This window comes from Somniosus microcephalus, chromosome 4 (genome assembly GCF_052327205.1).
Source record: "Somniosus microcephalus isolate GS21.2 chromosome 4, FLI_Smic_1.0, whole genome shotgun sequence".
NCBI lineage: Eukaryota > Metazoa > Chordata > Chondrichthyes > Squaliformes > Somniosidae > Somniosus > Somniosus microcephalus.
This window is the reverse complement of record NC_140990.1, coordinates 30679003-30823181: the sequence shown is the minus strand read 5'-3', so window position 1 is coordinate 30823181 and position 144179 is coordinate 30679003. Positions and strand designations below refer to the sequence as shown.

General features: G+C 49.9%; 2 protein-coding genes and 1 pseudogene across 2 annotated transcripts; 1 reads left to right on the top strand and 2 right to left on the bottom strand.

The window, feature by feature from the left end:
• Positions 1–15294: 15294 nt before the first annotated feature.
• LOC147118538 (uncharacterized) lies at positions 15295–18320 on the bottom strand. The gene has a single exon (XM_085984471.1). It carries the CDS (start codon positions 16291–16293, stop codon positions 15370–15372), a length of 924 nt encoding a protein of 307 aa, XP_085840597.1. The 5' UTR covers positions 16294–18320; the 3' UTR covers positions 15295–15369.
• A 10374-nt stretch (positions 18321–28694) lies between these two features.
• On the top strand, positions 28695–110308 carry LOC147118536 (uncharacterized; annotated as a pseudogene).
• LOC147118537 (uncharacterized) lies at positions 54869–66594 on the bottom strand. Its single transcript, XM_085987027.1, has 2 exons — positions 66524–66594; positions 54869–56397 (listed from the first exon to the last, which is right to left on the bottom strand). Exons 1-2 carry the CDS (start codon positions 66592–66594, stop codon positions 55035–55037), a joined length of 1434 nt encoding a protein of 477 aa, XP_085843153.1. The 3' UTR covers positions 54869–55034.
• Positions 110309–144179: the final 33871 nt, after the last annotated feature.

Here is a 144179-nt window from a genome sequence, read left to right as displayed (position 1 = left end):
CAACTCCTCTTTCACCCCTACTCACCAACCCCCCTCACCCCAACTCCTCTTTCACCCCTGCTCCCCTGCTCTCCAACCCCCTCAGTCAACTCCTCTTTCACCCCCACTCTCCAACCCCCCCACCCCAACTTCTCTTCACCTCTACTCTCCAACCCCTCACCAACTCCTCTTTCACCCCTACTCACAACCCCCTCACCCCAACTCCTCTTTCACCCCTACTCTCCAACCCCCCTCACCCCAACTCCTCTTTCACCCCTACTCTCAACCCCCCTCACCCCAACTCCTCTTTCACCCCTACTCTCCAACCCCTCACCCCAAATCCTCTCACCCCAACTCTCCAACACCTCACTCCAACTCCTTTCACCCTGCTCTCCAACCCCTCACCCCAACCTCCTCTTTCACCCCTACCCTCCAACCCCCCTCACCCCAGCTCCTCTTTCCCCCTACTCTCCAACCCCCTCACCCCAACTCCTCTTTCACCCCTACTCTCCAACCCCCATCACCCCAGCTCCTCTTTCACCCCTACTCTCCAACCGCCCTCACCCCAACACCACTTTAACCCCTACTCTGCAACCCCCCTCAACCCAACTCCTCTTTCACCCCTACTCTCCAACCCCTCACCCCAACGCCTTTCACCTCTACTCTCCAACCCCTCACCCCAACTCCTCTTCCCCCTACTCTCCAACCCCCCTCACCCCAACTTCTCTTTCACCCCTACTCTCCAACCCCCCTGACCCCAACTCCTCTTTCACCCCTACTCTCCAACCCCCCTCACCGCAACTCCTCTTTCACCCCGACTCTCCATCCCCCTCACCCCAACTCCTCTTTCACCCCGACTCTCCATCCCCCTCACCCCAACTCCTCTTTCAACCCTACTCTCCAACCCCCCTCACCCCAAATCCTCTCTCACCCCTACTATCCAACCCCCCTCACCCCAACTGCTCTTTCACCCCTACTCTCCAACACCTCACTCCAACTCCTCTTTCACCCCTACTCTCCAACCCCCCTCACCCAACTCCTCTTTCACCCCTACTCTCCAACCCCCTCACCCCAACTCCTCTTTCAACCCTACTCTCCAACCCCCTCACCCCAACTCCTCTTTCAACCCTACTCTCCAACCCCCTCACCCCAACTCCTCTTTCACCCTACTCTCCAACCCCTCACCCCAACGCCTCTTTCACCTCTACTCTCCAACCCCTCACCCCAACTCCTCCTTCACCCCTACTCTCCAACCCCCCTCACACCAACTTCTCTTTCACCCCTACTCTCCAACCCCCCTGACCCCAACTCCTCTTTCACCCTACTCTCCAACCCCCCTCACCCCAACTCCTCTTTCACCCCTACTCTCCAACACCCCTCACCCAACTCCTCTTTCAACCCTACTCTCCAACCCCCCTCACCCCAACTCCTCTTTCAACCCTACTCTCCAATCCCCCTCACCCCAACTCCTCTTTCACCACTACTCTCCAACCCCTCACCCCAATGCCTCTTTCACCTCTACTCTCCAACCCCTCACCCCAACTCCTCCTTCACCCCTACTCTCCAACCCCCTCACCCCAACTTCTCTTTCACCCCTACTCTCCAACCCCCCTGACCCCAACTCCTCTTCCACCCCTACTCTCCAACCCCCCTCACCCCAACTCCTCTTTCACCCCTACTCTCCAACCCCCTCCCCATCTCCTCCTTCACCCCGACTCTCCAACCCCCCTCACCCCAACTCCTCTTTCACCCCTACTCTCCAACCCCCTCCCCCAACTCCTCCTTCACCCCGACTCTCCAACCCCCCTCACCCCAACTCCTCTTTCAACCCTGCTCTCCAACCCCCCACCCCAACTTCTCTTTCACCTCTACTCTCCAACCCCTCACCCCAACTCCTCTTTCACCCCTACTCTCCAACCCCCTCACCCCAACTCCTCTTTCACCCCTACTCTCCAACCCCCCTCACCGCAACTCCTCTTTCACCCCTACTCTCCAACCCCCCTCACCCCAACTCCTCTTTCTCCCCTACTCTCCAACCCCCCTCACCCCAACTCCTCTTTCACCCCTACTCTCCAACCCCCCTCACCGCAACTCCTCTTTCACCCCTACTCTCCAACCACCTCACCCCAACTCCTCTTTCACCCCTACTCTCCAACCCCTCTCACCCCAACTCCTCTTTCACCCCTACTCTCCAACCCCCCTCACCCCAACTCCTCCTTCACCCTACTCTCCAACCACCTCACCCCAACTCCTCTTTCACCCCTACTCTCCAACCCCGCTCACCCCAACTCCTCCTTCACCCTACTCTCCAACCACCTCACCCCAACTCCTCTTTCACCCCGACTCTCCAACCCCACTCACACCAACTCCTCTCTCACCACTACTCTGCAACCCCCCTCACCCCAACTCCTCTTTCACTCCAACTCTACAACCCCACTCACACCAACTCCTCTTTCACCACTACTCTGCAACCCCCCTCACCCCAACTCCTCTTTCACTCCAACTCTCCAACCCCCCTCACCCCAACTCCTCTTTCACCGCTACTCTCCAACCCCCCTCACCCCAACTCATTTCACCCCTACTCTCCAACCCCCCTCACCCAACTCCTCTTTCAACCCTACTCTCCAACCCCCCTCACCCCAACTCCTCTTTCACCCCTACACTCCAACCCCCTCACCCCAACTCCTCTTTCACCCCTAATCTCCAACCCCCCTCACCACAACTCCTCTTTCACCCCTACTCTCCAACCCCCCTCACCCCAACTCCTCTTTCACCCGTACTCTCCAACCCCCTCACTCCAACTCCTCTTTCACCCGTACTCTCCAACCCCCTCACCCCAACTCCTCTTTCACCCATACTCTCCAACCCCCCTCACCCTAACTCCTCTTTCACCCCTACTCTCCAACCCCTCACCCCAACTCCTCTTTCACCCCTACTCACCAACCCCCCTCACCCCAACTCCTCTTTCACCCCTGCTCTCCAACCCCCTCAGTCCAACTCCTCTTTCACCCCCACTCTCCAACCCCCCACCCCAACTTCTCTTTCACCTCTACTCTCCAACCCCTCACCCCAACTCCTCTTTCACCCCTACTCTCCAACCCCCTCACCCCAACTCCTCTTTCACCCCTACTCTCCAACCCCCCTCACCCCAACTCCTCTTTCACCCCTACTCTCCAACCCCCCTCACCCCAACTCCTCTTTCACCCCTACTCTCCAACCCCTCACCCCAAATCCTCTCTCACCCCTACTCTCCAACACCTCACTCCAACTCCTTTCACCCCTGCTCTCCAACCCCTCACCCCAACTCCTCTTTCACCCCTACCCTCCAACCCCCCTCACCCCAGCTCCTCTTTCACCCCTACTCTCCAACCCCCTCACCCCAACTCCTCTTTCACCCCTACTCTCCAACCCCCCTCACCCCAGCTCCTCTTTCACCCCTACTCTCCAACCGCCCTCACCCCAACACCACTTTAACCCCTACTCTGCAACCCCCCTCAACCCAACTCCTCTTTCACCCCTACTCTCCAACCCCTCACCCCAACGCCTTTCACCTCTACTCTCCAACCCCTCACCCCAACTCCTCCTTCACCCCTACTCTCCAACCCCCCTCACCCCAACTTCTCTTTCACCCCTACTCTCCAACCCCCCTGACCCCAACTCCTCTTTCACCCCTACTCTCCAACCCCCCTCACCGCAACTCCTCTTTCACCCCGACTCTCCATCCCCCTCACCCCAACTCCTCTTTCACCCCGACTCTCCATCCCCCTCACCCCAACTCCTCTTTCAACCCTACTCTCCAACCCCCCTCACCCCAAATCCTCTCTCACCCCTACTATCCAACCCCCCTCACCCCAACTGCTCTTTCACCCCTACTCTCCAACACCTCACTCCAACTCCTCTTTCACCCCTACTCTCCAACCCCCCTCACCCAACTCCTCTTTCACCCCTACTCTCCAACCCCCTCACCCCAACTCCTCTTTCAACCCTACTCTCCAACCCCCCTCACCCCAACTCCTCTTTCAACCCTACTCTCCAACCCCCCTCACCCCAACTCCTCTTTCACCCCTACTCTCCAACCCCTCACCCCAACGCCTCTTTCACCTCTACTCTCCAACCCCTCACCCCAACTCCTCCTTCACCCCTACTCTCCAACCCCCCTCACACCAACTTCTCTTTCACCCCTACTCTCCAACCCCCCTGACCCCAACTCCTCTTTCACCCCTACTCTCCAACCCCCCTCACCCCAACTCCTCTTTCACCTCTACTCTCCAAACCCCTCACCCCAACTCCTCTTTCACCCCTGCTCTCCAACCCCCCTCACCCCAACTCCTCTTTCACCCCTACTCTCCAACCCCCTCACCCCAACTCCTCTTTCACCCCTGCTCTCCAACCCCTCACCCCAACTCCTCCTTCACCCCTACTCTCCAACCCCCCTCACCCAAACACCTCTTTCACCCCTACTCTCCAACCCCCCTCACCCCAACTCCTTTTTCACCCCGACTCTCCATCCCCCTCACCCAACTCCTCTTTCAACCCTACTCTCCAACCCCCCTCACCCCAAATCCTCTCTCACCCCTACTCTCCAACCCCCCTCACCCCAACTGCTCTTTCACCCCTACTCTCCAACACCTCACTCCAACTCCTCTTTCACCCCTACTCTCCAACCCCTCACCCCAACTCCTCTTTCACCCCTACTCTCCAACCCCCCTCACCCAACTCCTCTTTCAACCCTACTCTCCAACCCCCCTCACCCCAACTCCTCTTTCAACCCTACTCTCCAATCCCCCTCACCCCAACTCCTCTTTCACCCCTACTCTCCAACCCCTCACCCCAATGCCTCTTTCACCTCTACTCTCCAACCCCTCACCCCAACTCCTCCTTCACCCCTACTCTCCAACCCCCCTCACCCCAACTTCTCTTTCACCCCTACTCTCCAACCCCCCTGACCCCAACTCCTCTTCCACCCCTACTCTCCAACCCCCCTCACCCCAACTCCTCTTTCACCTCTACTCTCCAACCCCCTCACCCCAACTCCTCTTTCAACCCTGCTCTCCAACCCCCTCACCCCAACTCCTCTTTCACCCCTGCTCTCCAACCCCCCTCACCCCAACTCCTCTTTCACCCCTACTCTCCAACCCCCTCCCCCCAACTCCTCCTTCACCCCGACTCTCGAACCCCCCTCACCCCAACTCCTCTTTCACCCCTACTCTCCAACCCCCTCCCCCCAACTCCTCCTTCACCCCGACTCTCCAACCCCCCTCACCCCAACTCCTCTTTCAACCCTGCTCTCCAACCCCCCACCCCAACTTCTCTTTCACCTCTACTCTCCAACCCCTCACCCCAACTCCTCTTTCACCCCTACTCTCCAACCCCCTCACCCCAACTCCTCTTTCACCCCTACTCTCCAACCCCCCTCACCCCAACTCCTCTTTCACCCCTACTCTCCAACCCCCCTCACCCCAACTCCTCTTTCTCCCCTCCTCTCCAACCCCCCTCACCCCAACTCCTCTTTCACCCCTACTCTCCAACCCCCCTCACCGCAACTCCTCTTTCACCCCTACTCTCCAACCACCTCACCCCAACTCCTCTTTCACCCCTACTCTCCAACCCCGCTCACCCCAACTCCTCTTTCACCCCTACTCTCCAACCCCCCTCACCCCAACTCCTCCTTCACCCTACTCTCCAACCACCTCACCCCAACTCCTCTTTCACCCCTACTCTCCAACCCCGCTCACCCAAACTCCTCCTTCACCCTACTCTCCAACCACCTCACCCCAACTCCTCTTTCACCCCGACTCTCCAACCCCACTCACACCAACTCCTCTTTCACCACTACTCTGCAACCCCCCTCACCCCAACTCCTCTTTCACTCCAACTCTCCAACCCCCCTCACCCCAACTCCTCTTTCACCGCTACTCTCCAACCCCCTCACCCCAACTCCTCTTTCACCCCTACTCTCCAACCCCCCTCACCCCAACTCGTTTCACCCCTACTCTCCAACCCCCCTCACCCAACTCCTCTTTCAACCCTACTCTCCAACCCCCCTCACCCCAACTCCTCTTTCACCCCTACACTCCAACCCCCTCACCCCAACTCCTCTTTCACCCCTACTCTCCAACCCCCCTCACCACAACTCCTCTTTCACCCCTACTCTCCAACCCCCCTCACCCCAACTCCTCTTTCACCCGTACTCTCCAACCCCCTCACTCCAACTCCTCTTTCACCAGTACTCTCCAACCCCCTCACCCCAACTCCTCTTTCACCCCTACTCTCCAACCCCCCTCACCCTAACTCCTCTTTCACCCCTACTCTCCAACCCCTCACCCCAACTCCTCTTTCACCCCTACTCGCCAACCCCCCTCACCCCAACTCCTCTTTCACCCCTGCTCTCCAACCCCCTCAGTCCAACTCCTCTTTCACCCCCACTCTCCAACCCCCCACCCCAACTTCTCTTTCACCCCTACTCTCCAACCCCCTCACCCCAACTCCTCTTTCACCCCTACTCTCCAACCCCCCTCACCCCAACTCCTCTTTCACCCCTACTCTCCAACCCCCCTCACCCCAACTCCTCTTTCACCCCTACTCTCCAACCCCTCACCCCAAATCCTCTCTCACCCCTACTCTCCAACACCTCACTCCAACTCCTTTCACCCCTGCTCTCCAACCCCTCACCCCAACTCCTCTTTCACCCCTACCCTCCAACCCCCCTCACCCCAGCTCTTTCACCCCTACTCTCCAACCCCCTCACCCCAACTCCTCTTTCACCCCTACTCTCGAACCCCCCTCACCCCAGCTCCTCTTTCACCCCTACTCTCCAACCGCCCTCACCCCAACACCACTTTCACCCCTACTCTGCAACCCCCCTCACCCCAACTCCTCTTTCACCCCTACTCTCCAACCCCTCACCCCAACGCCTTTCACCTCTACTCTCCAACCCCTCACCCCAACTCCTCCTTCACCCCTACTCTCCAACCCTCCTCACCCCAACTTCTCTTTCACCCCTACTCTCCAACCCCCCTGACCCCAACTCCTCTTTCACCCCTACTCTCCAACCCCTCACCGCAACTCCTCTTTCACCCCGACTCTCCATCCCCCTCACCCCAACTCCTCTTTCACCCCGACTCTCCATCCCCCTCACCCCAACTCCTCTTTCAACCCTACTCTCCAACCCCCCTCACCCCAAATCCTCTCTCACCCCTACTATCCAACCCCCCTCACCCCAACTGCTCTTTCACCCCTACTCTCCAACACCTCACTCCAACTCCTCTTTCACCCCTACTCTCCAACCCCCCTCACCCAACTCCTCTTTCACTCCTACTCTCCAACCCCCTCACCCCAACTCCTCTTTCAACCCTACTCTCCAACCCCCCTCACCCCAACTCCTCTTTCAACCCTACTCTCCAACCCCCCTCACCCCAACTCCTCTTTCACCCCTACTCTCCAACCCCTCACCCCAACGCCTCTTTCACCTCTACTCTCCAACCCCTCACCCCAACTCCTCCTTCACCCCTACTCTCCAACCCCCCTCACACCAACTTCTCTTTCACCCCTACTCTCCCACCCCCCTGACCCCAACTCCTCTTTCACCCCTACTCTCCAACCCCCCTCACCCCAACTCCTCTTTCACCTCTACTCTCCAAACCCCTCACCCCAACTCCTCTTTCAACCCTACTCTCCAACCCCCTCACCCCAACTCCTCTTTCACCCCTGCTCTCCAACCCCCCTCACTCCAACTCCTCTTTCACCCCTACTCTCCAACCCCCTCACCCCAACTCCTCTTTCACCCCTGCTCTCCAACCCCCTCCCCCCAACTCCTCCTTCACCCCAACTCTCCAACCCCACTCACCCCAACTCCTCTTTCACCCCTACTCTCCAACCCCCCTCACTCCAACTCCTCTTTCACCCCAACTCCTCTTTGACCCCTACTCTCCAACCCCCCTCACCCTAACTCCTCTTTCACCCCTACTCGCCAACCCCCCTCACCCCAACTCCTCTTTCACCCCTGCTCTCCAACCCCCTCAGTCCAACTCCTCTTTCACCCCCTCTCCAACCCCCCACCCCAACTTCTCTTTCACCTCTACTCTCCAACCCCTCACCCCAACTCCTCTTTGACCCCTACTCTCCAACCCCCTCACCCTAACTCCTCTTTCACCCCTACTCTCCAACCCCTCACCCCAACTCCTCTTTCACCCCTACTCGCCAACCCCCCTCACCCCAACTCCTCTTTCACCCCTGCTCTCCAACCCCCTCAGTCCAACTCCTCTTTCACCCCTACTCTCCAACCCCCCACCCCAACTTCTCTTTCACCTCTACTCTCCAACCCCTCACCCCAACTCCTCTTTCACCCCTACTCTCCAACCCCCTCACCCCAACTCCTCTTTCACCCCTACTCTCCAACCCCCCTCACCCCAACTCCTCTTTCACCCCTACTCTCCAACCCCCCTCACCGCAACTCCTCTTTCACCCCTACTCTCCAACCCCCCTCACCCCAACTCCTCTTTCACCCCTACTCTCCAACCACCTCACCCCAACTCCTCTTTCACCCCTACTCTCCAACCCCCCTCACCCCAACTCCTCCTTCACCCAACTCTCCAACCACCTCACCCCAACTCCTCTTTCACCCCTACTCTCCAACCCCGCTCACCCCAACTCCTCCTTCACCCTACTCTCCAACCACCTCACCCCAACTCCTCTTTCACCCCTGCTCTCCAACCCCCCTCACCCCAACACCTCTTTGACCCCTACTCTCCAACCTCCCTCACCCTAACTCCTCTTTCACCCCTACTCTCCAACCCCTCACCCCAACTCCTCTTTCACCCCTACTCGCCAACCCCCCTCACCCCAACTCCTCTTTCACCCCTGCTCTCCAACCCCCTCAGTCCAACTCCTCTTTCACCCCTACTCTCCAACCCCCCACCCCAACTTCTCTTTCACCTCTACTCTCCAACCCCTCACCCCAACTCCTCTTTCACCGCTACTCTCCAACACCCCTCACCCCAACTCCTCTTTCACCCCTACACTCCAACCCCCCTCACCCCAACTCCTCTTTCACCCCTACTCTCCAACCCCCCTCACCCCAACTCCTCTTTCACCCCTACACTCCAACCCCCTCACCACAACTCCTCTTTCACCCCTACTCTCCAACCCCCCTCACCCCAACTCCTCTTTCACCCCTACTCTCCAACCCCCCTCACCCCAACTCCTCTTTCACCCGTACTCTCCAACCCCCTCACTCCAACTCCTCTTTCACCCCTACTCTCCAACCTCCCTCACCCCACCTCCTCTTTCACCCCAACTCTCCAACCCCCCTCACCCCAACTCCTCTTTCACCCCTGCTCTCCAACCCCCCTCACCCCAACACCTCTTTGACCCCTACTCTCCAACCTCCCTCACCCTAACTCCTCTTTCACCCCTACTCTCCAACCCCTCACCCCAACTCCTCTTTCACCCCTACTCGCCAACCCCCCTCACCCCAACTCCTCTTTCACCCCTGCTCTCCAACCCCCTCAGTCCAACTCCTCTTTCACCCCTACTCTCCAACCCCCCACCCCAACTTCTCTTTCACCTCTACTCTCCAACCCCTCACCCCAACTCCTCTTTCACCGCTACTCTCCAACACCCCTCACCCCAACTCCTCTTTCACCCCTACTCTCCAACCCCCCTCACCCCAACTCCTCTTTCACCCCTACTCTCCAACCCCCCTCACCCCAACTCCTCTTTCACGCCTACTCTCCAACCCCCCTCACCCCAACTCCTCTTTCACCCCTACTCTCCAACCACCTCACCCCAACTCCTCTTTCACCCCTACTCTCCAACCCCCCTCACCCCAACTCCTCCTTCACCCTACTCTCCAACCACCTCACCCCAACTCCTCTTTCACCCCTACTCTCCAACCCCGCTCACCCCAACTCCTCCTTCACCCTACTCTCCAACCACCTCACCCCAACTCCTCTTTCACCCCGACTCTCCAACACAACTCACACCAACTCCTCTTTCACCACTACTCTGCAACCCCCCTCACCCCAACTCCTCTTTCACTCCAACTCTCCAACCCCACTCACACCAACTCCTCTTTCACCACTACTCTCCAACCCCCCTCACCCAACTCCTCTTTCAACCCTACTCTCCAACCCCCCTCACCCCAACTCCTCTTTCACCCCTACACTCCAACCCCCTCACCCCAACTCCTCTTTCACCCATACTCTCCAACCCCCCTCACCCCAACTCCTTTTTCACCCCTACCCTCCAACCCCCCTCACCCCAACTCCTCTTTCACCCGTACTCTCCAACCCCCTCACGCCAACTCCTCTTTCACCCCTACTCTCCAACCTCCCTCACCCCACCTCCTCTTTCACCCCTACTCTCCAACCCCCCTCACCCCAACTCCTCTTTCACCCCTACTCTCCAACCCCCCTCACCCCAACTCCTCTTTCACCCCTACTCTCCAACCCCCCTCACCCCAACACCTTTCACCCCTACTCTACAACCCCCCTCACCCCAGCTCCTCTTTCACCCCTACTCTCCAAACCCGCTCACCCCAACTCCCCATCCCCCCTCACCCCAACTCCTCTTTCACCCCTACTCTCCAACCCCCCTCACCCCAACTCCTCTTTCACACCTACTCTCCAACCCCTCACCCCAACTCCTCTTTCACCCCTACTCTCCAAACCCCCTCACCCCAACTCCTCTTTCACCCCTACTCTCCAACCCCTCACCCCAACTCCTCTTTCACCCCTACTCTCCAACCCCCTCACCCCAACTCCTCTTTCACCCCTACTCTCCAACCCCTCACCCCAACTCCTCTTTCACCCCTACTCTCCACCCCCCTCACCCCAACTCCTCTTTCACCCCTACTCTCCAACCCCCCTCACCCCAACTCCTCTTTCACCCCTACTCTCCAACCCCTCACTCCAACTCCTCTTTCACCCCTACTCGCCAACCCCCCTCACCCCAACTCCTCTTTCACCCCTACTCTCCAACCCCCCTCACCCCAACTCCTCTTTCACCCCTACTCTCCAACCCCCTCACCTCAACTCCTCTTTCACCCCTACTCTCCAACCCCCTCACCCCAACTCCTCTTTCACCCCTGCTCTCCAACCCCCCTCACCCCAACTCCTCTTTCACCCCTACTCTCCAACACCCCTCACCCCAACTCCTCTTTCACCCCTGCTCTCCAACACCCCCCCACCCCAACTCCTCTTTCACCCCTACTCTCCAACCCCCTCACCTCAACTCTTTCACCCCTACTCTCCAACCCCCCTCACCCCAACTCCTCTTTCACCCCTACTCTCCATCCCCCCTCACCCCAACTCCTGTTTCACCCCTACTCTCCAACCCCCCTCATCCCAACTCCTCTTTCACCCCCACTCTCCAACCCCCCTCACCCCAACTCCTCTTTCACCCCTACTCTCCATCCCCCCTCACCCCAACTCCTGTTTCACCCCTACTCTCCAACCCCCCTCATCCCAACTCCTCTTTCACCCCCACTCTCCAACCCCCCTCACCCCAACTCCTCTTTCACCCCCACTCTCCAACCCCCCTCACCCCAACTCCTCTTTCACCCCACTCTCCAACCCCCTCACCGCAACTCCTCTTTCATCCCTACTTTCCAACCCCCTCACCGCAACTCCTCTTTCACCCCTGCTCGCCAAACCCCTCTCACCCCAAATCCACTTTCACCCCTACTCTCCAACCCCCCTCACCCCAACTCTCCAACCCCCCTCACCCCAACTCCTCTTTCACCCCTACTCTCCAACCACCTCACCCCAACTCCTCTTTCACCCCTACTCTCCAACCCCCCTCACCCCAACTCCTCTTTCACCCCTACTCTCCAACCCCCCACTCCTCTTTCACCCCTACTCTCCAACCCCCCTCACCCCAACTCTCCAACCCCCCTCACCCCAACTCCTCTTTCACCCCTACTCTCCAACCACCTCACCCCAACTCCTCTTTCACCCCTACTCTGCAACCCCCCTCACCCCAACTCCTCTTTCACCCCTACTCTCCAACCCCCCACTCCTCTTTCACCCCTACTCTCCAACCCCCCTCACCCCAACTCTCCAACCCCCCTCACCCCAACTCCTCTTTCACCCCTACTCTCCAACCACCTCACCCCAACTCCTCTTTCACCCCTACTCTCCAACCCCCCTCACCCCAACTCCTCTTTCACCCCTACTCTCCAGCCCCTCTCTCATCAGCCATTGACTTCAATGGAACATATCAATTGTCAGTGTATCAGTCAGGATTTGAAAGGTATTTACAAATGATTCTAGAGGATCTTTGAGTTGGGATCGTTCTTTATTATGTTCACTCGATGAGTGTGATAACAGACTTTCTCCTGTGAATAAACAGCTGGAGTATTGGGCCATGATGTGTTTACTTGTTCATCTTGTTGACTCTAAAATTAAGTCTTGTGGTTTCAGACACCAGATAATCAAGCTCACAACAACAGATTGTCTTTCACTGACTTTATTAACAGCACTGCAAAGATACAGACAGAGTATAGTTACCTGATTGAGAGAACAGGGATAATACAGTGGATTCAGAGCTCTCTTCTCCCCAGGTCTGTTCTAACAAGCTGTGACTACACTGGCGATATTTATATTTAACTTGCTTACTACATTATTGACCTGGCCCTGCCCAAACCATAATCACAAGGATATCTGTCATTGTTCTGACTGTGACCACAAGGCTGTGTCACTATCACACACACACACCGTTTCCTTGTTTCACATCTCCATACACAGACCATCTCTTTACACATCCCCTTTCTGCACAATTGCAGCCGACATGAGCAAGGACGTGAGGCTCATTAAAAGACACACTCATTTCATGACAGCAAAGGTTACACTGGGACAAATCTTCAGTTATTTTCATTACAGGCACAATGCAGAGTAAAGATGAGACTTGCATTTATACCGCCTCTTTCATGACCTCAGGACATCCCAAAACACTTTACAGCCAATGAAGTACTTTTGAATCATAGTCACTGTTGTAATGTAGGAAATGCGGCAGCCAATTTGCGCACAGCAAGCTCCCACAAACAGCAATGTGATAATGACCAGATAATCGGTTTTATTTTAGTGATAAATATTGGCCAGGACACCAGAGAGCACTCCGCTGCTCTTCTTCTCAATAGTGCCATGGGATCTTTTCCACCTGAGAGAGCAGACGGGGCCTTGGTTTAAAGTCTCATCTGAAAGATGGCATTTCCTTATTTAAAAAGGGCAGTAGACAGAAGGCTGGAAACTATAGACCGGTTAGCCTAACATCTGTGGTAGGTAAAATTTTGGAGTCCATTATTAAGGAGACAGTAACAGGACATTTGGATAATCATAATTTAATAGGACAAAGTCAGCATGGTTTTATGAAGGGGAAGTCATGTTTGACAAATTTGCTGGAGTTCTTTGAGGAAGTAACATATAGGGTGGATAAAGGGGAACCAATGGACGTAGTGTATTTAGACTTCCAAAAGGCATTTGACAAGGTGCCACACAAAAGATTATTGCTTAAGATAAAAAATCACGGAATTGGGGGTAATATTCTGGCATGGATAGAGGATTGGCTATCTAACAGAAGGCAGAGAGTTGGGATAAATGGTTCATTCTCAGACTGGCAATCAGTAACTAGTGGTGTTCCGCAGGGGTCAGTGCTGGGTCCCCAACTCTTTACAATCTATATTAACGATTTGGAGGAGGGGACCGAGTGTAACATATCAAAGTTTGCACATGATACTAAGATGGGAGGGAAAGTAGTGAGTGAGGAGGACATAAAAAACCTGCAAGGGGACATAGACAGGCTAAGTAAATGGGCAGAGATTTGGCAGATGGAATACAATACTGGAAATTGTGATGTTATGCACTTTGGCAGGAAAACTCGTAGAGCAAGTTATTATCTTAATGGCAAGAAACTGGAAAGTACTGAAGTACAAAGGGATCTGGGGGTCCTGGTGCACGAAACTCAAAAGGTTAGTATGCAGGTGCAGCAAGTGATTAAGAAGGCCAATGGAATGTTGGCTTTCATTGCTAGGAGGATATAATATAAAAATAGGGAGGTATTGCTTCAGTTGTACAAGGTATTGGTGAGACCGCACCTGGAATACTGCATACAGTTTTGGTGTCCATACTTAAGAAAAGACGTACTTGCTCTCGAGTCAGTACAAAGAAGGTTCACTCGGTTAATCCCAGGGATGAGGGGGATGGACATATGAGGAGAGGTTGAGTAGATTGGGACTCTACTCATTGGAGTTCAGAAGAATGAGAGGCGATCTTATTGAAACATATAAGATTGTGAAGGGGTTGGATCGGGTGGATGCGGGGAGGATGTTCCCGATGATGGGTGAAACTAGAACTAGGGGGCATAATCTTAGAATAAGGGGCTGCTCTTTCAAAACTGAGATGAGGAGGAACTACTTCACTCAGAGGGTGGTAGGTCCATGGAATATGCTGCCCCAAAAAGCAGTGGAAGCTACATCATTACATAAATTTAAAACAGAAATAGACAGTTTCCTAGAAGTAAAGGGAATTAAGGGTTATGGGGAGCGGGCAGGAATTTGGACATGAGTCTAGGTTTGGATCGGTCATGGCCCTGTGGGTAGCGGAGCGGGCCCAGGGGCCGTGTAGCCTGATCCTGCTCCTATTTCATGTGTCTAATTCTGTTAAATTCAGGAGATAGTTCTGTGATAGTAGATTGGCGGTTAGTATCAGATCAGCCGTGATCTTATTGAATGGCGGAGCAGGCTCGAGGGGCCGATTGGCCTACTCCTGCTCCTATTTCTTATGTTCTTATGTTCTTCCGACAGTGCAGCACTCCCTCAGTACTGCACTGGAGTGTCAGCCTAGATTCTTGTGCTCAAGTCTCTGGGCTGGGACTTGAACCCACAACCTTTTGACTCAGAGGCGAGAGTGCTACCAACTGAGCCACTGGCTGATACAGCAGCACCTCAACAGTGCCTCATCACCCTGCAAGTTTCTGTTAAATAGATTTGCTGAATAAATTTAAAACCAGGTTTGCAGGCGTGATGCTCTATTCACACATCGAAGGTGAGAGAGATGCTGTGGGACACACACTAAGTCCAGTAGCTGAAAGTGATTGACAGACTGAGTTTGTATTCAGTGACCGCGGGTGTGTTACCGATACCTTCCAGAGTCCCTCTCCTAGCCTTGTTATCCAGGGAAGGTATGGGGAGCTGGGACGTGTCCATGAGAGTAACCGAAGGTATGAGAACTGAACTAATCTGGAGTTCAAAAGGAGAAAAGGACCTAAAATGGACATCAATTAGTCCCTTATCTTGGCGAAATAACGAACACAACACAGCCCAGTTATAGGGGTTAATAACATTGGTAGAAACAAACATAGGATGTGATTAACAGCAGAATCCTACCCCTACAGTCACTTATGAACTTGCTGGTGAGACACCAGCAAAGATGATCGAGTGAATTCCTTCCCACACACGGAGCAGGTGAACGGCCTCTCCCTAGTGTGAACTCGCTGGTGTCTCAGCAGGTTGGATGAAGTAGTGAATCCCTTCCCACACACAGAGCAGGTGAACAGCCTCTCTCCGCTGTGAGTGCGTTGGTGGGCCTTGAGACTGGATGATAGAGTGAATCCTTTCCCACACACGGAGCAGATGAATGGCCTCTCCCCAGTGTGAACCTGTTGGTGTGTCAGCAGATCCTTTGCGCTTTTAAAGCTCTTCTCACAGTCAGCACATTTAAAAGCTGTATCAAGGTGAACAAGTTGGTGTGTCAGCAGGTGGGATGATTTAGTGAATCCCTTCCCACACACGGAGCAGGTGAACGGCCTCTCCCCAGTGTGAACCCGTTGGTGTGTCTGGAGATTGGATGACTGTGTAAATCCCTTTCCACACACGGAGCAGGTGAATATCCTCTCCCCAGTGTGAACCCCTTGGTGTGTTCGAAGATTGGATGCATGAGTGAATCCCTTCCCACATACAGAACAGGTAAACGGCCTCTCCCCAGTGTGAACTCGCTTGTGTTGAATGAGGTGAGAAGACTGCCTGAAGCTCTTCTCGCGGTGAGTACAACTGAATGGTCTCTCGTCGGTGTGAACAAGCTGATGTTTAATAAAATCTGCAGAGAGTTTAAAGCAGTTCCCACAGTCAGAGCATTTAAAAGGTCTCTCATCAGTGTGAACTCGTTGGTGTAAATGGAGGCTAGACGACAGAGTGAATCCCTTCCCACACACGGAGCAGGTGAACGGCCTCTCCCCGCTGTGACTGCGTTGATGAGTTTTCAGCTCAGATGGGTAATTGAATTGCTTCCCACAGTCCCCACATTTCCACGGTTTCTCCATGGTGCGGGTGTCCTTGTGTCTCTCCAGGTTGGACGATCAGTTGAAGCCTTGTCCACACACAGAACACGTGTACGGTTTCTCCCCGCTGTGAATGATGCAATGTTTTTTCAGGCTGTGTAACTGGTTAAAGCTCTTTCCACAGTCAGTGCTTCTTCTTCTTCGGTAGTCCCTCGGAACACTCTCACTCGGATGTGTGTGTCTCATTGCTTTTCCAGTCACACAGATGTTTGAAATCTTTTCCCACAGACAGAACAGGCAAACATTTCTCCTTCCACATTCAAAGGCCGATGATATTCAGGTCCTGACGAATGGGGTGACTCTGTCAGATCTTGATGTGATGTTTGGTGTGAGTTTGCGGTGTGTAAATGCTGCCCTTCTCACAGCCTGTAAAAGGAGTTTACAAAAGCCATCACTGTGAGTCCAGGATAGAAATTGACAAGATTCTCTCCTCCTGGTTCCTGGCCAAGGGGGCCGCGCATGCACCCTGCTGCCCCCGAGTCTCTGTCTCTCAAGATGGCGGCCGTTACCCCGGGCCTGTCACCGGGAGAAAGCCCCGCAGCTGCCGTCCCGCTCGGGGCAAACGCCCGGCCCGGAGGCTCTTGTTCGGGGCCTCAGGCCCACCCCGGGTGTTTGTGAAGCGGATAATGTTGAGTGTTTCAATAATGGGACCTGGGGCCGCACTCGGGGTGTGAGCAGCCCGCGTCACCCCGGGGTTCATTTTTTTTTTCATCAGTTACATAGTAAATCCATTACATTCATTGACCAATTATGGTCAACAATATAAATACACAATAAATTTTACAGGTAAATCAATAATATTTACAGTACAAACTGCAACTATTTAATAAACCAAGAATCCATACACGCCAGTCCAACTGGCATCGTTCAATCATTCATTCCTCCATTCGTCCGTTCGTTCGCTCAAGTGTAAGTTCCATTGTGCATGACTGCACACGTGTGCCATTTCTACCTGCGTGCGTGCGTTCGTTCATCCGGCAGGCTTCACGCTCACCAAGCGGGCCTTCATCCTGGAGAGCAAGGGCCCTTCATTCGGTCGAACATAAGTTCCATTGTGTTTGCGTGCGTGCTTATATTTGTATCCGCATGCGTGCGTTCACTAGAGCATTTGTTCGTTCGATTAAGGAAGGCTTTAACACTAAATAACACCACAATATACAAAATCCCACAACCATATTAAAAAAATCACTTAAGACTTCATGTAAACTACTTTTAACCAGAACCCGAAACTTCTTCAAAAACAAGTAATACCAGTTCAACGCCAGTCCTATTGGCACTCTAATAACTCCTTGTCTTCACTTGATGTTATCCAACCATATAATGTCATAATCCTTATCCACAGTCTTCAACCTTTCCACAGAAAAGAAGCCGACCACTTACTCAAATCCCGTAAAAGAGGAAAACGAGTACTCAAATTTCCTTCTTCTTGCTGTTATCACTCACAGGACCCAGCCATCAAGACATTTCTTATTCCTTGCCGATATACCTTGTTTTGTCTTTTATTTTCCTTTTTTACTTTTATCCCGTTCTCTTTTCCCATCTTATGGCTGTTCAGGCACCATACTATAGATAGGAACAGTCTGTCTTTCCTCCACCAAATGGCGGCGCACAAACCCGATCCCATCACCGAAACAAAGCCTCACAGCTGCCACCAAACGGAGCACAGACGGGGCCGCTGGAACTCATTCGGGCCGGAGACCGTTCTTCAACTTTAGAAACTGTGCAGCATGCTCACCCACAGCATCTCCCGACTCCGCTTCTGGCGACCAGCCGCTTCGCCCTAGGCCCCCCGCCTGGGGTCCTCCGTGCTGGGCCTCCCGCCAAGGACACTCTCCTCTGGGTCTTCCACCCTGGGCCTTCTGCACTGGGCCCTTCGCACTGGCATTCCCTGTGAGCAGCCGGGGTGTGGAGCAGCCCGTTCACACAGCACCGAGCAGAGCTGAGCTGCTGAGAATCTCGCAGCCTCCCCCGGGGTTCATGAACCCGCTCCCTGAGCTCGGGGTGTGAGCGTCCCGCGTCCCCCCGGGGTTCATGAACCCGCTCCCTGAGCTCGGGGTGTGAGCGGCCCGCGTCCCCCCGGGGTTCATGAACCCGCTCCCTGAGCTTGGGGTGTGAGCGGCCCGTGTCCCCCCGGGGTTCATGAACCCGCTCCCTGAGCTCGGGGTGTGAGCGTCCCGCGTCCCCCCGGGGTTCATGAACCCACTCCCTGTGCTCGGGGTGTGAGTGGCCCGCGTCCCCCCGGGGTTCATGAACCCGCTCCCTGAGCTCGGGGTGTGAGCGTCCCGCGTCCCCCCGGGGTTCATGAACCCGCTCCCTGTGCTCGGGGTGTGAGTGGCCCGCGTCCCCCCGGGGTTCATGGACCCTCTCCCTGAGCTCGGGGTGTGAGCGGCCCGCGTCCCCCCGGGGTTCATGAACCCGCTCCCTGTGCTCGGGGTGTGAGTGGCCCGCGTCCCCCCGGGGTTCATGAACCCGCTCCCTGAGCTCGGGGTGTGAGCAGCCCGCGTCCCCCCGGGGTTCATGAACCCGCTCCCTGAGCTCGGGGTGTGAGCGTCCCACGTCCCCCCGGGGTTCATGAACCCGCTCCCTGAGCTCGGGGTGTGAGCGTCCCGCGTCCCCCCGGGGTTCATGAACCCGCTCCCTGAGCTCGGGGTGTGAGCGGCCCGCGTCCCCCCGGGGTTCATGAACCCGCTCCCTGAGCTCGGGGTGTGAGCGGCCCGCGTCCCCCCGGGGTTCATGAACCCGCTCCCTGTGCTCGGGGTGTGAGTGGCCCGCGTCCCCCCGGGGTTCATGAATCCGCTCCCTGAGCTCGGGGTGTGAGCGTCGCACGTCCCCCCGGGGTTCATGAACCCACTCCTCTACATTGGGGAGACCAAACGCAGATTGGGCGACCGCTTTGCGGAACACCTCCATTCAGCCCGTAAGGGTGACCCTGAGCTTCTGGTCGCCTGTCACTTTAATTCACCGCTTCACTCCCACTCTGATCTCTCTGTCCTCGGGCTATTGCATTGTTCAAATGAAGCTCAACATAAGCTCGAGGAACTGCACCTCATCTTTCGATTGGGCACTTTGCAGCCTGCCGGACTCAACACTGAGTTCAACAATTTCAGATAATTATCCCTGCCCCCATTTTTCATGCAGTATGATTTTTGCCATTTTGCAACATTTTATTTTTCCTGCCTCTTACAAAAGTACAGGGTGTTCTTTCTATTCCTTCCTCCCCTCCTAACCACCCCCCCCCCCACTGTCTCTGCACCTGCTTAATATCTGTTACATCTCTAGCTTTTTCCAGTTCTGATGAAGGGTCCCAGACCTGAAACGTTAACTCTGTTTCTCTCTCCATGGATGCTGCCTGGCCTGCTGAGTATTTCCAGCATTTTCTGTTGTTATTTTTACAATACTGAACATGGCGGATTCCCTTACCCAGAGTGTCTCACGTGGGTGAATACAGCCTATCTCCATCAGCAGGGGCACAGCGTGCAGGCGCGGGAAAGGCTGGTCCCTGGAGACCGCCTTCCTGTGCGGAGCATGTGCGGTGTGGCTCCAGGACACTGAGCGGGGGCGAGTGCGGCCTCAGCAACACCGAGTGCGCGTCTCAGGCCCCGAATCAGAGCGGCCGGGCCCGGCGAATGTGCGGCTAGGGCCCCGGCACCAGGAAACCCAGGGTGCAGTGCCTCCCCCAGACAGGAGAAACCACAACTGGATCAACACAGCAGAGCCGCCAATCCAGAGCCAGCTTGTCTCTCTCTCCTCACATAAAGGACAGAGTCTTGTGTTGGCCCAGACTGGGTGGCGGGTTCCCATTCCTAAAGGACATCAGTGAACCAGGTCGGTTTTTACAGCAATCTGACAGCTTTCATAGGCACTTTTTTTCTAGTGCCGGCCCCACAAATGACCAGATTCATTGATCTCAATTTCACCACCTCTCCCTGTTTTTTTCTGGGTTCTCTCTCATGCTCTCTTTGTCTTGTTTTAAATTCATTTTACAGGGTACAGAGAAGGGGAGGATTTGCAGACAGTAAGCTCAAACCAAACAGCACATCAAGATCTGACCGAGTCACTCGATTTATTGGGACCTGAATATCATCGGACTTTGAACATGGAAGCAAGAAGCACTATTCAGTTACCTGTTTGAGCTGGAAATTCATTGGCAAATTCACACCGGGGAGAGACCGTTCACCTGGTCAGTGTGTGGGAAGGGATTCATTCAGTCATCTGCCCTGCTGAGACACCAGCGAGTTCACACTGGGGAAAGACCGTTCACCCGGTCAGTGTGTGGGAAGGGATTCATTCAGTCATCTGCCCTGCTGAGACACCAGCGAGTTCACACTGGGGAAAGACCGTTCACCTGGTCAGTGTGTGGGAAGGGATTCACTTAGTCATCTGCCCTGCTGAGACACCAGCGAGTTCACACTGGGGAAAGACCGTTCACCCGGTCAGTGTGTGGGAAGGGATTCACTTAGTCATCTGCCCTGCTGAGACACCAGCGAGTTCACACTGGGGAAAGACCGTTCACCCGGTCAGTGTGTGGGAAGGGATTCATTCAGTCATCTGCCCTGCTGAGACACCAGCGAGTTCACACTGACAAGAGCAAGTTTAAATGGTCCGATTGTGAGAAGATCTGTAAGCACCCTGATGTACTGATGCAGCACCAGCGCATTCACATCGGTTACAAACCGTTCAGCTGTTCTCGCTGCGGGAAGAGGTTCAAGAGATCATCCCACCTGCTGACACACCAGCGAGTTCACACTGGGGAGAGTCCGTTCACCTGCTGTGTGTGTGGAAAGGGATTCACCCAGTCATCCCACCTGCTGACACACCAGCGAGTTCACACTGATATGAGACCTTTTGCATGTTCTGACTGTGGGAAGAGATTTAAAAGCAAAAAGGATCTGCTGACACACCAGCGCAGTCACTCTGGGGAGAGGCTGTTCACCTGCTCCGAGTGTGGGAAGCGATTCACTAATTCATCCAATCTGCTGAAGCACGGTCGAGTTCACACTGGTGAGAGACCTTTTAAATGCCCGGACTGTGGGAAGTGCTGTAAAAGTTCCGGGGAACTGACGTGCCATCAACGTGTTCACACTGGGGAGAGACCGTTCAGGTGCTCTCACTGCGAGACTGGGTTCAGGCAATCATCTGAACTCACTGTACACCAGCGCACTCACACTGGGGAGAGGCCGTTCACCTGCTCCATGTGTGGGAAGGGATTCACTCGTTCATCCCACCTCACTACACATCAACTTGTTCACTCTGATAAGCGACCTTTTAAATGTTCTGACTGTGAGAAGAGCTTTAAAAGTAAAAATGATCTGTTGACACACCAGCATAATCACACAGCGGAGAGGCCAATCACCTGCTCTGAGTGTGGGAAGGGATTCTCCCGTTCATCCCACCTGCTGACGCACCAGCGAGTTCACACTGGGGAGAGGCCATTCACCTGCCCTGTGTGCGAGAAGGGATTCACTCAGACATCCCACCTACTGACACACCAGCGAGTTCACACTGATATGAGGCCTTTTACATGTTCTGACTGTGAGAAGAGATTTAAAAGCAAAAACGAACTGCTGAGACACCAGCGAGTTCACACTGGAGAGAGCCCATTCACCTGCTCCATGTGTGGGAAGGGATTCACACAATCATCTGATCTTCTGAGACACCAGCGAGTTCACTCGGAACATTCACCTGCTACGTGTGTGGGAAAGGATTCACTGATTCATCCAACGTGCTGAAACACCAACATACTCACACTGGGGAGAGGCCGTTCACCTGCTCCATGTGTGGGAAGGGATTCACTCGGTCATCCCACTCTCTGACACACCAGCGAGTTCTCAAGTGACTACAGAGGTTGGATTCTGCTGTTATTGCTGCTGTTAATCACACCCAGGACTGAACCATGCTCATTCTGACAGTTAGGATTTGTTTCTGCTGATATTAATAACCCTATAACTGAGCTGGAGTTTAATATTCTGGATAGATGCCAAATAATTCAGTTTTGTTTTAAACACATTGTAGATTTTTGTCTTTCCCATCTGAGTGTTTAGCATCACCTGGCTGAAGCTCAGAAAGGACAATCTGGGGGAGGATCGTACGGCGGGAACAGAACTTCAGCCTGGACACAGTCCTTCAGGGCCACACTGAGGGGCAAACGGCACTTGGTCTTTCTCGTCTCTCTTCACTGACGGCAAAGTCGCGTGCGGATTAATCTCGAGGCGTGTGAGGAATGTGTCCCAGCCGCTCTCTTCCATGGTTCAGAGCTCCTAGGCACGGAACAGAAGGCTCCTTTACAACTGTGTTTAGAGTCGGGAAGAACAACGGTGAATGCTGGAAACGTGCTGTCAAATCAAAGATTGGTGTCAAACTGCGATCTGTTCCTGACTGAAAGTGGAACGGCAGGTTTGAGATTATAGTAAAAAAATGACTGGTAATTATTCTATGAAGATTTAACGTGTTTTTTCTGACAGTCCTGAGTCTATCATTTTAAGGCAGGCATTAACCCATTTAAAATAAACCTGTTTAAAATAAATTGGTTTAAGTCTACATTAAAATAGCAGACGGAGGAGTTCACAGGAGCCTGTTAACTGCTGGTACAATTATACAACAGACATTTGATCTCCAGATAAAGAAGGACCTGCAGCGTGTTTCCAGGAATTCCCTGTTTTATTGATGTGTGTGTGTTAGACACCAGGATAACTAAAAATACACGACCCGGAACATCCACGGGGAGCTATCCCGACAGTTACTCTGGGATCACTCCCGCTGTGGAACTCCAGCACTGACCCTGCTGAAGGTTGTAGGCTCAGGGAGTGGGGTCTCCAGGAGTGGACAGTAAGAAAGCTGGGTTTCGGTATCCTGACAAATATATGGCGAGGAACCAGAGGAATCCTTACTGAGGGACCGTCTGGGGTTTCACCGGCCAGCGTAGGTCTAGGGGGGAATGGTGTCTGACTTCCTGAACTGTCTTACATTGAACCCAGTTCAGATCAAGATTAATTCAGTTTACAGGAGAATAGGGACAAATATCATCCACAATTGAGGGAGGCAAAAGCAGCCTTTAGAGAAGCTAAGAAATCTTTAGAAAAGAAGATGGCGCACAATTGCTGGTGCTCAGCCCTAACAGTTGAGTGTGATCTCCGCAACCAAAGTGTGATGCTTCTGCGGTCAAATATCCTGCTGACACTCACTGTCCGGGCTCACTAGTGAAGAGTGGCCCCTTTACTGGTCCTTCAGATTGGGCGGAGACTGTGGAACTGTAACCCCAGGGCGAGTCGGCACCTTCAGGAGCGGAGGGGAGAAAATGGTGAGAAACCCTCTGTGTACAGAGTGAGAACAAAATCAATGAGTCAATGATTGTCTCTCCTGGTCACTGGTACACTGAAGCCCCGCCTACTCTCTGTTCCTGTACCAAGATGGCGGCGGATGTGCCCTACTGCTCGCTGAACTCTTCCCATCTTCCTCTCCTAAGGTGGCAGTCAGTTCCCTCGGTAACCAGGGCCACTCCCCGAGGAGAAGGCCCAGGATTAGCCACCCTAATGGAAACACACCGGCCTTGTCGGCTGTTATTCGGGCCTAAAGCCACATCCCGTGTTCATAAACCTGCCTTGGGTTTTATTGCTCCACTGTGCCCCACCCTCTCCATCATTTAGAAAGTACTTTGTTCTATCCTTTTTAGGTCCAAAGTGGATGACCTCCACTAATGGTTTGGGTTAGGGTGATATGGCTATGATGTTACAGTTTGGGGCTGGGGAAAGTGATTAACAGACTGGGCTTTGTGTTTAGTGATCCCGGACATGTTATTGATGCCTTCCCTGGATACCAAGGCTAGGAGAGGCACTCCAGAAGGTATTGGGAGCTGGAACTATAACTGCAGGGAATGACAACTGAAATAATCTAGAGTAAGACGGGAGAAAAGGCCCAAAATGGAAGTTTGTAGCAGGACATCAATTAGTCGCAACTTATCTTGGGAAAATCAAGGACTTGACCCACCGTGTGTTTCAAACATAGTTAATTTATTTGACATATATCCAGAATATTAACCTCCAGCCCAGTTATTAACATCAGCAGAAACAAACCCCAACTGTCAGAATGAACACTGCAGTCTTCAATGTGATTAACAGCAGCAACAGCAGAATCCAACCTCTCTGCCATTTACTTGTGAAATTGTTGGTGTCTCAGCAGGCTGGAGAGCTCAGTGAATCCTGTCCCCCACATGGAGCAGGTGAACAGTCTCTCCCAGTGTGAACTTGCTGGTGTCTCACCAGGCTGGAGCGCTCAGTGAATCCTTTCCCCCACACGGAGCAGGTGAACAGCCTCTCTCCAGTGTGAACTTGCTGGTGTCTCACTAGGTTGGAGGGCTCAGTGAATCCTGTCCCCCACATGATGCAGGTAAACAGCCTCTCCCCAGTGTGAACTTGCTAGTGTCTCAGCAAGTTGGATCGCTGAGTGAATCCTGTCCCCCACACGGAGCAGGTGAACAGCCTCTCCCCCCAGTGTGAACTTGCTGGTTTCTCAGCCGGCTGGATGACTGAGTGAGTCTCTTTCCACATTGAGTGCAGGTGTGAGGATTCTCCTCATTGTGAAGTCGCTGGTGTTTCAGCAGGGTGGATGAACCAATAATCTCCTTCCACACTGAGTGCGGGTGACCAGCCTCTAACCCGTGTGAGTACACTGGTTTTGCAGCAGACCATTAGTGCTTTTAAAGCTCTTCTCACAGTCAGAACCTGGACGATGTTCAGGCTTGGGCTGATAAGTGGCAGGTAACATTTGCGCCACAGAAGTGCCAGGCAATGACTATCTCCAACAAGCGAGAGTCTAACCACCTCCCCATGACATTCAATGGCATTACCATTGCTGAATCCCCCGCCATCAACATCCTGGGGGTCACCAGAAACCTCACTGGACCAGCCACATAAATACTGTGGCAACAAGAGCAGGTCAGAGGCTCGGTATTCTGCGGCGAGTGTCTCACCTCCTGACTCCCCAAAGCCTTTCCACCATCAACAAGGCACAAGTAAGGAGTGTGATGGAATACTGTCCACTAGCCTGGATAAGTGCAGCTGCAACACTCAAGAGGCTCGACACCATTCAGGACAAAGTAGACCGCTTGATTGGCACCCCATCCACCACCTTAAACATTCACTCCCTCCACCACCGGCGTACCATGGCTGCAGTGTGTACCATCTACAAGATGCAGCAACTCGCCAAGGCTTCTTCGGCAGCTCCTCCCAAACCCGCGACCTCTTCCACCTAGAAGGACAAGGGCAGCAGGTGCATGGGAACACCACCATCTCCAAGTTCCCCTCCAGGTCACACACTATCCTGACTTAGAAGAATATTATCGATCCTTCATCGTCGCTGGGTCAAAATCCTGGAACTCCCTACCTAACAGCTCTGTGGGAGAGCCTTCACCACACGGACTGCAGCGGTTCAAGAAGGCGGCTCACCACCACCTTCTCAAGGGCAACTAGGGATGGGCAATAAATGCTGGCCTTGCCAGCGAAGCCCAGATCCCACGAACGAATAAAAAAAAACATTGAAAGTTGGTGTTCAATGAGGTAGGGTGAACGAGTGAAGCCCTTCCCACACACGGCCTCCCTGGTGTGACTGCGTTGATGAGTTTCCAGGTGGGACGTGGAACTGAATCCTTGCCCACAGTCTCCACATTTCCACGGTTTCTCCGTGGTGTGGGTGTCCTTGTGTCTCTCCAGGTTGGACAATCAGTTGAAGCCTCGTCCACACACACAACACGTGTACGGTTTCTCCCCGCTGTGACTGGTGCGATGTTTTTTCAGGCTGTGTAACTGCTTAAAGCTCTTTCCACAGTCAGTACACTGTAACACTCTCACTCAGGTGTGTGCGTCCCAGTGCTTTTCCAGTCACACTGATGTTTGAAATCTTTTCCCACAGACAGAACAGACAAACATTTCTCCTTCCACATTCAAAGGCCGATGATATTCAGGTCCTGATGAATGGAGTGACTCTGTCAGATCTTGATGTGATGTTTGGTTTGAGTTTGCGGTGTGTAAATGCTGCCCTCCTCGCAGCCTGTAAAAGGAGTTTACAAAAGCCATCACTGAGAGTCCAGGACAGAAATTCAGAACAGACAATTCTAGTTTATTTTGTTCCCCCAAGAGGATTCATCGTCTTGTTCTGGATTTCCCCACCAGAGGAAATAGTTTCTTTGTATCTACTCCATTGAAACTGTTTAATCGTTTCAAACACCTCACTTCGATCACCCGTCATTCTAAACTCAAGGGAATGCAATCTAAGGTTAATGCAACCTGTCCTCATCATTTAACCCGTTCAGCCCTGGTGAATCTGTGCTGGATCAACGCCAAGGCCAATATATCATCCTGAGGTCTGTTGTTTAAAACTGAGCACAGCACCTGTTGGAAAATAAAAGCGCTTCGACAAAGGTTGAGCATTAAACAGTGACTGAATGGCTAACACAGGCACCAGGGGCACAACCAAGTTAGTCTGAGAGAATACATGCAGCTCGACACTGATTAACTGAATTCTGACCACAGAAAGCACATTCCCGAGCAAAACCAGAGGGAACAGGAAGTTAAGGCGGAAACAGAAGCAGATGTGACAGTCTATGATTGACTACAATGCAAACTGAATTAGAATAAACATTGGAGAAGCAGGATTAGATTCATAAAGCACAATTAATAATAAACTGATGCAATTAATTTCAGGGTAATGAAAATACTGGCGAAAGATGGGAATGAGTTGAGTCTGAGAGGATCAGGCCGACATTGGGAGTGTGTCGAGAAGGATGTGGTTTCTGCAGCAGCTGCAGTTCCGCATTGTCAGGGGAAGGAGGGCGTTAGATGACGTACATGCCAACATTGAGCTGTGGAAGACAGAATCAAGAGCTTATATGGAAAATGAGGTGGATATACAAAGGAAGAGAGTCAGTTAGGTGACACTTGTAGTAATAAACAATGACTGTTCACATTCCCGCCTCTGAGTCAGGAGTGTGTAAAGTTCGAGCACCGCTGCAGACTGTCCTGGCGAGTGGAGATGGATCTCCAGCTCATTCTGGGTTGATATCGGGTCGGACAGGCGTGTCCAGTGGGTGTCGGTGCCCACCCCCATTGTATGAGTTGTGAGAGCTCATAAAACTCTCCCGGTTAAGGACCAACCAGCCTATCAGCTGGTATCAGAATGGTAACGGCCATGGAAGGAACATTAAACAGCCGGAGAATCCTTCAACTATTTCACACTGTTCTCCACGGGAAGAGTTCAAAGAGAAACAACAACTGCACTGAGATATTTCCTGAAATAATCCCTGCTGTCTGTCCTGAATGAATCCATTTCACTACCAAATGTTGCAATGTTTGCTCCACCCCACAGGGTTCCATCTGTTTAAAGCCACAACAGAAAGGCCCAGTTTTCTCCTGGAGTTTGAGAGAAATCAGCTTTGAAAATGATGCAAAGTTTCAGCCAATGAGGGAGCTCCGGACTGAGCCCCGCCCACTAGGTGCTGTAAGCCCCGCCCCTCACACACACCGATTGGTTGGAGGACCCGCCGCCTGCTCGGTCCTCCAGCCCCGCCCCGCTCTTCCCATTGATCCGGAGCTCCCGTCAATCACCCGGGCAGTGTGAGCTGAGCATGCGCGGACCTTGGCAGCAGCCGCTGACACATCAGGTGAGAGAGCTCAGGGAGCGGGTTCATGAACCCCGGGGGGACGCGGGCCGCTCACACCCCGAGTGCGGCCCCAGGCCCCATTATTAAAACACTCAACATTATCCACTTCTCACACACCCGGGGTGGGCCTCAGGTCCCGAACAAGAGCCTCCGGGATGGACATTTGCCCCAGGTGGGGCGGCAGCTGTGGGGCTTTCTCCCGGTGACAGGCCCGGGTTAACGGCTGCCATCTTGAGGCTCAGGGGCCAGCAAGGCGCATGCGCGACCCCCTTGGCCAGGAACCAGGAGGAGAGAATCTTGTCAATTTCTATCCTGGACTCACAGTGATGGCTTTTGTAAACTCCTTTTACAGGCTGTGAGAAGGGCAGCATTTACAGACCGCAAAATTCATCCACCTTATTATGAATGCTCCTCGCATTAAGACACAAAGCCTTCAGGCTTGTTTTTTTAATGCTCTTAGATCTTTTAGAATTATTATTTAATGTGGCCATTGTAATGATCAATAACATGTCATTCTAGAGTGGTACACTAGATGGAGCCGTAGAGCTGTATATTGCTGTATGTTTCGTTGTATGTGTTTAAGACTACACTACCCACGATGCACTAGGCTACCCACAAGGCAGTAGTCAAGATGGATGCTGTACCTAGAGAACATGTGCTGAATAAAATGTCTAGCAAAAGCTAGCTGTTCACAATGCAAACGTCTAGTTATTAATGAACATAACATGGTACCATGATTGGTGAAAATCTGCTGAACATTGTGAAAAGTGACATGGAAAATTTGAGGCCACCAGAGGGTTTGAAACTCATGGGAAATGTCGACTGCAATTGCCAGACTTTCAAACAACAATTTGAACTCTACATTGCTGCCATCGGGTTCGGTACGAAGCCAGACGCAAGAAAGATAGCGTTGCTGCTCACGGTTGCAGGCTCACAGGCGATAGAGGTATTTAATACATTTGTATTTGATCCAGAGGAGAACAGAGAAAAATTAGACGATGTGCTAAAGAAGTTTGATACACATTGTTCTCCCAAAACGAACGAAACCTATGAGAGGTACGTGTTCTGTTCAAGGACACAGCAGCAAAACGAGACTTTTGATAGCTTTGTGACCGATCTGAAACTGAAAGCACAGACATGTAATTTCTCTGAGCTGAAAGCATCCATGATTCGTGACCAGATCGTGTTTGGTATTCATGATAAAAAAGTCAGGGAACATCTGTTGAGAGAAACCGAACTAACATTGGAAAATGCTGTGAAACTATGCCAAGCCAGTGAACTAGCTCAAAAGCATGCAAAAACTTTCAGTGAAATCAATAATACTGCTATTGTAATGAGTGACTGTGCTGCTGTCGGTGCTGTGTCCTACAAGGGGAAGAAACATGGGCAGAACAGGAATGAAAAGCAATCGGAGGAAGGAATTTTTAATTGTAAATGCTGTGTTTACAAACACCAGTTAAGACAATGCCCAGCATTTGGAAAAATGTGCACAAAATGTCATGGAAAGAATCACTTTGCCAAACAATGCTTTTCAAAAGTAACAACAAAGAAAGGGCAACAAGTCAATATGATTGAGGACACTGATTTAAGTGAGACATTTTTTGTACGAATGGTGTCATGTGACAATATCAAAAAGGATACAGAAAATGTGCAGCCCTCAGGAATGGACAATGCTGAACATAAAATTAATGCAGTAGGAGGACAAATGGATGATCCCACTGCAGGTAAATGGAGCATTAGTTACATTGAAACTAGACACTGGGGCAAAAGCAAACTTAATCAGTATGAGTGACATTAAAAATATGAAAGAAGAGCCCAAAATACAGAGAAAATCAGTACTACTGAAGAACTATAATGGACAGAAAATAGATAGCTTAGGTGTATGCAGACTTAAAGTGACAGTCAAAGACAAAGTGCATCATCTCATGTTTTCTGTTGTGGCTGAATGACTTGATTCACTACTGGGTGACAAAGCTTGTGAGGACTTAGAACTGGTCAAGAGAGTATACCGTATAAACTGTGCCATAAACAGACCAGATGACTCAGTGGATTCTGTAATAAATAATTTCCAGGATGTGTTCAAAGGATTTGGAGTTCTACCATTCACATACAAGATCCAGCTAAAGGAGGATGCTCAGCCAGTGGTACATGCTCCACGAAGAGTTCCAGCACCCCTGCGTGACTGGCTCAAGAATGAACTGGACAGAATGACCACATTAGGAGTCATCAGGAAAGTCAAAGAGCCAACAGACTGGGTTAACTCCATGGTATGTGTAAAGAAAAAGAACAATGATCTAAGAATATGCATGGATCCAAAGGACTTAAATGCAAACATAAAACGTGAACACTGCCAGATTCCCAAGCGAGAAGAAATCACCAGTGAAATGTCAGGTGCCAGATACTTTACAAAGTTCGATGCCTCACAAGGATTTTGAAGGAGTTCGTGTCTATGTTGATGACATCATCATCTGGGGCTCCACACTGAAAGAACACAATGAGAGACCGACTAAAGTGCTACAGAGCATACGCCGGAATGGACTGAAGCTCAACAAAGCCAAGTGTCAGTTTGGCATCCAGGAAGTCACTTTCCTAGGAGATAATCTATCTGGTAAAGGAATAGAGCCAGATATGGAAAAAGTAAACGCCATACTCAACATGCCCCGACCCACTGACAAAAAAGGAGTGCTATACCTCCAGGTCTATGACTGATTCTGAGTGTCGATACGCCCAGATTGAAAAGGAATGTCTAGGCTTGGTAGTTGGAGTAGAAACGTTTCATGGCTACATATATGGACTTCCCACCTTCACAGTTGAGACAGACCACTGCCCACTGGTTGCCATCATTAAAAAAAATCTGAATGAGATGTCTCCAAGAATTCAACGACTCATGATGAAGCTGCAAAGATATGACTTTGAACTGATCTACACACCAGGCAAACACATAGTGTTAGCAGATGCACTTTCCCGAGCACCCACAATGAGTCATGTGAGCTCTACTGAAGAAGACGTGGATGTTCATGTGAGTATGGTCACTGCTGCGCTGCCCGTGTCAGACACAAAATCAAAGCAAATAGCAGAAGAAACAGTAAAAGATACAGTGTTACAAACAGTAATAGAGAACATTCATCATGGTTGGCCAAAGGTTCCTGTCCAAAGTACTATCACATCAGGTCAGAATTGAGTGTCGCAAGTGGACTATTACTAAAACAAAACAGAATAATCATTCCACAGGCTCTACGTCAAGACATGCTCAAAAGGATTCATGAGGGACACCTCGGAATTGAAAAATGCAAAAGTAGAGCAAGAGACACTGTTTATTGGCCTGGCATAAATAAGGACATTGAGAACATGATAGGCAGGTGCGAGACATGTCAGAAACACCAAAACAAACAAAGGAACCAATGATAGCAGCTGACTTACCAACAGCACCTTGGCAAAAGCTTGGTATGGACCTTTTTCATTTAAATGGTAAAGAATATCTAATAGTGATTGACTACTACTCTAACTATCCTGAGATGGCACTGCTCTCAAGCACATCAGCAAGCAGTGTCGTAATGCATGTGAAATCCATCTTCGCCAGACATGGAATTCCCAGGATTGCCATTAGCGACAATGGTCCGTGCTTCAACTGTAAGGAATGGCAACAGTTTGGAGCACAGTATGACTTTCAGCACATCACATCCAGTCCTTTGTATGCTCAGTCGAATGGTAAGGCAGAGAAAGGTGTTCAAGTTCTCAAGCAGCTACTGAAGAAAGCGACAGAAAGCAAGTCTGATCCTTATCTCGCCCTGCTGAGCTACCGAGCCTCACCTTTAGACTCTGGTTCTTCACCTGCTGAACTACTAATGGGTCGCAAGTTGCGCACCACGCTACCCTGCTGTGCAAAAGAAAAGCAAAGTAAGGAACTGAGACAGAGACTTCAACTGTTAAAGCTGAAACAGAAATCATACTATGACAAGTCATCCAAAACTCAAACCATTGACAAGGGATGATGTTGTCAGGATTGAGGATCCAGATGCATGGAACAGGAAAGCTACAGTTCTTGAGGAAGCAAGACCAAGGTCATACACTCTTAGAACTGAGGAAGGACAGATTCTCAGGAGGAACCGCCGTTCCCTCCTAAAAACACAAGAAACTATCCAACAGCAAATTGATGACAATGCCGCAACTGAATCTTGTCATTCACCACCAGAACAATCTCATGAAAACACATCAGACTTACCTGTGCTGAGAAGATCCACAGGTGAAGTAAAAAAGCCTGATAGACTTAATCTTTGAGTATAAAGTAAAGCTTTGAAAATGTGTTGACTGTTGTGAAAATGTTTATGTTTATAGAGCACTAACAAAGTGTTACTGATATCATCTTTATCGTTTTTCTTGAAAGTTGATTTTGATTTTGTTTAACCTCAAAGAAAGGGGGATGTAATGATCAATAACACGTCATTCTAGAGTGGTACACTAGATGGAGCCGTAGAGCTGTATATTGCTGTATGTTTAGTTGTATGTGTTTAAGACTACACTACCCACGATGCACTAGGCTACCCACAAGGCAGTAGTCAAGATGGATGCTGTACCTAGAGAACATGTACTGAATAAAATGTCTAGCAAAAGCTAGCTGTTCATAATGCAAACTGTAGTGTATGTACCTTGAAGAAGGAACTATATTCTGCAGCCCCTGTATACTGCAGTACCAGTAGTGACCACCCCTGTATATAAGCCTGTGTAGTAACTTTGTATAGTAGTTCCAGTTTTGTCTCCATTCAGTAAACACCTGTTATAACCAACTTCTGCAGTCCGTGTCTCAATTACACACGGACATTACATTGGCGATGAACAGATCCGAACTTACCTACAGTTCTGCACCACCTCATGGGGATCCATCCCTGAAGCGGAGTTATTAGAGGTCGAAGCCGGAAGGAAGAAATCCAAAAAGAAAAAAAACCAGAAGAAACGGGCGTCGACCATGGGCAACCACCCTCTGATTCATCGAATTCGAAGATTTGCAGGAGAGGCTGTCGAGAGCTGGGCTTGGTTCTCCAGTCTATGTTGTTCCAGCTAATCGGGCTGGTGGCAGGTAGTACACTGATCGTTCCTGGGCTGCGGCGGGCTAGAGCTCGATTGGGTGGCTGCGGCGGGCTAGAGCTCGATTGGGTGGCTTTTCAACGGGGCCGAGCAGCGTTGTCGGGAAGAGGAGGGTGGAGCACACAGGGCGCGGCTGGTGTTACGAAGCCGGGTAGCGTACAGACCCGAGAAGAGGGAGGAAAGTGTCCCATAGGGTCTGCTCTGACGGGAACAGTAATTAAAATAAAAGAAAAAGAAATTAGAAGCGCAGAAAGCCGCGAGGAGCTGCAGTTTGCCACGGGGACCGCGGAGAGCGGCGTTGGCAGCAGCGCGGGGGGAAGCACGCGAAGACCATAGGGCATCGCCATCAAGGCATAAAAACGCCAGCAACAGCGTTGGCAGCAGCGGAAGAGAGAGAAAGCGCGGGAGGCGCCATCTTAATCCAGCGGGGAAGAAGGAAAAGCACGGGAGGCGCCATTTTGTTCAATCGGGGAAGAAGGCAAAGCGCGGGAGGCGCCATCTTAGATCTCCAAGATGCCGAAGACTGGCAATATCACTGCCTTCGATAATGAAATAGAAGACTGGACCACGTATGTGGAAAGAGTCAAAGTATATTGCAAGGCAAATGAAGTAGCCGATGAGAAAAAGGCATCGGTACTACTAAACTTAATGGGTGCAAGAACGTACGGCCTATTGCAGAACCTGATCACTCCAGTCAAACCGATGGAGAAGAGTTTTAACAAAATTGTTGATATCCTACAGGAACACGTAAATCCTACACCGCTGCTGATAGCAGAAAGATTTAAATTCCACAAGAGAAATCAACATAAAGATGAGAGCAGTGCTGATTACCTTATGGAACTACGCAAGCTATCAAAGCACTGCCAGTTCGGAGCAGGACTGGTAGATACCCTGCGGGACAAATTTGTCTGTGGACTCCTGAGTGAAGGAACCCAGAAGAGGTTACTCTCAGAAAAAGAGCTGACGCTAGATAAGGCTTTCAGCGTCGCAGTATCGTACGAAGCAGCAAAGGGAGCTGTGGAAATACAGCAAAAGCCATAGGAATACGGCACCCATGAAATGACACGGGGATTTGAAAAATGTGATGGCTGCGGCAGAACAACCCATGACCAGAAGGACTGCTGGTTCAAGGACAAAACATGCAGGCAATGCGGAAAGATGGGACACATTGCATGAGTTTGCAGGTCCAGGAAGAAGACTAACGACAACAAAAAGACTACTAAGGAAAAGTACAGGAAAGTACAAAAGATGATGGACAGTAGTTCCGAAGACCAGAAGAGCGATAGTGACTCCGGGAACAAGAGACTAAGCTGTCTCAAACTACACAACGTAATCGCAAAAGAGGATCACCGAACCATTTGAGTCACCCTCACGATAGCAGGGTCCCAAGTCAAAATGGAATTGGATACAGGATCAGCTCTGACCGTCATGAATCGACGAGACTACGAGCGGCTATTCTCACACATACCCTTGAAAGACACATCCATTGTCTTGAAGACATATACGGGGCAGAAAGTATACCCCAGCGGGAAAATAAGGGTGCCTGTCGAATACAACGGCAAGAAAATACAGAAATTGTATCTGTACATACTGCAAGATGGTGGACCACCATTATTGGGACGTGAATGGATCAGAAAGATAAGTTTAAACTGGCACTCCATTCAGGTACTGACTGTGGCTACTAAAAAGGATGACGACGTCACACCTGGACGATTGTCAAAAATCTTAGCTAACACTAAAGAGGTATTTCAACAAGGACTGGGAACTCTTAAAGGCTTAACCGCCTCAATAAAAATAGAAGAGAATGCAATTCCCAAGTTTTTCAAAGCAAGACCGGTACCGTATGCAATTCGCCCAGCCGTCGAGGCAGAGCTGGAGAATGCAGGTGTGTTATCCAAGGTAGACTGGAGCGAGTGGGCGACACCCATCGTTCCTGTCATGAAGAAAACGTTAAACAATAAGTCTGAGGAGCCAAGGAAGGTTCGCATCTGTGGGGACTTCAAGGTGACCGTGAACCCAATCCTTCACACAGTACAGTATCCTCTTCCGAGGATAGAAGATATTTTCGCCTCACTATCTGGAGGGAAACGTTTTACTAAAATTGACCTAGCGCAAGCATATTTGCAGATGGAGGTCCAAGAATCCTCTAGAAAATATCTCACGATAAACACTCACAAAGGTCTTTACCAGTATAATCGACTGGTATTCGGAGTAGCATCAGCTCCGGCTATATGGCAAAGAGCAATGGAACAAGTCCTGCAAGGGATTCCGGGGACTCAGTGTTACTTGGACGACATCCTAGTGACAGGTGAAAATGACAGTGAACAGCTTGCCAACCTAGAGCAGGTGCTCACTAGACTAAGAGAACATGGGCTACGAGCCAATCGCCCCAAGTGCGAGTTTTTTAAGAAACAAATATCGTATTGTGGCCACGTGATTGATGAAGAGGGGTTACATAAGTCCCCTGACAAAATTGAAGCGGTAGTTAAGGCTCTAGCGCCTGAAAATGTGTCGCAACTGAGGTCATTCCTCGGATTGGTGAATTACTACCATAAGTTTTTGCCGAATTTGTCCACAATTCTGCACCCACTGAACGCCCTGCTACAAACTGGAGTAGCATGGAAATGGAGCGATGAATGTAAGCGGGCCTTTCAGAAGTGTAAAGGCCTGATCACTTCAAGAGAAGTATTGGCTCACTACAACCCATCACTACCGATAAGACTGGCGTGTGATGCGTCTCCCTACGGCGTTGGAGCGGTACTGTCACATAAATTCCTTGATGGTTCAGAGAGGCCGATAGCTTTTGCGTCACGCCCGTTAACTACAGCCGAGCGTAACTACGCCCAGATTGACAGAGAGGCCCTCAGCCTGGTGTGGGGGGTGAAGAAGTTCAATCGCTACCTGCACGGACAGAAATTTACTCTACTAACTGATCATCAACCTCTTGTCTCCATTTTCAACCCTAAGGAGGGCGTCCCGATAATGACAGCACAATGGCTACAGAGGTGGTCCCTTTTCCTAGGGGCACACCAATATGACATCAAGTACAAAGGAACTAAACAGCATGGGAATGCTGATGGATTGTCGCCCCTACCGTTGCCGATGATGGAAGAAGCACCTGCAGTGGATCCTGTGGAGATATTCCACTCGACCATAGTCGAATGTCTACCTGTGACGAATGCAAACATAGAAAAGGAAACACGAAATGACCCGACACTCTCCAGGGTCTATGATTTAACGGTGAAGGGATGGCCAGCACATCGCGAACCACTGTTGCCAGCATTCTCGCTGAGAAGAGAACAGCTGTCAGTGTGCCGAGGAACCTTGATGTGTGGATCCAGAGTAGTAATTCCACCCAAATTGAAGGATAGAGTGCTCAATGAGCTTCATGAGGGTCATCTGGGAGGGGTAAAAATGAAGAACTTAGCCAGAGCGTTTGTGTGGTGGCCAGGAATCGATAGAGAAATCGAAGAGATGACCAAGAGCTGTACAGGATGCCAGAAGGTCCAAAACGCCCCACCACAAGCCCCTCTACATCCATGGGAGTGGCCCTCATCTCCATGGCAAAGGGTGCACATTGATTTTGCTGGTCCATTTATGGACTCGATGTTTTTAATTGCGGTGGATGCACATTCAAAGTGGCCAGAGGTAATAAAAATGTCCTCAACCACCACAAAAAAAACTATCACAGTCTTATGAACCATATTCGCCAGAAATGGGCTGCCTGAACAGATTTGCTCCGACAATGGACCACAGTTTGTGTCTGAAGAGTTCGAGGTTCTTAAAGAACAATGGTGTTAAGCATTACACATCTGCCCCATATCATCCAGCCACTAATGGATTGGCCGAGAGGTTCGTTCAAACATTCAAGAAGGCTATCAAGGCAATGTGTAATGAAGACATACCCCTACAACACAAGGTGGATAACTTCTTGTTTGCCTACCAGAATGCGACACATGCGGTTACCAACCAAACTCCAGACATGATGTTCTTCAATCGAAGACTAAGATGCCGCTTGGATTTGGTTAAGCCAAACATCAGAAGAGATGTGCAGAAGAGGCAGTTTCAGAATATGAATGAAAGGCCAACCAGGAGTTTTAAGATAGGTCAACCAGTTTTGGCCCGGGACTACCGCACAGAGAAATGGCAGCCAGGAACGATCTGCACACGGCAAGGACCTCTAATGTATACCGTGGACGTTGGAGAGAGCATTGTAAGACGCCATGCTGACCAGATTCTAGAGTCACTGGAAAACGTCAAATCTACACCACGATCCTATACACCTGGTGATGAAACCGAAGTACCAATTGCATCTACCTCAGAATCGGTGATATTGGAAGCAGACGAACCAAACAACGACGTTGATCCCGAATCAACTTTGCCAGAAGAACCTGATACCCCAAAGAGGCGTTATCCGGACAGAATCAGGAAGCCTCCTCAAAGACTGAATTTATAATTGATTAACTTCAGCTAATGTATATAGCAACTGTAATTGTAAATATGTTATTTAATTATTAATCGAATGTTATGTACTGTTTAGCTAAAAGGGGAGGAATTGTAGTCACAGATCACAGAAACCCCACAGTGCAGATAGAGGCCATTTCGGCCCATCGAGCCTGCACCAACACATATCCCACCCTGATCCCTGTAACCCCTACACCAACACATATCCCACCCTATCCCCGTAACCCCACATATTTAATCCCCCTAACACTAAGGGTCAATTTATCATAGCCAATCAACCTAATCGGTTGTGTATGTACCTAGTGTATGTACCTTGAAGGAACTATATTCTGCAGCCCCTGTATACTGCAGTACCAGTAGTGACCACCCCTGTATATAAGCCTGTGCAGTTACTTTGTATAGTAGTTCCAGTTTTGTCTCCATTCAGTAAACACCTGTTATAACCAACTTCTGCAGTCCGTGTCTCAATTACACACGGACATTATACAAACGTCTAGTTATTAATGAACATAACAGCCATGTTTGATTTAAACCCTTGATTTCTCTGCCTGTCACTTTTGTTTTTCTCCTTCCTATCTTTTGATTTTATCCTTGTTTCCCTTTCCTCTGTCCCCCTGCTCAGGTTCACAACCCCCTGCCATTTTAGTTTAAACCCTCCCCCAGAGCACTAGCAAACACTCCCCCTAGGACAGCGGTCCCGGCCCTGCCCAGGTGCAAACCGTCCGGTTTGAACTGGTCCCACCTCCCCCAGAACAGGTTCTAATGTCCCAGGAATTTGAATCCCTCCCCCTTGCACCATTCCTCTAGCCACGTATTCATCTGAAATATCCTTCTATTTCTACTCTGACTAGCACGTGGCACTGATAGCAATCCTGAGATTACTACCTTTGAGGTCCTATTTTTTTAAATTTACCTCCTAACTCCCTATATTCAGCTTTTAGGACCTCATCCCGGTTTTTACCTACATCGTTTGTACCTATACGCACCACGACAACTGGCTGTTTACCCTCCCCTTCCAAAATGTTCTGCAGCCGCTCTGAGACATCCTTGACCCTTGCACCAGGGAGGCAACACACCATCCTGGAGTCTCGTTTGTGGCTGCAGAAACGCCTATCTATTCCCCTTACAATAGAATCCCCTATTACTACAGCTCTCCCCCTCTTTTTCCTCCCGTCCTGTGCAGCAGAGCCACCCCTGGTGCCAGGAAGTTGGCTGCTGCTGCCTTCCCCTGGTAAGCTTACGCTCTGAGGCCTACCTGGTCTCTGGGGGCTTTTTAAAGCCTCACCACTCACGTTTCCCGCCGCTGCCACTGACGCTGTGAGGCCTACCTGGTCACTGGGGGCCTTTTAAAGCTTCGCCGCTCGCGTTTCCCACCGCCGCTGCCGCTGTGAGGCCTACCCGAGTCTCTGGGGGCCTTTTAAACCCTCGGCACTCGCGTTTCCCGCCGCTGCCAGAAGGATGTCGGGGCCACAGAGAGGCTGCAGAATAAATTCACTGAGGTTATACCACGGATGAGAGGCTTTAGTTATCAGAGAATCAGAGAATGAAACAGCACAAAAGGCGGCCATTCGGCCCATCGTGCTTGTGCCAGCTCTTTGGGAAAGCTATCCAATTAGTCCCACTCCCTTGCTCTTTCCCCATATCCCGGTAAATGTTTTCCCTTCAAATATTTATCCAATTCCCTTTTGAAAGTTACTCTTGAATCTGCTTCCTCCACCCTTTCAGGCAGTGCATTTCAGATCATAATAACTCGCTGGGTAAAGAAATGTTTCCTCATGATGACCTGTCTGCAGTGAAGCGCCTGTTTGAGTTTCTAACTGAGGTGAACTTCTCTTTCCCAGGAGGAGAGACGAGAGAAACTGGGGCACTTCTCATTAGAACAAAGCAGGGTGAGAGGAGACGTGAGCGAGGTGTTTAAACTTGATCAACGACACCGACCAAAATATCAGAGCCACTCCCTGTCCCTCAGGACCTGTGTCCAGGGGAGAAGCTGATGGGTTTATCAGATCATCAGGAGAATTTGACCTCCTACTGGGTGAGCATGAGGCCTGTCTGGACGGATGAACGAACACACATATGCATGCAGGTAGACAAATGATACGCACGCAGACATGCACAATGGAATTTACGCTTGAGCGAACGAACGAACGCACGGAGGAATGAGTGACCGAATGATTGAGCGATTCCAGTAGGACTGGCGTATACAGGTTCTTTCTTTTCTTGGTTTATTAAATAGTGGCAGTTTGTACTGTAAACATTATTGATTTACCTGTAAAAATTTATTATTGTATTTATATTGTTGACCATGAAGCTGTTTTTTGAGGCTTTATCCTTTTTATTGTGGTCAATGAATGTAATGGATTTACTATGTAATTGATGAGTTGTATAAGTACTGTTGTACTTGAATGTTAAAATATAAAAAAAAGGACAACAGCTAATACCAAGCAAAAACGAAGCATCACTAGATTGCCAATAGGACTGGTGTAAAATTGTTTTTCCACTATGGGTACCTGTACTGTTAATATTGTTGGTTTATCTGTAAAATTTACCACTGCATTTATACTGTTAACCCTAAAGTTGCTCTGGGGGAGGGTTTAAACTAAAATGGCAGGGGGTTGGGGGTTGGGAACCTGAGCAGGGAGACAGAGGAAAGGGAAACAAGGATAGAAGCAAAAGAAAGGATGGAGAAAAACAAAGGTGGCAGACAGAGAAATCAAGGGTTTAAATCAAACATGGCCACAGTAAATAATAATTCTAAAAGGTTTAAGTGTTAAAAAAAAAGCCTGAAGGCCTTGTGTCTTAATGTGAGGAGCATTCGTAATAAAGTGGATGAATTAGCTGTGCAAATAGAGGTAAACGGATATGATATGATTGGGATTATGGAAACATGGCTCCAGGGGTATTCAATATTCAGGAAAGATAGGCAAAAAGGAAAAGGAGGTGGGGTAGCTTTGCTGGATAAAGAGGGGATTAACACAATTGTAAGGAAGGGTATTAGCTCTGATGATGTGGAATATGTATGGGTAGAACTGAGATATACCAAGGGGCAGAAAACGTTAGTGGGAGTGGTATACAAACCTCCAAACAGTAATGTGGAATTTGGGGATGGCATTAAATGGGAAATTAGAGACACGTGCAATAAGGGCACAGCAGTTATCATGGGTGACTTTAATCTACAAATAGATTGGGCTAACCAAATTAGTAACAATACTGTGGAGGAGGAATTCTTGGAGTGTATACGAGATGGTTTCCTGGACCAATATGTCGAGGAACCAAGTAGAGATCAGGCCATCTTAGACTGGGTATTATGTAATGAGAAAGGATTAATTAGCAATCTTGTTGTGCGAGGCCCCTTGGGCCGGAGCGATCATAATATGATAGAATTCTTCATTAAGATGGAGAATGAAGTAGTTGACTCAGAGACTAGGGTCCTGAATTTAAATAAAGGAGACTGTGATAGGATGAGGCACAAGTTGGGTAGGATTGATTGGGGAACGTTACTCAAAGGGTTGACGGAGGATAGGCAATGGCAAACATTCAAAGATCGCATGGATGAACTACAGAATTTGTTCATCCCTGTTTGGCATAAAAATAAATAAAAAAAGGTGACTCAATCGTGGCTAACAAGGGAAACTGAGAAGAACCTTGACAAGGTACAGACTTAGCGAACATAGCCTAGCGATCGAAAAAGGCAGACACAGGCAGACCAGGCTGCCAAGAGAAGACAGGATATGCTCTCACTGCAGTCAGGGAGTAGTTGAGACAGAGATGCACTTCCTCACAGCCTGTGGAAAATATCAGGGCATCAGAGAGAATTTCTATCAAAAATTCTCACAAATATGCCCTGAATTCAGAAATCTGACTGACAACCAAAAACTCCCATTCCTACTGGGGGAGGAGAGAAGCTGTGTAACACTGGCGGCACACTATGTTACAGCTTGCCATGAACAGAGGGACAACCAGTAAACTAAGACAAGAGTATATATAAACAAGGCGAAAATATATTTATAAACTCAGGGATATACCTGTTTATACACTGTATGAATGGAACCGCGTTTATGTGTTCAACCATAAATGTATTTTGATGCTTTGGCAACATAAGATGTACCTTATCATGCCAATAAAGCGATTTGTATTGTATTGTATTATTGATAGCATAAGATCCAAGGAGAAGACATATAAATTGGCCAGAAAAAGCAGTAAATCTGAGGATTGAGAGCAGTTTAGGATTCAGCAAAGGAGGACAAAGGGAATAATTCAGAGGGGGAAAATAGAGTATGAGAGTAAGCTTTCAGGGAACATAAAAACTGACTGTAAAAGCTTTTATAGATATGTAAAGAGAAAAAGATTGGTGAAGTCAAGCATAGGTCCCTTGCAGTCAGAATCAGGGGAATTTATAATGGGGAACAAAGAAATGGCTGACCAATTAAATACATACTTTGGTTCTATCTTCACAAAGGAGGACACAAATAACCTCCCAGAGATGTCGGGGAACATAGGGTCTCATGAGAGGGAGGAACTGAATGAAATCAGTATTTGTAGGGAAATGGTGTTAGGGAAATTGATGGGATTGAAGGCCGATAAAGCCCCTGGGCCTGATAATCTTACATCCTAGGGTACTTAAGGAAGTGGCCCTAGAAATAGTAGATGCATTGCTGGTCATCTTCCAAAATTTGATAGACTCCAGAACAGTTCCCATGGATTGAAGGGTAGCTAATGTTACCCCACTATTCAAAAAAGGTGGTAGAGAGAAAACAGGGAATTATAGACCAGTAAGCCTGACATCAGTAGTGGGGAAAATGCTAGAATCCATTATATAAGATGTAATAGCAGAGCACTTGGAAAACAGCGACAGGATCAGATAAAGTCAACATGGATTTACAAAAGGTAAATCATGCTTGACTAATCTACTGGAATTTTCTGAGGATGTAACTGGTAGAATATATGAGGAAGAAGCAGTGGATGTGGTGTATTTGGACTTTCAGAAGGCTTTCGATAAGGTCCTGCATAAGAGATTAGCGTGTAAAGTTAAGGCACATGGGATTGTGGGCAAGCTACTGAATTGGATAAAGAACTGGTTGGCAGACAAAGCAAAGAGTTGGAATAAACGGCTCTTTTTCCGAGTGGCAGGCAGTGACTAGTGGGGTACCGCAGGGATCCGTCCTAGGACCCCAGCTAGTCACAATATATATATAAATGATCTAGACGAGGGAACTAGATGTAATATCTCCAAGTTTGCAGATGACACAAAGCTGGGTGGGCGTGTGTGCTGTGAGGAGGATGCCGAGAAACTCCAGTATGATTTGGACAGGTAGGGTGATTGGGCAAAAGCATGGCAGATGCAGTATAATGTGGATAAATGCGAGGTTATCCACTTTGGTTGCAAAAACAGGAAGGCAGATTATCTGAATGGCAATAGATTGGGAGAAGCAGAAGTGCAACGAGACCTGGGTGTCCTTGTGCACCAGTCGCTGAAGGTAAGCATGCAGGTGCAGCTGGCGGTTAATAAGGCAAATGGTATGTTGGCCTTCATAGCGAGAGGGTTTGAGTACAAGAAGAAGGATGTCTTGCTGCAATTGTACAGGGCCTTGGTGAGACGACACCTTGAGTATTGTGTGCAGTTTTGGTCGCCTTATCTGAGGAAGGATGTTCTTGCCATGGAGGGAGTGCAGCGAAGATTCACCAGACTGATACCTGGGATGGCAGGAATGATGTATGAGGAGAGATTGCGTCGATTGGGCTTATACTCACTGGAGTTTAGAAGAATGAGAGGGGATCTCATTGAAACTTATAAAATTCTAACAGGACTGGACAGACTGGATAGAAGAAGGATGTTCCCAATGGTCGGGGAGTCCAGAACCAGGGGTCACAGTCTAAGGATAAAGGGACAGAGATGAGGAGGAATTTCTTCACCCATAGAGTGGTGAACCTGTGGAATTCTCTACCAGAGAAGGCAGTGGAGGCCAATTCATTAAACATATTCAAGAAGGATTTGGATATATTTCTTAAGGCTAAAGGGATCAAGGGATATGGGGAGAAGGCAGGGATAGGGTACTGAATTTGGATGATCAACCATGATCTCATTGAATGGCGGAGCAGGCTCGAGGGACCGAATGGCCTACTCCTGCTCCTATCTTCTATGTTTCTAAGGCTTTGTTTTATTGCAGCTAATGATTGTAATGGGTTTATTATGTAATTGATGAGTTGTAACAAGTACTACCATATTTGAATAAATATGTTTGACTCAAAAAATTAAAAATTAAAATAAACCCCGCGGGGACCCGGGCTGCACACACCCCGAGGGCGGGCCTAGGCCCCATTATTAAAACACTGAACATTATCCGCTTCAGAAACACCCAGGGTGGGCCTCAGCCCCAAACAAGAACCTCCGGGCCGGGCGTTTGCCCCGAGCGGGGCGGTAGCTGCGGGGCTTTCTCCCGGTTACAGGCCCGGGTTAACAGCCGCCATCTTGAGAGGCTCAGGGGGCAGCAGGACGCATGCGCAGCCCCCTTGGCCAGGAACCAGGAGGAGAGAATCTTGTCAATTTCTATCCTGGACTCACAGTGATGGCTTTTGTAAACTCCTTTTACAGGCTGTGAGAAGGGCAGCATTTACACACCGCAAACTCAAACTAACAACACATCGAGATCTGACAGAGTCACTCCATTCATCAGTACCTGAATATCATCGGCCTTTGAATGTGGAAGGAGAAATGTTTGTCTGTTCTGTCTGTGGGAAAAGATTTCAAACATCAGTGTGGCTGGAAAAGCACCGAGACACACACACCCGAATGAGAGTGTTCCAGTGCACTGATTGTGGAAAGAGCTTTAACCAGTTACACAGCCTTAAAAAACATCGCACCATACACAGCGGGGAGAAACCGGACACGTGTTGTGTGTGTGGACGAGGCTTCAGCCGATTGTCCAACCTGAAGAGACACAAGGACACCTGCACCACGAAGAAACTGGAAATGTGGGGATTGTGGGAAGGGATTCAATTATCCATCTGAGCTGGAAACTCATCAATGCAGTCACACTGGGGAGAGGCTGTTCACCTGCTCCGTGTGTGAGAAGGGATTCACTCGCTTGTGCATTCTCCAGACACATCAGCGAGTTCACACTGACGAGAAACCATTCAGCTGCACTCACTGTGGAAAGAGATTCAAGCAGTCATCCAACCTCATTCTACACCAGCGAGTTCATACTGGGGAGAGTCTGTTCACCTGCTCCGTGTGTGGGAAAGGGTTCACTCGGTCTTCCCACCTGCTAACACACCAGCAAGTTCACACTGGGGAGAGGCCATTCACCTGCTCAGTGTGTGGGAAGGGATTTAATCAGTCATCCAAACTGCTGACACACCAGCGAGTTCACACTGGGGAGAGACCGTTCACCTGCTCCGTGTGTGAGAAGGCATTTAATCGTTTATCCAACTTGCTGACACACCAGCGAGTTCACATGTGACTGCAGGGATTGGATTCTGCTCTTAATCACATCCAGGACTGAACCATGTTCATTCTGACAGTTGGGGTTTGTTTCTGCTGATATTAATAACCCCTATAACTGGGCTGGAGTTTAATATTCTGGATATATAGCTGATTGACTTGTCGGGGCTGCAGTGATTGTTTAAGAATTGCTGTCTGATCTTTCCCCTTAATTTCTGATGAGAGTCCCTGAATTATTTTACAATAAAATTATGAACTTTTACTTCAATCCTAAATTGATCTTTGGTACAAAATCTACAATTCAGTGCCTGAAAGTTTCCACTGATTAACATCTCCAATTAGAAAGTGCTGATTAATTCTCACTCATAATTCTTACTGACTTGCACATTACACACAGTGGCACCGCCATTATCCACCAGAAAGAAGGGGAATGGGAATTGGTGGAGAATTGAGAGTTCCCAAGTGTTGCCCCTCCTGTCTGGTACAGCAATCCCGTCGGCACGGGAATGGAGACGGGATGATTTCAAGGTATTTACTCAGACGGGCAGAAGGTGGGAAGTGGTGTTCCACGGGGATCGGTGCTGGGACCACTGTTGTTCACCATTTACATGAATGATTTGGACTTGGGAATCAGAGGTACAATTTCAAAATTTGCTGATGACACTAAATTGGGGGGTGTAGTTAATACTGAGGAAGACTGCGATAGCATCCTTGTAGAATTATTCAGTTGTGTTCAGTAAATAGCAGCATCTTTTAATTTGCTTTGACTGATCACATCACTATATAGTTACGTGAAAAACAGAAATCATTAACAGCTCCCAATTTCAGAATTGTCAGATTCAAACTCAACTTCTTCCAAATACAATCTAACATTTCAAAAATTGTAATGGATGTAGGCGAGATATTAGGACTGTTGTCCAACACAATCCAAACACAGTGACACACAGCCAGATGGGCAAGTGTAGCTTCACAGCGAATCCTTTCAAGCCTCACTAAAAAGTGGCAGACTGGCAATCCATTGTTCACTAATGGAGTTGTGATCTTTGTAAATTAAGAAAGGAAATGCATGGAAATGTGTCAAAGAGTTGATTAACAGAGTGAGGCACCATCTCCCTTTGATTTCTATTTCGGACACCAGGCAACAGAAAAAGGTCATTACAACATGACATAAACAGACTGTTCAGGTGTGAGACATCAGACTTCAGAACAACACGTCTGCCAGCGCTGGCCACAAAGCTCAGTACAGTCAACTTTTCAGCAGCTGCAGCCCTGATTAAATAACTAGTAGTTTAACATTTCTAGTCGAGCTTTTGTATCAGAATAGAAGAAAAGTATTTGTCACACACACAATTAATAATTAAATCACAATGTGATTGTGAGGATCGATTATTGCCTCTTGACACCTTCCTCGACCGGTGGGCACGGAAGGTATCAAGTGAACCGGTGGACACCGCTTGCTCCCTCTCCAGGGCCACCTGGGCAGGGACAAGACCGCGGGAGAGAGGCAGGCAGCTAGAGTGACCCCCCCCATGAGCCCCGCCCATCCTGATTTCTGTTTTGTAGCCATCTTTCCATCCATTCTGCTGCTTGGCCCGTCACTCCACACGGCCTGACCTTGGTCATCTTCTAGATCTTACAAACGGTTATGGATAAGAAGCTGGTTACAAAACAGGAAACAGAGAATAGGGGTTAGGAGTGGCAAAAGGTGGGAAGTAGTGTTCCACAGGGATCGGTGCTGGGACCACTGTTGTTCACCATTTACAGAAACTATTTGGACTCAGGAATCAGAGGTACAATTTAAAAATTTATCGATGACACCAAATTGGGAGGTAGAGTTAATACTGAGGAGCACTGTGACAACATGCAAGAAGACATGAATAAACTTGCAGAATGGGAGGGTAATTAGCAAATTAATTTTAAGAAAGGTGGTGCATTTTGGTAGGAAGAATAAGGAGGCCACAAACTACTTGGAAAATAAGAATCTAAATGGGGTAGAGGAGCAAAGGGATCTCGGGGTCCAGATACACAAATCACTAAAAGTAGCGACGCAGGTTAATGAGGCCACAACAGGAGCAAACAATGGACTGGGGCTCATTTCTAGAGGGATAGAATTGAAAAGCAGAAAAGTTATGTTAAACTTGTACAGGACATTGGTTAGACCACACTTGGAGTACAGTGCACAGTTCTGGTCACCATATTATAAAAAGGATATAGAGACACTGGAGAAGGTGGAAAAAGGCTTTGCAAGGATGATCCTAGAACTGTGAGGATATACTTATCAGGAAAGGCTGAACAGGCTGGGGCTCTTTTCTCTCGAATAAAGAGAAGGCCGATGGGTGACCTGATCAAGGTTTTTAAGATTATGAAAAGTTTATAGAGGGTGGACCTGGAGAAAATGTTTCCACTTGTCGGGGAGTCCAAAACTACAGGTCATAAATATAACACAGTCTCTAATAAATCCAATGGGGAATTCAGGAGAAACTTCTTTACCCCAAGAGAGGTCAGAATGTGGAACGTGCTACCACAAGGAGTAGTTGAGGCGAATAGCACAGATACATTCATGGGGAAGGTAGATAAGCCCATGAGGGAGAAAGGAATAGAAGGATATGCTAATAGGGTTAGATGAAGAGTGGTGGGAGGAGACTCGTGTGGAGCAGAAACACCGGCATTGACCAGTTGGGCCGAATGGCCTGTTCCTGTGCTGTAGACTCTGTAATTCTATGTAACTCTGTCTTCTGACTCCTGATGTAGCTGGAAAAGCTTTTACTATTATTACCACAATTGTACACCATCTTCCAAAAGATCTCTGAGCTTCTCCAATGGCTGCTTTTGTCTCCTGCAATTGTGGGCGATATTTGTTCCTATTCTCCTGTAAACTGAACTCACCTTGATCTGAACTGGGTTCAATGTAAGACAATTCGGGGAGTCAGACATCATTCACCCCTAGACCTACGCTGGCCGGTAAAACTCCAGACGGTTCCTTAGTAAGGAGTCCTCTGGTTCCTCGCCATATATTTGTCAGGATACTGAAACCCAGCTTCCTTACACTTCACTCCTGGAGACCCCACTCCCTGAGCCTACAACCTTCAGCAGGGTCAGTGGTGGAGTTCCGCAGCGGGAGTGATCCCAGAGTAACTGTCGGGATCGCATCCCCTTGGAATTTCCAGGTCATGTATTTTTAGTTATCCTAGTGTCTAACACACACATATCAATAAAACAGGGAATTACTGGAAACACGCTGCAGGTCCTTCTTTATCTGGAGATCAAATGTCTGTTGCATAATTGTACCAGCAGTTAACAGGCTCCTGTCAACTCCTCCGTCTGCTATTTTAATGCAGACTTTAAACAATTTATATTTTAACCTGCCTTACAATGGTAGACTCAGGACTGTCACACAAACACTTTAAATCTTCATAGAATAATTGCCAATCATTTTTACACTGGAAACTTAAACCTGTTTCACTTTCAGGCAGGAACAGATCGCAGTTTTACACTTCTTAGGCAACCGAGGATGACTTGCTTCCACATTAAAAAGGAGTTCTCAGGTGACTGATGAGCCCAGTGCGGGACCTACAGTCTCTGTCGCAGGTGGGGCAGATGGTGGTTGAAGGGGCGGGTGGGTGGGGTGCTTGGGTTGACGTGCGCTCCTTGCGCTTAGCTTCTGCTTGCTCCCAGCTAAGAGACTCGAGGTATTCGGCGCCTTCCCGGATGTTTCTCCTCCACTTTGTGCGGTCTTGGGCCAGGGATTCCCAGGTGTCGGTGGGGATGTTGCACTTTTTCAAGGAGGCTTTGAGGATGTCCTTGAAGCATTTCCTCTGCCCATCTGGGGCTCTCTTGCCGTTTTGGAGCTCCGAGTAGAGCGCTCGTTTTGGGAGTCTCATATCGGGCATGCAGACGATGTGACCCGTCCATTGGAGCTGATCGAGCATGGACAAAGCTTCGATGCTGGGGATGTTGGCCTGAGCAAGAACACCGATGTTGATGCGCCTATCCTGCCAATGGATTTGCAGAATCTTGCGGAGGCAGCGTTGGTGGTACCTCTCCAGTGCTTTGAGGTGCCTGTTGTACATGGTCCATGTCTCTGAGGCATTACTACTGCTCTGTAGATCATGAGCTTGGTGCCGGGTTTGAGGTCTTGGTCTTCAAAAACTCTCTTCTTCAGGCGACCGAAGGCTGCACTGGCACACTGAAGGCGGGGTTGGACTTCGTCATCGACGTCTGCCCTTGTTGGCAGTAGGCTCCCGAGGTATGGAAAGTGGTCCACCTTGTCCAAGGTCTTGTCATGGATTTTGATAATCAGGGGGAAGTACTGTGTGTGGCGGGGGCAGGTTGGTAGAGGATCTTTGTCTTACGGATGTTTAGTGTAAGGCCCATGCCCTCATATGCTTCGGTGAAGGCGTTGACGATGGTTTGGAGTTCGACCTCCAAGTGTGCGCAGACGCAAGCGTTGTCTGCATACTGTAATTCGACGAGAGAGGATGGGACGACCTTAGATCTGGACTGGAGGCGACGGAGGTTGAACAGTTTCCCGTTTGTTCTGTAAATTAGCTCCACTCCAGCGGGGAGCTTACTGAGGGTGAGATGGAGCATTGCCGCATGGAAGATTGAGAAGAGCATTGGTGCAATTACACAGCCTTGCTTGGCCCCGGTCCATACATGAATTGGGTCTGTGGCTGAACCGTTGGTCAGGATCATGGCTTGCATGTCATCGTGAAGCAGGCGGAGGGTGGTGACAAACTTTTGAGGGCAGCTGAATTTGAGGACAGTCCATAATCCCTCATGGTAGACAGTGTCAAAGGCCTTTGTGAGGTCAAAGAAGGCCATGTATAGTGGTTGGTGCTGTTCCCTGTATTTCTCCTGTAATTGGCGCGCGGTGAAGATCATGTCCATTGTGCCACTTAGTCGGCAGAATCCGCATTGCGACTCTGGGAGGAGCTCTTCAGCCACTGGGAGAAGGCGATTGAGGAGGATTCTTGCGATGGCTTTCCCCGTGGCAGACAGCAGGGAAACTCCTCTGTAATTACCGCAATCGGACTTGTCACCTTTCTTGAAGATGGTCACAATTACGGCATCTCTGAGATCCCCTGTTATGCTCTCCTCCTTCCAGATAAGAGAAATGAGTTCATGAATTCGCGCCAGTAGTGCTTCTCCACCATGCTTTAGTGCCTCGGCAGGGATTCCATCTGCTCCTGAGGTCTTGTTCTTCAGTTGTCGGATGGCCTTTTCAACCTCATGCCGGGCTGGGATGGAGTTGAAGACACTCTCGTCGACGACAGAGACTCGGTTACGGAGATCTTCGAAGTGCTCCTTCCAGCGGGCACTGACTGCGCACCCTGTCCTTGATGAGTACCTCTCCATTCTTGTCCCGCAATGGGGTAGGACCTTGGGTGCTTGGGCTGTAGGCAGTCTTGACTGTGCTAAAGAATCCACGCACGTCGTGGTTGTCGGCTAGCTGCTGGATCTCCTGCGCTTTCTCCACCCACCACCTGTTCTTTAGGTCACGAGTTTTTTGTTGGACCTCGGCCTTCAGGCATCTTTTTTTTTATTCACTGATGGGATGTGGGCGTCGCTGGCTAGGCCTGCATTTAGTGCCCATCCCTAATTGCCCTTGAGAAGATGGTGGTGAGCCGCCTTCTTGAACCGCTACAGTCCATATGGTCCACAATGCTATTAGGAAGGGAGTTCCAGGATTTTGTCCCAGCGACAGTGAAGGAATGGCGATACAGGTCCAAGTCAGGATGGTGTGTGGCTTGGAGGGGAACTTGTAGGTGGTGATGTTCCCATGCGTCTGCTGCCCTTGTCCTTCTAAGTGGTGGAGGTCGCGGGTTTGGAAGGTGCTGTTGAAGGAGCTTTGGCGAGTTGCTGCAGTGCATCTTGTAGATGGTACAGTGCGCCAGTGGTGGAGGGAGTGAATGTTGAAGGTGGTGGATGGAGTGCCAATCAAGCGGGCTGCTTTATCCTGAATGGTATTGAGCTTCTTGAGTGTTGTTGGAGCTGCACTCATCCTGGCAAGTGTAGAGTATTCCATCACACTCCTGACTTGTGCCTTGTAGATGGTGGAAAGGCTTTGGGGAGTCAGGAGGTGAGACACTCGCCGCAGAATTCCCAGCCTCTGGCCTGCTCTTGTAGCCACAGTATTTATATGGCTGGTCCAGTTCAGTTTCTGATCAATGTAGAGCTGCTTTCGCACTCTCGAGTTGCGTTGCTGTTTCCAGATCAGGAATGCCTTGCGCTTGCGGCTTATTAGCTCCTGGATCTCCTGGTCATTCTTGTCAAACCAGTCTTGGTGCTCCCTGGTCGAGTGACCGAGCGCCTCTTCACAGGTGCCGATTATGGAGGCCTTGAGTGCAGACCAGGTGCTGTGGACACTATGTCTCTGCATCACTGGGAGTCGTCAGGTTGGGTGTGAGGCGCAGGCTGAATAGGGCTTTCTTAGCAGGGTCTTTGAGTGTTCCAGCGTTGATTTTCCTGCGGCATTGTTTATGTTGCCGCCGCTGTTTTGGGGCTACATTGATGGAGATGACAGAGCGGATTAGGCGGTGGTCTGTCCAGCAGTCATCAGCTCCTGTCATGGCGCGGGTGATGAGGACGTACTTGCGGTTCCCCGCCCGGACGATGACATATCCAGCAGATGCCACTGCTTGGAGCGAGGATGCTGCCATGAAGCCTTGTACTTGTCTCTCTGCCGGAACAAGGTTTTGGTTATGACAAGGCCATGTTCTAAGCATTTCGCCAGGAGGAGGGTACCGTTGGAGTTGGCTTTCCCTACCACCTCTCTGCCGATCACACCTCCCAGAGGTCTGTGTACTTTCCAACTCTAACGTTAAAGTCGCCAAGAAGGATCAGCTTGTCGCCCGTTGGGACTCGGGACAGGGATTGTTCGAGGCTGGAGTAGAATTCCTCTTTGGTCTCGTCTGTGGCTTCCAATGTTGGGGCATACGCACTGATGACCGGAGCACACTGGTCCCGGCTAGGGTGAGCCAAAGAGTCATGAGGCGCTCATAGAAACAAAGAAGATAGGAGCAGAAGTAGTCCATTCGGCCCCTGGAGCCTGCTCCGCCATTCAATGAGATCATGGCTGATCATCCAAATTCAGTACCCTGTCCCTGCCTTCTCCCCATATCCCTTGATCCCTTTAGCCTTAAGAAATATATCCAACTCCTTCTTGAATATACTTAATGAACTGGCCTCCACCACCCTCTGTGGCAGAGAATTCCACAGGTTTACCATTCTCTGGGTGAAGAAATTCCTCCTCATTTCAGTCCTAAATGGCTTACCCCTTATCCATAGACTATGACCCCTGGTTCTGGACTCCCCGGCCATCGGAAACACCCTTCCTGCATCTAGTCTGTCCAGGCCTGACAGAATTTTATAGGTTTCGATGAGATCCCCTCTCAATCTTCTAAACTCCAGTGAGTATAAGCCCAGTTGACACAATCTCTCCTCATACGTCATTCCTGCCATCCCAGGTATCAGCCTGGTGAATCTTCGCTGCACTCCTTCCATGGCAAGAACGTCCTTCCTCAGGTAAGGTGACCAAAACTGCACACAATACTCAAGGTGCGGTCTCACCAAGGCCCTGTACAACTGTAGCAAGACATCCTTGTTCCTGTACTCGAACCCTCTTGCTACGAAGGCCAACATACCATTTGCCTTCTTAACCACCTGCTGCACCTGCATGCTTACCTTCAGCGACTGGTGCACAAGAACACCCAGGTCTCTTTGCACTTCCCCTTTTCCCAATCTATTGCCATTCAAATAATAATCTGCCTTCCACCAAAGTGGATAACCTCACATTTATCCACATTATAGTGCATTTGCCATGTTTCTGCCCAAGCACCCAACCTGTCCAAATCGTACTGGAGTTTCACAACATCCTCCTCACAGCATACCCTCCCACCCAGCTTTGTGTCGTCTGCAAATTTGGAGATATTACATCCAATTCCCTCGTCCAGATCATTAATATATATTGTGAACAGCTTGGGTCCTAGGACCAATCCTTGCGGTACCCCACTAGTCACTGCCTGCCACTCGGAAAAAGAGCCATTTATTCCAACTCTTTGCTCTCTATCCACCAACCAGTTCTCTATCCAAGTCAATACCTTGCCTTATCGAAAGCCTTCTGAAAGTCCAAATACACCACAACCACTGGTTCTCCCTTATCTATTTTACCAGTTACGTCCTCAAAAAATTCCAGTAGATTAGTCAAGCACGATTTACCTTTTGTAAATCCATGTTGAATTTGTCCGGTCCTGTCACTGCTTTCCAAGTGCTCTGCTATTACATCTTTTATAATGGACTCTAGCATTTTCCCCACTACAGGTGTCAGGCTTACCGGTCTATAATTCCCCGCTTTTTCTCCACCACCTTTTTTGAATAGTGGGGTAACATTAGCTACCCTCCAATCCATGGGTACTGTTCCAGGGTCTATCGAGTTCTGGAAGATGACCAGCAATGCATCTACTATTTCTAGGGCCACTTCCTTAAGTACCCTAGGATGTGGATTATCAGGCCCTGGGGATTTATCGCCCTTCAGTCCCATCAATTTACCTAACACCATTTCCCGACAAATACTGATTTCTTTCAGTGCCACCCTTTCATCAGACCCTATGTTCCCCGGCATCTCTGGGAGGTTATTTGTGTCCTCCTTTGTGAAGACAGAACCAAAGTATGTATTTAGTTGGACTGCCATTTCTTTGTTCCCCATTATAAATTCCCCTGATTCTGACTGCAAGGGACCTATGCTTGACTTCACCAATCTTTTTCTCTTCACATATCTATAAAAGCTTTTAGAGTCAGTTTTTATGTTCCCTGAAAGCTTACTCTCATACTCTATTTCCCCCCCTCTTAATTAATCCCTTTGTCCTCCTTTATTGAATCCTAAACTGCTCCCAATCCTCAGGATTATTGCTATTTCTGGCCAATTTATATGTACTCTCCTTGGATCTTATGCTATCCCTAATTTCCCTTGTTAGCCATGGTTTAGGCACCTTTTTTGTTTTATTTTTATGCCAAACTGGGATGAACAAATTCTGTAGTTCATCCATTCGGTCTTTGAATGTTTGCCATTGCCTATCCACCGTCAACCCTTTGAGTGACATTCCCCAATCAATCCTACCCAACTCACGCCTCAGACCATCGTAGTTTCCTTTATTTAACTTAGGACCCTAGTCTCTGAGTCAACTACTTCATTCTCCATCTTAATGAAGAAGTCGATCATATTATGATCGCTCCGACCCAAGGGGCCTCGTACAACAAGATTGCTAATTAATCCTTTCTCGTTGCATAATACCCAGTCTAAGATGGCCTGATCTCTGGTTGATTCCTCGACATATTGGTCCAGGAAACCATCCCGTAAACACTCCAGGAATTCCTCCTCCACAGTATTGTTACGAATTTGGTTAGCCCAATCTATATGTAGATTAAAGTCACCCATAATGACTGCTGTGCCCTTATTGCACATTTCTTTAATTTCCCTTTTAATGCCATCCCCAACCTCTATTACTGTTGAGGTCTATATACCACTCCCACTATGTTTCGCTTTTAGTCAGGAACTGATCGCAGTTTGACACCAATCTCTGATTTGACAGCACAGTTCCAGCATTTGCCGTTCTTCCTGACTCTAAACACAGTTGTAAAGGAGCCTTCTGTTCCGTGCCTAGGAACTCTGGACCATGGAAGAGAGCGGCTGGGACACATTTCTTACAGGCCTCAAGATTACCTGCACGGGGACTTTGCTGTCAGTGAAGAGAGACGAGAAAGACCAAAGTGCCATTTTCCTCTCTCAGTGTGGCCCTGAAGGACTGTGTCCAGGCTGAAGTTCTGTTTCCCCGTACGATCCTCCCCCAGATTGTCCTTTCTGAGCTCCAGCCAGGTGATGCTAAACACTCAGGTGGGAAAGACAAAAATCTGCAAAAATGCATTGAAAACAAAGCTGATTTATTTGACACATATCCAGAATATTAAACTCCAGCCCAGTCATAGGGGTCATTAACATCATGAGAAATAGACCCCAACTGTCAGAATGAACATGGTTCAGTCCTGGATGTGATTAACAGCAATAACAGCAGAATCCAACCCCTGCAGTCACTTGTGAACTCGCTGGTGTCTCAGCAGGGTGGATGAGTGAGCGAATCCCTTCCCACACACGGAGCAGGTGAACGGCCAATCCCCAGTGTGAGTGCGTTCATGTTGTATCAGTTTCCTTTTGCTTTTAAAGCTCTTCTCACAGTCAGAACATTTAAAAGGTCTATTATCAGTGTGAACAAGTTGATGATCAGTGAGGTGGGATGACTGAGTGAATCCCTTCCCACACTCAGAGCAGGTGAACGGCCTCTCCCCAGTGTGGGTGCGCTGGTGCACAGTGAGTTCAAATGATCGCCTGAACCCAGTCCCGCAGTGAGAGCACCTGAACGGTCTCTCGTCAGTGTGAACACGTTGATGGCGCATCAGTTCCCCAGAACTTTTATAGCACTTCCCACAGTCCAGGCATTTAAAAGGTCTCTTGTCAGTGTGAACTCGCTGGTGTTTCAGCAGGTTGGATGAATCAGTGAATCCCATCCCACACACTGAGCAGGTGAACGGCCTCTCCCCAGTGTGAGTTCGCTGGTGTGCAGTGAGTTCAGATGATCGCCTGAACCCAGTCCCGCAGTGAGAGCACCTGAACGGTCTCTCATCAGTGTGAACACGTTGATGGAATGTCAGTTCCCTGGAACTTTTATAGCACTTCCCACAGTCCGAGCATTTAAAATGTCTCTCGTCAGTGTGAACTCTCTGGTGTGTCAGCAGGTTGGATGACTGAGTGAATCTCTTCCCACACTCGGAGCAGGTGAACGGCCTCTCCCCAGTGTGAGTGCGTTGGTGTCTCAGCAGACGACTTGCACTTTTAAAGCTCAGTTCACACTTAGAACATTTAAAAGGTTTCTTATCAGAGTGAACAAGCTGGTGTTTCCGCAGGGTGGATGACTGAGTGAATCTCTTCCCACACACGGAGCAGGTGAACGGCCTCTCCCCAGTGTGAACTCGCTGGTGTCTCAGCAGTGTGGATGAATGAGTGAATCCATTTCCACACACGGAGCAGGAAAACGGTTTCTCTCCAGTGTGAACTCGCTGATGTCTGATCAGGTAGGATGAGTGAGTGAATCCCTTCCCACACGTGGAGCAGGTGAACGGCCTCTCCCCGGTGTGACTGCGTCGATGAGTTTCTAGGTAGGATGGGCAACGGAATCCCTTTCCACAGTCCCCACATTTCCACGGTTTCTTCGTGGTGTGGGTGTCCTTGTGTCCCTCCAGGTTGGATGATCGGTTGAAGCCTCGTCCACACACACAACACGTGTACGGTTTCTCCCCGCTGTGAATGGTGCAATGTTTTTTCAGGCCGTGTAACTGGTTCAAGCTCTTTCCACAGTCAGTGCACTGGAACACTCTTACTCGGGTGTGTGTTTCAGTGCTTTACCAGTCGGTGTTTGAAATCTTTTCCCACAGACAGAAGAGAAAAAGGCCGATGATATTCAGGTCCTGATGAATTGAGTGACTCTGTCAGATTTTGTTGTGATGTTTGGTTTGAGTTTCCCGTCTGTAAATCCTCCCCTTCTAATACCCTGTAAAAGGAGTTTACAAAAGTCATCACTAAGTACAGGATAGAAATTCAGAAGACAATTCTAGTTTCTATGGAACATTCTTTCCTCTCGTTCCCCCAAAACTGTAAATCCCCGTCCCACACACTCTCCCTCCTCCCTGTGCCGAAATCCAAACCCATCGCACCATCTCCAACATTTCTTTCCTCCACTCCCAGTTTTCCCCCTCCCTCTACTCTGGTTGGGTTCAGTTCTACAGCCACTGTGTGGAGAGTTAGAATAAAATCAATGAGTCAATGATTGTCTCTCCTGGTCACTGGGACCCTGAAGTCCCGCCCACTCCCTGTTCCTGTACGAAGATGGCTGCACATGCGCCGTGCGGCAGGGGGAACAGGTCTGTCTTTCCTCCACTAAGATGGCGGCGCCTAACCCGGGCCTGTCACCGAGAAAAAGCCTCACAGCTACCGTCCGGCGGAACACATTCGGCTGCTGGATCTCATTCGGGCCTGAGGCCGTTCTCCAACTTTATAAACCCTGCGGCGCGGCCTACCCGCAGTTTATCAATAGAAGATAGGATCAGGAGTAGGCCATTCGGCCCCTCGAGCCTGCTCCGCCATTCAATGCGATCATGGCTGATCATCCAAATTCAGTACCCGGTCCCTGCTTTCTCCCCATACCCCTTGATCACTTTAGCCTTAAGAAATATATCCAACTCCTTCTTGAATATATTTAATGAATTGGCCTCCACTGCCTTCTGTGGTAGAGAATTCCACAGGTTCACCACTCTCTGGGTGAAGAAATTCCTCATTTCTGTCCTGAATGGCCTACCCCTTATCCTTAGGCTGTGACCCCGGTTCTGGACTCCCCGACCATCGGGAACATCCTTCCAGCATCTAGTCTGTCCAGTCCTGTCAGAATTTTATAAGTTTCAATGAGATCCCCTCTCATTCTTCTAAACTCCAGCGAGTACAAGCCCAATTATCCCAATCTCTCCTCATACGTCATTCTTGCCATCCCAGGAATCAGCCTGGTGAATCGTCGCTGAACTCCTTCCATGGCAAGAACATCCTTCCGCAGATAAGGCGACCAAAACTGCACCCAATACTCAAGATGTGGTCTCACCAAGGCCCTGTACAACTGCAGCAAGACATCCTTGTTCCTGTACTCAAACCCTCCCGCTACGAAAGCCAACATACCATTTGCCTTGAGTCCGGAAGGCTGTAAAGTGTCTAATCGGAAGATGAGGTGCTGTTCCTCGAGTTTACGGTGAGCTTCTGTGGAACAATGCAAGAGGCCGAGGACGGTGAGGTCTGAGTGGGAATGGGGCGGTGAATTAAAATCTCCCGACCCCGCTCCCACTGACCTGCAGCTCCGCCCGGCGACCGCACGAGGCTTTCTTTGTAAAGTCGGTGAAGGACACGTGACCCAGGCCCACGGCCTGATTGACGGGAGCTTCCGACCAATAGGGAGCGAGAGGGGCGGGGCTGGAGGAGCGAGCCGGCGGCGGGTCCTCCAACCAATCGAGGAGCCCGAGGGGCGGGACTAGCGCCGGCTGATTGGCTGATCCGCAGGGCAGCGAGTTTCTCCAGTCCCTTATACGATAGCAAAATACTGCAGAAGCTGGAAATCCAAAATAACAACAGAAAATGCTGGAAAAACTCAGCAGGCCAGGCAACATCCGTGGAGAGAAAATAGAGTCAACGTTTCGGGTGAAAACCCTTTGTCAAGACTAAAGAAGCACAGGAAATGAAATAGATTAAGAGGCCAGGCTGGGAGAGAACAAAAGAGAAGAGACATTAAGAGGTATTCAAAACAAGATGAGATGATGATAGGACGAGTGGAGACAAAAGGCGGCTCTAGATTAGGTGTGAAATGTTCTGGCAGAGTGGGAGACAGCTGCCATGTGGGAGAGAAAAAAAAGGGGGGGGGGGGGGCGGAAACCAAAACAAAGATGTGGATAAAATATAAGCAAAAATGTAATGGGGGCCGAGGTTATGATCTGAAATTGTTGAACTCGATATTGAGTCCGGCAGGCTGTAAAGTGTCTAATCGGGAGATGAGGTGCTGTTCCTCGAGTTTACGGTGAGCTTCCGTGGAACAATCCAAGAGGCCGCGGACGGTGAGGTCTGAGTGGGAATGGGGCGGTGAATTAAAATGACAGGCGACCGGGAGCTCGGGGTCCCCCTTACGGACTGAACGGAGGTGTTCCGCAAAGCGGTCACTCAATCTGCGTTTGGTCTCCCCAATGTAGAGGAGACCATATCGTCTGCAGCGAATACAGTATACTAATTAGCAAGAAGCGCAAGTAAATCGCTGTTTCACCTGGAAGGGGTGTTTGGGGCCCTGGACAGTGGGAAGGGGGGAGGTATAAGGGCAGGTGTTACATCTCCTGCGCTTGTACAGGAAGGTGCCAGGCGATGGGGAAGGGGTGCTGGGGGTGATAGAGGAGTGGACTAGGGTGTCTCGGAGGGAGCGGTCCCTACGGAATCCTGAAAGGGGAGGGGAGAGGAAGATGCGTTTGGTGGTGGGATCACTTTGGAGGTGGCGGAAATGGCGGAGGATGATCCGTTGAATGTGGAGGCTGGTGGGGTGAAAGGTGAGGACAAGGGGAACCCTATCGTGGTTCCGGGAGGGAGGGGCAGGGGTGAGGGCAGAAGTGCGGGAGATAGAACGGACACGGTCAAGGGCCGTGTCAACCACGGTAGAGGGGAATCCTCGGTTGAGGAAAAAGGAAGACATGTCGAAAGCACTGGTGTGGAAGGTGGCATCGTCGGAGCAGATGCCGTGGAGACGGAGAAACTGGGAGAATGGAATAGAGTCCTTACAGGAAGCGGGGTGGGAGGAAGTGTAGTCCAGGTAGCTGCGGGAGTCAGTGGGCTTGTAGTGAATGTTGGTCAATAACCAATCCCCAGAGATGGAGACGAAGAAGTCGAGGAAGGGAAGGGAAGAGTCAGAGATGGACCATGTGAAGGTGAGGGAAGGGTGGAAATTGGAGGCAAAGTGAATGAAATTGTCTAGTTCAGGGCAAGAGCAGGAAACGGCACCGATACAGTCATCAATGTACCGGAAAAAGAGGTGAGGGAGGAGACCCGAGTAGGACTGGAACAAAGAGTGTACCACATATCCCATGAAAAGGCAGGCATAGCTGGGACCCATGCGGGTACCCATAGCAACACCTTTGATTTGGAGGAAATGAGTGGAGTCAAAGGAGAAGTTGTTCAATGTGAGAACAAGTTCAGGGCCCAGGGCCAGGGGAGGCTGTGGGCCTTTATTCCCCTTATTGGACACAAGGCTCTTTGTCTCACAACACACTGGCTCAGGTTTTAATAGAGACTTTTTAAATTCATCAATAAAAGCAGATAAACCTGGATGCTTCTGAAGAATAAACTTTTTAATATTTGGGAGTAAAAGTACAAGTTTTTTCTTCCTTCTGGGGAATTTATTATTAGCTTCAGGAAACAACAACAACCGCTTGTATTTATAAAGCGCCTTTAATGTAGTAAAACATCCCAAGGCTCTTCACAGGATCGTTATAAAACAAAAATTGACACCGAGCCACATAAGGAGATATTCGGGCAGATGACCAAAAGCTTGGTCAAAGAAGTAGGTTTTATGGAGCATCTTAAAGAAGGAGAGAGAGGTGGAGAGATGGAGAGGTTTAGGGAAGGAATTCCAGAGCTTAGGGCCCAGGCAGCTGAAGGCACGGCCACCAATGGTGGAGCAATTAAAATCAGGGATGCTCAAGAGGGCAGAATCAGAGGAGCGCAAATATCTCGGAAGGTTGTTGGGGCTGGAAGAGATTACAGAGATAGGGAGGGGCGAGGCCACGGAGGGATTTGAAAACAAGGATGAGAATTTTAAGAATGAGACACTTGAGGAAAAACAGGGAGTGGAGGAGGGACAAGCCCTTATGGGACAGGGTCGCTAATTCTGTTCTGCAACAGTTACTGGGACAGACTGTATCTCCCCCTCTCCTCCACACAGGGATTTGTGGTAGTTAAAGGGACAGCGATTCTCGTTTTGCGAGATTGTAATTAAAGGGACGCTACTCAGAGATGGCTGCTAACTTTTAGTGCCGCCAGCCTTTCTGAAACATCTTCCTTTCTTTGAGGATCTGTGTGAACTCGCTGGTGACCCAGCAGGTTGGATGAACTCTGAAACCTCTTTGCACAGTCAGAACATTTAAAGGGGGTCTCATCGGTTCTGGGGCAGGAGGGATCTGGTTAACAGTGATCACAATATCATTAGGTTTAAAGTATTTATGGAAAGGGACAAAGAAAAATCAGTGGTGAAAATACCCAGCTGGAAGAGAGCCAATTTCAGTGATTTGAGAAGGGATCGAGCACAGGTGGACTGGAAACAAAGATTGTCCAGGAAAACAGTGAATGACCAATGGCAGGCCTTCAAGGCTGAGATAGTTCGGGTACAAACCAAACATATTCCCATAAGGAGGAAAGATGGGGCATCCAAAGCTAGAGCTCCCGATGACAAAGGATATCGAGGTTAAAATAAAACAGAAAAAGGAGGTTTACAACAAATGTCAGGTACAGAATATAGTCAAAAAACCAGGCAGAATACAGAGAGTGCGGGGGAAATGAAACAGGATATAAGGGCAAAGAGACAATATGAGAAAAGATTAGTGGGTAACATAAAAGAGAACCCAAAAATCCTCTATAAACACATGAAAAGTTAAAGGATAGTTAAAGGAATGGTGGGGCCGATTAGGGACCAAATAGGAGCTCATTATAAGAAATAGGAGCAGGAGTCGGCCACTTGGCCCCTCGAGCCTGCTCCGCCATTTAATGAGATCATGGCTGATCTGATCTTGGGCTCAGCTCCATTTCCCTGCCTGCTCCCCATAACCCTTCACTCCCTTATTGTTCAAAAATCTGTCTCTCTCCACCTTAAATATATTCAATGACTCCGCCTCCACAGCTCTCTGGGGCAGAGAATTCCACAGATTTACAACCCTCTGTGAGAAGAAATTCCTCCTCATCTCAGTTTTAAAAGGGCGACCCTTTATTCTGAAACTATGCCTGAGTTCTAGATTCCCCCATGTGGGGAAACATCCTCTCTGCATCTACCTTGTCGAGCCCCCTCAGTATCTTATATGTTTCAATAAGATCACCTCTCATTCTTCTGAACTCCAATGAGTATAGGCCCAGCCTGCCCAACCTTTCTTCATAAGTCAACCCCCTCATCTCAGGAATCAACCTCGTGAACCTTCTCTGAACTGCCTCCAATGCAAGTATATCCTTCCTTAAATAAGGAGACCAAAACTGTACGCAGTACTCCAGGTGTGGGCTCACCAATACCCTGTACAGTTGTAGCAGGATTTCCCTGCTTTTATACTCCAGCCCACTTGCAATAAAGGCCAACGTTTCATTTGCCTTCCTGATTACTTGCTGTACCTACATGCTAACTTTTTGTGTTTCATGAACAAGGACCCCCAGGTCCCTCTGTACTGGAGCATTTTGTAATCTTTCTCCATTTCAATAATAATTTGCTTTTTAAAATTTTTCTTACAGTTTGCCAATCTGAAAATGACCCATTTATCCCAACTCTCTGTTTTCTGTTCGTTAGCCAATCCTCTATCCATGCTAATATATTACCCCCAACCCCGTGAGCTCTTATCGTGTGCAGTAACCTTTTATGTGGCACCTTATCGAATGCCTTCTGGAAATCCAAATGCACCACATCCACTGGTTCCCCTTTATCCACCTTGCTCGTTACATCCTCAAAGAACTCCAGCAAATTTGTCAACGTGATTTCCCTTTCATAAAACCATGCTGACTCTGCTTGACTGTATTATGATCACATGGAGGCAGAGGGCATGGCTGAGGTATGAATGAGTACTTAGCATCTGTCTTCACAAAAGAGGATGAATTTAATGTCGCAGTAGAGGAGGGGGGAGTAGAGAAATTGGATAAAAATGGATAGAAAGGAGGTGCTCAATAGGTTGTCACTCAAAGTTAACAAGTCACCCGGTCCAGATGCAATGCATCCTAGGTTGCTATGGGAAGTTAGGGTGGAGACAGCAGAAGCTCCGACCACAATCTTTCAATCTCCCTCAGATATATGGGAGTGGTGCCAGAGGACTGGAGGATTGCAAATGTTACACCCTGTTTAAAAAAGGGGAGGGGGATAAACCTGGCAACTACAGGCCAATCAGTCTAATGTCAGTGGTGCGTGAACGACTAGAGACCATCGTCAAGGTCAAAATTAATTCTCACTTGGAGAAGCATGGGTTAATAAGGCAGCCAGTACGGATTTGTTAAAGGTAAATCGTGTCTGACTAACCTGATTGAGTTCTTTGATGAAGTAACAGAGGGTTGATGAAGGTAGTGCAGTAGATGTTTTATATATATGGACTTTCAAAAGTACATGAGAGACTTGCTCTCTCAGGTGGACGTATACAATCCTATGGCACTATTTTGAATAAGAGCAGGGGAGTTACCCCTAGTGTCCGAGCCAATGTGTTTATCCCTCAATCAACATAACAAAAAACATAGATTATCTGGTCATTATCAGATGGCTGTTTGTGGGAGCTTGCTGTGCGCTAATTGGCTGCTGTGTTTCGTACATTACAACAGTGACTACACTTCAAAAGTAGTTCATGGGCTGTAAAGCACTTTGGGACGTCCGGTGGTGGTGAAAGGCGCTCTGTAAATGCAAGTCTTTCTTTCTTCACTGGTCTCACCAGCGACCTCTTATAGAAACATAGAAGATAGGAGCAGGAGTAGGCCATTCGGCCCCTCGAGCCTGCTCCGCCATTTAATGAGATCATGGCTGATCATCCAAATTCAGTGCCCTGTCCCTGCCTTCTCCCCATATCCCTTGATCCCTTTAGCCTTAAGAAATATATCCAAATCCTTCTTGAATATATTTAATGAATTGGCCTCCACTGCCTTCTCTGGTAGAGAATTCCACAGGTTCACCACGCGCTGGGTGAAGAAATTCCTCCTCATCTCTGTTCTAAATGACTTACCCCTTATCCTTAGACAGTGACCCCTGGTTCTGGACTCCCCGGCCATCGGGAATATCCTTCCTGCATCTAGCCTGTCCAGTCCTGTTAGAATTTTATAAGTTTCAATGAGATCCCCTCTCAATCTTCTAAACTCCAGCGAGTATAAGCCCAATCGACCCAATCTCTCCTCATACATCATTCCTGCCATCCCAGGTATCAGTCTGGTGAATCTTCGCTGCACTCCCTCCATGGCAAGAACATCCTTCCTCAGATAAGGCGACCAAAACTGCACACAATACTCAAGGTGTGGTCTCACCAAGGCCCTGTACAACTGCAGCAAGACATCCTTGCTCCTGTACTCGAATCCTCTCGCTATGAAGGTCAACATACCATTTGCCTTCTTAACCACCTGCTGCACCTGCATGCTTACCTTCAGCGACTGGTGCACAAGGACACTCAGGTCTCATTGCAATCCCCCTTCTCCCAATCTATTGCTGTTCAGCTAATAATCTGCCTTCCTGCTTTTGCCACCAAAGTGGATAACCTCGCATTTATCCACATTATACTGCATCTGCCATATCACCCAACCTGTGCAAATCATACTGGAGCTTCTCGGCATCCTCCTCACAGCACACACGCCCACCCAGTTTTATGTCATCTGCAAACTTGGAGATATTACATCTAGTTCCCTTGTCTAGATCATTAATATATATTGTGAACAGCTGGGGTCCAAGGACCGATCCCTGCGGTACCCCACTAGTCACTGCCTGCCAATCAGAAAAAGACCCGTTTATTCCAACTCTTTGCTTCCTGTCTGCCAACCAGTTCTCTATCCAAGTCAGTACCTTACCCCCAATCCCATGTGCTTCAACTTTACACGCTAATCTCTTATGCGGGACTTTATCGAAAGCCTTCTGAAAGTCCAAATACACCACATCCACTGGTTCTCCCTTATCTATTCTACCAGTTACATCCTCAAAACATTCCAGTAGATTAGTCAAGTACAATTTACCTTTTTTAAATCCATGTTGACTTTGTCCAATCCTGTCACTGTTTTCCAAGTGCTCTGCTATTACATCTTTTATAATGGACTCTAGCATTCTCCCCACTACCGATGTCAGGCTTACCGGTCTGTAATTCCCCGTTTCTCTCTACCACCTTTTTTGAATAGTGGGTTTACATTAACTACACTCCAATCCATGGGTACTGTTCCAGAGTCCATAGAATTTTGGAAGATGACGAGCAATGCATCTACTATTTCTATGGCCACTTCCTTAAGTACCCTAGGATGTAGATTATCAGGCCCTGGGGATTTATCGGCCTTCAATCCCGTCAATTTTCCTAACACCATTTCCCTACAAATACTGATTTCTTTCAGTTCCTCCCTCTCATTAGACCCTATGTTCCCCGACATCTCTGGGAGGTTATTTGTGTCCTCCTTTGTGAAGACAGAACCAATGTATGTATTTAAATTGGTCTGCCATTTCTTTGTTCCCCATTATAAATTCCCCTGATTCTGACTGCAAGGGACCTACGCTTGACTTCACCAATATTTTTCTCTTCACATATCTATAGAAGCTTTTACAGTCAGTTTTTATGTTCCCTACAAGCTTACTCTCATATTCTATTTTCCCCTTCTTAATTAATCCCTTTGTCCTCCTTTGCTGAATCCTGAACTGCTCCCTATCCTCAGGTTTGCTGCTTTTTCTGGCCAATTTATATGTCCTCTCCATGGATCTTATGCTATCTCTAATTTCCTTTGTTAGCCACGGCTGAGTCACCTTTTTTGTTTTATTTTTATGCCAAACAGGGATGAACAAATTCTGTAGTTCATCCATGCGATCTTTAAATGTTTGCCATTGCCTAGCCACTGTCAACCCTTTAAGTAACGTTCCCCAATCCATCCTAGCCAACTCGAGCCTCATACCATCATCGATTCCTTTATGTAAATTCAGGACCCTAGTCTCAGTCAAATACTTCACTCTCCATCTTAAATGAAGAATTTTATCATATTATGATCGCTCCGCCCCAAGGGACCTCGCACAACAAGATTGCTAATTAATCCTTTCTCATTACACAATACCCAGTCTAAGATGGCCTGATCTCCATTTGGTTCCTCGACATATTGGTCCAGGAAACCATCCCATATACACTCCAGGAATTCCTCCTCCACAGTATTGTTACTAATTTGGTTAGCCCAATCTATATGTAGATTAAAGTCACCCATGATAACTGCTGTGCCCTTATTGCACACGTCTCCAATTTCCCGTTTAATGCCATCCCCAACCTCAGCATTACTGTTTCGGGGTCTGTATACAACTCCCACTAATGTTTTCTGCCCCATGGTATTTCTCAGCTTCCACATACAGATTCCACATCATCAGAGCTAATATCCTTCTTTACTATTGTGTTATTCTCCTCTTTAACCAGCAATGCTACCCACCTCCTTTTCCTTTTTGCCTGTCTTTCCTGAATATTGAATTCCCAGCCTTGGTCACCCTGGAGCCATGTCTCCGTAATTCCAATTATATCATATATCCGTTTACATCTATATGCGCAGCTTATTCATCCACCTTATTACGAATGCTCCTCGCATTAAGACACATCTGGCTGATGGCTGATTGACAGCTTGGCTCCGTGTCCAGCTCCGATGGACGGGTCACACTGTCCGCATGCCCGATACGAGACTCCCAAAACAAGCGCTCTACTCGGAGCTCCGGCACGGCAAGAGAGCCCCAGGTGGGCAGAGGAAACGCTTCAAGGGCACCCTCAAAGCCTCCTTGAAAAAGTGTAACATCCCCACCGACACCTGGGAATCCCTGGCCCAAGACCGCACAAAGCGGAGGAGAAGTTTCCGGGAAGGCGCCGAACACCGAGTCTCTTCGCCGGGAGCAAGCGGAAGCCAAGCGCAGGCAGCGCAAGGAGCGCACGTCAACCCAAGCACACCACCCACCCGCCCCTTCAACCACCGTCTGGCCCACCTGTGACAGAGACTGTAGGTCCCGCATTGGACTCATCAGTCACCTGAGAACTCATTGTTAGTGGAAGCGTCATCCTCGATCCCCAGGGACTGAGGAGGATTAACAGCCGAGAGTCCATGCATGCGCACGCGGGTCGGCGGTTTGGGCCGAGTCCGGCACAGCGACCCCTCCCGGTCACCAAGGGTAATAACCGCACATGCCCAGAGGAGACCAACCCCCTCCCCCACTCAGAGCTGCGCCTGCGCACTCAGATCCTGTCGGACGGAGTCGGCGCGGGGCATTCCGGGGAAAGGCCTTGGTGTCGGTTACAGAGTCACGATCGATGACGCAAAGTGAGTTTTCTCCGCTCCGATTGGGTGGAGAATCGCGTGGAGTGGGGGGGGGGGGGGGGGGGGGAGGGGTGGATCGGGAGAGAATAAAGAGAAATAGAAAAACCTCAGAGTCCGTGAGGCCCCGGACCGAGCGGCATCAGTTGGACGGAGCACGTGATCTCCTCGGGGACACGTGACCCGAGCCTGCGGCCTGATTGACGGGAGCTTCCGACCAATAGGGAGCGAGCGGGGCGGGGCGGGGCTGGCGGAGTGAGCCGGCGGCGGGTCCTCCAACCAGTCGGAGAGCCCGAGGAGCGGGACTAGCGCCGGCTGATTGTCTGATCCGCAGGGCAGCGAGTTTCTCCAGTCCCTTGTTCAGGGCCCGGGGCCAGGGGAGGCTGTGGGCCTTTATTCCCCTTATTGGACACAAGGCTTTTTGTCTCACAACACACTGGCTCAGGTTTTAATAGAGACTTTTTAAATTAATGAATAAAAGCAGATAAACCTCGTGCTTCTGTGGCACAAACTTTCTAATATTTTATAGAATCATAGAATGGTTACAGCACAGAAGGAGGCCATTCGGCCCGTCAAGCCCGTGCCGGCTCTCTGCAAGACCACTTCAGCGAGTCCCACTCCCCGCTCTTTCCCCGTAACCCTGCAAATTTCTTTCCTTCAGATACTTATCCAATTCCCTTTTTAACACCGTGATTGAATCTGCCTCCACCACCCTTTCAGGCAGTGCATTCCAGATCCTAACCATTCGCTGCGTAAAAAAGTTTTCCCCCATGTCGCCTTTGGTTCTTCTGCCAATCACTTTAAATCTGTGTCCTCTGGTTCTCGACCCTTCCACCAATGGGAACAGTTTCTCTCTATCTACTCTGTCCAGAACCCTCAGGATTTTGAACACCTCTATCAAATCTCTCAACCTTCTCTGCTCTAAGGAGAACAACCCCAGCTTCTCCAGTCTATCCACGTAACTGAAGTCCCTCATCCCTTATCACTGGAACCATTCTTGTCAATCTTTTCTGCACCATCTCAAAGGCCTTCACATCCTTCCTAAAGTGCGGTGCCCCGAATTGGAAACAATACCCCAGTTGAGGCTGAACCAGTGTTTTATAAAGGTTCATCATAACTTCCTTGCTTTTGGACTCTATGCCTCTATTTATAAAGCCCAGGATCCCGTATGCTTTTTTAACCGCTTTCTAACCTGCCCTGCCACCTTCAACGATTTGTGCACACATACCCCCAGGTCTCTCTGTTCATGCACCCACTTTAGAATTGTACCCTTTAGTTTATATTGCCTCTGCTCGTTCTTCCTACCAAAATGTGTCACTTCGCACTTTTCTGTGTTAAATTTCATCTGCCACGTGTCCGCCCATTCCACCAGCCTGTCCATGTCCTCTTGAAGTCTATCACTATCCTCCTCACTGTTAACTATACTTCCAAGTTTTGTGTCAACTGAAAATGTTGAAATTGTGCCCTGTACACCCAAGTCTAAGTCATTAATATATATCAAGGAGTGGTCCTAGTACACACCATTGTGTACCTTCCTCCAGTCCGAGAAACAACCGTTCACCACTACTAACATAGAAACATAGAAGATAGGAGCAGGAGTAGGCCATTCGGCCCCTCTAGCCTGCTCCGCCATTCAATGCGATCATGGCTGATCATCCAAGTTCAGTACCCGGTCCCTGCTTTCTCCCCATACCCCTTGATCCCTTTAGCCTTAAGAAATATATCCAACTCCTTCTTGAATATATTTAATGAATTGGCCTCTACTGCCTTCTGTGGTAGAGACTTCCGCAGGTTCACCACTCTCTGGGTGAAGAAATTCCTCCTCATTTCTGTCCTAAAAGGCCGACCCCTTATCCTTAGACTGTGACCCCTGGTCCTGGATTCCCCGACCATCGGGAACATCCTCCCTGCATCTAGTCTGTCCAGTCCTGCCAGAATTTTATAAGTTTCAATGAGATCCCCTCTCATTCTTCTAAACTCCAGCGAGTACAAGCCCAATCGACCCAATCTCTCCTCATACATCATTCCTGCCATCCCAGGTATCAGTCTGGTGAATCTTCGCTGGACTCCCTCCATGGCAAGAACATCCTTCCTCAGATAAGGCGACCAAAACTGCACACAATACTCAAGGTGTGGTCTCACCAAGGCCCTGTTCAACTGCAGCAAGACATCCTTGTTCTTGTACCCAAACCCTCTCGCTATGAAGGCCAACATACCATTTGCTTTCTTAACCGCCTGCTGCACCTGCATGCTTACCTTCAGCGACTGGTGCACAAGGACACCCAGGTCTCGTTGCACTTCCCCTTCTCCCAATCTATTGCCATTCAGATAATAATCTGCCTTCCTGTCTTTGATACCAAAGTGGATAACCTCACATTTATCCACGTTATGTTGCATCTGCCATGCTTCTGCCCAATCACCCAACCTGTCCAAATCATCCTGGAGTTTCTCGGCATCCTCCACACAGCACACACGCCCACCCAGCTTTGTCTCATCTGCAAACTTAGAGATATTACATCTAGTTCCCTTGTCTAGATCATTAATATATATATTGTGAATAGCTGGGGTCCAAGGACTGACCCCACTAGTCACTGCCTGCCACTCGGAAAAAGACCCGTTTATTCCAACTCTTTGCTTTCTGTCTGCCAACTAGTTCTCTATCCAAGTGAATACCTTGCCCCCAATCCCATGTGCCATAACTTTACACGCTAATCTCTTATGCGGGACCTTATCGAAAGCCTTCTGAAAGTCCAAATACACCACATCCACTGGTTCTCCCTTATCTATTTTACCAGTTACATCCTCAAAAAATTCCAGTAGATTAGCCAAGCACGATTTACCTTTTGTAAATCCATGTGGACTTTGTCCGATCCTGTCACTGTTTTCCAAGTGCTCTGCTATTACATCTTTTATAATGGACTCTAGCATTTTCCCCACTACCGATGTCAGGCTTACCGGTCTGTAATTCCCCGTTTTCTCTCTACCACCTTTTGTGAATAGTGGGGTAACATTAGCTACCCTCCAATCCATGGGTACTGTTCCAGATTCCATTGAATGTTGGAAGATAATCAGCAATGCATCTACTATTTCTAGGGCCACTTCCTTAAGTACCCTAGGATGTAGATTATCAGGCTCTGGGGATTTATCGGCCTTCAATCCGATCAATTTACCAAACACCATTTCCCTACAAATACTGATTTCTTTCAGTTCCTCCCTTTCATCACACCCTATGTTCCCCGACATTTCTGGGAGGTTATTTGTGTCCTCCATTGTGAAGATAGAACGAAAATAAGTATTTAATTGGCCTGCCATTTCTTTGTTCCCTATTATAAATTCCCCTGATTCTGACTGCAAGGGACCTATGCTTGACTTCACCAATCTTTTTCTCTTCACATATCTATAAAAGCTTTTAGTCAGTTTTTATGTTCCTTGCAAGCTTACGCTCATATTCTATTTTCCCCTTCTTAATTAATCCCTTTGTCCTCCTTTGTTGAATCCTAAACTGCTCCCAATCCTCAGGTTTACTGTTTTTGGCCAATTTATATGTCCTCTCCTTGGATCTTATGCTATCCCTAATTTCCATTGTTAACCACGGTTGAATCACCTTTTTTGTTTTACTTTTATGCCAACTGGGATGAACAAATTCTGTAGTTCATCCATTCGGTCTTTGAATGTTTGCCATTGCCTATCCACCGTCAACCCTTTGAGTGACATTCCCCAATCAATCCTACCCAACTCGCGCCTCAGACCATCATAGTTTCCTTTATTTAAATTCAGGACCGTAGTCTCCAAGTCAACTACTTCATTCTCACACTGGGGAGAGGCCGTTCACCTGCTCCGAGTGTGGGAAAGGATTCACTCAGTTCCAACCTGCTGAATCATCAGCGCGCTCACACTGATGAGAGACCTTTTAAATGCCCAGACTGTGGGAAGTGCTATAAAAGTTCCGGGGAACTGACGTGCCATCAACGTGTTCACACTGACGAGAGACCGTTCAGGTGCTCTCACTGCGGGACTGGGGTCAAGCGATCATCTGAGCTCACTGTACACCAGCGCACCCATACTGCAAAGAGGCCATTCACCTGCTCCACATGTGGGAAGGGATTCACTCAGTCATCCACCCTGCTGAAACACCAGTGAGTTCACAAGTGACTGCAGGGGTTGGATTCTGCTGTTATTGCTGCTGCTAATCACATCCAGGACTGAACCATGTCCATTGTGACAGTTGGGGTTTGTTTCTGCTGATGTTAATAACCCCTATAACTGGGCTGGAGTTTAATATTCTGGATAGATGTCAAATAAACCAGCTTTGTTTTAAACACATTGTTGTAGATTTTTGTCTTTCCCACCTGAGTGTTTAGCATCTCCTGGTTGGAACTCAGTAAGGACAATCTGGGGGAGGATCGTATGGCGGGAACAGAACTTCTGCCTGGACACAGTCCTTCAGGGCCACACTGAGAGGGACAAACAGCACTTTGGTCTTTCTCGTCTCTCTTCACTGACAGCAAAGGCTCCGTGTGGGTTAATCTCGAGGCGTATGAGAAACGTGTCCCAGCCGCTCTCTGCCCTGGTTCAGAGCTCCTAGGCACGGAATGGAAGGCTCCTTTAGGAATGTACCCCAGTGCTTTTTTTTAATAAAATGGCCTTATTAACCTGTGTTGCTACTTTTAGTGATTTGTGTATCTGTATCCCTGGATCCTTCCGCTCCTCCAGCCCATTTAGACTCTTTGGGGGGAAAATTCGGTGGCGCCCCCTTTGAGTCGCTAGCGTCGCCAGGGCTAATTTTAGCGCCCCGAAAAAGCTAGCGCCCTGCGCATTAAATTCAGTGGTAGTGCCCCAGGCAGGAGGCGGGGTGCTACTGGAAGTGCTCCCCTCCCTCTTGCGGCGCTACCAGTAAATTTCGCGGCACTTCGTGCAACAGCGCTACGCCCGTCGGCACATAGCACCACGCCATAGCAGACCTCCCTCCCTGATTAAAGGGGAGGGGCCTAGCACTGCGCACACCGGGGCCCTGCTGGACCACCGGGGAGCGGGGCGTCGGATCAAGAGGAGCGCCGGGCTGAGCGATCGCGGCCGACACCCCAAAGAAGGGGAAGGGGGCAGGAGCTGGCAGTCTGCCAAAATAAAAAGTTGCCGCCCGACACCTGCCCTTTAAGTGGCACCGCCATGGCTGCAGGATCGACCCCTGACCCTGTTGGACATATCGTCTGGCGACAGGTCAGGGGTCACAACCCAAGGTTGCAGCCGGGGTGCTGCGCATGGCGATGACGTCATTGCCGGCGGTGCAGTGCCGCGGGGTACTACCGGCTACCGCCGCCGCTAACCTCCCGCTGAATATCGCGGGAGGCGCAAAGCAACCCAATTTCTCCCCCTTGTCCAAGTAGTGTGTGGCCTCCTTATTCTTCCCACCAAAACACACCACCTCACACTGATCTATAGTGACATTCATTTGCCAATTACGCGCCCATTCTGAAATTTATTAATGTCCTCTTGCATTTTGTCTTCCTCAGTATTAACTCTACCTCCCAATTTGGTGTTATTGACAAACTTTGAAATTGTACTTCTGATTCCCGAGTCCAAATCGTTTATGAATAACAGTGGTCCCAGCACCGATCCCTGTGGAACACCACTTCCCACCTTTTGCCAGTCTGAGTAGCTACTCCCAACCCCTACTCTCTGTTTCCTGTTTTGTAACCAGCTTGCTATCCATAAACAGTATGTAAGATCTACAAGATGACCAAGGTCAGGCCGTGTGGAGTGAAGGGCCAGGCGGCAGAATGGATGGAAAGATGGCTACAAAACATAAATCAGAGGGTTGGAGTTAAGGGAAGTTTGTTGCGATCTTTCCATCCATTCTGCTGCCTGGCCCTTGACTCCACAAGGTCTGACTGTGGTCATCTTGTAGACTGTACATACTGCAGACACAGTGCACCAGTAGTGGAGGGGATGGATATTGAGTCCTGTGGCATGGGCGCCCCTGACAGGGTTACAGACCCTTCAGCCATGGAGAGCAGAGCTCGGCAGCATTAGTCCTGTTTTGCCTCCTTTGGAGACCAGGTGTACGAGCAGAGTGAGCACAGCCTTCACAGCAACCGCAATAAAATTGTTAGTTGTGAAGGAACTTTGTGTCAGTGCACTGGACCACAAACAAAATATGTGTGCCAATTATTGTCTGACTGCGCTACTGTGATATTTTAAAGGTGCTATATAAAGGTAAGTTGTTAGTGTGATTTTGTAGTGTGTAAATGCTGCCCTTCTCACAGCCTGTAAAAGGAGTTTACAAAAGCCATCACTGTGAGTCCAGGATAGAAATTGACAAAAGTCTCTCCTGGTTCCTGGCCAAGGGGGCCACGCATGCACCCTGCTGCCCCCTGAGCCTCTCAAGATGGCGGCCGTTACCCCGGGCCTGTCACCGAGAGAAAGCCCCGTAGCTGCCGCCCCGCTCGGGGCAAACGCCCGGCCCGGAGGCTCTTGTTCGGGGCCTGAGGCCCAACCCGGGTGTTTGTGATGCGGATAATGTTGAGTGTTTTAATAATGGGGCCTGGGGCCGCACTCGGGGTGTGTGCAGCCCGCGTCCCCCCCGGGGTTTATTAACCCGCTCCCTGAGCTCTCTCGATAGCAAAATACTGCGGATGCTGGAAATCCAAAATAAGAACAGAAAACGCTGGAAAAACTCAGCAGTCCCAGGACCAGCTGCTAGTGCGCATGCTCAGGGGCAGAGTCCCAGAACCAGCTGCTAGTGCGCATGCTCAGGGGCTACACTCTGGGTAACGGTTGAAGAGTCGGAATTACCGGTGGAAAGCGAGTTTTTTCAGCTAGTCGGACGAGCGGAGAGAAACAAGAAAATAAATGACGGTAAACACAAACCTGGGAGTCCAAGGGTCCGAGAAGCGAACGGAGCAGATTCAGCCTCGCGGAACAGGTCAGACTGCCTCAGCGACACGTGACCGAGGCCCGCGGCCTCAGTGACGTCATCGCCTCCTGGACACGTGTGACCCGGGGCCACGGCCTGATTGACGGAAGCTTTCGACCAATAGGGAGCGAGCGGGGCGGGGCTGCAGGTGCGAGCCGGCGGCGGGTCCTCCAACCAATCGGGGAGCCTGAGGGGCGGGACTAGCGCCGGCTGATTGTCTGATCTCCAGTCCTTTGTTCAGGGCCCGGGGCCAGGGGAGGCTGTGGGCCTTTGTTCCCCTTATTGGACACAAGGCTCTTTGTCTCACAACACACTGGCTCAGGTTTTACTATAGGCTTTTAAAATTCATGAATAAAAGCAGATAAACCTCGTGGAACAAAATATTTAATATTTGGGAGTAAAAATACTGTTATTTTTCCTCTGTGGAATTTGTTAGTTTCAGACAATAACAACAACTTTAATGCAGTAAAATGTCCCAACGCGCTTCACGTTATAAAACAAAATTTGACACCGGGTACAAACCAAGCATATTCCCATAAGGAGGAAAGATGGGGCGTCCAAAGCTCGAGCTCCCTGGATGACAAAGGATATCGAGGTTAGAATAAAACAGAAAACGGAGGTTTACGACAAATGTCAGGTACAGAATAGTCAAAAACCAGGAGAATACAGAGAGTGCAGGGAAATTGAAAAAGGATATATGAAAGAAAGACTTGCATTTATATAGCACCTTTCACGACCACCAGACATCTCAAAGCTCTTTACAGCCAATGAAGTACTTTTGGAGTGTAATCACTGTTGTAATGTGGGAAACACGGCAGCCAATTTGCGCACAGCAAGCTCCCACAAACAGCAATGTTTTTGTTATGTTGGTTGAGGGATAAATATTGGCCAGGACACCGGGGATAACTCCCCTACTCTTCTTCAAAATAGTGCCATGGGATCTTTTACATCCACCTGAGAGAGCAGACGGGGCCTCGGTTTAAAATCTCATCAGAAAGACAGCACCTCAGACAGTGCAGCACTCCCTCAGCGCTGCACTGGAGTGTCAGCCTAATTTTATGTGCTCAAGTCCCTGGAGTGGGACTAGAACCCACAACTTTCTGACTCAGAGGCTGAGAGTGTTACCCACTTTTTTTTTATTATACTTTATTGAACATTAAGAACATTTACAACATCGTGATCATTACATTGTATGATACAAATCAATTCCACCGCCCTGCACAGCCATTCCGCCACCACATTTTAACATCAAAACCTGAAGTTTAATTTGTCACCTGTAACATATATTAACCGATTGTACTTTAAAAATTGGTTGTAAAATACTGTCCTTAAATTCCTTTCTGAATAAAACATCCACAGAGCCTTCTAATGATCTTTTAGCTTATATTTAAAATACTCTTAGATTGATTCTCCTCCCCTTAAAAAACAGAGCATTCCTTCTTTGCACAATCATGAATCTAGCCAAACTGAACATTAAATTAATTGCCACTCCGCTAGACTCTGGCAGACTCTCCTGCAATCCCCATCTCAAAATTGAGTCCCACGGGATTCCCATTCTCGCTGTTCGGTCCCCACCCAGCAAAAAAGCTTCACACAACTGTCGAACATAGTACTTAAAGTCATTTAACTGCGGACATAACACCAGTAAATGGGACAGAGTCTCATCCTGTGTCCCACACATTGGGCAAGTTGCCGCCTCCACTCATCCAATCTTGCACAAGACCGTCATGGTAAAAATCCGGTTATGAGCCAATTTGAAATCCAGTTCAATCCATTCTGGGCATTTAAAATTCGCCCACACTCCCTTCCAAATCCTGTTGAAGTCCAGCTGTGGGTATATACTCTGCCAAAACTCCTGACCAGCAGGTGTCTTGAATCTCCATTCTCTGAATACCTCATAGAAATCTCGAGTATTACAGTTGTGATGCACTATCAACAACACCAAAGACTACGAGTTGAACTTATACGAAGTAGGCTTTTATTGACTAAGAACTGGAGCATGCCTCTGCTAGTGGATCCATCCTAAGAGCTCCCGGGGGAAGGGTGGTGAGTCACCTTTATACCCGGGCTTAGGGGTGGAGCCAGGGGCGGAGACATGCCCGGACCTGTACAGAGTTAACAGTGGTTTACCACACAGACATGTACAGAGTTAGCAGTGGTTTACCACATTCACCCCTCGTTTAAAAAAAAGAGTCCGGCGGGGTGAATTGTTTCAAAAGTTCGTATACGAAAGTCTCTCCGGGGGTCTTGTCTGCTGTAATGATCTTCGTGGTGCCGGTTGCGGCGGTTCTTTGCCCGCGGCCGCTTCTCGCGTGGGACGGAGCACTGGCGTGTCGTCCTCTCGGGGTAGGGATGGCACCGGCATGTCGTCAGTTCGTGGTAGACACCCCGGTGGTGCGTTGTGGTGGTGGGTGGAGGTAGTGGATGGTGATCGATGGTGTTTCGGGTGGTACCTGAGAGTGCGAGGTCTCGAATTGAGACTGTGTCCTCCCGCCCGTCAGGATATGCCACGTAGGCGTACTGTGGGTTGGCGTGGAGGAGGTGAACCTTTTCGACCAGGGGGTCCGTCTTATGGCTCCTCACGTGTTTCCTGAGCAGGACGGGTCCCGGAGACGTCAGCCATGGCGGTAGTGATGTCCCCGAGGTGGATTTCCTGGGGAAGACGAACATCTTCTCGTGAGGGGTGGCGTTTGTGGCAGTACAGAGCAGTGATCGTATGGAGTGGAGCGCATCGGGGAGGACATCTTGCCAGCGGGAGATTGGGAGGCCCTTGGATTTTAGGGCGAGCATGGCAGTCTTCCACACCGTTGCGTTCTCCCTCTCTACCTGTCCGTTACCCCGGGGGTTGTAGCTGGTAGTCCTGCTCGTGGCTATGCCCTTCTCGAGCAGGTACTGGCGCAGCTCGTCGCTCATGAACGACGAGCCCCTGTCGCTGTGGATGTAATTGGGGAAGCCAAATATGGCGAACAGGTCGTTGAGGCACCTGATGACTGTGGCGCTGGTCATGTCCGGGCAGGGGATGGCGAAGGGGAAACGGGAGTACTCGTCAATAATATTGAAGAAGTACGTGTTGCGGTCAGAGGAGGGAAGCGGCCCCTTGAAATCGACGCTGAGATGTTCGAAAGGGCGGGTGGCTTTAATCAGATGTGCCCTGTCTGGCCTATAAAAATGCGGTTTGCATTCGGCGCAGACCTGGCAGTTCCTGGTCATGGTCCTGACCTCCTCGATGGAGTAAGGCAGGTTGCGAGCTTTAATAAAATGGAAGAACCTGGTGACCCCCGGGTGGCAGAGATCATTGTGGAGGGTCCGTAGCCTATCGACTTGTGCGTTGGCACATGTCCCACGGGATAGGGCATCTGGGGGCTCATTAAGTTTCCCGGGCCGGTATAAGATATCGTAGTTGTAGGTGGATAACTTGATCCTCCACCGCAATATCTTATCATTTTTGATTTTCCCCCTTTGTCTGTTGTTAAACATAAATGCTACTGACCGTTGGTCAGTGAGCAGGGTGAAACGTTTACCGGCCAGGTAATGCCTCCAGTGCCGTACAGCCTCCACTATCGCCTGGGCCTCCTTCTCGACTGAGGAGTGTCGAATTTCGGGGCCCTGGAGGGTCCGTGAAAAGAAGGCCACGGGTCTCCCCGCCTGGTTAAGGGTTGCGGCTAGGGCGAAGTCGGATGCATCGCTCTCCACTTGGAAAGGGATGGACCATCCACTGCGTGCATTGTGGCCTTCGCAATGTCCTCTTTTATGAGGGTGAAGGCTGCACGGGCCTCTGCTGTCAGGGGGAAGGAGGTTGACTTGATGAGGGGCCGGGCTTTGTCCGCATAGTTGGGCACCCACTGGGCGTAGTAAGAGAAGAGCCCTAGGCATCTCTTCAGGGCTTTTAGGCAGTGGGGGAGGGGTAGTTCCAGGAGGGGGCGCATTCGGTCGGGGTCGGGGCCGATGACTCCGTTTTCCACCACGCAGCCAAGAATAGCGAGGCGCGTGGTGCGGAACATACATTTTTCTCTGTTGTATGTCAGATTCAGCCGTTGGGCCGTACGGAGGAATTTTTCTAGGTTGGCGTCGTGGTCATGCCGGTCATGGCCGCAGATGGTGACATTGTCTAGATAGGGGAAGCTGGCCTGCAGCGCGTTCTGGTCAACCATCCGGTCCATCTCCCTTTGGAAGACCGAGACCCCGTTGGTGACGCCGAAGGGGACTCGGAGGAAGTGGTAGAGGCGACCGTCAGCCTCGAAGGCCGTGTACTGGCGGTCCTCAGGCCTGATGGGGAGCTGGTGGTATGCCGACTTCAGATCAATCGTCGAGAATACCCGGTATGGTGCTATCTGGTTGACCATGTCAGATATGCGGGGAAGTGGGTATGCATCTAATTGCGTGTATTGATTGATCGTCTGGCTGTAATCAATAACCAGGCACTGTTTTTCGCCGGTCTTCACTACCACCACTTGGGCTCGCCATGGGCTGGTGCTGCCCTCGATAATCCCTTCCCTCAGGAGTCTTTCTACTTCTGATTTAATAAAGCTCCTATCCCCGGCACTGTACCGCCTGCTTTTAGTAGCAATTGGCTTGCAGTCTTTGGCGAGGTTAGCGAATAACGGGGGGGGTTTGACCTTCAGGGTGGACAGGCTGCATACTTTGCGCGGCGCCGTGTTTAAATTCTGCCGGCTGCAGACTGTAAGTGGGGGCAGGGGCCCGCCATATGCCATCGTGACGCTCTCCAGATGGCACTGGAAGTCTAATCCTAGCAGTACGGGAGCGCAGAGCTGTGGCAGGACGAGGAATTTAAAATCTCTGTACTCCACGCCGTTCACTGTCAGAGTCGCTACACAGTAGCCGCCGACGTCCGGCGTATGGGACTTTGAGGCCATAAAGACCTGATGGCGTGTAGGCATAACCGATAGGGAGTAGCATCGCACCGTGTCGGGGTGGATGAAGCTCTCCGTGCTTCCGCAGTCAAAAAGGCAATTCGTGGCATGGCCATTTACCTTTACGTTCATCATGGACCTGGCTAGTTGATGGGGCCTAGATTGGTCCAGGGTGATGGAGGCCATCGTCGAGGTTGGTGGGTCGCTGTAGTATTCGCCCGCGCCGGGGGCCTGGTCCCGAAATGGTGTCCAAGATGGCGGCTCCCCCGCGGCTGGTGGTGCCCAAAATGGCGGCCCGCACGGCTCACACGTGGTTGGTGGGGTCCAAAATGGCGGCCTGCACGGTTCACATGTGGCGCTGCTGGAATTGGGGGTCGATTTTGCCCTGCACACTGTCGCGTAGTGGCCTTTCTTGCCGCATTTGGAGCAGGTCGCGTCCTTTGCTGGGCATTGCTGTCTGGGGTGCTTGGCCTGGCCGCAGAAGTAGCATTTCTGGCCTCTGGTCATTGCAGCTGTAGTTGGGCTGCTGGCGGCTTGTGGCCTTACCGGGTCCCAAGATGGCTGCTCCCGTGACATCCACGTGGCCATCCGGTCAGGGGGGTAGGCGTCCATGTTCTGGAGGGCCACGTCTAACGAGTTAGCGAGGGCCACCGTCTTCTGCAGGTCGAGCCCCCTCTGTTCCAGCAGCCTCTGCCGAGTATAGTTGGACCTGATGCCGGCTACGTAGGCATCTCGGATCAGGTCTTCCGTGCATTCCTTGGCCATCACCGCTTTGCAATTACAGGCCCGGCCGAGGACTCTCAGTGCCAGTAAATATTCGGCGCCCGATTCCCCGGGGCGCTGTTTTTGGGTAGCCAGGAGGTGTCTGGCGTAGACCTCGTTAACAGGCCTCACGTATTGTTCCTTTAGCGTCGCGATGGTGGCCGCGTAAGTTGTGGCGTCTCGGATGATCGAGTAGACTCGGTGGCTCACCCGTGAGTTCAAGAAAAGCCGTTTCACGTCATCTGTAGTGACGGTAGTGCTGGAGGCCTCCAGGAAGGCTTCGAAACAGCTCAGCCAGTGTTCAAAGTTATTGGCTGCATCTGCTGCTTGAGGATCCAGGTCTAAACGTTCCGGCTTCAAGATTTGCTCCATGTCGAAAATTTAGTCAATAAAATTGATGCACTATCAACAACACCAAAGACTATGGCCTAGAAATTCAGTTGCGTTTGCGCCCAATTAGGGGCGAAAGAGTGGGTTGCGCCGGAAGTTGCGTCGCGCCCGAAATTAGGTGGGCCCTAACATCGGCGTTAGCCGGTAGCGCTGCGCCGGCACCGATGACGTCATCGGTGTGCGCAGTGCCCCGCTACCGCCCGAAACCACGCCGATCCCCATCTTCAGTAGCGGCCGCCTCTTCCGTGGTGGGCACTAACAACATCGGGAGACCGGGTCCTTACTGCAGCCTTAGCGGCGCAAGTTAAGGTGGAGGTGCGGGGCGGCCGCTTTTTCGGCGGCCGCCTGCCCGCACCTCCTTCCCCGGCCTCCTCCACCCCCCCCCCGCGGCATTGCCGGCTGGTTTCCGTGGAGCCCGGCACTTCTCCGTTGTGCCGGGCTCTTTTGCCGGCACTTGCAATCGGGGCTCCGGCCGTTGCAGGCACCTCCCCCTTAAGAGAAGGGGGAGGCCTGCAGTACAGCAGCCTGCCGCACCGCATCGGGTGGCGTAGCGGGACCGGGAGCGCTGAAATTCACTTTCAGCGCCCCAAGCGGGGCGGACACACCCTGTACCAGCGCCCGGTTCCGCTTTGGGGCGCTGAAAGTGAATATGGGGCGGGCACAACTGGCTCCGCGGCGGGCGCAAAATTTTCGGCACAAACATGCTGGCAGGGCTATGCCCAATTTCTAGGCCTATGAGTTGAACTTATACGAAGTAGGCTTTTATTGACTAAGAACTGGAGCATGCCTCTGCTAGTGGATCCATCCTAAGAGCTCCCCGGGGAAGGGTGGTGAGGCACCTTTATACCCGGGCTTAGGGGTGGAGCCAGGGGCGGAGACATGCCCGGACCTGTACAGAGATAACAGTGGTTTACCACACAGACATGTACAGAGTTAGCAGTGGTTTACCACAAGTTGTCAAATTGGACCAACTCTCCCCCTTTCTCCAGTACAAAGCTTGGAAAAGCAGGACGCATTTTACTTCCTTTGGAGATTTCCGCATTTATTTCTTCCATCCAATCCTGTGGCATTGCCCTCACAATCTTCTCATACATGATTCCTATTGCTTTTCCTTCTAACTCCTGATCCTCCTCCCACACCATGTCCCTCACTATCGCTTCCGGCAACCAACCTGGAATCACCTCGTATAATACATCTTTCACAGATATAATCCCAGCTTTTATAAAAGCTTGATTAAATAAAACCTCTCCTTCGATGTTGACCCACCTGCTCAAAAATAAGGGCTGTTCTAAAATTCCTCAGCCCCCTTGGGCATAAACTGCACACTTTTTAAAAATTGAGCCCAAGTCTCTACAACCCCCTTATAAAACCTAGGGAGAAGTTTACGAATTTCAAAAACATATTATTTTATTCCATATACAATATCCCCTGCCCTCCTATCCCACTTCGTTTTAAAAAATGCTCAAAACAACTCTTCCAAAAACTTGTATTTGACTTCTGAAGAAATCTCTTCACCCATTTGATTCTAAAGGATTTTTTCTTCAAATCAATATCTGGGAAATTGAGTCCTCCCTGATTTCTCCGTCCAATGATGGTATTGTAAGCCACCAAGGCTGGTTTCCCTTCCCATAAAAACCTCACACAAGCCTCTTGGATGGACTTTTCTGCCCACTCAGGAATATCCTCTACCGTCTATAAGTACCATAGCTTAGATAGTAGGAGAGCAGAAACCACTGTCGCTCTTCCTTGCACTTTCAACCACCTTCTTTCCCATCTTCCTAAAATCTTTTAAATTTTCATAACCTTCGGTTCCCAATTTAATCGATCCACTTCTTCCCTGTCTGTCTTGCACCCCATATGCACCCCCAGAACTTCCAAAACCTCCACCACCTTAAAGGGACATTCCCCCAACCATTCCCCCTACCCCTCCCTGCAACCAGGCATTGGGACTTACTATAATTCACTCTGGCACCTGAAGCTCTACAATATTCCTCCACTACCCCCATAGCATTCCTCACTGACTCTCCATTTCTCAATGTTAAGGTTGTGTCATCTGCATATTGGTGTATCACCGACACCAGCCCAGAACTGGGTACCACAATCCCAACTACACCTTGTTTCTTTCGCATCATGTAACCTAATGGTTCTGCTACCAATGTGTACAGCAGTGGGGACAGGGGACAACCCTGTCTCACTGATCTCTGTATCAGAAAATACTTAGATAAAAAACCATTACATTTAACACAGCTAAATATGTTTGAATAAAAAATCCTTATCAACTGAATAAAATTTTCCTTGAACCCAAATGCTTCCAAAACCTTCAATAAAAACTCATGAGAGACCCTATCAAAGGCTTTCTCTTGATCTATCTTTAATACATAACCCTCCCTCCTACTCTCTTCCATGAGCTCTATCGCATCTCAGATTGAGACCAGAGTCTGCGATGTCCCGGCCTATGGCGCCATAGGACTGAGAGGGCCAAACTATCTGCGGTAACACCTCCTTCAAACGATTTGCCATAACCCTCGCCAAGATCTTATCATCCACATTTAATACTGTGATGGGCCTCCAACTCTTCAGATCCCATCTATCTTCTTTATTTTTATAAGCTAAGCTTATGATACCTCTTCTCATAGATGGGGCCAGGCTTCCCTCAATTTTAATTTCCTTAAAAACTTCTAAGAGCAATGGACTTAAAATCTCAAAAAATTCCTCATAAAATTCTACACTTAGTCCATTGGACCCTGGGCTTTCCCCCCCGCCCCTTCATTCCACTTATTGCTATTTTTATTTCTGCTAATCCTACTTCTTTATCAGACATGCTTCTCTCATCCTCCTTTAAACCCTTTTCAATAAAAGCAGTAACCTTCTCCATCTCCAAATTGGAAATGTCTTCTTTTGTATATAGCTCTTGATAAAAGCTGCTAGCTGCCTCCAAAATCTCCTCACTTTCATGAATGATCTTCTCCCCAACCTTCAACTCTTCAATTAACGATAATCTCTGTCGCAGCGTCTCTTGCTCTAGAAAATACCTAGTGCATCTTTCACCCTCCAATGCATCTCTAGCCTTTGCACGGAGAATGGGCCATAAGAAACATAAGAAATAGGAGCAGGAGTAGGCCAATCGGCCCCTCGAGCCTGCTCCACCATTCAATAAGATCATGGCTGATCTGATCCTAACCTCAAATCTTCTATCACTCTGCATCCACCCGAACCCATGTGATCTCCCAGGAGAGGCGAAAAACCAGATAAAAGACCCCATGGCCAATTTGGGAGAAACAAATCTGGGAAATTCCTCTCCGACCCATCTAGGCGATTGAAATTCTTCCAGGAGATCACTCTGTCCCTATATTTTCTACAGTACTTACCTTCTGTAAAGGCGATCTCCACCCCAGCCAGGAACAGGATTAAAACAATCTCCTGAAATCTAACACAGAATTAGAACACAGTAGGAGCAGAACCAGGCTACACGGCCCCTGGGCCCACTCCACTACCCACAGGGCCATGACCATTCCGAACCTAGACTCATGTCCAATTTCCTGCCCGCTCCCCGTAACCCTTAATTCCCTTTACCTCTAGGAAACTATCTATTTCTGTTTTAAATTTATTTAATGATGTAGCTTCCACAGCTTTCTGGGGCAGCAAATTCCACAAACCTACCACCCTCTGAGTGAAGAAGTTTCTCCTCATCTCAGTTTTGAAAGAGCAGCCCCTTATTTTAAGATTATGCCCCCTAGTTCTAGTTTCACCCTTCATTGGGAACATCCTCACCGCATCCACCCGATCAAGCCCCTTCACAATCTTATATGTTTCAATAAGATCGCCTCTCATTCTTCTGAATTCCAATGAGTAGAGTCCCAATCTACTCAACCTCTCCTCATATGACCACCCCCTCATCCCCGGGATTAACCGAGTGAACCTTCTTTGTACTGACTTGAGAGCAAGTATGTCTTTTCTTAAGTATGGACACCAAAACTGTATGCAGTATTCCAGGATCGGTCTCACCAATACCTTGTACAACTGCAGCAATACCTCCCTGTTTTTATATTCCATCCCCCTAGCAATAAAAACCAACATTCCATTGGCCTTCTTGATCACTTGCTGCACCTGCATACTAACTTTTTGAGTTTCGTGCACCAGGACCCCCAGATCCCTTTGTACTACAGTACTTTCCAGTTTCTTGCCATTAAGATAATAACTTGCTCTATGATTTTTCCTGCCAAAGTGCATAACCTCACACTTTCCAGTATTGTATTCCATCTGCCAAATCTCTGCCCACTTACTTAGCCTGTCTATGTCCCTTTGCAGGTTTTTTATGTCCTCCTCACTCACTACTTTCCGTCCCATCTTTGTATCATCTGCAAACTTTGATATGTTACACTCGGTCCCCTCCTCCAAATCGTTAACATAGATTGTAAAGAGTTGGGGACCCAGCACTGACCCCTGCGGAACACCACTAGTTACTGGTTGCCAATCTGAGAACGAACCATTTATCCCAACTCTCTGCTTTCTGTTAGAGAGCCAATCCTCCACCCACGCCAGAATATTACCCCCAATCCCGTGATTTTTTATCTTAAGCAATAATCTTTTGTGTGGCACCTTGTCAAATGCCTTTTGGAAGTCGAAATACACTACGTCCACTGGTTCCCCTTTATCCACCCTGTATGTTACTTCCTCAAAGAACTCAAGCAAATTTGTCAAACATGACTTCCCCTTCATGAAACCATGCTGAGTTTGTCCTATTAAATTATGTTTATCCAAATGTCCCGTTACTGTCTCCTTAATAATGGACTCTAACATTGTACCAACCACAGATGTTAGGCTAACAGGTCTATAGTTTCCAGCCTTCTGCCTACTACCCTTTTTAAATAAGGGTGTTACATTAGCAGTTTTCCAATCTGCCGGGACCTTTGCTAAGTCCAGGGAGTTTTGGAAAACTATTACCAATGCATCCACAATCCCTACCGCCACTTCCCTCAAGACCCTAGGATGCAAGCCATCAGGTCCAGGGGACTTATCCGCCTTGAGTCCCATTATTTTACCAAGTACCACTTCCTTAGTGATTTTAATCGTATTTATTTCCTCCCCCGCTAGAGCCCCCTGTTTTTCCAGTGTTGGGATATTCTTAGTGTCCTCTACTGTAAAGACTGATACAAAATAATTGTTCAGTATTTTTGCCATCTCCATGTTTCCCACCATTAATTTCCCGGTCTCATCCTCTAAGGGTCCAACATTTACTTCAGCCACCCTTTTTCTTTTTATATAACTATAGAAACTTCATAATCTATCTTCCCTTTCTTAATCAATCTTTGAGTTATTTTTTGCTGTCTTTTAAAGACTTCCCAATCTTCCATCCTCCCACTAGATTTGGCTACCTTATATGCCCTTGTTTTTAGTCGGATACTATCCTTAATTACTTTACTTAGCCACGGATGGCTATCTTTTCTTTTACACCCTTTTTTCCTCAGTAGAATATATATTATTTGGAAGTTGTAAAATAACTCCTTAAATGTACACCACTGATCATGTACCGTCTTACCCTTTAATATATTTTCCCAGTCCACTCTCATCAATTCCGCTCTCATACCTTCATAGTCTCCTTTATTCAAGCTCAGCACGCTTGTTTGAGATCCAACCTTCTCACCCTCTAATTGAATATGGAATTCAACCATGTTATGGTCACTCATTCCAAGGGGATCCTTTACTAGGACATTGTTAATTAATCCTGTCTCATTACACAGGACCAAATCTAAGGTTGCTTGCCCCCTGGTTGGTTCAGTTACATACTGCTCAAGAAACCCATCCCTAATACACTCAATGAACTCATCCTCAAGGCTGCTCTGCCCAATTTGATTTGTCCAGTTAATATGATAATTAAAATCCCCCATAATTATAGCTGTTCCCTTATTACAAGCCTGAACTATTTTCTGATTAATACTCCGTCCAACAGAGTTGCAACTGTTCGGAGGCCTATAGACTACACCCACTAGTGTTTTTTTTCCCTTATTATTCCTTATCTCCACCCAAACTGTTTCACTATCCTGCTCCTTTGACCCAATATAATTTCTCTGTATTATAGTGATTCCTTCCTTTATTAATATAGCCACCCCACCTCCTCTCCCTTCCTGCCTGTCCTTCCTGATTGTTAAATAACCTGGTATGTTTAATTCCCAGTCATGGTCACCCTGCAGCCATGTTTCTGTAATGGCCACAAGATCGTACCCATATGTCATTATTTGTGCCGTTAACTCATTCATTTTGTTACGAATGCTACGTGCATTCAGAAAAAGAACTTTCAAATATGTTTTGTAACACTTAGTTCCTGTTTTTTCCCTTTTTAGTACTTTACTTTTTACTCCATACCTTCTGTCCCTTCCTGACACGTTCTGCTTTTTAATTCCCTCACTGCTACCTATGTCTATGACCTTCGCTGTTGTCATTTCTATTATTTGCTGTCTAGAAACCTCCCCCCCACTAATTAGTTTAAAGCCCTCTCTACATCCCTAGTTATATGATTCGCCAGGACTCTAGTCCCAGCACTGGCCAAGTGGAGTCCGTCCCAACGGAACAGCTCCCTCCTGTCCCAGTACAGGTGCCAGTGTCCCAAGAAGCAAAACCCATTTCTCCCACACCAGTCTTTGAGCCACGCATTTAACTCTCTAATTTTATTTATCCTAGCCAAATTCGTTCGTGGCTCAGGTAATAACCCAGAGATTATTACCCTTGAGGTTCTGTTTTTTAATTTGACCCCTAGCTGCTCATACTCCTTTAACAGAACCGTCTTCCTTGTCCTATCTACGTCATTTGTACCAACATAGACCACGACAACTGGATCCTCCCCCTCCCACTCCAAGTTTCTTTCCAGCCCAGAAGAGATGTCCTTAACCCTGGCACCGGGCAGGCAACACAGCCTTCAGGACTCCCGCTCTTGACTGCAGAGAACCCTATCTATCCCCCTAATGATACTATCCCCTACCACTACAACATTTCTTTTTACTCCCTCCACTTGAATGGCCCCCTGTACCACGGTGCTGTGGCCAGGTTGCTCATCCTCCCTGCAGTCCCCGCTCCCGCCCTCACAGGGAGTAAGAACCTCGATCCTGCTGGACAAGAGCAAGGGCTGCGTCTCCTTCAACACTACATCCTGGATCCCTGTACCTTCCTCCCTCATAGTCACACCGTCCTGTCCCTGACCATGGACTACATCTGCAGTAATTAACTTCATAGGTGTGACCATCTCCTGAAACAGAGTGTCCAGGAAGTTCTCCCCCTCCCTGATGTGTCGCAGTGTCTGAAGCTCGGTCTCAAGCTCCATAACATGGAACTTGAGTTCCTCTAGCAGCAAACACTTGTCGCAGATGTAATCACCGTGAGCCTCAATGGGGTCCACCGGCTCCCACACCTCGCAACAGTAACACTATAATTAATTAAATTTCTTATTAGTTACGAAGACACTGCCCGGATATAGATGATAACATCACACCACTATTCAATAGGACTTACCAACTTAAAGGTATAAAAAAGAGAAGGAAGAAAACCAACCAACCAGTTGATCACCAACCTCCTCCTTGAATACTGTCTGTGGGACCTGTTTGGTTGACTCATCTCGCTGCTCTGCCTCCACAGTGTTGTCCAAGCCTGGGATTGGGGAACAAAACAGAGCAAAAAACACACCCTCACCTCCCACTTGCCTGAACTCTCCCACTTACCAAAACTCCAGGAGCACTCAATGCACAAAGCACTCTGTGCACAGCAGTAGCCCCGCCCCTTTTATACCCAGATTCTACTTCCGGTTGAAACTGCCCAATAGTTTAATTTCCCTTAAAAAATTAAACTTACTTCAAATAATTGACTTTATAACACATTAAAATTCACAAAATACTCTTAAATGATTTTTCTCCCACTTAGCAAAACTCCAGGAGCACTCAATGCACAAAGCACTCCGTGCACAGCACTAGCCCCGCCCCTTTTATACCCGGATTCTACTTCCAGTTTAAACTGCCCAATAGTTTAATATACCCTTAAATAATTTAACATACTTCAAATAATTGACTTTTTAACACACTAAAATTCACAAAATACTCTTAAATGATTTTTCTCCCACTTACCAAAACTCCAGTAGCACTCAATGCACAAAGCATTTTTCAGCTTGCAATAATTCTCACTCTTCCTTTAGCACCCGGAACTTCGTCTCAGCTCCCTTATCCCCTCCGTCAACTGCTTCACAGACATCCGTAAACCTTCTGTTTATATTCTCTTCTCACCGCCGGTTAGCTGCTGCCCTCTTTTTCCCATAACGTACCGAAAAAACTTTTACCTCATATTTGAAATTGTCCCACCAAATTCTTCTTTCTTTCAAGAACAAAGGTTCCTTCTGAGCATTCTTTATTATATTTATAATCCCTTCTTTATAAGCACTTTCCTTCAGGTATTGATTGTTTAAAATCCACACCCCTGAACCGATCTTAACTCTGCTGTTCCTAATTCTAAGAACCAAAGCCGAGTGATCACTAAAAAATACTTTTTTATAATAAATTTCCATCACCTCCGAACTTAACCCTTCCTGCATTAACACAAAATCTATTCTGCTCTGTTTTAAAACATCACCCACCTAAACAGTTCTGGAGAACTCCCTTTTTATGGGGTTCCAGTCCCTCCATAAGTCTCTCAAATTTAAATTTGCCATCATTTTTACAATCATCACTCTGGAGTTATCATCTTTAAAGGTCATCTGGGCTGAAATGTCCATCCAAGATAAAAATACATTAAAATCCCCCACTATACAAGGATTTTCCACCTCTGCTGCTTCAGTGAATAACCCCTGAAAAAACTCACGACGCTTGCAATGGTCGTTCGGTGCATAGATATTAAAGAGATCGCAATTAAATCCCTCCATTTTTACCCTTAGCCATAAAAATCTCCCCTCAGTGTCCTTGTCCACCAAGGCAACGTTCTCTTCTATGGACGGACTCACCAAAACAGCCACCCTCTACGGTTATTGTTTGCACAACTTGCAAACACCTCTCCCTTCCAAACCTTCTGAACTTTCTAGAATATCCTCATCCCAAAAGGTTTCTTGCAGACACAACAAGTCCGTGCCTTTAAAACCCTGTAACAACTGCTGCAATTTCTTCTCACCCCTCAGTCCGTTCACATTAATTGAGACCAATGTAATCATGGCTCCAAAGAAGGGAAGTATGCCCAATAATCTACCCATCATGTAATCTCTGGCTCTTCCCTCCTCTCATGCTCCTTCTCAATTTTTCGGGCAGCTGTTGCTTTTTCCTGCAGCCTCCGGCTCTTTTTCCCCTCCTGTTTGACCCCTCCCTGCTGTTTCAGCCTCTTCCTTGCCTTAAGTTTGGACCCAGGAGCTGCCCTTTCTCCCTCCTTCTGCCCCTCACTAACCTTTCCCTTTCCACATGATGCCACCCCATCCCCGACTTCCATGTCTCTGTCCCCCTCTAATTCCTCACACTCAAGCTCTTCTGCAACCCCCTGTGCCTGCTCCCCGTCAGATACATAATCCTGCTCCCCGTCAGATACTTCATCTCCCATAGAGAGTCTTCCTGCTATCGCAGTTTCTCCCACTGTGCCGCCCCCTTCGACCACATCTCCACCTCTGACCCTTGCACCTTGTTCCCTCACTCCATGGGACAATGGCGCACCTAAATTGTTCCCTTCTGACGTCTCTATCCCGCCGATCCCATTCTGCTGTCTCTTTAAGGCTCCTGCCTCTTGCACCCTCTCCCCGCCCTGCCCCCTCCCGCTCACCAAAATATCCGACTCCCCACCTCTCCCTGGAGTGCTCACTTCCACCAGACACCCCGCTCCTGCCTCCTCTCCCCCGCAGACACCAGACTCCCCAGGGGGAGCTGAACTGCACTAAGGCTCGAGTCTGCACTCGACCCTCGCTGCCCGCTGCTGTCTTTGTTCCCCTCCATAGCACTCGCCGTGTTTTCCGCCATCTCCATCTCGATCTCTGCTCCGCCATACTCTGCCACTTCCTGTGCTCCTTTTTCCTTCATTTTACCAGCTGTGTCCTCCGACTGCACTGCACCTCCGGCCGTTCCACACTCCTCTCCTGCTCCTTCTCCCATCTCCTCATCACTCATTTTGCTCCCTCCTGCCACACACTCACAGCGGGTGGGGCCTTTATGACACACCCCACAGCTCTCCGCCTTGCAGCTCCGCGCGATATGTCCCGACTCACCGCAATTGTAACAATACAAATCAGGACAGTTTCTTACGAGATGGTCATGTCCCAGACAACAGTAACACACCTTTACTTGGTTATCGTGCAGCACACGAAATTACTGCACTCCTTCCAGTGTCTTGAACTTCATACTGTACGGCAAAGACTTCACCCCCTCTGGGAACCGCACCTTTACATACCGGGTTCCGTCTGCTACCCGTGTTCCCGGATAGTACCTCTTTATTTCGGAACAGATTTTAAAGTCCCACGACTCCAACTTTTTGCTCAGCACTTCGTCCTCGATGAACACAGGCAAGTTCAAAAATGAAACCACCACCTCCTCTGAATATAGCAGAGTCACCTCCAAGAATTTCTCCCCAACTTTCAGACAGAGCAGCTGTTTTTCTACCTCCTCACGGCCACTGACCCTCAACTCAAATCCCACATTTGGTTTTGGTCGGCAGGCAAAACAGCTTCCTTCACCACAGTCCTCATGAACTGCCTGGATTATATCCCAGGCTCGAATCTTCTTATCTTCACATTGCCCCACCACCGTATTTTCTTTACCAAACCTCCTGAGGTCCCGGCCCAAATCTTTGGGCCTTTTTTTCCCCCTTCCCACCACAGTTTCTTCCCTAATAAAATTCCTCTCGGGAATATTGTCCTCTGAGGGGCCCGGCACTCCGGACCCCTCAGCAGCCATCTGGCTGTTTTTTGTGGGCCAAAAAGGCCCTAAAACCTGAAAACAACACCCCAAAACCCTCCACCAACTTTTTTACAAAGCTCCCTCCCAACACCCAGCTGCAATTAGGCAACCAGTCATGCCTGGCTCACTCCTAGCCCCTCCCACCTAGAGTGTGCTACCCACTGAGCCGCAGCTGACACAGGGGAGAGAGTACAAGAAAAGATTAGTGGGTAACGTAAAAGGGAACCCAAAAATCTTTTAGAAACATATGAAAAGTAAAAGGATAGTTAAAGGAATGGTGGGGACGATTAGGGACCAAATAGGAGCTCATGATACGGAGGCAGAGGGTGTGGCTGAGGTACTGAATGAGTACTTAGCATCTGTCTTCACAAAAGAAGAGGATGAAGTTAATGTCGCAGTAGAGGAGGGGGGAGTAGAGAAATTGGATAGGATAAAAATGGATAGAAAGGGGGTGCTAAATAGGTTGTCACCACTCAAAGTTAACAAGTCACCCCGTCCTGATGGGATGTATCCCAGATTGCTGAGGGAAGCTAGGGTGGAGATAGCAGAAGCTCTGACCACAATCTTTCGATCTCCCTCAGATATATGGGAGTGGTGCCAGAGGACTGGAGGATTGCAAATGTTACACCCTGTTTAAAAAAGGGGAGAGGGATAAACCTGGTAACTACAGGCCAATCAGTCTATCAGTGATGGGTGAACGACTAGAGACCATTGTCAAGGACAACATTAATTCTCACTTGGAGAAGCATGGGTTAATAAGGGGCAGCCAGTATGGATTTGTTAAAGGTAAATCATGTCTGACTAACCTGATTGAGTTCTTTGATGAAGTAACAGAGGGTTGATGAAGGTAGTGCAGCAGATGTTGTATATATGGACTTTCAAAAGGCATTTGATAAAGTACCACACAAGAGACTTACTCAGAAAATAGAAGCAGTGGGAATTAAAGGGATGATGGTAATTTGGGTATATAATTGGCTAAGGGAGAGGAGACAGTGAGCAGTGCTGAGGGATGTTTTTTTGACTGGAGGGAAGTATGCAGTGGGTTCCCCAGGGGTCGGGATTAGGACCATTGCTTTTCTTGTTATATATAACTGACCTGGACTTGGGTCTAGGTGTACAATTTCAAAGTTTACGGATGATACAAAACTTGGCAACGTAGTAAATAGTGAGCATAGTAGTAGCAGACTTCAGAAGGACAGAGACAGACTGTGAAATGAGCAGACACAAGGCAGATGAAATTAAATGAGGATAAGTGTGAAGTGATGCACTTTGAGAGAAACAACAGGGAGAGGCCGTATAATCTAAATGGGACTATTTTGAGGGGGTGCAAGAGCAGAGGGACCTGGGGGTCCATATTCACAAATCTTTGAAAGTGCCACGGCAAGTTGGTGAGGCGGTTCAGAAAGCGTATGGGATACTTGGCTTTGTAAATAGGGCCATTGAATACAAAAACAAGGAAGTTACACTAAACCTTTACAAATCACTCATTAGGAACATAGGACACGAGGAGGCCATTCAGCCCCTCGAGCCTGTTCCACCATTCAATGAGATCATGGCTGATCTGTTCTCAACTCCATATACCCGCCTTTGGCCCATATCCCTTAATACCTTTGGGTAACAAAAACCTATCAATCTCAGATTTAAAATTAACAATTGATCTCGCATCAATTGCCGTTTGCGGAAGAGAGTTCCAAATTTCTACCACCCTTTGTGTGTAGAAGTGTTTCCTAATTTCACTCCTGAAAGGTCTGGCTCCAATTTTTAGACTATGCCCTCAGTCCTAGAATCCCCAACCAGCGGAAATAGTTTCTCTCTATCTACCCTATCTGTTCCCCTTAATATCCTGAAAACTTCGATCAGATCACACCTTAACCTTCTAAATTCCAGGGAATACAACCCTAATTTGTGTAATCTCTCCTCGTAACTTAACCCTTGAAGTCCAGCTATCATTCTGGTAAACCTACGCTGCACTCCCTCCAAGGCCAATATATCCTTCCTAAGGTGTGGTGCCCAGAACTGCTCACAGTACTCCAGGTGTGGTCTAACCAGGGTTTTGTACAGCTGCAGGGTTTTGGCCTCAGCTGGAGTCTTGTGTACAGTTCTGGGCACCACACTTTAGGAAGGATGTCAAGGCCTTGGAGAGGGTACAGAGGAGGTTGACCAGGATGGTACCAGTGATGAGGGACTTCAGTTATGTGGAGAGATTGGAGAAGCTGGGATTGTTCCCCTTAGAGCAGAGAAGGATAAGAGGAGACCTAATAGAGGTGTTCAAAATGATGAGTGGTTTTGATCGAGCAAGTAGGGAGAAACTGTTCACTCTGGCAAGTGGGTCGGTAACCAAAGGTCACAGATTTAAAATAGTTGCTAAAAGAACTAGAGGGGAAATGAGGAGAATTGTTTTCACACAGAGAGTTGTTAAGATCTGGAACGCACCATCTGAAAGGATGCTGGAATCAGGTTCCACAGGAACTTTCAAACAGTAATTGGACATGTACTTGAAGAGGACTAGTTTGCAGAGTTCTGGGGATAAAGCTGGGGTTTGGGACTAAATTGGACAGCTCTTTCAAAGAGCCGGCACAGACATGATGGGCCGAATCACCACCTCCTGTGCTGTCAGATTCTATGGTCAGTGTGAAGACGCTGGTGTCTCTTAAGGCTCTTCGAGCTTTTAAAGCTCTTCCCACAGTCAGAACATTTAAAGGGTCTCTCGTCAGTGTGAACAAACTGGTGTGACAGGAGGTTGGATGAATGAGTGAATCCCTTCCCACACATGGAGCAGATGAATGGTCTGTCTCCAGTGTGAACTCGCTGATGTGACAGCGGGTTGGAGGACCGAGCGAATCCCTTCCCACACACGGAGAAGGTGAATTGCCTCTCCCCAGTGTGTAGGTGTTGGTGTCACTTCAACTCCCCGGAGCTTTTCTTCTTCTTCTTAGACAGTCCCTCGGAACCGAGGATGACTTGCTTCCACAGTAAAAATGAGTTCGCAGGTGACTGATGAGTCCAATGTGGGACCACAGTCTCTGTCACAGGTGGGGCAGACGGTGGTTGAAGGGACGGGTGGGTGGGGTGCTTGGGTTGACGTGCGCTCCTTGCACTGCCTGCGCTTGTCTTCCGCTTGCTCCTGGCGAACAGACTCGAGGTGTTCGGCGCCTTCCTGGATGCTTCTCCTCCACTTTGTGCGGTCTTGGGCCAGGGATTCCCAGGTTTCGGTGGGGATGTTGCACTTTTTCAAGGAGGCTTTGAGGGTGTCCTTGAAGCATTTCCTCTGCCCACCTGGGGCTCTCTTGCCGTGTCGGAGCTCCGAGTAGAGCGCTTGTTTTGGGAGTCTCGTATCGGGCATGCAGACGATGTGACCCGTCCATCGGAGCAGATCGAGCGTGGTCAAAGCTTCGATGCTGGGGATGTTGGCCTGAGCGAGAACACTGACGTTGGTGCGCCTATCCTGCCAATGGATTTGCAGGATCTTGCGGAGGCAGCATTGGTGGTACCTCTCTAGTGCTTTGAGGTGCCTGCTGTGCATGGTCCATGTCTCTGAGGCATAAAGCAGGGTGGGTATCACTGCTGCTCTGTAGACCATGAGCTTAGTGCTGGGTTTGAGGTCCTGGTCTTCAAACACTCTCTTCCTCAGGCGACCGAAGGCTGCTCTGGCACACTGAAAGTGGTGTTGGACTTCGTCATTGACGTCTGCCCTTGTTGACAGTAGGTTCCTGAGGTATGGAAAATGGTCCACGTTGTCCAAGGCCTTGTCGTGGATTTTGATCATCGGGGGGCAGTACTGTGTGGCGGGGGCAGGTTGGTAGAAGACCTTTGTCTTACGGATGTTTAGTGTAAGGCCCATGCTCTCGTATGCTTCGGTGAAGGTGTTGACGATGGTTTGGAGTTTGACCTCCGAGTGAGTGCAGATGCAAGCGTCGTCTGCATACTGTAATTCGACGACAGAGGATAGGATGACGTTGGATCTGGACTGGAGGCGACGGAGGTTCCCCGTTTGTTCTGTAGATTAGCTCCACTCCAGTGGGGAGCTTACTGAGGGTGAGATGGAGCATTGCAGCAAGGAAGATCGAGAAGAGCATTGGTGCGATGACACAGCCTTTCTTGACCCCGGTTCGTACGTGAATTGGGTCTGTGGTGGAACCATTGGTCAGGATCAGGCGGAGGATGGTGACAAACTTTTGAGGGCAGCTGAATTTGAGGAGGACACTCCATAATCCCTCACGGTTGACAGTGTCGAAGGCCTTTGTGAGGTCAAAGGCGGCCATGTACAGTGGCTGGTGCTGTTCCGTGCATTTCTCTTGTAATTGACGTGCGGTGAAGATCATTTCCATTGTGCCCCTTAGTGGGCGGAATCCGCATTGCGACTCTGGGAGGAGCTCATCGGCCACTGGGAGAAGGCGATTGAGGAGGATTCTTGCGATGACTTTCCCTGTGGCAGACAGCAGGGAAACTCCTCTGTAATTACCTCGATCGGACTTGTCACCTTTCTTGAAGATGGTCACAATTACGGCATCTCTGAGATCCCCTGGCATGCTCTCCTCCTTCCAGATAAGAGAAATGAGTTCATGAATTCGCGCCAGTAGTGCTTCTCTGCCATGCTTTTGTGCCTCGGTGGGGAATCCATCTGCTCCTGAGGCCTTGTTGTTCTTCAGTTGTCAGATGGCCTTTTCAACCTCATGCTGGACTGGGGTTGTACTGAGAAGGTGGTGGGTAGCATGCTGCGGGATGGAGTTGAGGACACTCGCATTGAAGACAGAGTCACGGTTAAGGAGATCTTCGAAGTGCTCCTTCCAGCGGGCACTGACTGCCTCTCTGTCCTTGGTGAGTACCTCTCCGTTCTTGGCCCGCAGTGGGGAAGGGCCTTGGGTGCTTGGGCTGTAGATGATCCTGACTGCGCTAAAGAATCCATGCACGTTGTGGTTGTCGGCTAGCTGCTGGATCTCCTGCGCTTTCTCCACCCACCACCTGTTCTTTAGGTCACGAGTTTTTTGTTGGATCTCGGCCTTTAGGCGTCTGTAGAGCTGCTTTCTTACTCTCGAGTTATGTTACTGTTTCCAGATCAGGAATGCCTTGCGCTTGCGGCTTATTGGCTCCTGGATCTCCTGGTCATTCTCGTCGAACCAGTCTTGGTGTTTCCTGGTCGAGTGACCGAGCGTCTCTTCACAGGTGCTGATTTTGGAGGCCTTGAGTGCAGACCAGGCGCTGTGGACACTCCGTGTTTCTGCATCACTGGGAGTCGTCAGGTTGTTTGTGAGGCGCAGGCTGAATAGGGCTTTCTTGGCAGGGTCTTTGAGTGCTCCAGCATTGATTTTCCTGCGACATTGTTTCTGTTGCCGCCGCTGTTTTGGGGCTACACTGATGGAGGTGACAGTGGTCTGTCCAGCAGTCATTGGCTCCTGTCATGGCTTGGGTGATGCGGATGTCCTTGTGGTTCCTCGCTCGGACGATGACATAGTCCAGCAGATGCCACTGCTTGGAGCAAGGGTGCTGCCATGAAGCCTTGTACTTGTCTCTCTGCTGGAACAAGGTTTTGGTCATGACAAGGCCATGTTCTAAGCATTTCGACAGGAGGAGGGTACCGTTGGAGTTGGCTTTCCCTACACCCTCTCTGCCGATCACACCTCCCCGTGTGGTAGCTGGTGTGCAACGGCCACCCCACGTTAAAAGAATTCACGCACAGGCATCTCCCACCCTTTAAGATGAAGTTTGGGACCTGGAACGTCAGGAGCCTCATGGACAACCCCAACAGTGACAGACCAGAACACCGTACTGCTATCGTTGCCCGGGGGCTCAGTCGTTTCGACATTGACATTGCCGCCCTAAGTGAGACCCGGCGGGCAGGGGAAGGCCAGCTCAAGGAGCAATGTGGTGGTTACACCTTCTTCTGGAAAGGCAAACCTAAAGAAGAACGCCGCCTCCATGGGGTAGGCTTCGCCATAAAAAATGAACTGGTTGGGCGTCTCAGAGACTCTCCTAGCGGTATAAATGAACGCCTCATGACTCTTCGGCTCACCATAGCCCAGAACAAGTGTGCGACGGTCATCAGTGCGTACGCCCCAACATTGGAAGCCCCAGACGAGACCAAAGAGGAATTCTACTCCAGCATCGAACAATCCCTGACCCGAGTCCCAACGGGCGACAAGCTGATCCTCCTTGGCGACTTTAACGCTCGGAGTTTTTAAAGCTTTTCCCACAGTCAGAACATTTAAAGGATCTCTCATCAGTGTGAACTCGCTGGTGCGTCTGCAGGGTGGATGAAACAGTGAATCCCTTCCCACATTCGGGGCAGATGAATATCCTCTCCCCAGTGTGGAGGCACTGGTGTCTCTGCAGGTTGGATGACTGAGTGAATCCCTTCCCACACACGGAGCAGGTGAACATATTCTCCCCAGTGTGAACTCGCTGGTGTCGCTTGAGCTCCTGGGGGATATTAAAGCTCTTCCCACAGTCAGAACAGCTAAATGGTCTCTCCCCAGTGTGAACTTGCTGGTGTCGCTTCAGCTCCCAGAAGCTCTTAAAGCTCTTCCCACAGTCAGAACACTGAAATGCTCTCTCGTCAGTGTGAACAAGCTGGTGTCGCGTCAGATCCCCGGGGCTTTTAAAGCTCTTCCCACAGTCAGAACACTGAAATGGTCTCTCGTCAGTGTGAACTCGTTGGTGTGTTTGCAGGTTGAATGAACGAACAAATCCCTTTCCAGACACGGAGCAGGTGAATGGACTGTCCCTGGTGTGACTGCGCCGTTGAACTTCTATTGCAGACGGGGAACTGAATCCCTTCCCGCCGTCCCCACCTTTACCCGGTTTCTCCCCAGTGTGACGGCGCACGTGTCTCGCCAGGTCAGGCAATCGGCTGAATCCACGTCCACACACCGAACAGGTGTGCGGTTTGACATCGCTGCGATTGCTGCTTTCTCCTTCCATGTGCAAAGGCCGATGATGTTCAGGCCCTGATGAATCAGCAGGTCAGGCAGCATCTGTGGAGAGAGAAACAGAGTTAACGTTTCAGGTCAATGACCTTTCGTCAGAACTGCTTGTTCTTTAGTGTCAGTCAGTGGCTCAGTTGGTAGCACTCTTGCCTCTGAGTCAGAAAGTTGTGTGTTCAAGTCCCACTCCAGAGACTTCAGCACAAAGATCCAGGCTGGCACTCCAGTGCAGTGCTGAGGGAGTGCAGCACTGTCGGAGGTGCCGTCTTTCGGATGAGATGTTAAACTGAGACCGCATCTGCTCTCTCAGGTGGATATAAAAGATCCCATGACACTATTTCGAGAAAGACTTGCATTTATATAGTGCCTTTCATGACCACCAGATGTCTTGAAGTGCTTTACAGCCAATGAAGTACTTTTGAGGTGTAGTCACGGTTGTAATGTGGGAAAGAGCAGGGAAATTATCCCCGGTGTCCTGGCCAATGTTTATCCCTCAAGTAACATAACAAAAAGATAGACTATCTGGTCATTATCACATTGCTGTTTGTGGGAGCTTGCTGTGCGTTAATTGACTGCCACGTTTCCTACATTACAACAGTGACTACACTTCAAAAAGTACTTCATTGGCTGTAAAGCACTTTGGGTCGTGCGGTGGTGGTGAAAGTTGCTATAGAAATGCAAGTCTTTCTTTCTTCACTGGTCTCACCAGCGACCTCTTCTGGCTGATGGTTGATTGACAGTCAGGAGTCCGCGCATGCGCACGCGGGACGGCAGCTTGCGCCGAGTCTGCCACAGCGCCCCCTCCCGGCCACCAAGGGTAACAACCGCTCATGCCCAGAGGAGACCAACCCCCTGCCCCACTCGGAGCTGCGCCTGCGCACTCGGACCCTGTCGGACAAAGTCGGCGCGGGGCATTCCGGGGAAAAGCCTTGGTATCGGTTACAGAGTCGCGATCGGTGACGGAAAGTGAGTTTTCTCCGCTCCGATTGGGTGGAGAATCGCGCGGCGTGGGGGGAGGGTTGGATCGGGAGAGAATAAAGAGAAATAGAAACACCTGAGAGTCCGCGAGGCCCCGGACCGAGCAGCGTCAGTTGGACAGTACACGTGATCTCCTCGGGGACACGTGATCCGGGCCCGCGGCCTGATTGACGGGAGCTTCCGACGGGGCGGGGCTGGAGGAGCGAGCCGGCGGCAGGTCTTCCAACCAATTGGGGAGCCGGAGGGACGGGACTAGCGCCGGCTGATTGTCTGATCCGCAGGGCAGCGAGTTTCTCCAGTCCCTTGTTCAGGGCCCGGGGCCAGGGGAGGCTGTGGGCCTTTATTCCCCTTATTGGACACAAGGCTCTTTGTCTCACAACACACTGGCTCAGGTTTTAATAGAGACTTTTTAAATTCATCAATAAAAGCAGATAAACCTCGTGCTTCTGTGGCACAAACTTTCTAATATTTTATAGAATCATAGAATGGTTACAGCACAGAAGGAGGCCATTCGGCCCGTCGAGCCCGTGCCGGCTCTCTGCAAGACCACTTCAGCTAGTCCCACTCCCTGCCCTTTCCCCGTAACCCTGCACATTTCTTTACTTCAGATACTTATCCAATTCCCTTTTGAAAGCTATGATTGAATCTGCCTCCACCACACTTTCAGGCAGTGCATTCCAGATCCTAACCACTCGCTGCGTAAAAAAGTTTTTCCTCATGTCGTCTTTGGTTCTTCTGCCAATCACCTTAAATCTGTGTCCTCTGGTTCTCGACCCTTCCGCCAATGGGAACAGTTTCTCTCTATCTACTCTGTCCAGAACCCTCATGATTTTGAACACCTCTATCAAATCTCTCAACCTTCTCTGCTCTAAGGAGAACAACCCCAGTGATGCGCTATCAATTACTCATAAAAGACGGAGAGTTAGGAGAGTAACTAAAGGCTTTTATTAGCAAAGAACAGAGCATGCCTCTCGTGGTTGACTGGGTTCCAAGAAGGCAGGGGGCTGCAGGGCAATCACCTTTATACCTGGGCCTGTGGGTGGAGCCAGGGGCGGAGCCAGCAGAGACATGTTGAGGCATGCATAGGCACAACAGTGTGCAACAACAACAACAACGGTGAACAACAATAACAGTGGTTTACCACATTCACCCCTTGTTTAAAATTGAGTCCGGCGGGGTGAAGTGTACTAAAGGTTCGTGTAAGTAAGTCTTTCAGGTGGCCTTGTATGACGTCCTGATCGCCGTGGTGGCGGCGGTGATGGTGCAGCATCCAATGTTGAATCTGGCGTCTCATTGAGTGGTTGGGTGGTCAATGACGGGTCCTGGGGCTGCGGCATGCCATCTAGCGGGGTTGGGTTGTGGGGAGTGGTGGATGGCAATGGTAGTGTTTCAGGGGCACCCGAAGGTGCGAGATCTCGTGTGGGGGCTGTGTCCTCCCGCCCGTCCGGGTACGCTACGTAAGCGTACTGGGGGTAGGCGTGGGTAGTGGTGGGTGGCGAGGGAGGTGTTTCGGGAGCACCCGAAGGTGCGAGGTCTCGTATGGAGACTGTGTCCTCCCGCCCGTCCGGGTACACCACGTAAGCATACTGAGAGTTGGCATGGAGGAGGCTCACCCTCTCGACCAGGGGGTCCGTCTTATGGGACCTCACGTGCTTCCGCAGTAGGACGGGTCCTGGAGAAGTCAGCCATGTCGGTAACGAGATCCCCGATGTGGACTTCCTGGGGAAGGAGAACATTCTCTCGTGAGGGGTAGCATTGGTGGCTGTACAGAGCAGTGACCGAATGGAATGGAGCGCCGCAGGGAGGACTTCCTGCCAGCGAGAGGTCGGAAGGCCATTAGATTTCAAGTTTAAAAGGACTGCCTTCCAGACCGTCGCATTCTCCCTTTCCACCTGGCCATTCCCCTGGGGGTTGTAGCTGGTGGTCCTGCTTGTAGCAATACCTCTCGAGAGCAGGTACTGCCGAAGTTCGTCACTCATAAAGGATGAGCCCCTGCCGCTATGAATATAGCTAGGGAAACCGAACAAGGCGAAGAGGTCATTCAGACATTTAATGACCATGGTACTGGTCATGTCTGAGCAAGGGATGGCAAACGGGAAATGGGAGTACTCGTCAATTATGTTGAGGAAGTACACATTGCGATCGGAGGAGCCCTTTAAAATCGACGCTCAGCCGTTCAAAGGGGCGCGTGGCTTTGATCAGGCTTGCTCTGTCTGGCCTATAAAAATGCGGTTTGCACTCGGCACAGATTTGGCAGTTCCTGGTCATGGTCCTGACCTCCTCGATGGAGTAGGGCAGGTTACGGGATTTGATGAAGTGAAAAAACCTGGTGACCCCCGGGTGGCAGAGGTCATTGTGGAGGGTCTTCAATCTACCGACCTGCGTGTTGGCGCATGTACCACGTGATAGGGCATCTGGGGGCTCATTGAGTTTCCCGGGCCGGTACAAGATATCATAATTGTAGGTGGAGAGTTCGATTCTCCACCTCAAGATCTTGTTCTTGATTTTGCCCCTCTGCTTATTATTAAACATAAAAGCTACTGAACGCTGGTCAGTGAGCAGGGTAAATCGTTTTCCGGCCAGGTAATGCCTCCAATGTCGCACAGCTTCCACAATGGCCTGGGCCTCCTTTTCGACAGAGGAGTGTTGAATCTCGGGGCCCTGGAGGGTCCTTGAGAAAAAGGCCACGGGTCTCCCCGCCTGGTTAAGGGTTGCAGCTAGGGCAAAGTCGGATGCGTCGCTCTCCACTTGGAAAGTGATGGACTCGTCCACTGTGTGCATCGTGGCCCTCGCAATATCTCTTTTTATGAGAGTGAAGGCTGCACAGGCCTCTGCTGCCAGGGGGAAGGAGGTGGACTTGATGAGGGGTCTGGCTTTGTCCGCATAGTTGGGCACCCACTGAGCATAGTACGAGAAAAACCCTAGGCATCTCTTCAGTGCTTTTTGGCAGTGGGGGAGGGGGAGCTCCATAAGGGGGCGCATCCTGTCGGGGTCGGGGCTGATGACTCCGTTCTCCACTACACAGCCAAGAATGGCAAGGCGCTTGGTACGAAACATACATTTGTCCTTGTTGTATGTTAGGTTCAGCCGCTGGGCCGTATGGAGGAATTTCTCTAGATTAACATCATGGTCCTGCTGGTCGCGGCTGCAGATGGTGATGTTGTCTAGATAGGGGAAAGTGGCCTGGAGCGCGTTCTGGTCAACCATCCGGTCCATCTCCCGTTGGAAGACTGAAACCCCGTTGGTGACGCCGAAGGGAACTCTGAGGAAGTGGTAGAGACGACCATCAGCTTCAAAAGCTGTGTACTGGCGGTCCTCAGCCGTGATGGGGAGCTGGTGGTATGCCGACTTCAGATCAATCGTCGAGAACACCCGGTATTGTGCTATCTGATTGACCATGTCAGATATGCGGGGGAGTGGGTATGCATCTAGCTGGGTGTAGCGATTGATCATCTGGCTGTAGTCAATAACTAGGCGCTGTTTTTCGCCAGTCTTCACTACCACCACTTGTGCTCGCCACGGGCTGGTGCTACTTTCAATAATCCCTTCCTTCAGGAGTCTCGCTACCTCGGATTTAATGAAGCTCCTATCCCCGGCATTGTAACGCCTGCTTTTGGTAGCGATGGGCTTACAGTCGCGGGTGAGGTTAGCGAACAAGGAGGGGGGGGGGACTTTAAGGGTGGAGAGGCTGCAAATGGTGCGCGGCGGGCGATTTAAAAGCTGCTGGCTGCAGACTGTGAGTGGGGGGAGGGGTCCGTCGTACGCTAATGTGACACCCTTAAGGTGGCTCTGAAAATCCAACCCCAGTAGAACGGCAGCGCAGAGATGGGGCAGGACCAGGAGTTTAAAATTTTTGTATTCTGTGCCCCTTACTGAAAGGGTCACTACACAGTAGCCACCGACGTCCGCTGACTGGGCTTTGGAAGCCAAAGAGATCCGATGGCGCGCCGGCAGGACCGGGAGAGAGTAACTGCGCACCGTGTTGGGGTGGATAAAGCTCTCCGTGCTCCCGCTGTCAAAAAGGCAGGTAGTGGCGCGGCCGTTTACCGTAATGTCCATCATGGACCTGGACAGTTGATGAGGGAGAGATTGGTCCAGCGTCACGGAGGCCAGCGTATGGTCGAGCGAGTCGATGTGGTCATCAGATGAGGCGGTGGTTGAGTCCGGGTCCCCCGTGGTTGAAGTTGGAGACGTCCAAGATGGCGGACAAGATGGCTGCACCCATGATCCCGATCCCCACGCGGCTGGGGGAGCCCAAGATGGCGGACAAGATGGCTGCCCCCACGGTTCACACGCGGCGCTGCTGGCATTAGCGGTTTTACCTTTGCAGGCGCTGACATAGTGTCCTTTCTTCCCGCAGCCGGAGCAGGTAGCGTTTCTCGCCAGGCAGCGTGCTCTGGGGTGTTTTGCCTGGCCACAAAAATAACATTTCTGTGCCTTGGACATCGCAGCAGCAGTTGAAGGTGGCGGTCCCATGACCCAAGGTTGTGGCGTCCACGTTGCGGAGCGGTTAGGGGAGAAGGCGTCCATATTCCTGTGGGCCGCGTCGAGCAAGAGCGCGAGGGACACTACCTTTCTCAGGTCCATTTCTCCCTTTTCCAACAGTCTCTGCCGGGAGTAGTCGGACCTTAGGCCCGCAACGAAAGCATCTCGGATCAGTCCCTCCGTGTGTGCTGCGGCTGATACTTCTTTGCAATCGCAGCCTCGGCCGAGTATCCGTAGTGCCCGTAGGAAGGCCTCCACCGATTCCCCGGGCTGCTGCTCAGCGTTTGTTGTCGACATTTTGTTTTTGCTAATAAAATTGATGCGCTATCAATTACTCATAAAAGACGGAGAGTTAGGAGAGTAACTAAAGGCTTTTATTAGCAAAGAACAGAGCATGCCTCTCGTGGTTGACTGGGTTCCAAGAAGGCAGGGGGCTGCAGGGCAATCACCTTTATACCTGGGCCTGTGAGTGGAGCCAGGGGCGGAGCCAGCAGAGACATGCTGAGGCATGCATAGGTACAACAGTGTGCAACAACAACAACAACGGTGAACAACAATAACAGTGGTTTACCACACCCAGCTTCTCCAGTCTATCCACGTAACTGAAGTCCCTCATCCCTTATCACTAGAACCATTCTTGTCAATCTTTTCTGCACCATCTCTAAGGCCTTCACATCCTTCATAAAGTGCGGTGCCCAGAATTGGACACAATACTCCAGTTGAGGCCGAACCAGTGTTTTATAAAGGTTCATCATAACTTCCTTGCTTTTGGACTCTATGCCTCTATTTATAAAGCCCAGGATCCCGTATGCTTTTTTAACCGCTTTCTCAACCTGCCCTGCTACCTTCAACGATTTGTGCACACATACCCCCAGGTCTCTCTGTTCATGCACCCACTTTAGAATTGTACCCTTTAGTTTATATTACCTCTCCTCGTTCTTCCTACCAAAATGTACAACTTCGCACTTTTCTGCGTTAAATTTCATCTGCCATGTGTCCGCCCATTCCACCAGCCTGTCTATGTCCTCTTGAAGTCTATCACTATCCTCCTCACTGTTCACTATACTTCCAAGTTTTGTGTCGTGCAAATTTTGAAATTGTGCCCTGTACACCCAAGTCTAAGTCATTAATATATATCAAGTAAAGCAGTGGTCCTAGTACCGACCACTGGGGAACACCACTGTGTACCTTTCTCCAGTCCGAAAAACAACCGTTCACCACTACTCTCTGTTTTCTGTCACTTAGCCAATGTCGTATCCATGCTGCCACTGTCCCTTTTATTCCATGGGCTTCAACTTTGCTGGCAAGCCTATTATGTGGCACTTTGTCAAACGCCTTTTGGAAATCCAGGTACACCACGTTAACCGCATTGCCCTCATCGACCCTCTCTGTTACCTCATCAAAAAACTCAATCAGAATCAGAGCGGTTTCTGGGGCGCGGGGAATTGTGGGTGCTGTGGCCGCCATTAGTCAGCGGTTGTGGGGAAGAGTTTTATTGCAGGCTGACGGAAGGTAGGTCCTTGGCCGACTGTGTAGGTCTTTTTGTTGCTTCAGTTTGAGCTGGAGTGGAGCTGGAGGAGAAGCTGCTGGGTTTAACACCCAGTACTTCTGAGCCCAGGAGGACCCAACAATTTCCAATGTGGGACTGTCAAGGGAGGTGGATTCTGGGGGAGATTAGGTTGCTAAGCAGACACTGTTCGCACAGTGTAAAAGAGTATTGTTTTAGGAACAATTATTTCTGTAAAGGCTTTTAATCCGTTTTACATACAGATTTTAAAAATTAATTCTTGGGATATGGGCATCGCTAGCAAGACCAGCATATATTGCCAATCCCCAGTGTCCTGTTGAGAAAGTGATGGTGGGCCTTCTTCTTGAACTGCTGTAGTCCGTGTGGTGAAGGTACTCCCACAATGCCAGGTGTTACCAGATTTTGACTCAGCAACGAACAGTGATATTTGTCCAAGTCAGGATGGTGAGTGACTTGGAGGGGAACTTGGTGGTGATTGTGTTCCCATGTACCTGCTTCCCTTGTCCTTCTACGAGCTGGAGGTTGCGGGTTTGGGAGTTTTTGTTAAAGTTGTTGTCGAGCTGCAGATGTATAAAGTCTCTCTCCTTTGACCCCTCCCACTCTCACCTCTCTCTCTCTCTCCTCCCATAGAGGCCAGAGTCGTGTGTAGGCCCAGACCAGGTGGTAGGTTCCCTTCCCTGAAGGACATCAGTGAACCAGTTGGGATTTTACGACAATCCAGCAGCTTTCATGGTCACTTTTTTCTGGTGCCGACCCCACAAATGACCAGATTCATTGAGCTCAATTTCACAACTTGCCTTTGTGTTTGTGTGTTCTCTCTCACGCTCCCTTTTTCCTGTTTTAAATTCATTTTACAGGGTATTAGAAAGGGAGGATTTGAAGATGGGAAACTCAAATAAAACATCACATCAAGATCTGACAGAGTCACTTGATTCATTGCGACCTGAATATCATCAGATTTGAGCATGGAAGCAAAAAGCACCGTTCACAGCAGGGAGAAACCGTACACGTGTTCTCAATGTGGACGAGGCTTCAGTTGATCATCTGGCCTGTCGAGACACAAGCGCAGTCACACTGGGGAGAAACCGTGTAAATGTGGAGACTGTGGGAAAGGATTCAGTTACCCATTTGAGCTGGAAATTCATCGACGCAGTCACACCAGGGAGACACCGTTCACCTGCCCCGAGTGTGGGAAGGGATGCACTCATTCCTCTGCCCTGCTGAAACACCGGCGAGTTCACACTGGCAAGAGACCTTTTAAATGCCCGGACTGTGCGAAGTGCTATAAAAGTTCCAGGGAACTGACATGTCATCAACGTGTTCACACTGATGAGAGACCGTTCAGTTGCTCTTACTGTGGGACTGGGTTCAGGCGATCATCTGACCTCACTGTACACCAGCGCACCCACACTGGGGAGAGGCCGTTCACCTGCTCATGTGTGGGAAGGGATTCACTCAGTCATCCCAGCTTACTAAACACCAGCTTGTTCACACTGATGAGAGACCTTTTAAATATTCTGACTGCGAGAAGTGCTTTAAAAGCAAAAAGGATCTGCTGACACACCAGCGAGTTCACACTGGGGAGAGGCCGTTCACCTGCTCCATGTGTGGGAAAGGATTCGCCCATTCATTCCAACTACTGAAACACCAGCATGTTCACACTGGGGAGAGGCCGTTCACTTGCTCTGTGTGTGGGAAGAGATTCACTGATTTATCCAACCTGCTGAGACACCAGCGAGTTCACATGTGACTGCAGAGGTTGGATTCTGCTGTTATTACTGCTGTTAATCACATCCAGGACTGAACCGTGTTCATTCTGACAATTGGGGTTTGTTTCTGCTGATGTTAATAACCCCTATAACTGGGCTGGAATTTAATATTCTGGAGACGTTAAACTGAGGCCCCGTCTGCGCTCTCAGGTGGATGTAAAATATCCCATGGCACTATTTCGAAGAAGAGCAGGGGAGTTATCCTCGGTGTCCTGGTCAATATTTATCCTTCAATCAACATAACAAAAAAAATAAGATTACCTGGTCATTATCATGTTGCTGCTTGCGGGAGTTTGTTGTATGCAAATTGGCTGCCACATTACAACAGTGACTCCACTTCAAAAGTACTTCATTGCCTGTAAGTGCTTTGGGATGTCCTGAGGTCGTGAAAGGCGCTATAGAAATGCAAGTCTTTCTTTTATAAATGTCAAATAATCAGCTTTGTTTAAAACACATTGTTGTAGATTTTCTTCTTTCCCACCTGTGTGTTTAGCATCACCTGGCTGGAGCTCAGAAAGGACAATCTGGGGGAGGATTGTACGGCGGGAACAGAACTTCAGCCTGGACACAGTCCTTCAGGGCCACACTGAGAGGGGCAAACGGCACTTTGGCCTTTCTCATCTCTCTTCACTGACAGCAAAGTCCCCTTGTGAGTTAATCTTGAGGCCTGTAAGAAATGTGTCCCAGCCGCTCTCTTCCATGGTTCAGAGCTCCTATACACGGAACAGAAGGCCCCTTTACAACTGTGTTTAGAGTCAGGAAGAACAACGGTGAATGCTGGAAACGTGCTGTCAAATCAGAGATTGCTGTCAAACTGCGATCTGCTCCTGACTGAAAGTGACACGGCAGGTTTAAGTTTCTAGTCTAAAAATCACAGGTAATTATTCCACGAAGATTTAACATGTTTGTGTGACAGTCCTGAGTCTACCATTTTAAGGCAGTCATTAACCCGTTTAATGTAAACCCGTTTAAAATAAATTGGTTAAAGCTTACATTAAAATAGCAGACGGAGGAGTTCACAGGAGCCTGTTAACTGCTGGTACAATTATACAACAGACATTTGATCTCCAGATAAAGAAGGACCTGCAGTGTGTTTCCAGGAATTCCCTGTTTTATTGATGTGTGTGTTAGACACCAGGATAACTAAAAATACATGACCAGAACATCCACGGGGGTGCGATCCCGACAGTTGCTCTGGGATCACTCCCGCTGTGGAACTCCACCACTGACCCTGCTGAAGGTTGTAGGCTCAGGGAGTGGGGCCTCCAGGAGTGGACGGTAAGAAAGCTGGGCTTTATTAGAAGATCAGATTTAATATGAAATAGAGTCATAAAAGTAAAGTCTTCCTAGTTTTATGTACATGTATGCTTAATATGAGTAAACTTTGTATTAAATACCCGTGTCTAGTGAACTATTAGCTTGTAATCACCTCAGACAGAACAGGCTCTAATTATCCCTTTTAAGCTGAAACAGACCTCGTGTGAACAGAACCAGCAGAGCTGAGAACTCTGCCTGTGTGGACTGAGCCGAACTGTGAAGGCCATTTGTTTCTTGAAATGCCCCAGTAAAAGAAAACTCTGACATTGTTCTGACTCGCAGATTCCTCGTAGCTCCAATGAACAGGAAGCGGTTACTCGATGAACCCTAAACAGCCATCCAATGGAATGCTTTGTTTGATAAATGTCTTTCAGCTCAATGGTTTGATTGGCCGAGGTAACCAGGGTCACATGGGCTGTACCTGATTGGGCTTTAAATACAGGAACAGTTTGCAGCTCAGGTCAGAGAGCACCCCGGGAAGAAGAAAGCTGATGGCTACAGCCAAGGTGGAACATCCTTCGGGCTGTCCCTGGAGAGGGAGCACACGGTGTCCGCCGGGACGCTGGAGGCCTTCCGTGACCGGTGGGCACCGGAGGGACTGGAGTCAATTGTCAACATCAGCAACAGTATTCGGATCTGATTTAATTATAATTTGGAGTTGATTGTTTGTGCCCCTTTAAAAAGGGGGCCCTCTCGGTAATGTGACATCGATTGATGACAATGTCATTCTAATTGGCATTTTAAAAGAGTCGAACATCCTTTCGTGCCTCTCAGGCTTGGCAATTATCAAAGTCTGAGTTCATGGATACAGCTTGTTAGATTATGAGTCTTACTATATAACTATAATATTATAAATATTACAATAAATATTCCATTGTACAATCTCCCATTTAAATATTTAGCACTCATTTAGTATAGGAGTTGTATTACTGTAGAATCTACATATTAAAAATAAAGCCTGTGCTCAGGGGATTAAGGTGTGTGGAGTATTCCATTGGAGATCTCGAACTCAACTAGGAATAGTGTAAAAGCTCATCAGGATTGTGAACAACTTCAGTCTGACATACACTGGAGATTGGTGTCAGTGACTGTGGGGTTGGTTTATAACAGACAGGAGGAGATTGGTGTCAGTGACTGGGGCTGGTTTATATCAGACAGGAGGAGATTGGTGTCTGTGACTGTGGGGCTGGTTTATATCAGACAGGAGGAGATTGGTGTCTGACTGTGGGGCTGGTTTATATCAGACAGGAGGAGATTGGTGTCAGTGACTGTGGGGTTGGTTTATATCAGACAGGAGGAGATTGGTGTCAGTGACTGTGGGGCTGGTTTATATCAGACAGGAGGAGATTGGTGTCAGTGACTGTGGGGCTGGTTTATATCAGACAGGAGGAGATTGGTGTCAGTGACTGTGGGGTTAAGAACATAAGAAATAGGAGCAGGAGTGGGCCATTGGGTCCCTCAAGCCTTCAATAAGATCATGGCTAATCATCGACCTCAACTCATGCTTGACTAATCTGGAATTTTTTGCGGATGTAACTGGTAGAATAGATAAGGGAGAACCAGTGGATGTGGTGTATTTGGACTTTCAGAAAGCTTTCGATAAGGTCCCGCATAAGAGATTAGCGTGTAAAGTTAAGGCACATGGGATTGGGGGCAAGGTACTGACTTGGATAGAGAACTGGTTAGCAGACAGGAAGCAAAGAGTTGGAATAAACGGGTCTTTTTCCGAGTGGCAGGCAGTGACTAGTGGAGTACCGCAGGGATTGGTCCTAGGACCTCAGCTCGTCACAATATATATTAATGATCTAGACGAGGGAACTAGATATAATATCTCCAAGTTTGCAGATGACACAAAGCTGGGTAGGCGTGTGTGCTGTGAGGAGGATGGCAAAAACAGGAAGGCAGATTATTATCTGAACTGCAATAGATTGGGTAAGGGAAAGTGCAATGAGACCCGGGTGTCCTTGTTGCACCAGTCGCTGAAGGTAAACATGCAGGTGCAGCAGGCGGTTAAGAAGGCAAATGGTATGTTGGCCTTCGTAGTGAGAGCGTTTGAGTACAGGAACAAGGATGTCTTGCTGCAGTTGTACAGGGCCTTGGTGAGATGACACCTTGAGTATTGTGTGCAGTTTTGGTCGCCTTATCTGAGGAAGGATGTTCTTGCCATGGAGGGAGTGCAGCGAAGATTCACCAGACTGATACCTGGGATGGCAGGAATGAAGTATGAGGAGAGATTGGGTCGATTGGGCTTTTACTCGCTGGAGTTTAGAAGAATGAGAGGGGATCTCATTGAAACTTATAAAATTCTAACAGGACTCGACAGACTAGATGCAGGAAGTATGTTCCCGATGGCAGGGGAGTCCAGAACCAAGGGTCACAGTCTAAGGATAAGGGGAAGTCATTTAGGACAGAAATGAGGAGGAATTTCTTCACTCAGAGAGTGGTGAACCTGTGGAATTCTCTACTGTAGTTTATGTAACCTGTACCACCTTAAGCGGATACCTTAAGGTGATGGACTACTTTTGATGGCTCCTGTACATTGTAGTACCGGTGGTGACCACACCGGTATATAAACCCTGCGGAGCAAAGTGTATCCCAGTTCAGCCCTGACCCTCAATCACTAAAGACCTGTTTACTTACTTCTGTAGTCTGTGTCCTGTTATTCAGTATAACTGCAATTGAAAACACAGACTCAACAGTGGCGACGAGTCTGATCTTACCTTGCGGCAGTTTTGCATCAAAGGAAGCTTCATCCTCAGACACGGACGTCGAAAAAGGGCATCCGCCCTCAACATCCTGCATCGCACGGGAGGCCATCGGAAACCCGGGTTGGTTTGCTGACCACGAAGACAAGCATCAGTGAGCATCCCTTTTACGACAGCGGCGGGTAAGCCCGATCGAGCGGCACGGGGGGGAAAGTCGGCCGAATTGTCAGTGGGAGAAGGGGAGGGAAAATGACGAAAAGGGCAGAGAACACAACCGCAGCCGGTGTCAGGGGCCGGACTGCAATCGGGCAGAGACGCGCAGCAGCCAGAAAAGCGTTTATGGCCACAAGGACTGCGGGAGCGGCAGGGGAACAAGAGCAGCAACGCCGGGGAAAATAAAGGACCGCTGGGAGGCGTGGACGGCAACAGCACGGGAATCGCCATTTTGAGTCGGCGGGGGAAGAAGACAAGCGCGGGAAAAACCGCCATTTTGAAAAAAAATTAAAATAATAATAATAATATCCAAAGGGGAAGGAGAAACTCAGCAAGGATGCCAAAAATGGGTAACATCACTGCTTTTGATAATGATGTGGAAGATTGGGCCACTTATGTGGAACGCATCGAAGTTTACTGTACAACGAATGAGGTACTGGATGATAAGAAAGCACTAACCCTATTAAACTCAATGGGTGCGAAGATGTACGGGTTATTAAGGAACCTTGTAACACCAGACAAACTGGTAGGGAAGAGTTTCGCGGATATTGTTACTATCCTGCAGGAGCATTTAAACCCCACGCGCTGCTGATAGTGGAACGATTTAAATTCTACAAAAGAATTCAACTTAAAGAAGAAAGCAACGCTGAATTCCTAACAGAACTGCGCAAGTTATCAAAGTACTGCCAGTTCGGAACAGGACTAGCAGACGCACTGAGAGATAAGTTTGTGTGTGGGCTCCTAAGGGAAGGAACCCAGAAGCGACTGCTAGAGGAAAAGGACCTTACGCTGGACAAAGCTTTCAGCATTGCAGCATCCCACGAGGCAGCAGCACGAGGCACTGCAGAGATACAGCAAAGGCCATTGGAATTCAGCACCAATGAAATGGCATTGGGCACAGTAAAGTGCTATCGTTGTGGAAGGGCAACGCATGACCAGAACCAGTGCTGGTTCAAAGATAAAGAATGCAGGCAATGTGGCAAACTTGGTCACATAGCGAGAGTATGCCGGTCAGGAAAGAAGACCAGCAGCAAAAAGTCACCGCAGGAGAAGTACAAAAAAATACACAAGGTGACAGAGAACAGTTCGGATGAACAGAAGACGGATTCAGACTCCAGCAGTAAGCAACTGGGTTGTCTGAAAATACATAATGTGGGTAACACAGCAGACCACCAAACTATCTGGGTCACGCTTCAGATAGCAGGAGTCCAAGTGAAGATAGAATTGGACACTGGGTCGGCATTAACGGTCATGAATAAGCAAGATTACAAAAGGTTATTCTCGCACATTCCCCTGAGGGATACAGAGATTGTATTGAAAACATACACGGGGCAAATAGTATACCCCAAAGGAAAGATAAAAGTAAACATGGTCTACAATGGTAAAGAAAGTCAGAAAATGGACTTGTATGTGTTACCTGATGGAGGTCTGCCACTACTGGGACGGGAATGGATCCGGAGAATAAATGTGGACTGGCATTCCATACAAGCACTGACTGTAGATGCCTGTAAGGAGGACGACGTCAAACCTAAACGACTGTCCAAAATCTTAGACGATGCTAAGGAGGTGTTCCAACAGGGACTTGGAACACTGAAAGGAATTACGGCAACCATCAAGGTTGAAGAACATGCAATCCCAAAATTTTTCAAAGCCAGACCGGTGCCTTATGCGATACGACCTGCTGTAGAAGCAGAGCTGAAAGGGCTAGAACATTCAGGGGTACTGTCCAAAGTGGACTGGAGCGAATGGGCTACACCCATTGTTCCTGTCATGAAGCTTTCATTGAGCAACAAGCCGGGGGAACCTGGGAAGGTTCGCATCTGTGGCGATTTCAAGATCACTGTTAATCCGGTTCTTCACACGGTGCAATATCCGCTTCCGCAGATTGAAGATATCTTCGCTTCGCTGTCTGGCGGGAAACACTTCACTAAGATAGACCTGGCGCAGGCGTACCTACAGATGGAAGTTGATGAAGCATCACGTCAGTATCTCACGATCAACACGCATAAGGGCTTATATCGGTATAATAGACTGGTTTTTGGAGTGGCATCGGCTCCAGCGATTTGGCAAAGGGCCATGGAGCAGGTATTGCAGGGAATTCCAGGCACACAATGCTACCTGGATGACATCCTGATTACAGGAGATAACGATAACGATCACCTCGCGAATTTGGAGCAGGTGCTCATCGGATTGAAAGAATATGGGCTCAGAGTTAATCGCCAGAAATGCGAGTTCTTTCAAAAGCGAATCTTGTACTGCGGCCACATCATTGACCGGGAGGGGCTCCATAAGTCACCTGACAAGATTGAAGCTGTTGTAAAAGCTCCTGCACCAGAAAATGTATCCCAGTTGAGGTCGTTCCTCGGGTTGGTTAGCTATTACCATAAGTTTCTTCCAAATTTATCCACGGTGTTACACCCGCTAAACACTCTTTTGCAAATGGGAATACCATGGAAGTGGAGCGATGATTGTAAGCGGGCTTTTCAAAAGAGCAAAGCACTGATCACCTCGAAGGAAGTGTTGGCTCACTTTAACCCAACGCTGTCTATTCGCTTAGCTTGTGATGCTTCTCCATATGGTATCGGGGCAGTGCTCTCACATGGGTTTCCAGATAGCTCGGAAAGGCCAGTCGCTTTCGCATCCAGATCATTGACCTCCGCTGAGCACAACTATGCTCAGATAGATAGGGAGGCTCTCAGCCTCGTGTGGGGAGTTAAGAAATTTAACCATTACCTGCAAGGCTAGAAGTTTACGCTGCTGACAGATCACCAGCCGTTGGTTTCCATTTTCAACCCTAAGAAGGGTGTTCCGGTAATGACGGCGCAGAGGCTTCAGAGATGGTCCCTTTTCCTAGGGGCACATCAATATGATATTGAATTCAAAGGTACAAAGCAACATGGTAATGCTGATGGGCTGTCGTGCCTGCCACTACCTACAGCAGAAGAGGCACCGGCAGTTGACCCTGTAGAGATATTTCACTCGACCATCATCGAATGCTTACCAGTCACCAATGCGGGTATTGAGAGAGAGACCCGAAATAACCCGACACTGTCTCGGGTCTACGACTTGACGGTGAAGGGATGGCCAGCACATGGCGAACCACTGTTGCCAGCATTCTCAGCCAGACGAGAACAGCTGTCCGTATGTCAAGGAACATTGATGTATGGAACAAGGGTGATTATTCCTCCGAAATTAAGAGAGAGAGTTCTGATAGAATTGCACGAAGGTCATCTGGAGGGAATCAAGATGAAAAGCCTTGCTAGGGCTTATGTGTGGTGGCCAGGTATCGACAAACAAATAGAGGATCTGACTAAAAGCTGCTCAGGGTGCCAAAAAGTTCAAAATGCACCTCCAATTGCACCACTGCATCCGTGGGAATGGCCTTCAGCCCCATGGCAACGTGTGCATATCGACTTTGCAGGTCCATTCATGGATTCCATGTTTTTGACAGCAGTAGACGCACATTCTAAATGGCCCGAAGTGATTAAGATGTCGACCACTACCTCTGAGAAGACGATCGCAGTTCTAAGAACCATATTTGCAAGGAATGGGTTGCCGGAGCAAATATGTTCAGACAACGGACCACAGTTTGTGTCAGAAGAATTCCAGAAATTCATGAAAAAGAATGGGGTGAAACACTACACATCTGCCCCATATCATCCGGCTACAAATGGGTTGGCCAAGAGATTTGTACAAACGTTCAAAAAGACGATAAAGGCCATGAGTGAAGACCATATTCCACTACAACACAAGGTGGACAATTTCCTGATGGCGTATCGAAACGCCACGCATTCAGTGACAAATCAAAGCCCTGCCATAATGTTCTATAACAGAAGGTTGCAGTCCCGGTTGGATTTGTTAAAACCCAATGTGCGAAGGGAAGTCGAAAACAAGCAATTCCAGCATGTAAATAACAAGGCCACTCGTAGTTTCAAAATAGGACAACCAGTGTTGGCCAGGGACTATAGGGATGATAAATGGCAACCTGGAACAATTCGTGCACGACAAGGACCCTTGATGTACACGGTAGACGTTGGAGAGAACGTAATACGACATCATGCTGACCAACTTGTGGAATCGAGAACAAGGGTTGACCCCATGTCTACAGCAGAGACACCAGTTGAAGAACTTATTGAGCCTGTAGCATCTACCTCAGACTCGAACTTACCTGATGATGTTCAATCCATAGGAGATCAAGTGGATGAGTCACCCCAGCAACGAGAACCAGAGACCCCTGAAAGGCGTTATCCAGCCCGGATCAGGAGGCCTCCTCAGAGACTGAATCTTTGAACAGTTTTGTGTGTAAATTGTATATATGTTATCCATGTAATGTTTAATTTGGGGTGTACACTGTTAAGCTAAAAGGGGAGGAATTGTAGTGTATGTAACCTGTACCACCTTAAGAGGGTACCTTAAGGTGATGGACTACTTTTGATGGCTCCTGTACATTGTAGTACCGGTGGTGACCACACCGGTATATAAACCCTGCGGAGCAAAGTGTATCCCAGTTCAGCCCTGAGCCTCAATCACTAAGAGTCTTCAGTGCATTTCTGGCTGTGCAGCTGCCTCAGTCAGCAGGAGGAGAAGGAGCAGCCAAACCAAGAGAGTGGAGAGTGGAAAGTGGTGGTCTCCTGACCAGGAAGAGGAGGAGAATGATAGACCACCACCTCCACCTCCTCCACCATCATCACAGCAACTGAGGTGCCTGGAGAGATAGGACAGAGGAGGAGAAGGAGAAAGGAGGCCAGCAACAACACCAACCAGGGGAGAGGCCTTTCCATTACTGCGTCCCCAAATTGGCCTGCACTTCAGGAGAGGGAGAGAGGGGAGAGAAACAACCAACAACCGCCAACTGTTTGGAAGGAGGGAAGAACAAAATCATCTCTTCTGAACATCTACAGGTGGGTGCTTTTTGGGGCACTCTCCCAAAGACTTTGTATTTTAGGTGGGGGGAGAAAAGAAGAAACAAGGCCGGATCATCAAGGGGTGTAGTGTGTGTGTGTGTGGCTCTTGTTAAATGCTATGCCACGCACACCACTAATAAGCACCCTTTCTATTGCCTGGCCTGGGAGAGCTGGAGCTGCCTAGGTGAAGTCTTTAATTCCATTAATTGCATCGTTAAGACCTGCTGCAGGACTGAGCCTGGGCATCTACAGCTTTCCCAGGTGAAGACATCTTCTCCCCCTGCCAGAAGACCACCACCACCAAAGACTTTTAAATCCCATTGGAGAGTGCACCCCTGCCAACACCCACCCACCATCCTGAGTGGCAACACTGCCCTTGCGGCCTCCCTCCTTCCCACCACCCTCTCTCTCTCTCTTTGTCTCTCTCTGCCTATTTCTCTGAGGCACCTCATTTTCATCTCTTTTTATTAATTGCCTATTGAGCAGAGGGGAGAAGGCCCCGCTCCCAATTTCAATCAATAAGGGGGAGAGGTGTGCCTTCAATTTAAACAGCTCCCTCTGCTCAATAGAGGACCAAAAAAATACCTGAGGCCATTAAAACCTTCAGGCCTGTGACTTGGGGTGAGTGTAGCCCTTATAAAAGCACCCCAGAATGGCGACTGCATCTTCGCCAGTGGCGGGGCAAGCCAGGACTTATGCGGGAGTGGCAGCCACAGCCACAGCTGCTCCCACTGCTTCTGCTGCCCCGTCACCATTCAGATTAATAACAAAAAAGCTTGGGGTGAAGAGCTACACTCACCCCACTATGACCATTGAGGCCTGCGTTAAAGCCATGGCTGGGGTTGTCGGCCCCTCAGCCATCGTCGTGGCCTCAAAAATGTACGGGAAGGCTGTGTTCTTCCTGGGGTCGGAGCGGGCGGTGTCCCTGGCCATCGCCAAGGGGCTCACCGTGGGCGGGACCTTTCTGCCGGTGGATCCTCTCGAGGCCACCGCGCAGAGGATTGTCATTTCCAACGTCCCGCCCTATGTTCCTGGTGAGCTCCTCCTTCCCCATTTACGTCAACTTGGGGAGGTGAGGTCGGGGATCACACCCATCCCGCTCGGCTTCCGGGAGGCCAGCCTTCGCCACGTCTTCTCCTTCCAGCGCCAGCTGTTTATCCAGCAGGCGCTGGAGGAGGACACTGACGGGACGTTCGTCATCCTCCACGAGGGGACCGCCTATCGCGTCTTTTGGACGTCGGACGGTGTGCGGTGCCATGCCTGCAAGGAGGTGGGGCACATTAGGAAAAACTGCCCCGCCTCCAAGGCCGCCGGATCATCTCGTGCGGCCGAGGCTGGCGCCGCCGCCGCTCCTCCCCCCGGATCTGTCCGCGCGTCGAGAACGTCTGATGCGCGGTTGACGTCGGGGGCCGATGCCACCAAGGCCTCCGGCGGGGGGGAGGGAGCGTGTCCGGCCGGAAAGAAGGCGGGGGGAAAAAATAAACACCTTAGAGCAGGTTCCCCCCGTGGATGGCCAGCCCTTGCCCCTTGAGCCCCTTACACTCGCGCTCCTCGCGGAGTTAATCGGGGCAGACGTGAGCGGGAGGGGCCTCATGCCCGAGCCTGTGGCCGCAACCGCCGCAGCGGTAACGCTGATACCTGCGGCCGGGCTTGGGCCCGAGGAACCCGACAAACCTGCTCTGCTGGAGGGAGCTGAGGAGGACGCCTTTGCAGACATGGAGCTCTCCCTCGCTCCCTCCATGCTAAAAAGGCGTGACCCCCTGGAAGAGGAGGAGGACCGGGAGGAGGAAGGTCCCTCCAAGCAGGGGGAGTCATCGCCCGCCACGGGTACTGCGCCCCCCCCCCCCCGCTGTCGTCATCACCAGCGATCGGCAGGGGTCGCCTGTCCCTCGGGAGGCTGAGGCAGATGTGTCTGTCCGGCGCGTGCATCCTGGGGATGGGGACGAGACCCTGCCCGTGGGGGGGGGTCGCGGAACAACCTGCGGCGGAAAATGAAATTGACATTCTATCGGTGCCGTTACCCCTCGCCGGGTCGGGCGGCCTGGGGTCTGGGTCGGGCGAGCTCGTGGTTAATGAGCTCGCCCAATGTGACCCGAACATCTCCCAGGGGCTGCTTGACCTGGTAGAGGTTTTTATTCAAAACACCCCTTCCGCTGGGTCGGAGGTTGGTGGCGGGGAGGAGGATGGCCCCCTGGCTGCGTCTCTGGTGCCGGACGTACTGGAGGAGCTGGGAATTGTTCTCTCCCCGGTTTCTCTGGTCGTTCCGGCGTCTGGGGCGGAGGGGAGCTCTGAACCGCCGCCGTCTTCTGGCCCAGCACCCCTAGAGGAGCCCAGGGAGGAATCCTCTGCCGCCGATCCTGGGGGTGGGATCCGGGCGGAGGTGGGGCTGGCTGGTGCGGCCGAGCCGTTCGCTGCGCACTGCGCGGCGGACGGGCCAGCCGCTGGTGACGACCCCCTGGAGGAGGATGGGGACTCGGTGATGGGCACGGAGGTCGATTCGGACTCCAGCGCCGACGAGGCGATGGATGACCGCGTGCCCCTTGCCGAGTCTCCCCTCATTCCCGTAAGGGAACTCTGGGATTTTATGGCCACGTGCCTGGGTCGGCGCAATAAGGTCCGGCTGGCCCTCGACAGGTGGTCGGAGCTGGCGCTGCTCATCGTATCCGTCCGCACCGCCATTAAGATCATGGGCGCGGACGAAGGTGTGAACCCGCTCGAGCTGCGTTGGCTCAGAACGTTTCTCACTGGGCTGCTGAGGAAGTGGCGGCTGACCAGCGGCTGCGCTTCCTCCCCCCGTTAGGTGTAGGTAGAGGTTGCACTATGCTTCTGACATGAAGATAACCATAGCCAGCCTCAACATCAACGGCAGCAGGGAGGCGCGCCGCAGATTCAATAACTTCTCGGTCCTTCGGGACGGGAAGTATGCGGTGTGCTTCCTGCAAGAAACCCACACCGTTCCGGGAGATGAAGCCACATGGCTCCTGGAGTGGCAAGGAGGGGTCAGCATGAGTCACCTCTCCAACAATTCCAGCGGGGTGGCTATCTTGCTGGCCCCGCATTTTCAGCCGGAGATCTTGGGGGTCAAGGAGCACGTGCCGGGCTGCTTGCTCCAGGTCACTGTTCGCCTGGGGGGCGTGCCGCTCCATCTAGTGAACGTGTACACCCCTCAGGCCGGTGCGCAGCAAGTGTGCTTCTTTCAAGAAGTGTCCGCTCTTCTGGGCTCCATCAACGTGGGCGAGTGCGTCATCCTCGGGGGGGATTTTAACTGCACCCTCGAGGCGAGGGACCGTCCGGGTCACCCGCGATGCCCGGCGGTGATGGAGAAGTTGAGGGACCTGGTCGGGTCCTTCGACTTGGTGGACGTCTGGCGAAATCTTTATCCCGACTCCAGCGCCTTCACTAGCATGAGGTCTGGAGGAGAAGGGTCCAGAATCAACCGCCTCTACATTTCCCGGGCGTACGTCTCCTGTGTTCCAGCGGCTTCCATGCGGCTGGTGCTGTGCACGGACCACCACCTGGTGTGGGCGGAGCTCGTTCCGCTGCGCACGCGGGGGGTGTCCGCGTACTGGCACTTTAACAACCTGCTGCTGGAGGACGCATGGTTCCGGGATTCATTTCATCGGTTCTGGGCCGACTGGAGAAGGAAGCAGGGGGGCTTCCCCTCCTTGAGGCTGTGGTGGGACGTGGACAAGGCTCACGTCCATCTCTTCTGTCAGGAGTACGTGAAGGGGTCGACCAAGAGGCGGGAGGCCCGGGTCGGGCGGTTGGAGAAGGAGGTGCTCGACCTGGAGTCCCGTCTCGGTCAAGTCGTCGGGGACCCGGCCCTGCGGAAGGTGTACGAAGAGAAAAAGGGCGCGCTGAAGGACCTGCAGCTCGTCGGGTCCCGAGGCGCGTACGTGAGGTCGCGGATCCAGCTCCTGCGGGACCTGGACCGTGGCTCCCCTTCTACTCGCTGGAAAAAAGACAGGGGGTCCGTAAGCAGCTCTTGGGGCTGCTGGCCGACAACGGATCTCTGGTCTCGGATCCGGAGGGAATCAGCGTGGAGACCCGCGCCTACTACGAGGCTCTGTTCTCTCTGGATCCGTCCAGCGAGGATGCGCGCAGACTTTTGTGGGAGGACCTGCCGAAGGTCAGTCCGGAGGGCGCCGAAAAATTGGACGCTCCGTTAAGCCTGGCGGAGCTGACCGGCGCCCTCCACCAGCTCTCTAGGGGAAAGGCTGGACGGGCTGACCGTGGAGTTCCACAGGACGTTCTGGGACATCTTGGGGGGCGACTACGCGCGGGTCCTGGGGGAAAGTTTGGCGACCGGGGAGGTGCCCCTCTCTTGGCGCAGTGCGGTCATTGTCCTGCTGCCTAAGAAGGGCGATCTCCACCTCCTTAAGAACTGGCACCCGGTCTCCCTCCTCAGCACGGACTATAAAATCTTTGCCAGGGCCATGTCTGCTCGCCTTGGCACTGTGCTGGCCCACATGATCCACCCCGACCAGTCCTACACGGTCCCGGGCCGGACCATCCACGATAACATCCATCTGGTCTGGGACCTGGTCCACCACTCCCAGAGGGCTGGTCTGTCGGTCGCCTTCCTCTCCCTGGATCAGGAGAAGGCGTTCGACAGGGTGGATCACGAGTATCTCTTCGGGACTCTGCACGCATTCGGGTTCGGGACGCATTTCGTCGCCCGGATCCGACTTCTGTATGCCGCCGCAGAGTGTCTGATTAAAGTTAACGGGTCCTTGACGGCGCCCCTTCGCTTCGGGAGTGGGGTGCGTTAGGGATGCCCCATGTCTGGTCAGTTATACGCCATTTGCGTGGAGCCATTCCTGCGCCTCTTGCGGAAGAGGTTGACGGGACTGGCTTTGCAACGGCCAGGCGTGGATGTGGTCCTCTCGGCTTACGCCGATGATGTGCTCCTCACGGTCACGGATCCCGCTGACTTGCGGAGGATGCGGGAATGCCAGCAGATTTACTCGGACGCATCCTCTGCCAAGGTCAACTGGGAGAAATGTTCCGGACTCCTGGTGGGTCAGTGGCGGGTGGACTCCCTGCCGGAGGAGTTCAGGCCTTTCGCCTGGAGCACCACGCACCTCCTCTATTTGGGAGTCTACCTTAGCCCTGCCGAGGACGCCTGGCCGGCGAACTGGCAAGAGCTGGAGGCCAAAGTCACCGCTCGCCTAGGACGCTGGACAGGACTGCTCCGAGTGTTGTCCTACAGGGGTCGAGCGCTGGTCATAAACCAGCTGGTGGCCGCCATGTTGTGGTACCGGTTGGTCACTTTGATCCCTCCCCCTGCGTTTGTCGCCAAGATGCAGAAGAAGCTCATCGACTTCTTCTGGGACAAAAGGAAGCACTGGGTCTCTGCCGCGGTTCTGTGTCTCCCACTTAGGGAGGGCGGTCAGGCGCTGGTGTGCCTTCGCACCCAGGCTGCGACTCTCCGTCTTCAGACACTGCAGAGATACCTGTACGTCGAGAATCCTCTGAGATGGTGTGCGCTGGCGACGTTTTTCTTCCGCCAGCTGCACGGCCTCAATTACGACACGCAGCTCCTGTTTGTGAAAGTGGGCGTCAGGCGTGCCGACCTGCGGGAGCTGCCTGTCTTCTACCAGGAACTACTATGGGTTTGGAACTACGTCGCTTCCGGGCGGAGCTCTCCCCCATCAGGAGCGGCGGCTCTCCTTTGGGAGCCGCTGCTCAGGAATCCGCACCTCCATGAACGCGGGTTCGGGCGGCTGGCGGAGGGCTGGGCTGTGCCTGGCGGGGTGACCAGAGTCGGGGACCTGCTCGATGGCGGAGGAGCGGGCTGGATGACGCCGGAGGAGCTGGCGTGGCACCTGTCCTGGGCCAACATCCGGCTCGCGGCCGAAGCCATCGAATCGGTGAAAGCGGCACTGGGCCCTGACTCCACTAGGTGTATCGAGGTGGCTCAAGCACGTGGGGTGATCCCGTCCGAGCTTACCCCCGTCCGGACGGAATTCCTCAACGGCGCCCGGCCCCGAAACTCCCCTCGGGAGCTGGTGCCTCACAACTTGAGCCGTCTCGAGGAAATACCCTCCGTGCCTTTTCATTCCGCGCGGAGGGGTTTCCTGTACGGGCTGCTCCTGCACACTCTCCACTTTGCCATCTTCGTCTACCATCCGGACACGCCTTGGTGTGGCGTCTTGCCGACTGGCGGTGGCGGAGGTCCCCAATGGAGGGCTCTCTACGCGGGAGTCCTCCCTTGTTCCATCGGGGACTTGGCCTGGAGGGTGTTGCACGGAGCGGTCCCGTGCAATAAGGTTTTAAGTAGGTTCACGGACTCCCAGGCCGCCTGCATTTTTTGCGGCCTGGAGGAGTCCGTGTTTCACGTTTATATGGAGTGTGAGAGGTTGCAGCCCCTCTTTCACTACTTGAAGGGGCTGCTCCTCGATTTTTGGTTGCACTTCAGTCCCACGCTCTTGATCTATGGTCACCCGGTGTGGAGGGGAGCGGACAGGCTGGGGGACCTCCTTGTGGGCCTGCTCCTGGGCCTGGCTAAAAGAGCAATCAATTGGTCCAGGCAGCGGGCGGTCGAGGGGGTCGTCCAGCCGGATTGCCTGCCTCTCTTCCGCAGCCATGTTCGCGCCCGGGTGGCCCTGGAGATGGAGCACGCAGTGTCCGCCGGTGCGCTTGAGTGTTTCCGCGACCGGTGGGCGCCGCGGGGACTGGAGCGCATCATCAACCCGGAAAACCAAATTTTAATTTGATTTGTTAAGATTTAGTTGAACTTTTGTTTATTTACAGTCCAATTGGGTTTTTTGGGTTCAAACAAAAAGAGGACCCTCAATCACTAAAGACCTGTTTACTTACTTCTGTAGTCTGTGTCCTGTTATTCAGTATAACTGCAATTGAAAACACAGACTCAACATCTACCACAGAAGGCAGTTCATTAAATATATTCAAGAAGGTGTTAGATATATTGCTAAAGGCTAAAGGGATCAAGGGATATGGAGAGAAGGCAGGGACAGGGTACTGAGTTTGGATGATCAGCCATGATCTCATTGAATGGCGGAGCAGGCTCGAAGGGCCGAATGGCCTACTCCTGCTCCTATCTTCCATGTTTCTAATTCCACTTTCCCGCCCAATCTCCATATCCCTTGATTCCCCTAGAGTCCAAAAATCTATCGATCTCAGTCTTGAATATACTCAAAGACTCAGCATTCACAGCCCTCTGGGGCAGAGAATTCCAAAGATTCATAACCCTCTGAGTGAAGAAATTCCTCCACATCTCAGTCTCAAATGGCCTACCCTTTATACTGAGACTATGACTCCTAGTTCTAGACAGACCAGCCAGGGGAAACAACCTCTCAGCATCTACCCTGTCAATCCCCATCAGAATCTTGTATGTTTCAATGAGATCACCTCTCATTCTTCTAAACTCCAGTGAGTATATTACACAGGAGATTAGTGTCAATGCAGTGAAGGTTTATCCCTGTGAAAATTCTGCTGGATAATCAGGAATGTGGGTACTGGGGATCTCCTGTGTAAATAATTGCAGGATCACAGAGGGATCTTTACTCGGACTGTAACCCATGCTGTACCTGCCCTGGGAGTGTTTGATGGGACAGTGTAGAGGGAGCTTTACTCTGTATCTAACCCGTGCTATACCTACCCCGGGAGTGATTGATGGGACAGTGAAGAGGGAGCTTTACTCTGTATCTAACCCGTGCTGTACTTGCCCTGGGAGTGTTTGATGGGACAGTGAAGAGGGAGCTTTACTCTGTATCTAACCCGTGCTGTACCTGCCCTGGGAGTGTTTGAACCTGCAAGTTAATAAGACGAGGCATTAGCTAGAATCTTACACCCTAAGTCTCTCTGCTCCTCCACTCCTTTCAAAGTTTTACCATTTCATGTACATTTCCTATGTTCTTCTTCCTCCTAAATCTATTACCTCAGACATCTCCAGTCTGAAGAACATCCATTAACCACTACTCTCTGTTTTCTGCCCTTTACCCAACTTCCTATCCACGCTGCCCCACTCCCTTTAATACTGTGAGCCTTAATTTGATCAACAAGCCTCCTGTCCTGCACCTTATCAAACACCTTATCAGACATCCATTTACACAACACCCACTGCATTTCCTTCCTCACTGCACTGAGTGCAGCCCCAGGCCCAATTATAAAAACAGTGAACATTATCCACCCGCCTGTTCCCTCAGCAAAGGGGCCCCGCCCAAACTCCGGGACAGACAGGAAGTCAGGGAGCGTCTGTAAATGGAGGAGAACTGGAGACTGGTCAGGGAGCATCTGTAAATGGAGGAGAAATGGAGACTGGTCAGGGAGCGTCTGTAAATGGAGGAGAAATGGTGACTGGTCAGGGAGTGTCTGTACATGGAGGAGAAATGGTGACTGGTCAGGGAGCGTCTGTAAATGGAGGAGAAATGGAGACTGGTCAGGGAGCGTCTGAAATGGAGGAGAAATGGAGACTGGTCAGGGAGCGTCTGTCAATGGAGGAGAAATGGTGACTGGTCAGGGAGCGTCTGTAAATGGAGGAGAAATGGAGACTGGTCAGGGAGCATCTGTAAATGGAGGAGAAATGGTGACTGGTCAGGGAGCGTCTGTAAATGGAGGAGAAATGGGAACTGGTCAGGGAGCATCTGTAAATGGAGGAGAAATGGTGACTGGTCAGGGAGCGTCTGTAAATGGAGGAGAAATGGTGACTGGTCAGGGAGCATCTGTAAATGGAGGAGAAATGGGAACTGGTCAGGGAGCATCTGTAAATGGAGGAGAAATGGTGACTGGTCAGGGAGCGTCTGTAAATGGAGGAGAAATGGTGACTGGTCAGGGAGCGTCTGTAAATGAAGGAGAAATGGTGACTGGTCAGTGGCCTTCATTCCCCTTATTGGACACAAGGCTCTTTGTCTCACAAGACACTGGCTCAGATTTTAACAATTGGTTTACAGGGAATAGTGAATTGAAAATTGCAAAACTGAGATTGTTAGAATTACACAGGATTACACAGGATATACGGCACAGAAACAGGCCATTCGGCCCAACCAGTCCATGCCGGCTTTTATGCTCCACACGAGCCTCCTCCCGTCTTTCCTCATCTAAATCTGTCAGCATAACCCTCGATTCCCTTCTCCCTCATCTGCTTGTCCAGCCTCCCCTTAAATGCATCGATACTGTTCGCTTCAACCACTCCCTGTGGTAGTGAGTTCCACATTCTCACCACTCTCTGGGTAAAGAAGTTTCTGCTGAATTCCCTGTTGGATTTCTTGGTGTCTATCTTATATTGATGGCCTCGAGTTATGCTCTTCCCCACAAGTGGAATCATTCTCTCTGTATCCACTCTACCTTCCATTCCACTAGGACCTTTCCAGAATCTAGTGAATTTTGGAAGATCACGACCAATGCATCCACTATCTCCACAGCCACCTCTTTAAGAACCCTCGGATGTAGGCCTTCAGGTCCAGGGGATTTGTCGGCTTTTAGTCCCATTACTTTCTCAAGTACTTTTTCATGACTGATATTAATTACTTTAAGTTTCTCACTCTCATTAGCCCCTTGGTTCCCCACTATTTTTGGTATCTCAACTTTCTACAGTGTAGCTCACGAATGGTCGGGACCTCTCGCCCTGACCGAGGTGGACGAGAAGCCTGCGCAGCCCCTCCGTGTCAAGTATGACAACGTGGACAGAGATGTGCTGGGTAAAGTGCTGAGCTCGGCCCAGGAACTGACTGCAGCTGAGAGCTGAACACACAGGAACCGCTCCAGTGCCTGGAGCCAGCAACAAGAGGCAACAAAAGCAAGGAAGGCACAGAGTCCAAAAGCAAGGAGGTTATGATGAACCTTCATAAAACACTGGCTCGGCCTCAGCTGGAGTATTGTGTCCAATTCTGGGCCCCGCACTTTAGGAAGGATGTGAAGGCCTCAGAGATGGTGCAGAAAAGATTTACAAGAATGGTTCCAGGGATGAGGGATTTCAGTTACGTGGATAGACTGGAGAAGCTGGGGTTGTTCTCCTTTGAGCAGAGAAGGTTGGGAGGAGATCTGATAGAGGTGTTCAAAATCATGAGGGATCCGCACAGAGTAGATAGAGAGAAACTGTTCCCATTGGCGGAAGGGTCAAGAACCAGGGGATATATTCTAGGGATGTTGGCCTGAACGAGAACACTGACGTTGGTGCGCCTATCCTGCCAATGGATTTGCAGGATCTTGCGGAGGCAGCGTTGGTGGTACCTCTCTAGTGCTTTGAGATGCCTGCTGTACATGGTCCATGTCTCTGAGGCATACAGGAGGGCGGGTATTACTACTGCTCTGTAGACCATGAGCTTGGTGCCGGGTTGATGTCCTGGTCTTCAAACACTCTCTTCCTCAGGCGACCAAAGGCTGCACTGGCACACTGAAGGCGGTGTTGGACTTCGTCATCGACGTCTGCCCTTGTTGACAGTAGGCTCCTGAGGTATGGAAAATGGTCCACGTTGTCCAAGGCCTTGTCATGGATTTTGATAATCGGGGGGCAGTACTGTGGCGGGGGCAGATTGGTAGAGGACTTTTGCCTTACGGATGTTTAGTGTAAGGCCCATGTTCTCGTACGCTTCGGTGAAGGTGTTAATGATGGTTTGGAGTTCGACGTCCAAGTGAGCGCAGGCGCAAAATCTACAGAGAGATCAGATACACAAATCTTTAAAAGTTGGAGGATAAGTTTATAAAGTGGTTTAAAAATGTTACCCGAGGTTTTTTATAAATGGGGCGTAGAAAACAAAACCATCGGTTCGGCTGCAGTTAGAATAAGTTTTGGGCATCTTACACTAGGAAGGATGTCGGGGCCACAGAGAGGCTGCAGAATAAATTCACTGAGGTTATACCACGGATGAGAGGCTTTAGTTATCAGAGAATCATAGAATGATACAGCACAAAAGGCGGCCATTCGGCCCATCATGCTTGTGCCAGCGCTTTGGGAGAGCTATCCAATTAGTCCCACTCCCTTGCTCTTTCCCCATATCCTGGTAAATGTTTTCCCTTGAAATATTTATCCAATTCCATTTTGAAAGTTACTCTTGAATCTGCTTCCTCCACACTTTCAGGCAGTGCATTTCAGGTCATAATAACTCACTCGGTAAAGAAATGTTTTCTCATGATGGCCTGTCTGCAGTGAGGCGCCTGTTTGAGTTTCTAACTGAGGTGAACTTCTCTTTCCCAGGAGGAGAGACGAGAGAAACTGGGGCACTTCTCATCAGAACAAAGCAGGGTGAGAGGAGATGTGAGCGAGGTGTTTAAACTTGATCAACGACACCGACCAAAATATCAGAGACGCTCCCTGTCCTTCAGGACCTGTGTCCAGGGGAGAAGCTGATGGGTTTATCAGATCATCTTTGGGTTAAATGTTGTGCTCGTGGAGCTGAGCCCCTAGTGTCAGCATCAAACACTCTCCAGTCGGGTACAGCACGGGTTAGATACAGAGTAAACCTATCAGCCACTCCCCGACCCAGATACCGAGGGACAGGGAGTGTCCGGGACAATGACATTTCTCACTCAATAAGGTATAAATTGATCCTGTACCTCTCCCCATTAATCCTGGGCTCCACACGGGGCGAATCCTGCTCCTGTTTCCCTTCCTGTAACAGCACTGAGCTAAACCCAGCCCATAATGAGCAGGGCCCAGGGAGGCTGGTTGCTAGGTGCTGCAGTGATGTCATAAAGCAGGGCCATTCAGCCCAGCTGGTCGTCTCCTTGTCCCTTTAAAGGTGGAGAGCCGGGACACCCTGTCTCCAAACACATCCCACCTGTTCATACTGAGAATCCCCGGGGAAGGCCCAAGGCCCAGAGTGTGGAACACAACCAAGGGGGAAAGAGGAGGAGAGAAGGGGAGGTGAATCAAGGAGTCGGGACTGAGGGACACCAAGCTTCAGTTTTAGAGCCTGTAGACTTCAGGAGGGGAAGAGTGAGTTCAGTAGTTTTAGGATCCAGGGAGAGAACAAGGAGCAGATGGGGAGACTGGTGTGGATTCCAGCACAGTGAGGATGTCGGGGGAGGGAGATTGTGTCGGGCCGTGTATTAGGGGTGTAGGAGGGACGAGAGAGGAAAGGTCAGAGGAGCAATTACTGCAGCAGTGCCCATAAATCGTGAGAGAGAGAAGGTGGGGGTTCGAGTGGACCAGGGACAGTCTGTTAAACTCTCTGTTTGCTGTGACCAGTTTTCCTTCAGTTAAAAATGGCCTCCTGTAGCCCAGTGACACAAACAGCCCATTAAACTCCAGCAATGGCCTTTGGTCTGGTGAGGTCTCCCTTTGTGAAACATCGGCTGTTGTTAAAGCTTTTCATTCTGACACGCTCACACTGAGAAATGAGCTGCAGAACTGCCGACACCGTCAGCTTTAAGGAGATGTTTCCCTTTGGAGATCGGATTGTCCATTGAGTTTGATTAAACTGATGTTAAAGTAACAAGGCTGCTTTGCCCCGTGACAATAACAGATTATCAGAGTATTTCCCATAGGTTAAAATCCAATATTACAGGGGCTCACTGCCCTGGAGGGCTGAAGTAGACCCTGTGATATAATAGAATTTTCTGTCCTGTCAGACTTGGACATCTTGTAGATCCACCTTTTAACAAGTTGTGGGAACTCAGTTCTCAGATGGATTCCACTCAGTTTGTAACAAGTCCTCAATCAGCTCGTCTTATCGTCGAGATATCAAGGACTCGACACACTGCGTGTGTGGGAAACAAAGCTCATTTATTTGACATTGATACAGATTAAACTCCAGCCCAGTTATAGGGTGTTGTGTATGTCCCTTTAAGGGAATAACTGGTCTCAGACTGCAGTACCGGCAGTGACCACCCCTGTATAAAAGGCCCTAGCAGGCATCTGTAGTTTCAGTTTTCGGATTGCCTCCATTCCGTAAAGACTTATTAAACCAACTCCTGCATTCCGTGTCTCCATTAACACACGGATTTAATACTGGCGATGAGTAAGAAACGAACTTACCTGCAACTTGGCAGCACCTCAGACGACGTTATTGAAAGTCGAAGCCAGAAGAAAGAAAAAAAATAATCCAAAGAAACTCGAGAAACGGGCGTCGACCGTGGGCAACCGCCCTCCAAATCATCGGATTGAAAACTTGCAGGAGAGACTGTCAAGAGCCAGGCTTGGTTCCCCAGTCTGTGGTTTCCCAGCTAATCGGGCTGGTGGCAGGTAGTGCACTGATCCTTCCTGGGCTGCAGCAGGCTAGAGCTCGATCAGGTGGCTCTGCAACAGGGCCGGGCAGCGAGTCAGGAAGCAAAGAGAGAGAGAGAGGGTGGAGCACACAGGGCGCGGTCGGTGCTTCGCAGCCAGGCAGCGTTCGGACCTAAGGAGAGGGAGGGATGTGTCCCAGAGGGTCCACTCCACGACGGGAATGGTTACAAATAAAAATACCACGGAGAGCGGCGTTGACAGCAGCGGCAGTGACAGGAAAGCGCGGGAGGCACCATCTTAACTCGGCGGGGACGAAGGAAAAGCGCGGGAGATGCCATCTTAGATTTGCAAGATGCCAAAGACTGGCGATATCACTGCCTTTGATAATGCAATGGAAGACTGGACCACGTATGTGGAAAGAGTCGAGGTATATTGCGAGGCAAACAAAATAGCCGAGGAGAAAAAGGCATCGGTATTGCTAAATTTAATGGGCGCAAGAACGTATGGCCTATTGCGGGACCTGATTGCTCCAGCCAAACCGAAGGCAAAGAGTTTTAACGAAATTGTTGCTATCCTACAGGAACACCTAAATCCTACACCGCTGCTGATAGCAGAAAGATTTAAATTCCACAGGAGAAATCAGCATAAAAATGAGAACAATGCTGATTACCTTACGGAACTACGCAAGCTATCAAAGCACTGCCAGTTCGGAGCAGGACTGGCAGATACCTTATGGGACAAATTTGTCTGTGGACTCCTGAGTGAAGGAACCCAGAAGAGGTTACTCTCAGAGAAAGAGCTGACGCTAGATAAGTCTTTCAGCGTGGCAGTATCGTACGAAGCAGCAGCAAGTGGAGCTGCGGAAATACAACAAAAGCCACAGGAATACGGCACCCATGAAATGACACGGTGATTTGCAAAATGTTATCGCTGCGGCAGAACAAACCATGACCAGAAGGACCGCTGGTCCAAGGACAAAATATGCAGACAATGCGGAAAGATGGGACACATTGCACGAGTTTGCAGGTCTGAGAAGAAGACCAACGACAATAAAAAGGCTACTAAGGAACCGTACAGGAAAGTACAAAAGATGATGGACAGTAGTTCCGAAGACCAGATGAGCGATAGTGAATCCGGGAACAAGAGACTAAGCTGTCTCAAACTTCACAACGTAATCACAGAAGAGGATCACCGAACCATTTGGGTCACCCTCACGATAGCAGGGTCCCAAGTCAAAATGGAATTGGATACAGGATCAGCTGTAACCGTCATGAATCGATGAGACTACGAGCGGCTATTCTCACACATACCCTTGAGAGAGACATCCATTGTCTTGAGGACGTATACGGGGCAAAAAGTATACCCCAGAGGAAAAATAAGGGTGCCTGTCGAATACAACGGCAAGAAAATACAGAAATTGTATCTCTACATTCTGCAAGATGGTGGACCACCGTTATTGGGACGTGAATGGATCAGAAAGATAAGTTTAGACTGGCACTCCATTCAGGCACTGACGGTGGCTGGTAAAAAGATGACGACGTCACTCCTGGACGATTGTCAACAATCTTAGCTGACGCCAAAGAGGTATTTCAACAAGAACTGGGAACTCTTAAAGGCGTAACCGCCTCGATAAAAATAGAGGAGAATGCAATTCCCAAGTTTTTCAAAGCAAGACCGGTACCATATGCAATTCGCCCAGCCGTCGAGGCAGAGCTGGAGTATCTGGAGAATGCAGGCGTGTTATCTAAGGTAGACTGGAGCGAGTGGGCGACACCCATCGTTCCTGTCATGAAGAAAACGTTAAACAATAAGTCTGAGGAGCCAAGGAAGGTTCGCATCTGTGGGGACTTCAAGGTGACGGTGAACCCAGTCCTTCACACAGTACAATATCCTCTTCCAAGGATAGAAGATATCTTCGCCTCACTATCTGGAGGGAAGCGTTTTACAAAAATTGACCTAGCACAAGCATATTTGCAGATGGAGGTTGAAGAATCCTCTAGGAAGTATCTCACGCTAAACACTCACAAAGCTCTTTACCAGTATAATCGACTGGTATTCGGAGTAGCATCAGCTCCGGCGATATGGCAAAGAGCGATGGAACAAGTCCTGCAAGGGATTCTGAGGACTCAGTGTTACTTGGACGACATCCTAGTGACAGGTGAAGATGACAGTGAACACCTTGCCAACCTAGAGCAGGTGCTCACTAGACTACGTGAACATGGGCTACGAGCCAATTGCCCCAAGTGCGAGTTTTTTAAGAAACAGATATCGTATTGTGGCCACTTGATTGATGAAGAGGGGTTGCATAAGTCCCCTGACAAAATTGAAGCGGTAGTTAAGGCTCCAGCGCCTGAAAATGTGTCGCAACTGAGGTCATTCCTCGGATTGGTGAATTACTACCATAAGTTTTTGCCGAATTTGTCCACAATTCTGCATCCACTGAACGCCCTACTATGAACGGGAGTAGCATGGAAATGGAGCGATGAATGTAAGCGGGCCTTTCAGAAGAGTAAGGACCCAATCACTTCAAGAGAAGTATTGGCTCACTACAACCCATCACTACCGATAAGACTGGCGTGTGATGCGTCTCCCTACGGCATTGGGGCGGTACTGTCACATAAATTCCTTGATGGTTCTGAGAGGCTGATAGCTTTTGCGTCACGCTCGTTAACTTCAGCCGAGCGTAACTACGCCCAGGTTGACAGAGAGGCCCTCAGCCTGGTGTGAAGGGTGAAGAAGTTCAATCACTACCTACACAGTCAGAAATTTACTCTACCAACTGATCATCAACCTCTCGTCTCCATTTTCAACCCTCAGAAGGGCGTACCGATAATGACGACACAACGGCTACAGGGGTGGTCCCTTTACCTAGGGGCACACCAATATGACATCGAGTACAAAAGAACTAAACAGCATGGGAATGCTGATGGATTGTCGCGCCTACCGTTGCCGATGGTGGAAGAAGAACTGGCAGTGGATCCTGTGGAGTTATTCCACTCGACTATTGTCGAATGTCTCCTTGTGACGAATGCAAACATAGAAAAGGAAACACGAAATGACCCGACACGCTCCTGGGTCTATTATTTAACGGTGAAGGGATGGCCAGTACATGGCGAACCACTGCTGCCAGCATTCTCGCCAAGAAGAGAACAGCTGTCAGTGTGCAGAGGAACCTTGATGTGTGGATCCAGAGTAGTAATTCCACCCAAATTGAAGGATAGAGTGCTCAATGAGCTTCATGAGGGTCATCTGGGAGGGTAAAAATGAAGAACTTAGCCAGAGCGTTTGTGTGGTGGCCGGGAATCGATAGAGAAATCGAAGAGATGACCAAGAGCTGTACAGGATGCCAGAAGGTCCAAAACGCCCCACCACAAGCCCCTCTACATCCATGGGAGTGGCCCTCATCTCCATGGCAAAGGGTGCACATTGATTTTGCTGGTCCCTTTATGGACTCAATGTTTTTAATTGCAGTGGATGCACATTCAAAGTGGCCAGAGGTAATAAAAATGTCCTCAACCACCACAGAAAAAACTATCACAGTCTTACAAACCATATTCGCCAGGAATGGGCTGCCTGAACAGATTTGCTCTGACAATGGACCACAGTTTGTGTCTGAAGAGTTCCGGAGGTTCTTAAAGAACAATGGTGTTAAGAATTACACATCCGCCCCATATCATCCAGCCACTAATGGATTGGCCGAGAGGTTTGTTCAAACATTCAAGAAGGCTATCAATGCAATGTGTAATGAAGATATACCCCTACAACACAAGGTGGATAACTTCTTGTTTGCCTACTGGAATGCGACACATGCGGTTACCAACCAAACTCCAGCCATGATGTTCTTCAATCGAAGACTACGATGCTGCTTGGATTTGGTTAAGCCAAACATCAGAAGAGATGTGGAGAACAGGCAGTTTCAGAATATGAATGAAAGGCCGACCAGGAGTTTTAAGATAGGTCAACCAGTTTTGGCCCGGGACTACCGCACAGAGAAATGGCAGCCAGGAACGATCTGTACACGGCAAGGACCTCTAATGTATACCGTGGACGTTGGAGAGAGCATTGTAAGACGCCATGCTGACCAGATTCTAGAGTAACTGGAAAACCTCAACTCCACACCACGATCTGATACACCTGGCGATGAAACCGAAGTACCAATTGCATCTACTGCAGTATCGGTGATATTGGAAGCAGACGAACCAAACAACGACATTGATCCCGACTCAACCTTGCCAGAAGAACCTGATATCCCAAAGAGGCGTTATCCAGACAGAATCAGGAAGCCTCCTCAAAGGCTGAACTTATAATTGCTTAACTTCAACTAATGTATCTAGCAACCGTAATTGTAATTAGTTATTATTTAGTTGTTAAATGAATGTTATGTCCTGTTTATCTAAAAGGGGAGGAATTGTTGTGTATGTCCCTTTAAGGGAATAACTGGTCTCAGACTGCAGTACTGGCAGTGACCACCCCTGTATAAAAGGCCCTAGCAGGCGTCTGTAGTTTCAGTTTTCAGATTGCCTCCATTCAGTAAAGACTTGTTAAACCAACTCCTGCATTCCGTGTCTCCATTAACACACGGATTTAATATAGGGGTTACTAACATCAGCTCAAACAAACCCCAACTGTCAGAATGAACGTGCTTCAGTCCTGGTTGTGATTAACAGCAGCAATAACAGCAGAATCCAACCCCTGCAGTCACTTGTGAACTCGCTGGTGTGTCAGCAGGTCGATGAACCATTGAACCCCTTCCCACACACAAAGCAGGTAAACGGGATCTCCCCGGTGTGAATGCGTCGATGAATTTCCAGCTCATACGGGTAATTGAATCCCTTCCTGCAGACCCAATATATACACGGTTTCTCCATGGTGCGGGTGTCCTTGTGTCTCTCCAGGTTGGACGATCAGTTGAAGCCTCATCCACAAACAGAACACGTGTACGGTTTCTCCCTGCTGTGAATGGTGCAATATTTTTTCAGGCTGTGTAACTGGTTAAAGCTCTTTCCACAGTCAGTGCACTGGAACACTCTCACTTGGGTGTGTCTCGGTGCTTTTCCAGTCACAGCGATGTTTGAAATATTTTCCCACAGACAGAACAGACAAACATTCCTCCTTCCACATTCAAAGGGCTGATGATACTCAGTCTGTTACTTGGATTGGACTTGTCTCCATTCCCGTGCCGAGGGGATTGCTGTACCAGACGGGAGGGGCAACATTTGGGGACTCTCGATTCTCCACCAATTCCCATTCCCCTTCTTTCTGGTGGATAATGGAGGTGCCACTGTGTGTAACCAGCCAGAGTCAGCACCTTCAGGGGAGGAGAGGGAGGGGAAACAGTGAGTGTAGAACTGAACCCAGCCAGAGTCAGCACCTTCAGGGGAGGAGAGGGAGGGGAAACAGTGAGTGTAGAACTGAACCCAGCCAGAGTCAGCACCTTCAGGGGAGGGAGAGGGAGGGGAACCAGTGTGTGTAGAACTGAACCCAGCCAGAGTCAGCACCTTCAGGGGAGGAGAGGGAGGGGATCCAGTGAGTGTAGAACTGAACCCAGCCAGAGTCAGCACCTTCAGGGGAGGAGAGGGAGGGGAATCAGTGAGTGTAGAGCTGAACCCAGCCAGAGTCAGTACCTACAGGGGAGGAGAGAGAGAGGAACCAGTGAGTGTAGAACTGAACCAGCCAGAGTCAACACCTTCAGGAGAGGGAGAGGGAGGGGAACCAGTGAGTGTATAACTGAACCCAGCCAGAGTCAGTACCTTCAGGGGAGGGAGAAAGCCGAGCCAGAAGGAAAAGAACATTGGAGCTGGTGCAATGAGTTTGGATTTCAGCGCAGAGGGACGTAGAGCGAGTGAGATGAGAATTTAGTTTTGGGGAACAGGACAGGGAAGAATGTTCTGAATTTCTATCCTGTACTTACAGGGCTGACTTTTGTAAACTCCTTTTACAGGGTATTAGAAGGGAAAATATGCAAACGGGAAACATTGGCCTTTATTACAGGAGGATTTGAGTATAAGAGTAAAGACGTCTTACTGCAATTATATAGGGCCCTGGTGAGACCACACCTGGAGAATTGTGTACTGTTTTGGTCTCCTTACCTAAGGAAGGATATACTTGCCATAGAGGGAGTGCAATGAAGGTTCACTAGGACTGGTTCCTGGGATGGGGATATTGTCCTATGAGGAGAGATTGAGTAGACTAGGTCTATATTCTCTAGAGTTTAGAAGAATGAGAGGTGATCTCATTGAAACACACAAAACTCTCACAGGGCTTGACAGGGTAGATGCAGGGAGGATGTTTCCCCTGGTTGGGGAGTCTAGAACCAGGGGTCACAGTCTCAGAATAAGGGCTCAGCCATTTAGGACTGAGTTGAGGAGAAATTTCTTCTCTCAGAGGGCGGTGAATCTTTGGAATTCTCACCCCAGAAGGCTGTGGAGGCTCAGTCATTGAGTCTATTCAAAACAGAGATCAATAGATTGTTGAATATTAAGGGAATCAAGGGATATGGAGGTAGTGCAGGAAAGTGGAGATGAGGTAGAAGATCAGCCAGGATCTTATTGAATGGTGGAGCAGGCTCGAGGGGCCGAATGGCCTATTCTTGCTCGTATTTCTTATGTTCTTATGAAACTCAAACCAAACATCACATCAAATCAAGATCTGACAGTCACTCAATTCATCAGGACCTGATTATCATCGGCCTTTGAACGTGGAAGGAGAAATGTTTGTCTGTTATGTCTGTGAGAAAAGATTTCAAACATCAGTGTGACTGGAAAAGCACCGAGACACAGACACCCGAGTGAGAGTGTTCCAGCGCACTGACTGTGGAAAGAGCTTTAACCAGTTACACAGCCTGAAAAAACATCGCACCGTTCACAGCGGGGAGAAACCGTACACGTGTTCTGTGTGTGGACGAGGCTTCAACTGATCATCCAACCTGGAGAGACACCGAGTTCACAAGTGACTGCAGGGGTTGGATTCTGCTGTTATTGCTGCTGTTCATCACATCCAGGACTGAACCATGTTCATTCTGATAGTTGGGGTTTGTTTCTGCTGATGTTAATTGTAGTGTATGTAACCGTTCTACCTTTAAGAGAACTATTGTATGTAACCGTCCACCTTTAAGAGAACTATTTTAGGTGTTGCACTACTTTATCTTGGCTGCTGTATACTGTAATACCGGGAGTGACCACACCGGTATATAAGTGCTGTGTAAGGATTTATTGGGCAGATTCGCCCTGACCTTCGTATAGTAAAGTCCTGTTAAAGTTACTCTTGTAGTCTGTGTATTAATTCACCATATAACCCACAGACTTTACAGTGGCGACGGGTTCGATCTTACCCTGCGGCAGCGACACACCCGAAGCAGTTAACGAGCGTCGAGAAGAGGCACCCGCCCTCGTCGTTCGGCTGAGAGAAGACTCGAGTCTGCAGAGCAAGGAAGAAGGAAGGATTCAGACACGAAGCCTTCCATCAGCAACAGGCTGTTATTGTCCCTTCTGCCACGGCGGTGAGTGAGCCGATCAGCCAAGAGAAGCAAGTCGGCCACGTTGACTGTGAGTAGGGGGAAAATAAAAAGAAACAGAGGATAAGGGCGGTGAACCCGACCACGGTCGGGGGGGAAAGGAGCCGGACAGAAGTCGGGCCCAGAGGCGCTGAGACTGGGGCAGCGTAGGGCACGGAAGCCACGGTACAAGCGGGAACGCAGCCGGTGTGAGAGACCAGGCTACAAGCGGGAACGCAGCTGGTGTGAGAGACCGGGCTACAAGCGGGCTGGGAGACGCAACAGCGTCGTGAGACAGCTAGACCGCGACCGGCGAAAAAGGCCGGGCAGCTACCGAGGCCACGAGGCGCTGCGACCGGGATCGTAAGGCGCGGGAAGATATAAAAATAAATAAAACCGCGGAGAACTCAGCCGCAGCCGGGGGAGGAAAGGACCGGACTGCGAGAGGGCGGGGAGGCGCGATTGGAAGCCGCTGAGGGAGAGACAGAGCCCGAGTGAAGGGGGAACGGGACCGAGCAAGGGAGACCGAGCGAGATTCCACCCAGCAGCTGGAACTGTTCGCCGCCAACGGGTTGTCCCCAGCGCCGGTTGCCGGCCGAGAAAAGGGAACAAGGAACGCACTGAAGCCGGCGCGCAGGCTGCGAACTCCGAAAGCCAGCGGTCGTCGCCCGAAGGAAAGCTTACCCCTCCCGCCAGGGGAAGAAACGCGGGAAGCCGCCAGTAGGCGGGGGAGAAGACAGAAGCGGGAAACCGCCATTTTGAAAGTGGGCGGGGAAGAAGACAAGCGCGGGAAACCGCCATTTTTGGAAAAAAAAAAGTAACAAACAAATTCGTTGTGGTTTCTCAAAAAGATAGTGAAGATGCCTAAGCATGGTAACATCAACAACTTCGATTCCGAGGTGGAAGATTGGGCCACGTACGTAGAACGCATCGAGATATATTGTGAGGCCAATAAAATAGCAGATGATGATAAAGCTCTCACCTTATTAAACGCAATGGGGGCGAAGACATACGGGCTATTGAAGCATCTTCTATCACCAGCTAAACCGGCGGATCAGACTTTCGCTGATATTGTTGCTGTCCTGAAGGATCATTTGAACCCCACACCGCTGATGTTGGCGGAACGATTCAAATTTTATGCGAGAACGCAACGGAAAGAGGAAAGCAACGCGGAATACTTGGTCGAACTGCGTAGACTAGCGAAATACTGCCAGTTTGGGGAAAATCTGACAGAGGCATTGAGAGACAAGTTCGTGTGCGGGTTGTCGAAGGAAGGAACACAAAAGCGACTGCTCGAAGAGAACGATCTTACACTTGACAAGGCTGTTCTTATTGCAGCATCACACGAAGCAGCCGCGAGAGGCACTGTGGAAATGCAGCTGAAGACAGCGGTACTCAGCGTGGATCAAATGACTTCGGGTACAACAAAATGTTATCGTTGTGGGAAGACAACACACGACCAGAACCAATGCTGGTTTAAAATCCAGGAATGTAGAAAATGTGGCAAGCTTGGTCACATAGCTAAAGTATGCCGGTCAGGAAAGAAGACCAACAACAGAAAAAAGTCACCACAGGAAAAGTACAGCAAGGTACACAAGGTGGCTGAGAAGAGTTCAGATGAACAGAATTCGGATTCAGACCCGAACGGCCAGGAACTGGGTAGTCTGAGAATTTACAATGTGAGTAAGGAAGCTGACCTACAAACTATCTGGGTCACACTAAAAGTAGCCGGAGTCCAAGTGAAAATGGAATTGGACACAGGATCAGCCCTATCAGTCATAAATCGAAGGGATTACAACCGGCTATTCTCACATATACCCTTGAGAGATACCAAGATCGTATTGCAGACATACACGGGGCATAAAGTATACCCCATGGGAAAGATACAAGTCAAGGTGAGAGACAGGGGCAAAGAACACCAAGGAATGGACTTATATGTACTACCTGAGGGAGGTCCACCACTTCTGGGACGGGAGTGGATCAGGGAAATAAACATGGAATGGCACTACCTAAAAGCAATAACGAGTGAGAACTCGGTGAAGACAATCAGCTCAGACTCTGAAACGGATGACGACAAGACCAGCCCAGGTGCGAAAGACAAGTCTAAAATGGACTTGCTGACTAAGGTTGGAAAAACGAAGGAGTGCATAAATACTGATGCTTCAAAGGAGAACACAGTTTCAGAACAGAATTCCACTGAACAACAACAACATAGTTTGGCAGAGAATTCTGAGTCTGTCCAGTTTACAGACATGCACAAGTCTGAGGAACACCGGGCTCGAACTCAACTCCATTTCAAATTACAACAGCAATTAGAACAATTGAGTTGCTGTCTCGAGCAAGAGATAAAAGCAATTAAAACGTTCTTTGACACAGAGTGGGAGAATCTGGAAAGACAACAGAAACAGCTGAGGGAGAAAAGGGAGCAGGAGCACACAAACCGTCTGCGCAAGGAGGCCAAACGAATCAAAGCTGATTCGGTTTCTGAAGGTGCGTGCTCTAATCTGGTGGAGCAAGATGTTCAGCAACTGAAGGCGCTTGTTAGCAGATTGCAGGCAGAAAAGGCTGAGTTGGTCGCCATGAATTCCGAGCTCCTACTGAAGTTGGGTGCAGCATCACCGGACAATTCATTTGTGGAAATTCGAATGGTGGAGGCTGCGGATGATGGCGAAGTAGAAACAGCAAAGGAGCCCCAGGGCAAGGTTATAAACAGCCCTGCAGCTACTGGGAAACGGATGAGGTCAGAAGAGTCAACGGTCAGCCAACTCCTTCATATGCTGAGGGACAAGACTCTGAAATGGGAACAATTTGGACATGAGTCTAAATCTTCAAAGGAGAGGGGTTTGGAGCTCCCAAAAGTTATTGGAATAGCTGAGGTTGCAACACAGACTGAGAAGATGGCAGCAGAGCAAACCTTGGATGCCAAAAGTACGCTGATTCACGTCAATGTTGAACAACAGAATGCTGAAACAGCTGCTCCAGTAGAGGGATTGAATAATACAATCAATCAATCTCCCAATGAAGTTGAAGTATTGAAATCACGAATGAGGTCAGTAGTAAAAGACTTGCAGGAAGCCCAGAAAAAGCTGGATGAAACTGAACGCATGAAGAAGTCTCTTCAGGAAAGATGTCTGGATTTGGAACAAAAGCTGGCTAACGTCCAGCTGGGTATGGAGGAAATAGAAGACCCTCTCGCTGGCCTAGCTCAGGACGACACCGAATATTACCATGACCTGTTGGATGACACCGAATATTACGATGACCTGCTCTGCCCAGCTTGTGATGAAAACTCCCAAAGTGCAGAAACCATGAAGAATCACCTAAAGTCTAAGGAACATCGGGAGATGGTGGCGCTACTACGGGAAAAGGAGGACGAGAAGGAGGAACGGTGCATGCAGCTGGCAGCTGACAGTGGAGCCCAGAGAGTCTCCAAGAAGCAGAAAAGGAAAAGACGAAGCAGAAGATGATGACCATCTGAACCATTATCACCTCTACCAGGTCACGCACGTGGTCTCTCCGTACGGAGCCAAATCAGTTTGGAAGTAGAAAAACTTCCCAAGGTACTCAAGCTTTTAAAAGTCAACAATGCTGGTTCAGAAGTGACGGAAGTTCAAGCTGTTAAGTCCAGTGAAGGACTATTGGATGAGTCACTCCAGCAATGTGAACCGACTACACCGAGACTGAATCTGTGAACTGTTTTCCGCAGAGACTGAATCTGTGAGCTGTTTCCCGCAGAGACTGAATCTGTGAACTGTTTCCGCAGAGACTACATCTGTGAACTGTTTTTACATGAAGTTGGATATATGTTATGTTTAATGGGGAATAAGTATGTTGTAAGCTAAAAAGGGAGGATTGTAGTGTATGTAACCGTTCTACCTTTAAGAGAACTATTGTATGTAACCGTCCACCTTTAAGAGAACTATTTTAGGTGTTGCACTACTTTATCTTGGCTGCTGTATACTGTAATACCGGGAGTGACCACACCGGTATATAAGTGCTGTGTAAGGATTTATTGGGCAGATTCGCCCTGACCTTCGAATAGTAAAGTCCTGTTAAAGTTACTCTTGTAGTCTGTGTATTAATTCACCATATAACCCACAGACTTTACATTAATAACCCCCATAACTGGGTTGGAGTTTAATATTTTGATATGTCAAATAAATCACCTTTGTTTCAAACACGCAGGGCTGAAAATTCAGTAGGCTTAGCGCCCCATTTGGGGCGCTGGAGGGCCTAGCGCCGCAGTTATGGCCAGTTTGAAAATTCAGTGGGGCCCTTCCGTCGGCGTTACACCGGTTGCGCTGCGCCGGCACCAATGACGTCATCGGTGTGCACAGCGTCCCGGTTGCCGTGGTGATGGGCCCCAGCGCCGAAATTGAGTTGCGGCCGCCTCGCCCGTGGCAGCCGCAACTAAGATTTTTTCAACCGAGTCTTCCCCGAGTTAGCGCCGGCGCATTAAGGTCGCGCGGCGGCCGGCCGCTTTCCCGCCGGCCGCCTGCCCGCACCTCCCTCCCCGGACTCCTCCACCAGCCCCCCGCGGAACAGATGCGTCTGGCCTGCAAGCCCGGCACTTGTCCGAGGTGCCGGGCTCATTTTTTTCAATATTTGAACGGACAGCGGGCGGGTGCAGGCAGCTCCTCCTTAACTGAAGGAGGAGGCCTGCACTTCCCCAGCCTGCCGCACCGCATCGGGTCCCGCAGCGCCGGATTAGCGCCGCAATGCGGCAGTCAGCGCCCATTGGGAGGCGCTCACGCCCGCTAGTAGCGCCGGCAGCCGTCTGGGCGCGGCGCTACTGAATTTTTGGTGCGCGCAGGGGGACTTAGCGCCGGCGCTAAATTTCCGGCGCTAAAGCCCTGGCGCGGCGCCAACTCAATTTCTAGGCCACAGTGTGTGGAGTATTTGATTTCTCCAAGATAAGAGACTAATTGATGTCCTGTTACCATCTGCTCCATTTTTGGGCCTTTTCTCCTTTCTAACTCGAGATTATTTCAGTTCTCATACCTTCGGTTACTCTCATGGACAAGTCCCAGCTCCCCATACCTTCCAGAGTGCCTCTCCCAGCCTTGGTATCCAGGGAAGGTATCGGTAACACACCCGGGATTACTAAACACAAAACCCAGTCTGTTAATCACTTTCAGCTACTGGGCTTAGCGTGTGACCCACAGCATCTCTCTCACCTTCGATGTGTGATTAGAGCATCACGCCTCAGAGCCTGATTTTAAATTTAATTCCACTCAGAAAATATATGTAACAAGTAAACACGTCTCATCAAATAATGGACAAAAAGCCTGAGGGGAGATGAGACATTTTTCATTCAGTGAGTTGTTGTGATCTGGAATGCACTGTCTGAAAGGGGCTGGACGCAGATTCAATAGTAACTTTCAAAAGGGAATTGGATCTACTTAAAGGAAAAGTTTGCAGGGCTCTGGGGAAAGGGCCGGGGAGTGGGATTAATTGGCAGCTCTTTCAAAGATGATCACGGCCCTATAAGGCGCCTCTATATTCACAGGAGAAAGGCTGATATCTAACTCCCGGAGAACAGAGAAAGATCCCAACTCTCTGAAAACACCTTGAATTCTTTCTAAAAGCCTTTCAAATGCTGACAGATTACTTCCTTCTTTTGAAATTCCACTGCTGTGTGCCGGGGGTGCAGGCAGTGCTGGGCACAGAAAGAGCAGCAAACCGGGTTCAGAGTGGGCTCGCTGGGTGTACCTTACCCGGGGTTTTCTGATGAGCAGTAAACCGGGTTCAGAGTGGGCTCGCTGGGTGTACCTTACCCGGGGTTTTCCGATGAGCAAACCGGGTTCAGTGTGGGCTCGCTGGGTGTACCATACCCGGGGTTTTCCGATGAGCAAACCGGGTTCAGAGTGGGCTCGCTGGGTGTACCTTACCCGGGGTTTTCCGATGAGCAGTAAACCGGGTTCAGAGTGGGCTCGCTGGGTGTACCTTACCCGGGGTTTTCCGATGAGCAAACCGGGTTCAGAGTGGGCTCGCTGGGTGTACCTTACCCGGGGTTTTCCGATGAGCAGTAAACCGGGTTCAGAGTGGGCTCGCTGGGTGTACCTTACCCAGGGTTTTCCGATGAGCAAACCAGGTTCAGAGTGGGCTCGCTGGGTGTACCTTACCTGGGGATTTCCGATGAGCAGTAAACCGGGTTCAGAGTGGGCTCACTGGGTGTACCTTACCCGGGGTTTTCCGATGAGCAGCAAACCGGGTTCAGAGTGGGCTCGCTGGGTGTACCTTACCCGGGGTTTTCCGATGAGCAGCAAACCGGGTTCAGAGTGGGCTCGCTGGGTGTACCTTACCCGGGGTTTTCCGATGAGCAGTAAACCGGGTTCAGAGTGGGCTCGCTGGGTGTACCTTACCCGGGGTTTTCCAATGAGCAGCAAACCGGGTTCAGAGTGGGCTCGCTGGGTGTACCTTACCCGGGGTTTTCCGATGAACAAACCGGGTTCAGAGTGGGCTCGCTGGGTGTACCTTACCCGGGGCTTTCCGATGAGCAAACTGGGTTCAGAGTGGGCTCGCTGGGTGCACCTTACCCGGGGTTTTCCGATGAGCAGCAAACCGGGTTCAGAGTGGGCTCGCTGAGTGTACCTTACCCGGGGTTTTCCGATGAGCAGACCGGGTTCAGAGTGGGCTCGCTGGGTGTACCTTACCCGGGGTTTTCCGATGAGCAGCAAACCGGGTTCAGAGTGGAATCGCTGGGTGTACCTTACCCGGGGTTTTCCGATGAGCAGTAAACCGGGTTCAGAGTGGGCTCGCTGGGTGTACCTTACCCGGGGTTTTCTGATGAGCAGCAAACCGGGTTCAGAGTGGGCTCGCTGGGTGTACCTTACCCGGGGTTTTCCGATGAACAAACTGGGTTCAGAGTGGGCTCGCTGGGTGTACTTTACCCGGGGTATTCCGATGAGCAGTAAACCGGGTTCAGAGTGGGCTCGCTGGGTGTACCTTACCCGGGGTTTTCCGATGAGCAGACTGGGTTCAGAGTGGGCTCACTGGGTGTACCTTACCCGGGGTTTTCCGATGAGCAGACTGGGTTCAGAGTGGGCTCGCCGGGTGTACCTTACCCGGGGATTTCCGATGAGCAGCAGACCGGGTTCAGAGTGGGCTCGCTGGGTGTACCTTACCCGGGGTTTTCTGATGAGCAAACCGGGTTCAGAGTGGGCTCGCTGGGTGTACCTTACCCGGGGTTTTATGATGAGCAAACCGGGTTCAGAGTGGGCTCGCTGGGTGTACCTTACCCGGGGTTTTCCGATGAGCAGTAAACCAGGTTCAGAGTGGGCTCGCTGGGCGTACCTTACCCGGGGTTTTCCGATGAGCAACAAAGCGGGTTCAGAGTGGGCTCGCTGGGTGTACCTTACCCGGGGTTTTCCGATGAGCAGTAAACCGGGTTCAGAGCGGGCTCCCTGGGTGTACCTTACCCGGGGTTTTCCAATGAGCAAACTGGGTTCAGGGTGGGCTCGCTGGGTGTACCTTACCCGGGGTTCTCCGATGAGCAGTAAACCGGGTTCAGAGTAGGCTCGCTGGGTGTACCTTACCCGGGGATTTCCAATGAGCAAACTGGGTTCAGGGTGGGCTCGCTGGGTGTACCTTACCCGGGCTTCTCCGATGAGCAGTAAACCAGGTTCAGAGTGGGCTCGCTGGGTGTACCTTACCCGGGGTTTTCCGGTGAGCAGCAAACCGGGTTCAGAGTGGGCTCGCTGGGTGTACCTTACCCGGGGTTTTCCGATGAGCAACAAACCGGGTTCAGAGTGGGCTCGCTGGGTGTACCTTACCCGGGGTTTTCCGATGAGCAGCAAACCGGGTTCAGAGTGGGCTCGCTGGGTGCACCTTACCCGGGGTTTTCCGATGAGCAGCAAACCGGGTTCAGAGTGGGCTCGCTGGGTGTACCTTACCCGGGGTTTTCCGATGAGCAGCAAACCGGGTTCAGAGTGGGCTCGCTGGGTGTACCTTACCCGGGGTTTTCCGATGAGCAAACCGGGTTCAGAGTGGGCTCACTGGGTGTACCTTACCCGGGGTTTTCCCCTGAGCAGTAAACCGGGCTCAGAGTGGGCTCGCTGGGTGTACCTTACCCGGGGTTTTCCGATGAGCAAACCGGGTTCAGAGT

What these genes read in the sequence shown, in the direction of transcription:
- LOC147118538 (XM_085984471.1), bottom strand. Translation starts at nt 16,293, where the DNA reads ATGGAGAAACCGTGGAAATGTGGGGACTGTGGGAAGCAATTCAATTAC.
- LOC147118537 (XM_085987027.1), bottom strand. Translation starts at nt 66,594, where the DNA reads ATGCATGGACTCTCGGCTGTTAATCCTCCTCAGTCCCTGGGGATCGAG. An exon ending in GACGCTTCCACTAACAATGA is followed by an intron (nt 56,398 to 66,523) that starts GTTCTCAGGTGA and finishes CGACTGGTAAAG; the next exon opens with CACTGAAACACACACCCGAG.